At 41.6% G+C, this 129507-nt stretch overlaps 3 protein-coding genes across 10 annotated transcripts; 2 read left to right on the forward strand and 1 right to left on the reverse strand.

The window, feature by feature from the left end:
• The first annotated feature begins 27679 nt into the window (after nucleotides 1-27679).
• prf1.3 (perforin 1.3) lies at nucleotides 27680-31940 on the forward strand. 2 transcript variants are annotated; one of them, XM_021624717.2, is made up of 4 exons: nucleotides 27680-27707; nucleotides 28722-29241; nucleotides 29411-30280; nucleotides 30587-31940. In XM_021624717.2, exons 2-4 carry the CDS (start codon nucleotides 28730-28732, stop codon nucleotides 30891-30893), a joined length of 1689 nt encoding a protein of 562 aa, XP_021480392.1. In that variant the 5' UTR covers nucleotides 27680-27707; nucleotides 28722-28729; the 3' UTR covers nucleotides 30894-31940. The 2 variants fall into 2 exon arrangements, with proteins under 2 accessions (XP_021480392.1, XP_036794043.1); XM_036938148.1 differs by having other exon boundaries at nucleotides 29411-30273; nucleotides 30587-30770.
• A 4530-nt stretch (nucleotides 31941-36470) lies between these two features.
• On the forward strand, nucleotides 36471-88165 carry LOC110538117 (syntaxin-1B). Its single transcript, XM_036938149.1, has 10 exons — nucleotides 36471-36788; nucleotides 65123-65197; nucleotides 67543-67642; nucleotides 73262-73336; nucleotides 79676-79749; nucleotides 83783-83891; nucleotides 85401-85474; nucleotides 85760-85897; nucleotides 87352-87462; nucleotides 88030-88165. Exons 1-10 carry the CDS (start codon nucleotides 36759-36761, stop codon nucleotides 88108-88110), a joined length of 867 nt encoding a protein of 288 aa, XP_036794044.1. The 5' UTR covers nucleotides 36471-36758; the 3' UTR covers nucleotides 88111-88165.
• Nucleotides 88166-97870: 9705 nt separating this feature from the next.
• LOC110538118 (zinc finger protein 646) lies at nucleotides 97871-123518 on the reverse strand. Of its 7 annotated transcripts, XR_005035117.1 has the most exons (8): nucleotides 123129-123518; nucleotides 109255-112041; nucleotides 108637-108711; nucleotides 107333-108448; nucleotides 105300-106207; nucleotides 100296-100682; nucleotides 99381-100174; nucleotides 97871-98997 (listed from the first exon to the last, which is right to left on the reverse strand). XR_005035117.1 is itself a non-coding variant. In XM_036938150.1 (7 exons), exons 2-7 carry the CDS (start codon nucleotides 111843-111845, stop codon nucleotides 99696-99698), a joined length of 5556 nt encoding a protein of 1851 aa, XP_036794045.1. In that variant the 5' UTR covers nucleotides 111846-112041; nucleotides 123129-123518; the 3' UTR covers nucleotides 97871-99695. The 7 variants fall into 7 exon arrangements, 6 of the variants coding, with proteins under 6 accessions (XP_036794045.1, XP_036794046.1, XP_036794047.1 ...); XM_036938150.1 differs by having other exon boundaries at nucleotides 97871-100174; XM_036938151.1 differs by lacking the exon at nucleotides 123129-123518 and adding an exon at nucleotides 122336-123097 and having other exon boundaries at nucleotides 97871-100174.
• Between the last annotated feature and the right edge of the window lie 5989 nt (nucleotides 123519-129507).

The raw sequence follows: 129507 nt of genomic DNA on the forward strand, positions 1-129507 counted from the left end.
GTTGCCAGATAATTTAATGTTAATTTCTCTACCATAAGCCGCCGCCAATGTCATTTTAGAGAAGTTGACAGTACGTTCAACCAGCCTCATAACCTCAGACAGCGTGTAACCATGCCAGCCCAGGACCTCCATATCTGGCTTCTTCACCTGCGAGATCGTCTGAGACCAGCCATCTGGACAGCTGATGAAACTGAGGAGTATTTCTATCTGTAATAAAGCCCTTTTGTGGGGAAAAAAATATTCTGATCGGCTGAGCCTGGCTCCCCCAGTGGGGAGTAGTAGGATAGCAGCCTCCACAACAAAGAACTTGTAATATTGGTCGTAACCATTTGGATGCCACCGTCATACAGTCTACACTGCTCAAATGGGAGAGTTTGCTCTGCAAGCCAACGGACAACACAACTACACCGGGCACAGTGTCCGTCACTCCTGCAGTAAGGAGAAGGAAATAGATAGATAGTGTACGCAATATCAGGCCAGGTTGACGGCTGAACCTCATTTATTGTTGTTTTCACCGAAAAAATATACATCTGTGGGATTAACGTCTAATGTTACATTTTTGTTTATAAAAAAAATAAATCTGATATGAAATGAATGATTCGGAACACTCCCAAGTTCCAATTTCGGCTGACAAGTTGAACATTATCTCTAGAGTTTCTAGCCACAAGTATTATTCTTATGTTTTATAAACTAGAATGGTTCATCAGAACTACTGACTGACGTGAACCAAATAGTCATAGCCATCGCGAGACAATTCCGATTGTGTTATTTTCTTCTCAAAGCTGACGGGATGTCACGTGTCCTACTTATATCAGTACACTAGTGAAACCTGAAGCATTACGAAACTTTATTCGATCAAATAAACCTCACGTAGCAAATAAGCCATTAATGTATATGTTGACCTAATTCCACACTCTCATTGACGTCCATACAAAAACTATTTGCTTAATTGGCGAAACAACGAAAAAATGCCACCTGCTGGAGGGAGACAGATTTTCCGCAGAGTTGGACCTCACAATTCAATTCAAGGGGCTTTATTGACATGAGAAACAGGTTAACATTGCCAAAGCAAGTGAAGTAGATAATATACAAAGGTGAAATAAACAATAAAATGAAAAGTAAACATTACACTCACAGAAGTTCCAAAATAATAAAGACATTACAAATGTCATCATGTATATACAGTGTTGTAACGATGTGCAAATGGTTGAAGTACAAAAGGGAAAATAAATAAACATAAATATGGGTTGAATTTACAATGGTGTTTGTTCTTCACTGGTTGCCCGTTTCTTGTGGCAACAGGTCACAAATATTGCTGCTGTGATGGCACACTGTGGTATTTCACCCAGTACATATGGGAGTTTATCAAAATTGGGTTAGTTTTCAAATTCTTTGTGAATCTGTGTAATCTGAGGGAAATATGTTTCTCTAATGTGGTCATACATTTGGCAGGAGGTTAGGAAGTGCAGCTCAGTTTCCACCTCCTTCTGTGGGCAGTCTGCACATAGCCTGCCTTCTCTTGAGAGCCAGATCTGCCTACGGCTGCCTTTCTCAATAGCAAAGCTATGCTCACTGAGTCTGTACATAGTCAAAGCTTTCCTTAAGTTTGTGTCAGTCACAGTGGTCAGGTATTCTGCCACTGTGTACTCTTTGTTTTTTTGTTAATTCTTTCCAATGTGTCAAGTAATTATCTTTTTGTTTTGTCATGATTTGGTTGGGTGTAATTGTGTTGCTGTCCTGGGGCTCTGTTTGTGTTTGTGAACAGAGCCCCAAGACCAGCATGCTTAGGGGACTATTCTCCAGGTTCATCTCTCTGAAGGAAGGAAGGTTTGCGAATCGCTTCCTTTCAGGTGGTTGTAGAATTTAACGGCACTTTACTGGATTTGTATAATTAGCGGGTATCAGCCTAATTCTGCTCTGCATGCATTATTTGGTGTTTTACATTGTACACAGAGATATTTTTGTAAAATCCCATTTTGTGAATTCTTGGTTGGTGAGCGAAACCCAGACCTCACAACCATAAAGGGCAATGGGTTCTATAACTGATTCAAGTATTTTTAGCCAGATCCTAATTGGTATGTCAAATTTTATGTTCCCTTTGATGGCATAGAATGCCCTTCTAGCCTTGTCTACCAGATCGTTCACAGCTTTGTGGAAGTTACCTGTGGCGCGGATGTTCAGGCCAGGGTATGTATAGTTTTTTTGTGTGCTCTAGGGCAACAGTGTCTAAATGGAATTTGTATTTGTGGTCCTGGCGACTGGACCTTTTTGGAGCACCATTATTTTGGTCTTACTGAGATTTACTGTCAGGGCCCAGGTCTGGCAGAATCTGTGCAGAAGATCTAGGTACTGCTCTAAGCCCTCCTTGGTTGGGGACTGAAGCACCAGATCATCAGCAAACAGTAGACATTTTACTTCAAATTCTAGTAGGGTGAGGCCGGGTGCTGCAGACTGTTCTAGTGCCCTCGCCAATTCATTGACATATATGTTGAAGAGGGTGGGGCTTAAGCTGCATCCCTGTTTCACCCCAAGGCCTTTGTTTTGGTTTGTTTGTTTGTCAATTAGGTTGTGCAGGGTGAATACGTGGTCTGTTGTATGATAATTTGATAAAAAGCCAAATCTAGAAGACTGGTTTTTGTATAGGCCTATTGTCACAAAGTAAGCTGGTCCGGACAGTCTGTAAGTAAACAAGCAACTTTCCAGCTTCAAATAATGTAAAATGTTTTTCTCTCAAGGAACTTCATTTATATGCGTTTACATAGATGCTATGATAGATCACCTTTAACTTCTTTTCCTGTTCCTATGTCTAACACAATAACTCAATAATGCTTTAAGTCAGTGAAGAAGATATAGGCCTATAGCCTATGTTGCTATCATAATTATATCACAGTATATTATTATTATTTAATGTCTGCACTTAAATGATTCCCTTTTTCTTATTTGAATTCTAGGTTCCTCGTTGCCCTTAAAAGTTACATGGCATTTAATGTGCTAAACTATGGGAATTTTGTAATTAGTCTACTACACTACAGTCCCTGGTTCAAATCCAGGCTGTATCACACCCGGTCGTGATTGGTAGTCCCATAGGGCGGCGCACAAATGGCCCAGCGTCGTCCGGATTTGGCCGGGGTAAGCCATCATTGTAAATAAGAATTTGTTCTCAACTGACTTGCTTAGTTAAATAAAGATTAAATAAAAACATTTAAAACAATTAAACACTAATCCGTGACTGCGTTACATAAGTGCGCGCCACTTGCAACAACAATTTATCGCGCTCTTCTCTCTACCCTACCGTACAAAAAAATAAACGACCATTCACAACGCAACCGGAAAACAGGGCTAGGATCAAGGTAGATCATTACACTCCCTCGTCTTGGTTTCAATAGGATCTAGCTCCAGCAGATACCTTCTCACGCCACAGACATAATAGATGAGACAGGATGTCGGGTGGTGAAATTACATTCATAATTAGAAACTAGAGTAATAGCGCTGCACAATTAACAGTGGATAACATAACGCCCTGGACCAGAGCAAATGCGTCGACTGGTATGTGCATAGCCTTGGAACAAAAGCTACAGACTCACTCGATACAGGAAACCAAAAGGTTTACAGGTTGCGTGCGCACATACCGTTCGAGACGCATGCGTATTGTAGACCACACAGCCTCAGCGCATACTGCAGCTGGATGCTTCCACTTTAAAGCGGCTGCATGGTCAATCTGACCAGCATTTATGGTGATATGGCCGCTGCAGAAGTCAGGGCATTCATACTTCTTGTACTTTCTTGAGCAGCGCAGAGCTGTTGTCAAGGAAGTGTGTGTTTATACAGGACCTCCTGCCGTCAACCAATCATGTCAATGCGAAGCTATACGAGCTATATGGAGCACTCCGCATTGTTATACAATTTGGGAGGCGCATGGCGATGCAGTACGGTGTTCAATTTGTGTGTGGTAGTATGACAAAATAACAAGTCACCCTTCCTGAATCAAATCCGTCCGAAGAAGGAGGGGCCAGTAGAGGAAAATGTTCATGCTAGTCTTAACAAAATCTTGGTTCTTGCAAAAAGTAGGCATCTCACTTGATGTTGAATGATTTTATTTGGGTTTTAAAAGGGTGTGTTCACAATTTTTGCCATTTCAAATTGTGTTGGTCACATACACATGTTTAGCAGATGTTATTGCAGGTGTAGCGAAATGCTTGTAAATGTGTGTAGTAGTAACTGTATGCTCTCCTCCATGACCTGGAAACCAATAAGTGGCAGAGGAGAGTAAACAAAGATTATCTATTGTGATCTATTATAATCGAGTGACCGCTATAAGGGCTCAGACACACCAATAGGATTTGCTGGCCTCGAGTACTTGGCACCTCTGAATGTAATTTGCAAACCGAGTGTGCACCGATTTTACATGTAGAATCATGTTAAAAATGCTGGCCGTCAGATATATACAATACAGCGTGAGATCACAGAGCACTGTCCTGTTTCCATTACCCAATCACATCACATTTCCCTTGGTTTAAAAACCCATACAGTTGTTTTCTCTGGAGCTTAATCTCCCTGTCATGCAATCTCTCTGTAGAGCTCTTGTTTGGTTTAGCAACTACATGGCACTTTGTCCGTTACCCTGTGAGTATTGTTTTTGTTATGGTGTTTGACTGTTTGTTTGATGGTGGGAAAAGGGGGTACCAAGACCAGTCGCCCATGGGCATACACTACCCGTAGGAGTTTTTTTTTGTTTTTGTCTAAGAACACTAGTTAGAATTGGGCGGACCACCACTGTATTTTTGGTTAGTTAGCTGTATTGAAGTAGGCTAGTCTAGCTTAGGTTTTAAAAAAAAAATATTTGTTTATTTCCTTGGGTCCAGCTCAGCCCCTTTTCCTGCCCCCCTTTACTGTGTGTTTACCAAATAAACCATGAGTGTTTGATGGTAGATTTTAAGTTGTCTGTGGTTATTTGTTCTCACTGTTACTTTTTCATTGTTATAATTTGCTTGAGTTATGTTACTGGTCTCGACTGTAGAGCCAATGGGATTTGTAACAATGCCTTATGTACCAAAACTGTTACTTTCATTCAATCAACTTCACTTTAAAATGTAGCCAACCTGTATACAGTTTGATTTCAAGAGAAGAAACTGTCAAATCGCAGAGTACACACCGGCCGACCCTACACAAATTATTGTGCCGATATTGTGTTTGGCTACTCCCCAGAAATGTCAGGTTATGTAGGCTATAGATATGGTACTCCCTCAGCTATACTTTGGAAAGTGCATGAGCAATTAACTATTCAATACAGACTATAGGGGAGGGGACTATGCAATAGTTTATTTCCTTTAATCTGTATCACCAACATGTTTATTTCCAACACTACAGTGAACTGATAAAGAGTCAAATCAATACCAGTGTTGGAACTACAATTTAACAACTTCTTGCAGTAGCTTGGTGGTTAACTAAATTAAAATACTGGTAGTGTTTAGAGCAAACTTTTTTTTGTCGTGTAGCTAACTACTGGAACTACGTATTTTTTTATTTGAGAAAAAAGTGAAGTAGGCAAGAATTTCTCACTTGAAACAGTTTGTTTAATAGGCATAATTTTGTTAACATCTGACTCCAGAGTGATCAGTTATTCCAATTTGTAGTCTGACATTTCAGATTTGGATATGATTTATCACAAAGTAGTTTGGCTGTAGTGAAGTACTTTTTCAAAATAATGCTAGTTAAGTAAACTATTTTTCTAAGGGTAGCTTAACTTCCACCAGTGTGAAGCAATTGGTAGCTAGGTAAACTACACTGTGTTTACAAAACATTAGGCACACCTTCCTAATATTGAGTTGCACCCCTATTTGCCCTCAGAACAGTCTCAATTCGTCAGGGCATGGACTCTACAAGAAGTCGAAAGCATTCCACAGGAATGCTGGCCCATGTTGACTCCAATGCATCCCACAGTTGTGCCAAGTTGGGTGGCTGTCCTTTGGGCGGTGGGCCATTCTTGATAATCTAGAGGTGAAAAACTCTGGCTAGCGGAGTGGATCACTTTTAAATAACGGAGAACCGCATACTCTAGGAGCTCAGATGCAAAAATATTTATGTCCAATGTTTCGACAGACAAGCTGTCTTCACCATTCTTGATACACAGGGAAAATAGCATTTTGTACACATTGTGTAGCTTTCCCAACACTGATCAATACAATCTTGGAATATTTTAAATTCTCCATTAACTAGAATGAAAGTATTCAGACCCCTTGACTTTCTCCACATTTTGTTACGTTACAGCCATATTCTAAAATGTTCCCCCCCTCCCTCCCTCAATCTACACACAACACCCTGGAATGGCAACGCAAAAACAGGTTTAGAAATGTTTATATTTTATAAAATAAGAATAACGTAAATATCACATTTTCATAAGTATGCAGACTCTTTACTCAGTACTTTGTTGAAGCACCTTTGACAGTGATTACTGCATCGAGTCGCCCATTCTTCTCTGCAGACCCTCTCAAGCTCTGTTAGGTTGGATGGGGTGTGTTGCTGCACAGGTATTTTCAGGTCTCTCCAGAAATGGGTTCAAGTCCAGGCTCTGGCCCTGAAGGACATTCAGAGACTTGTCCCGAAGCCACTCCCGTGTTGTCTTGGTTGTCTGCTTAGGGTCGTTGTCCAGTTGGAAGGTGTACCTTCACCCCAAACTGAGGTCCTGAGTGCTCCTCTGGAGCAGGTTTTCATCAATAAATTCTCTGTACTTTGCCCCGTTCATCTTTGCCTAGATCCTGACTAGTCTACCAGTCACTGCCACTGAAAAACATCCCCACAGCATGATGCTGCCACCCTCATGCTTCACTGTAGGGATGGTGCCAGGTTTCCTCCAGACATGATGCTTGGCATTCAGGCCATAGTCTGAGAGTCTTTAGGTGCCTTTTGTCAAACTCCAAGCCGGCTGTCATGTTCCTTTTACTGAATAGTGGCTTCCATCTGGCCACTACCATAAAGGCCTGATTGGTGGAGTGCTGCATAGATGGTTGTCCTTCTGGAAGGTTCTCCCATCTCACCAACCTCATGGCTTGATTTTTGCTCTGACATGCACTGTCAACTGTGGGACCTTATATAGACAGGTGTGTTCCTTTCCAAATCATGTCCAATCAATTGAATTTACCACAGGTGGACTCCAATCAAGTTGTAGAAACATCTCAAGGATGATCAATGGAAACAGGATGCACCTGAGCTCAATGTCAAGACTCATAGCAAAGGATCTGTATACTTAAGTAAATAAGTTATTTCTTTATTTTTTTATATAGATTTGCAAACATTTCTAAAAACCTGTTCACTTTGTCATTATGGGGTATTTTGTGTAGATTGCTGAGAAAAAAGTAATATTTTATCCATTTTTGAATAAGGCTGTAATGCAACAAAATGTGGAAAAAGTCAAGAGGTCTGAATACTACGACCTGCAGTAGTGTTTAGCTGATGAATGTGTCATTTGTCTCTATAGAGTAGCCTACAACTTTATACATTTGTCATTTAATTTGATCCAATCTGTCATTTAGGAAATTAGGAGTCACATCTAATGTAGATCCTATAAATATTCAAATGGTCAACTAGATTTAGATTTAATAGCATATTTTTTTTCAATTAGGCTTGAGGAGTGTTTCCTCTTTTGATTAATAGGGTACTACAGCCTGTCATGCAATATACCCATTCCCAATCTGTTATCTTTTGTCTCTGGTGGACAGATGGCATTTGGCATTTAAATAGTCTCTCAGTAGGCTCAGTGAGAGCAGTGGAGTGACTGCTAAAGAACAATCTGTGATTCAGTGGAGGTCAGATGAGGAAGACCTATTAATAGAGTCAGGTTTCTTCCAATCAAATGTCAATATGTGGTTATCATAAAGTTTCCTTGAAAAAAACACAATTCAAACACAGTTATTTTTTCATCATGTCTTTTAATGTGATTGTTATGTTTTCTTTCCCCCACCAGAAGACTTTACCCACTTAGTTTTTATTATTTTATTAGGATACACATTAGCTGTTGCCATGGCACCAGCTACTCTTCCTGGGGTCCAAACGGAGATAAAAACATTTAATCAAACAAAGCAATGTGCATTATACAAATTTACATTGCTCAATTATAATATTACAACACTACATTACATTACTAAGAATAATGTTTGGGTGTGTTTCATTGTGTGTGTGTCTCTTCACAGTCTGCGTTGTGCAGTTTTATCTGTTTTTTCAATTAAATCAGATTTTACTGCTAGCTTGAGTTACCTGAGGTGGAAGAGAGCTCCATGTAGTTGTGGCTCTATATAGTACTGTGTGTTTCCTAGCCTCTGTTCTGGACTTGGGGACTGTAAAGAGACCTTTGGTGGAATGTCTTAGGGGGTATGTATGACAGTTTGGTACCTTAAACACGTCAATACCTCTCACAAAGACCAGTAGTGATGCAGTCAATATCTCCTCTACTTTGAGCCAAGAGATTAATATGCATGCTGTTGGTATTATCCCTCTGAGTACATTTAAGGGCTAGACCTACTCTGTTCTAGACTGACTGTAATTTGCCTGTCCTTTTTTGCCACACTTGACCATACATACTGGGCAGTAGTCCAGGTTTGATAAAACCACAAACCGCAGGACTTGTTTTGCTGATTGTAATGTCAAGAAAGCAGAACAGAGCTTTGTCACGGATAGACCTCTCCCCATTTTAGAAACCGTTGAATCTATGTTTTAACCATGTCAGCTTACAATCTAGGGTTACACCAAGCAGTTTAGTCTCCTCAACTTTCTCAATCACCACATTATTCATGACTAGATTTAGATGAGGTTTAGGGTTTAGCGAATGATTTGTCCCAAACACAATGTTTTGGATATATTTAGGTCTAGCATATTACTAGCCACCTATTCAAAAACTGACTGCAGCTCTTTGTTAAGGTTTGCAGGGATTTCACTTGCTGGGTAGTTGTTGTGTACAATGTTGAGGCATCAGCATACATAGACACACAGGCTTTATTCCAGGCTAGTGGTAGGTCATTAGTAAAAATATATATATATATATATAAACAGTAGCGGGCCAAGGCAGCTGCTTTGAGGTATACCACACTCTACCTGGTTTACGTTAGAGGCTTCCATTAAATAAACCCCTCTGTGTTCTATTAGATAGGTAGCTCTCAATCATTAGTAATATGGCAGGATGTAAATCCATAACATATAAAAAAATTTTTAGCAACAGATTATGATCGAAAATATAAAAAGTCTAAATACAGCTCCCACAATCTTATCAATTTCTTTCAGCCAATCATCAGTTATTTTTGTCAGTGCCGTACATATTGAGTACCCTTCACTATAAGCATGCTGAAAGTCTGTTGATCTATTTACAGTGAAATAACATTGTATCTGGTCAAAGAAAATGTCAAAAGTTTACTAAGGCTGATTGGGGCTGTTTGAACCGGTAAAGAGTGCTTTGCTACACTTATGTAAAGTAAGTGAAAAAAGACTAAAGGAATAAGGTAGTCCTACGAGGTGATGGTAACAGCTGAATGGCACAACAATGGGTCTCGGGATCGTATCACAGTATCTCTGTGCATTCAAATTGCCATCAATAAAATGCAATTGTGTTCGTTGTCCTTAGCTTATGCCTGCCTGCCCTTACCAAAACCCTACTGCCACCATAGGGGCACTCTGTTCACAACATTGACATCAGCAAACCGCTCGCCCTCATGACACCATACACGTGGTCTGCGGTTGTGAGGCCAGTTGGATGTACTGCCAAATTCTCTAAAATGACGGAGGCGGGTTATGGTAGAGAAATGAACGTTCAATTCTCTCACAACAGCTCTGGTGGACATTCCTGCAGTCAGCATGCCAATTCCACACTCCCTCAAAACTTAAGACATCTGTGGCATTGTGTTGTGTGATTTTTTTTTTAGAGAGGCCTTTTATTGTCCCCAGCACAAGGTGCACCTGTGTAATGATCTTGTTGTTAAATCAGATTCTTGATATTCCACACCTGTCAGGTGGATGGATTAACTTGGCAAGGGAGAAATGCTCACTACCATGGATGTAAACAACCTTTTGCGCAAAATTTTGTGCATATGGAACATTTCTGGGATCTTTTATTTCAGCACATGAAACATGGGATCATCACTTTACGTTTTATATTTTTGTTCAGTTTAAATTGCAATCCACACTGCGCTCACCCACAAAGACAAGAGGGGAAATGCCTATGTGAAAATGATTATTGACTACAGCTCAGTGTTAAACACTATAGTCCCCTCAATCTCATTACCAAGATTATGACCCTGGGACTGAACACCTCCCTCTGCAACTGGATCCTGGACTTGCTGATGGGATGCCCCCAGATGGTGAGGGTAGGTAACAACACCTGCGCCACGCTGACCAACAACACTTAGTTGTGTTCTTAGTCCCCTCCTGTACTCCCTGTTCACCCATGACTGGGTGGCCAACTCCATCATCAAGTTTGCTGATGACACGGCGGTAGTGGACCTGATCACCGACATTGATGAGACAGCCTACAGAGAGGAGGTCAGAGACCTGACAGTGTGGTGCCATGGAAAAAAATCTCCATCTTAATGTCAATCAAGACCAAGGAGCTGATTGTGAAAAGGGGGCACCCCCATCCACGCTGACAGTGTGGAATGGAAAGGAGAGCGTCAAGCGCTATAAGTTCCTCTGTGTCCCCATCACTGAAAACTTAACATGGTCCTCTCACACCGGCACAGTCGTGAAGAAGGCGCGACACCGCCTTTTCACACTCAGGAGGCCAAAGAGATTTGACAAGGCCCCTCAGATCTTCAACAGATACACCATTGAGAGTATCTTGACTGGCTGCATCACTTCCTGGTATGGCAACTGCACCGCCCTCGTCCGCAAGGCCCTAAAGAGTGGTGCGGATGACCCAGCACATCGAGCTCCCACTCATTCAGGACATACACACCAAGCGGTGTCTGATGAAGGCCTGAAAAATGTCCAACGACTCCAGTCACCCCTACCATGGACTGTTCTCTCTCCTTCCGTCCGGTAGGCGGAACCAAAGTATCAGGTCTCGGACCAACAGGCTCCGAGACAGCTTCTACCCCCAAGCAATGAGAATTTTAAACAGACAATAGATGCCCACCCAGGTCTCCGCCCACACACCCACACACACCTAAACTGATACTCTTGCACAGACTCACCCACTCACATTCACTCATGTTCCTTCAGAAAGTATTCGCACACCTTGATTGTTTACACATTTTGTTGTGTTACAGCCTGAATTGAAAATGGATTACATTTAGCTTTTTGTAAATGACCTACACACAATACCCCATAATGTCAAATTGGAATGATGTTTTTGAAATTTTAACAAATAAATAAGAAATTAAAAGCTTTAATGTATTGAGTCAGTATTCAACCCGTTTGTTAGGGCCAGCTAAATAAGTTCAGGAGTAAAAAAAATATGCTTAACCAGTCACATAATAAGTTGCATCGACTCTCACTTTGTGTGCAATAATACTGTTGAAACATGTTTTTTGAATGACAACCTCATCTCTGTACCCCACACATTTCAAACACAGATTCAACTATTAACACCAGGTAGGTTTTCCAATGCCTTGCAGAAAATGGCACCTGTTGGTAGATGGGTAAAACAGACATTGAACATCCTTTTGAGAATGGTGAAGTTATTTATTACACTTTGGTTAGTGTATCAATACACTCAGTCACTACAAAGTTTCAGAGTTTAATGGCGGTAATAGGAGAAAACTGAGGATGGATCAACAGAATAAAAATATTTAAAAACGTCCATCCTGTTTGCCATAAGGCACTAAAGTAAAACGGCAAAAAGTGTGACAAAGTAATTAATACAAAGTGTTATGTTTGTGGCAAATCCAACACATCACGGAGTACTACTCTCCATATTTTCAAGAATAGTGGTGGCTAAATCATATTATGGGTATGCTTGGCAAGGACTAGGGAGTTTTTTTTATGATAAAATGAACGGAATAAAGCTAAGCACAGGCAACATCCTAGAGGAAAACCTGGTTCAGTCTGCTTTCCAACAGACACTAGGAGACAAATTCACCTTTCTGCAGGACAATAACCCAAAGTCAAATAAACTGTACACTGGAGTTGCTTACCAAGATGACATTAAATGTTCCTGAGTGGCCTAGTTACAGTTTTGACTTAATAAATCGTCTTTAAAATCGCTAGCAAGACTTGAACATGGTTGTCTAGCAATGATCACTCATTTTATAAAGCTTGAATTAAAAGCATGTGCAAATATTGTATAATCCAGGTGTGCAAATCTCTTAGAGACTACCAAATTTAGAATTAGTCTTCCACTTTGACATGAGTATTTTGTGTAGATCGTTGCCAAGAAAAAAGACAATTAAATGCATTTTAATCCCACTTTGTAACACAACAAAATGTGTAGAAAGTATTCACACTTTTTAAAGGGACTCACCACCACCACCCTCCCACCACTTATGCTGCTGCTATAATGTTAACTATATTTGTATTTTTTATCCTGCTAGAACTGTAGCGGAGAGGGAAACTGTGTCAGGCAAGGAAAACCAGCACAACAGGCTCTAAATAGTAACAAACGGCTAGAACTGTAACCTGACTGAGCAGAGATTACAATCTGGCAGTGTGGAAGTGGCAGGACTGAGTATTTGTAGAGGTCTTGTTCATGGAACAGGTTACAGCTGGTGGGGATCTGCTCTGACTCCAGCACACCTGTCTGTGCCCACACAATCACACACACAGAGGGAGAGGGCACTGGGAGTGGCGGCAGGTCAAGGAGTCACAAGATGAGCAGTAGAGGGCATGGCAGGAGCAGATGTAACATAAAAAGAAAATGAAAGTTCAAGTCACCCAGTAAAATACTACTTGAGTAAAAGTCTAAAAGTATTACATTTACTTAAGTAACAAAAGTAAAAGTATAAATCACAAAAAATTCCTTGTGTTAACCAAACCAGATGACACAATTTTTGTATTTTTTTTATTTACAGATAGCCAGGGCACAGTTCAAAACTCAGACATAATTTACAAACAAAGCATTTTGTTTTAGTGAGTCTGCCAGATCAGAGGCAGTAGCGATGACCAGGGATGTTCTCTTGATAAGTGCGTGAATTAGACAATTTTCCTGTCCTGCTAAGCATTCAAAATATACTTTTGGGTGTCAGGGAAAATGTAAAGAGTAAAAAGTATATTATCTTCTTTAGGAATGTAGTGGAGTAAAAGTAAAAGTAGTAAAAAATATCAATTGTAAAGTACAGGTACCCCAAAAAACTACTTAAGTAGTACTTTAAAGTATTTTTACTTAATTACTTTATACCATTGTTAGGGTTATGGCAATAAATAAGGCAATAAATAAGGAATAATTAAGTGTGGGATAGTCACACACTGCACAAATATTAGTTTTATGTTACAGCATATACTTTGCTGCAATGTTGTCATAAAGGTAAATCAAGTACTAAGACTTATTTTTCGATTGCAAACTCGAAGATAACAGGGCAAAGATAACTTGGTGTAAGTATATTAGGAATGTTGAAAGGCTGCAGGGATTACTCTTTCTACCACACTCGCCTTTTACAAGTCCCAAAATACGACATGTTCTCATTTCTCACCCAATTTGTCATCCCAATTGCAGTGCTATCTTGACAGTTTAGAATGCATTGAGGGTCTGGGGGTTTGGAGAGAGCACTGCACTGCACATTGATATGATGTGGCTTCCATCATTAATCCTTGTATCGCCATTCCCAAAAATAACTAACATCAAATATATGTTGACACAATTAAAACATCTGATATCGATAGGAAATAACAGTTTAATTATACTGAAAAGCCCCCCCCAAAATCTGTAAATTCAGTAAATAACGTAAAATCAAATGTAGAATAATAATCTATTGTCAGACATAAACAATAATATATTTATTTTGAAGATGATCTTGTCATTTTTTGTTGTTGTTGCTATATTACCTCTATTCAGCCAAGTGATACTGTGATACATGATTCGACCAGAAGGTGGTGCCGTTTGGAGGAATTGTATTGTGGAAAGTTGATATTGTATGCATCCTGCATACAAAGCTCATTGAAATTGAGCTTCGCACTCAGTTTTAGAGCTAAAAAGTTACAGGGCGTTTGGGAAGTTTTCTTAGGGAAAGTTTGTCCTCTCACACAGCTGCCACAGGAATTCCTTAGTTAATAAGGAGCTGACACACACGCCTGCACTAACACAAATACACACACACACACACACACTGGCTGGCGCTGTCTGGCAGCCGGTCGTCTCTCCTCCTGTCTTTCAGATGTCACAAATGCTGGAAGACGGGAGTGATGTTTCAAAGTAAAGACCAGGCCTCTTCCTCAAGAGCCTGATCGAACATCTTCATTGATCCAGGGGGACAGACGTCATTGGCCTTAGCAAGCTCCCTTACTGTACTCTGGGTCTGTTGCTGTACCTGCAGAGAGCTGGAGGGGACATGCGCACTTAATGACAGGGATCTCCCAAACATGTCTGTCTGAGCCTCAGGTCACCTTCACCAGAGACAAACATAATGCCTCCCCAAATAGAGTTGAATAAGGATTCAATTGTATAAGAAGCAACGCTTCCCTTGGAAACCTACTTTATAAACCTGAGCTCTTTAATAACTGACAATTGAACAGTTTTAAGAGCTCCCATCTGATTAACCCAAGCAAAAAATAAATATATTTAAGTATACTTAAATCAAACTTGATTAATATATTTGAATATATTTAAGTAGGTGTGTGATAAATATACTTAAGTATATTTAAAATGATCTAAATTGGAACAATTGAAATACACATAGTGCATTTAATGTCAATTGTATGTACTACAAAAGTATATATCGTATTTGAAGTATATTTAGTGTACTTGTAATATACGAAAATAAAATAAAACATTACTTTGGTAGCTATCATCCCCTTACCGGCAGAGGCAAGTTGCTTTACATATGTTCCTGAATCCTTAGAAAATGGACATGGATGCGTGACCACAAGGTCAAATAATTACATTTGACTCTTTGTCATGCATAGAGGTTACTTTACATATTTTACATAATATTATCTACACACTTGTCCTGTCAAGGGTGTTACAGAGCCTTCTTTGAAGTTCTACTTTTAGGCTGATTTGTTTTTGCAAGACTGTGAGGCCATTATGTTGATTTCCCTATTTTAAAGCCAAATATAGGCTAAACTTGATTATTTATAATTATTTCCGACATGTAAAACTCACAAAAAAAAACATCTTGACCAAGTGATATAGCTAACTATCTTGTTTAGAGCGGAGAAAGGCTTCCTCCTGCCAAACCAGCCTACACATACTGTAGCCCTCAAGGAATTGATTTAGCTGTTCCTGTCATATACTGTACTATAATTAGCTTCAGGCCTCACAGTTACAAAAACTCTGTAGGATGGCCTCCCTCGCATCCCAATGTAACTATTTATCTCTGTTACCTACAAACACACCGTAAGCCAATGTGTACTTAGTACAGTTATGTATGATAGGGGGATTAAGTGCAGTGATTGATACACAAGCAATAGCATCACGGTAGCAGTGTTTTTCTAAATAGGCTCACTCTCTGTGTGAGTGAAAGAACATCGCCTACCTACATTACCAAGCCTCTACCTCTGTTTTTGGTTAGAGCATACAGAAAAGGACACAGCCTAAGACTGTGTCAGTTTTTTTTTTTTCTTCTTTTTCGTTATCTCAAACGTGCTGGATCATTCTGCTAAATGTAGCACTGGTATCTCCTGGCTGGCATCAGTTTATCTTCAACAGGGAGAGACAGGGTCATCGCGGCAATCTAAGATCCTCCACATATCCGCGGTTTTGGAAAGATTCACCTTTTAAAACCATACCACTTGTAGATATTATTATTATTATTATTAAACCTTTATTTTGACAGAGAAGTCATACTGAGACTAAGGTCTATTTTTCAGATGAACCCTGTATAAATATATCAATCATACTGTATATACAGTGCATTCGGAGAGTATTCAGACCCCTTGACTTTTCCCACCTTTTGTTACGTTACAGACTTATTCTAAAGTTGATTAAATTGTTATTTTCCCTCGTCAATATACATACAATACCCCAATATGACAAAGCAAAAACAAGTTTGTAGATATTTTTGCAAATATATTAAAATGAAAATATCAAATTGACATAAGTATTCAGACCTTTTACTCAGTACTTTGTTGAAGCACCTTTGGCAGCAATTACAGCCTTGTCTTATTGGGTATGACGCCACAAGCTTGGCACACCTGTATTTGGGGAGTTTCTCCCATTCTTCTCTGCAGATCCTCTGAAGCTCTGTCAGGTTGGATGGGGAGCGTTGCTGCACAGCTATTTTCAGGTCTCTCCAGAGATGTTTGATCGGGTTAAAGTCCAGGCTCTGGTTGGGCCACTCAAGGACATTCAGAAACTTGTCCCAAAGCCACTCCTGCGTTGTCTTGGCTGTGTGCTAAGGGTTGTTGTCCTGTTGGAAGGTGAACCTTCGTCCCAGGTTAAGGTCATGAGTGCTCTGGAGCATGTTTTCATCAAGGATCTCTCCGTACTTCGCTCCGTTCATATTTCCTCTCAATCCTGACTAGTCTTCCAGTTCTAGCCCCTGAAAAACATCCCCACAGTATGATGCTGCCACCACCATGCTTCACCGTAGGGATGGTGCCAGGTTTCCTACAGGCGTGATGCTTGGAATTCAGACCAGATTATTTTTTTCTCATGGTCTGAGAGTCCTTTTGCCTTTTGGCAAACTCCAAGCGGATTGTCATTTGCCTTTTACTGAGGAGTGGCTTCTGTCTGGCCACTCTACCATAAAGGCCTGATTGGTGGAGTGCTGCAGAGATGGTAGTCCTTCTGGAAGGTTCTCCCATCTCCACAGAGGAACTCTGGAGCTCTGTCAGAGTGACCATCTGGTTCTTGGTCACCTCCCTGACCAAGACCCTTCTCCAAACAATGAGAAAATGGTCGCCCCTCTGTTTTGGTAAAAAGCTGAGGGCCTGGTGAAATGTAACCACTCTTAGAAATGAAACCACTCTCAGATTAATAGACAGAGCTATGGATGCCAGGACTGACCATCCATGATATCAAAATTATTGTTTTAGCCATGATATGAAGCTATACAAAGTTTTGTTTACATTTACAATGTTTACAAACATTGGAGAAAAACAAGCTTATATTTTGGGTTCTCGTGGAGTGTGACAATTGAACTAAGCTCAGGCATTTACAAGATATGTTCTTCAATAATCAATGAATATATACACTACCGGTCAAAAGTTTTAGAACACCTACTCATTCAAGGGTTTTTGTTTATTTTTACTATTTTATATTTTGTATAATAACAGTGAAGACATTAAAACTATGAAATAACACATATGGAATCATGTAGTAACCAAAAAAGTGTTAAACAAATCAAAATATATTTTATATTTGAGATTCTTCAAATAGCCACCCTTTGCCTTGCTGACAGCTTTGCACAATCTCGGCATTCTCTCACCAGCTTCATTTTATATATATATATATATATATATATATATATATATGAAAAAATATGTATACAGTGCCTTGCGAAAGTATTCGGCCCCCTTGAACTTTGCGACCTTTTGCCACATTTCAGGCTTCAAATATAAAGATATAAAACTGTATTTTTTTGTGAAGAATCAACAACAAGTGGGACACAATCATGAAGTGGGACGACATTTATTGGATATTTCAAACTTTTTTAACAAATCAAAAACTGAAAAATTGGGCGTGCAAAATTATTCAGCCCCTTTACTTTCAGTGCAGCAAACTCTCTCCAGAAGTTCAGTGAGGATCTCTGAATTATCCAATGTTGACCTAAATGACTAATGATGATAAATACAATCCACCTGTGTGTAATCAAGTCTCCGTATAAATGCACCTGCACTGTGATAGTCTCAGAGGTCCGTTAAAAGCGCAGAGAGCATCATGAAGAACAAGGAACACACCAGGCAGGTCCAAGATACTGTTGTGAAGAAGTTTAAAGCCGGATTTGGATACAAAAAGATTTCCCAAGCTTTAAACATCCCAAGGAGCACTGTGCAAGCGATAATATTGAAATGGAAGGAGTATCAGACCACTGCAAATCTACCAAGACCTGGCCGTCCCTCTAAACTTTCAGCTCATACAAGGAGAAGACTGATCAGAGATGCAGCCAAGAGGCCCATGATCACTCTGGATGAACTGCAGAGATCTACAGCTGAGGTGGGAGACTCTGTCCATAGGACAACAATCAGTCGTATATTGCACAAATCTCATCACCCTGAACACACCATCCCCACTGTCAAACATGGTGGTGGCAGCATCATGGTTTGGGCCTGCTTTTCTTCAGCAGGGACAGGGAAGATGGTTAAAATTGATGGGAAGATGGATGGAGCCAAATACAGGACCATTCTGGAAGAAAACCTGATGGAGTCTGCAAAAGACCTGAGACTGGGACAGAGATTTGTCTTCCAACAAGACAATGATCCAAAACATAAAGCAAAATCTACAATGGAATGGTTCAAAAATAAACATATCCAGGTGTTAGAATGGCCAAGTCAAAGTCCAGACCTGAATCCAATCGAGAATCTGTGGAAAGAACTGAAAACTGCTGTTCACAAATGCTCTCAATCAAACCTCACTGAGCTCGAGCTGTTTTGCAAGGAGGAATGGGAAAAAATGTCAGTCTCTCAATGTGCAAAACTGATAGAGACATACCCCAAGTGACTTACAGCTGTAATCGCAGCAAAAGGTGGCGCTACAAGTATTAACTTAAGGGGGCTGAATAATTTTGCACGCCCAATTTTTCAGTTTTTGATTTGTTAAAAAAGTTTGAAATATCCAATAAATGTCGTTCCACTTCATGATTGTGTCCCACTTGTTGTTGATTCTTCACAAAAAATACAGTTTTATATCTTTATGTTTGAAGCCTGAAATGTGGCAAAAGGTCGCAAAGTTCAAGGGGGCTGAATACTTTCGCAAGGCACTGTATACAGTGGGGCAAAAAAGTATTTAGTCAGCCACCAATTGTGCAAGTTCTCCCACTTAAAAAGAAGAGAGAGGCCTGTAATTTTCATCATAGGTACACTTCAACCATGACAGACAAAATGAGAAGAAAAATCTAGAAAATCACATTGTAGAATGTTTAATTAATTTATTTGCAAATTATGGTGGAAAATAAGTATTTGGTCAATAACAAAAGTTTATCTCAGTACTTTGTTATATACCCTTTGTTGGCAATGACAGAGGTCAAACGTTTTCTGTAAGTCTTCACAAGGTTTTTACACACTGTTGCTGGTATTTTGGCCCATTCCTCCATGCAGATCTCCTCTAGAGCAGTGATGTTTTGGGGCTGTTGCTGGGCAACACGGACTTTCAACTCCCTCCAAAGATTTTCTATGGGGTTGAGATCTGGAGACTGGCTAGGCCACTCCAGGACCTTGACATGCTTCTTACGAAGCCACTCCTTCGTTGCCTGGGTGGTGTGTTTGGGATCATTGTCATGCTGAAAGACCTAGCCGCGTTTCATCTTCAATGCCCTTGCTGATGGAAGGAGGTTTTCACTCAAAATCTCACAATACATGGCCCCATTCATTTTTTCCTTTACACGGATCAGTCATCCTGGTCCCTTTGCAGAAAAACAGCCCCAAAGCATGATGTTTCCACCCCCATGCTTCACAGTAGGTATGGTGTTCTTTGGATGCAACTCAGCATTCTTTGTCCTCCAAACACGACGAGTTGAGTTTTTACCAAAAAGTTATATTTTGGTTTCATCTGACCATATGACATTCTCCCAATCTTCTTCTGGATCATCCAAATGCTCTCTAGCAATCTTCAGACAGGCTTGGACATGTACTGGCTTAAGCAGGGGGACACGTCTGGCACTGCAGGATTTGAGTCCCTGGCGACGTAGTGTGTTACTAATGGTAGGCTTTGTTACTTTGGTCCCAGCTCTCTGCAGGTCATTCACTAGGTCCCCCCGTGTGGTTCTTGGATTTTTGCTCACCGTTCTTTTGATCATTTTGACCCCACGGGGTGAGATCTTGCATGGAGCCCCAGATCGAGGGAGATTATCGGTGGTCTTGTATGTCTTCCATTTCTTAATAATTGCTCCCACAGTTGATTTCTTCAAACCAAGCTGCTTACCTACTGCAGATTCAGTCTTCCCAGCCTAGTGCAGGTCTACAATTTTGTTTCTGGTGTCCTTTGACAGCTCTTTGGCCTTGGCCATAATGGAGTTTGGAGTGTGACTGTTTGAGGTTGTGTACAGGTGTATTTTATACTGATAACAAGTTCAAACAGGTGCCATTAATACAGGTAACGAGTGGAGGACAGAGGAGCCTCTTAAAGAAGAAGTTACAGGTCTGTGAGAACCAGAAATCTTGCTTGTTTGTAGGTGACCAAATACTTATTTTCCACCATAATTTGCAATTTTTTTTTCTCATTTTGTCTGTCATAGTTGAAGTGTACCTATGATGGCCTCTCTCATCTTTTTAAGTGGGAGAACTTGCACAATTGGTGGCTGACTAAATACTTTTTTGCCCCTGTGTGTGTGTGTGTGTGTGTGTGTGCGCGTGTGTATATGTATGTATATATATATATATATATATATAAATAAAAGTCCAAAAATTGATGTAGCAACTACAGATTGCCCCTTTAAGTCTTTCAAACGTGTGCGAGTTTGAGCATGTGTCCATTAGGCCTATATATTTATTTATTTTATCAGCATGAAGTAGATTGAGCAATAAAAGCTCCGCGTTTATTCCATAGGCTGGGATCCGCACTATGCAGCTGTTGCAAGAGGGCATTTTTCACTGGCTGTCCACTGATTTCAAAAACAATGATTGATAGGCAGCTTAAACTTCTTGAATTCAGCCATTATTCGGTTCAAATACACATTTAGATTTGTGAACAGCCACCCACAACAACCACAAGGCGCAAATAGCTAAATGAGAGAGCAGCTGTGTGATTCACATCAATGTGCTATGTAGGTATCAATAATAAGTGATATCCATATCACGGTAGACTACACCACTGCTGTCATCCTTACCTCCAAGCGTTTATTCATGTTGGACAATCTTTGGATGCCGACAGCAGTCGCTCCATTGGAAGACACATTTTAAAATTAAACTTGCGCCTTTTTTTAATGCTGATTTGAATGTCATTGAGAAAACAGAGAAGATTATTTTTTTCTCGCAAACATCCTTTCTGAATTTCAAAGTAATCCAAGAAGTAATCATCTAGTTTTTCCAAAGTGTCTGATTACAATATTTTTGTTGGTAACGTAACAGATTACAATTTCCGTTTTTTTTTGTATCCCTTACATGTAATCCGTTACTCCCCAGCCCTGACAACAAGCACGGTAGCCGTAGTGGTACTATGTTTAGGTCTGAATCCGGATTGATTAACATTAAGAACACCATTTAGAGATAATAATGTAGCTGTTTGTTGACAAATGATTCTGGGATTTCCGCATGACAAGGGAGGATTGGAAATGGCTCGATAATAATCGAGATCACTACTATCCCCGCCCTTATGGAGTTGAGTAGCAAACACAAAAGCTGCTTTCCACACTTTTGGAATATTTCCTGATAGTCAAGTTAAACAAAAAACGTGTGTTACTGAGCCAGCAATGGGGGGTGCTGCATACGTAAGCAAAGAAGGATCCAAATTGTCAGCCTCTAATGACTTCTTGGTGTTAATAGCTAATAAGGCAGCAATAATGTCTGTTTCTGTGAGTTGCCAAAAAGAAAAACCCTGATAAAATGCCCTTGCTAATCAAACATGAGATGGACACCACAATTTCCATCTAAAGCTATCGCCTGACCTTAAACCTTCAAACCCAAGGTGAAAATCTAAATTTTTAGCACATGGCAGAGTGTGTCTTTGCCGTCTTTAGCCTCTAGGTGGAGCAGGGCCTGCAGCAGCATGATTCAGTGGACTTTTGAGTTGAAGGGCCAGAGGAGCAGAGGGATGGAAAGAATGACTGTGACCAAGGAGGCATGCCAGGGAGCTGTAATGGGACAATATAACACCATTTCACCCACACATACAATTGGCCTGTTGGTCAGTTAAGCGTAACGTGTTGCAGTGCATTGTGGGTCCAGCTGGCCTGTGACTACACTGTGGAGAGGTGATAAGGGATTAGACAAGTCTGTTGACGTAGCCCTAATTTGGTGTTTACAATCACTAATTGTTATTCGGATTTAGATGGGGAGGGCTTAAAAATATATATATCCTTAATTTCTGCTCATTCTTTTGCATGACAAGTATTATTTTCAAGGCACTGTTCCATATTGCACTGTCACAAATTAAATTTAGAGTTCTCCCTTTCTCAAGACGTTTTGGAATAAATCCAATGAGACTAAGGCTTTTTTATAGCCTCCCATTTCTGCCATGACTATGTCAAATAGTACATCATCATAGCAGTATCAGAGATTTATCTGAACGCATGTTAAAGAACTAAGAATATAAGTCTCATTCTGGATTTTTCCATTCACTTCCTGGTTTGTTTCCTTGTCCTGGCAGCGTCTTGCGCAGAGTGCTGAGGTGTCAGTAAAGTACTGCAGTGGGCACCAGGCCCTGGCCTTTATTTTGGAATTCTGTGACATTGTTTGATGGCTTTGGCTTCCACCTGAAACTGAAACAGTAAATGTATATGTCCGTCATCAGTCCCCTTACGCCTCTGCATCCTGCCGGTTAGACTGAACATAATTTGATCTCTCAGAGGACCTGAGTGCTTATGTGTCAGATTCGGATCTCGGTTTAATCTGTAACCAAGTACAATTCCTCACATCAAACATAGTTTACCTTTAATTGCGGCACATTTAACCAAAAATATGTACGTTTATAAATAGACACATTTATTGTAAATCTGCTGAGGTCATGTCTCAGGCCATGTAAGCATCTGGGATTTCCTCTGGCTGCTCAGACGGTTAGAGGATTCTCCTGTGCTAAAACTGTTGCGTTAATTAGTTCCATGACAAGGGCTGCGGTGCATATGTAGTTCATATTTTAAATTGCTTACAACATTGTGGTCTGAATTTGAATTGAGCTTCACTGTACATTCGGAAGTCTTTTGAGGTCTTCAATCATCAGTCTTGTATCATCATAGAACGTGACAAGATTCTCCCCCCCCCCCCCCCCCCCCCACAAATGGATTGAACAACCCATTTTACTAGGCTACATATCAATAACCACAGACAGACTACAGTAGACGGACATGGAAACATGGAAACTCACACCCTTGTTCAAACCAGGCCATACAGACTTCAATACGCAACAGGTATTACAGCATGCTCAGCAAAAACCATGCTGGCAGGCAATTTGTCCGTTGGCCGACAACCCTGAGGCCACTTGGGGTGAAGTGAGAAGTAAAGACAAGCAGATGAAGCTAATTTTGACTGACTTGCCATAAAAAAAAGGGAACTAAGTTCCTCTTTCTGTTATAAGAGAAGGTGCGGTCTCGGCAGAGCCATTTGAGAGGTGTGACTTTCCCCAACTTTTCTGCTGAGTCATGTATTTGTCTTCTTCCCTTTCAACACATCTGAAGCTGTTCTGTACACACACACACACACATGCAAATTCTCACACACAGTTACACTCACAAAGCATAGCCAAGCAATGTGTCGACTGTAGTCATTTCTACTACTAGTACAACTAATACTACCAATACTACTTCTACTACTACACTACTAGTACAACTAATACTACCACTACTACTACTACTACACTACTAGGCCTACTAAATAAATGAAACAACCATTTTGGAACCTAACAATAAAACTCCTATCTCTACTGTACCAGCATCACAGCTGCTGTAATGAGCCAATGGAAACCAGTTGTACCCCATCACTAATGGTGCTTTTCCATTGAAACTTACCACCACACCAGTGGGCCGCCAGTTTCGTGTTAATGTGAGATCTAGTGTTATTTTGGTTCCATCAGGAGTGTGATCGAGCAGAATCAGCAACTGCATCATGCAAGACTGTTGCTTTCTGAGAAGGTGTGAACATTCACAGTTAGCCATTGTTATGTCATTTTTTTATTTTGTATTTAACCTTTTTTTAACTAGGCAAGTCAGTTAAGAATTTATTGTATTTACAATGACGGCCTACCCCGGCCAAACCCTAACGACACTGGGCCAATTGTGCGCCGCCCTATGGGACTCCCAATCACAGCCAGTTGTGATACAACCTGGAATTGAACCAGGGTCTTTAGATGCAGTGCCTTAGACAGCTGCGCCACTCGGGAGCCAGCTGAAAAGTAACCAGGGCCTTGCCTTGGCTCCTAGATAGAGCAGGTCCGCAGAGAAGTCTGAGCCTTTTGGGTAAAACACTGGGGAAATGCACCATGAGTGAAAATGGCTCAAGGACATACAGTATCTGCTGCTCAACAAACCCTGTGTCTGAAATCAATGTTGAGAGCCATATTCAATTAATTTTCTGTATATTAGTTGCGTAATTCATGTAACACATTTATAATAGTAACACATTTTCATACAAAGTCGTATTACATGTTTGTGTGTGCATACTAAACAATGTGCTGGATTCCATTTGTCACACATACAGGACAATCTGTCTAAAATGTCTACAGTATTTACCCAAGTTCACTGCAGACACAACATTAAAGTGCCAATATGCAACTTTTTGGTTGACCAAACCAAATTCACATAGATATGTGCGTTATAGATCTATCATTCTACTTGAAAGCAAGTCTAAGAAACATCTGCGGATCTGTTCTATGTGCACTATTTCTATGCTTCCTGTTCTTAAGTTTGGTTTTTGTTACTTGTTTTGCACATCAGCTTCAAACAGCAGAAATAACAATATTTTTGGTTACTGAACATATATTTTAGATGGTACAATGATTCTCTACCCTATACCAGGCTTATTTTGTCACATAAACTGAAATTAGGTGAACTATTAGAGGTTTAGCAACCAGGAAATGGTGGAGCGAAAGCGCAAAGTGCAATGGATTGGAAAACAACAGTTACTGATGTGCACACTCCAAAGGGTATCTCGAAGGATGCAACATTAATGTAAATTTGGCACATCTGGTTTTATACTCCTGAGCATTCATTTTTCATCAGATAAAAAAAACGAGGGCCTGATCGAACTCTCAATGTTCAGGGCTGGGACTGTCATAAAATATGCAGTTGGAGGGAACAAGAAAGAGTGTGTGTCAGAACAATTTTACTGGTCTGTCAATGGGAAATCATCAAACTAAATAAGGCTAAATAAAGCAGTGAAGTGATATTTTTTTTATTACAGTTTTTTACTATTGCTTACACACTAAAATTGAACTTTTCCCCCAATTAGCAAAACCTTACACTCAAGGAGCAAAATACAAGGCTAGATATGCACAACTGTAAGCACATTGTCAGCTTCACACTATTTGCAAAACACTAAACACACTTGTATACATCGGACACAGAACTATATCATGATGTCACTTCTTTGCAATTCCAAAGCACTGACACTCAAATTACCACACCTATGAGCCAATCTGTTAAACACAGCCATCAGGTGCACAAACACATGATTGCTAAAATGTAGACACACCAATCAGGTTAAAGCACTATAAAAATGCAGCAGGTAGGTTCATCTGCCTTCAACCAAAATGGAAGGAGTCAGAAGAAGAGTGAGGGTGAGAGGAGGAGTACACAGAGGAGGAGAAGGAGGTAGAGGAAGAGGAAGAGGCAGAGGCCGAGCCAGAGGTCAAATAAGACCTGAAGCAGGAGGAGAACGTGCACAAAGAAGAAGAGGACCAAACTTATCAAATGACATTCATGCAACACTAGTGGACCATGTTGTGAACCACAGATTGACGCTGAAGGAGGCTGGACTGAGATTTCAGCCAAATCTTAGCAGATATACACTGGCATCTGTCATAAGGACTTTTCAACAGGAAAACAGGTAAAAGAAGATCTGTCTACAGTTACAGTAATCAGCCGCTTATTGTCAGCACCATATCAGCACTTGTGATACCCCTTCCTGTGACATTGTACAGTAAGTTACATGTATTATTCTCTACATAGGATTGAGGGTCGGGAACGACAAGGAGGAAGGGGGCCCATATTCACGGAAGAACAAGAGAGAGAGATAATAAACATGGTTTTGGCCAATAATGCTATCAGGCTCAGAGAACTACAAGCCAACATTATCGGTGACCATGCCATTTTCAATAATGTCCATCAGGTCTCTCAGTCAACACTACACAGGGTTCAACCTCACAAAAGCAAGAAGGAGAGGCCGAAATATAATTGGCCACAGGGCTATAATCAATGTCCCAGGGCAACGTGGGGGTAACATCACCCTTTGCACTGCCATTTCACAGCATGGGGTTGTCCTCCGTCATGCCAAAATGGGCCCTTACAACACACCTCACATTCTCGCATTTTTGGACCGATTGCACCACATCGTCACAGCCAGGTAATGAAATCCACCAGATGCAATACACGGTCATCTGGGACAATGTGTCATTCCACCACTCTGCTTTGGTCCAGAACTGGTTTCAACACCATCCACAGTTGACAGTACTATATCTTCCACCATACTCTCCGTTTCTAAACCCTATCGAAGAGTTTTTCTCTGCATGGCGGTGGAAGGTTTACGATCTCCAGCCCCAGGCTCAGGTACCCCTCATTCAGGCCACGGAGGTTTACGATCTCCAGCCCCAGGCTCAGGTACCCCTCATTCAGGCCACGGAGGACACCTGTGACCAAGTCGACGCCGCAGCTGTGCAAGGATGGATTCGACATTCAAGACGGTTCTTCCCGCGTTGTCTTGCTAATGACGATATTGCTTGTGATGTTGATAATTCTCTGACCAGATCCAGCTAGGTGAAGAGATTATGTATAGTCTGTTTACTGTAGTATTTTCTGTACAATATTGTCAGTTTTTCTTTTCAGATTATTTTTTATGTTGTCGTTTACTGTAATTGTAACCTGTACTGGATACAGTATTTTATGTTTGTCTGTTTGCTGAGTTAACAGTGTTATGCACACTACTGTAGTAGCATGAGAACTGGGACATGTTTTCTTGTGATTCTCCATGTTGACTGATGTGGGTATATGGAGAGAAATACATGATGTTTTCCTCAGTCTGCAGCATTGGTCTTGTGTTGTGTTTGTATAGTTGCACTTTCTCTGTGTACTTCATTTACAGTACTCTAATCACTGACAATTAGACTTGCTAAAAGTATTTTAGGTTGGCAACAGCAGTGTGTAACTGTTTCAAAAATATTTAAGTCATATGAGATGTGTGTGTTTCGTGGTAACAAAATATATATTTTTTTATGAAGTCGTGTATAGTTTTGACAAAAGTGTTCCATTTTGCAAATGATCTGAAGTGTTGTGCTACTTTGATGTAGGGTTGTGCTAATTGTGTGTCGTGGTTTGACAAACCGGGCCCTGTTTTCAAAATTGTGCTAAAACAATTGAAGAAAACTAAGTATGCCTGTCCCCTTGTATTTGCGTTGTGTGTATGGGTATATTTGGGTGTTAGAGGTTGTGAGAAAGTGTTTGTGTGTGTGTGTGTGTGTGTGCTTAGTTGGTGGTTTGGTTTGTCACAGGCTACTCCATAAATGGGTATATCTCTGTTAGCCACTCCCCATTCACCAATCTGAATATTGGTATATAAAGATATAAGTAGGTTTACTGTCCAATATATTTCACCTCAAAATACCAACATCTCTGTGTAAGGTGAGTCCAAATAATTTGATTGCATTCCTCTTGTAGAAAATGCACTATTGTTTCATTGCCACTCAATGTACATATTTTATGAATCATCACACTTGATATAAAGTATTCAAAATTAAGTAACGTTATTCTGAATTTCAGTTCTATTTTCGTCATCTACATGATGGTCATATAGTCACTATTGTGAACCCTGGAACTATTGTTAACTCACTTGACTATTTCCAACAGTTAATAAGAGAGATAATCACAATCCAAAGAATTAAAAGAGCTTGATTGTCCAAAAGACCATACTGCCTAATATAAGGTTTAGGTATTTGGATTATCAAAGACCGTTCAAATGAGAGAGCCATTCAGTCAGTGAAGAGTATGAATACTGTAATCATTGTTGCACAGTACGGAGAAATTGAGAGCGAGAGAAACAATGTTGGTACTAAATCGTGTATTTATTTATTACTAGAAAGTCCTCTTTAGGATATGATGGCAGATCAGTAAATCAAATAACAATCCATTTGCTCCTCAAAGTAACATGAGTTCTAAAATAACTTCTATTCACTATGAAACTGATTTTAAGATATACTTTATCAAAATGATTCTCTCATTACAGTATGTACAGCAAACTCTTCCCGTTAAATGTCAACCTTTGCTTTAGATCTGAATCCAAGATGTTTGCATCAGTAACTCCTCTTATATCCAATGTATGATTTATGTTATATTATTTTCCAATTCATTAACTTTAGTGACCTTTTAAAGGCAATGTGGGAAATACAAATCTTGGAATGCCTGAACTTCCGTGTGGTTTTCACAGTGACCTGAGATGTTTTATAGATTTTGTCCTTTATTAATACACCCAAATGTAGTAAATACACCCGTTTTTGTGATGTTGATGTGACGTCTTTGCCCAGTGGGATGGCAATTGCAAAATCGTATAACTTTATTTCTAAAATCCCTCATGATATTCTTTCTATGTCTATCCCCTGCCTTTGTCACACCACATTTGCCAAATGTCTCTCTTCCCAGCACCTGCCATGCCTGTCAACCTTCTACTCTTCCTCCTCTTCCTCCCTGTGTGTCACGGCTGCCACACTGGCTCCTTCACCGACTGCCAGAAGGCTCCGTTCGTCCCCGGCCACAACCTGGCCGGAGAGGGTTTCGACATCGTCAAGATGCAGACCTCCGGCGCCTTTGTGGTGGATGTGCGGAAGTTCATGGTGGGTGGGCACGACGGTAACTGCACCCTGTGCACCAACACTCTGATGGGCGGCCAGGTCCAGAAGTTACCGCTCTCCGTACTGGACTGGCGCACAAAGGTGAAGTGTCGTCGGAGCCTCAGCAGCCAGATGTACGAGTCGAGCACCTCCGTTCTAAAGGAGACCGCTAACGCTGCCAGCGTCAGCTGGAAGGCTGGCCTGGGAATCCAGGGCATTGCTGGGGTTGCTGTTGGAGGCACACACTCCAAAACTGCCATGTTCGCCAGAGGCCACTCCACCAATGACAAGTTCTCTTTTACCAGCCATGAATTCAAATGCGAATATTACACGTGAGTCGAAATTTTGATTTTAGTGCCATAGGATGTAAATTAAGGTGGCCCAAAGCAACAAAAAAAAAGCAGACAGCTATTTATATAAATTGTGTACGGGGAAAAAAAACAGTGTTCTCCATGTTGTTGAAGTTGTTTTTATTCATCATACCTCTCTCTCTGACCTTAGCTTTCGCATCCGAACCCAACCCCCTCTGAGCCAGGAGTTTCAGGACTCCCTAAAAAACCTGCCCAGCACGTACACTCACAAGACCAACCCTGCCTACAGCCAGTTCATCTCCATCTATGGCACCCACTACATCCGCAACGTGCACCTGGGGGGGCGGGTGCACTCCACCACAGCCATACGCACCTGTAAGATGGCCATGAGCGGCCTCTCCCTCCATTCTGTCAGCAACTGTCTGGGGGTGGAAGCCAGTGGCACCATCAAAGGTGTCACGATCAGCGCCGAGACCAAGTACTGCAAGTCCCTGAGCAATAAACTGAAGACAGGCGTAAGCTTCGGAGCCACCTTCTCGGACCGCGTCACCGAAGTGCAGGGCGGCAACGTCGAGGTTGAGGACATCCTCTTCAGCCCTGACAAGAAGTCTGGCTATAAAACCTGGCTGAAGACCCTGAATAAGGTCCCTGGTGTGGTCTCCTACCAGCTCAGCTCCCTGCATTTCCTGGCCAGAGGCAACCCCATCCTTAAGGCCAACCTGCGCAATGCCATCAGAGACTACATCCAAAAGAACGCTGTGTCCACCTCCTGCCCTTCTGCTTGCAAGACAGGGAGACGCAACAAAGGCTGTGCCTGTATCTGTAGCGGTCACAGGAATGTGGACTCCAACTGCTGCCCCAGTAAACCGGGCGTGGCCAGGATGAATGTGACGGTGGTCCGAGCTACGGGGCTCTGGGGCGACTACTTCTCTAAGACAGACGGCTATGTCAAGGTCCTCTATGGAAAGCAAGGCGGTTCCACTCCTGTGATCTGGAACAATGACTTCCCCCACTGGAACTATAGGATTCAGTATGGAACAGTGGATTTGAAAAGTAAACAGTGAGTTTTTTTCCATTTTTATGTTAAATAGTCTCTTGAGGGTTACTATGTATAGGCATCCTGTGCAAAGGAATAAGTGGAGCAACAAGACATATGATAAGGGTGTTTTGGCCTCTCTGTGTCTTTGTCGGTGGGATCTCCAGGGTAGTTTCCAGTTTGCTAATTATGCTCCCTATTCTATAAAACCTTGTAAGAGTTTTTTGAAAACAATTACATTTAGCCAGCATTGTGAATATTTTGTGTATTACCACTGGTCTTACTTAGAGCGCTCTATCTCATTCACCCACTCTCTGTGTTCCCTAACAGAACCTTGTACTTTGAGGTGTGGGACCGCGACAACAGATGGAACGATAACCTGCTAGGAAAGGGCTCCATAACCCCTCAAAGGGGCATGAACGTCAACCAAAGTTTCAAGTTGAAACACGGCACGCTTTATGTCTCCCTGTCTGTGGTCTGCGGCCCCAGCCTTAAAGGAGCCTTCTGTGATCAGTATGCCCCCTCACCTGGGTCCCAGGGTAGGCTGAGTTACGTCCATGACTGGGACAGAGCGACAGAGACGTTACCCACCCTCTTCCAGGGTTCTCACAGTACCCGGAACAGGACCTTCCTGTGAACGGTGCCCCTCATGTTAATTTACTTACTTAATTATAATAATATAATAACATGTGCCATTTGGCAGATGCTTTTATCCAAAAGGACTTACAGTACGGTGCATATATTTTTAGAATATGTGACCCCAAGCGGAAATCAAACCGACAACCTCTAACCAATGCTCTTACCAGCTGAGCCTCATATGACTATTTTCTCCTCTTCACTCTCTGTGGAGCATAAGGCCGCAACAACACATGCCATGCCAGACGGTCCTTTGCCGTTTTCTCTCTGCTTCACCTTTGTGACATGAGGCTAATGGTAAATCAGTTTTTTTTAAATGCATTAAATCGATAGGTCAACCAATTAGCTTGCGTTGACAAGCTTGGGTATTCCTTTCCACGGCGATAAAATGATTCATTGCTTCAGGGTTGCCTCTACATTCATATATTTTTTCTTTCTGTCACAAAACTAAATTATTTCTCAAAATTGACCTTTTTTTGTGTATTTTTTGTTGCACAATTCTATGTAATGTCTGATACATCCAAATAGTTGGGGTTTCAGTATTACTCGTATAACTGTGACACACAAAAAAAAAACGTATTGAAAGTAATGTGAAAGGAGGGATTTTGGGTCTACTTGAGGCCTGCTTGAAGAGGAACATTACCCAAGTGCTTTTGCTGATTCATTACCACCACCCAGATGAAGTGGGTGAGACCACTGACTCTGGATGCGTCGCAAATGGCATCCTATTCCACTTCTAGTGCATGCCTTTGACCAGGGCCCATAGGGCTCTGGTCAAATGTAGTGCACTATATAGGGAATAGGGTTCCATTTGGGACTCCTCCTCTGCATTAGACCAATGTAACAGGAACATGACCACATTCCTCAATTGACATGACACTTGGCAATAGCTGAGAAAGCAAATGTGGCTTACATACAGTACGTCACTTACATTTAGTTTTCACTGTATTTATCTTTTTTTTTTATGTTTATGTTCCTTTCCTTTCACATTTGTTTGCATTTTCTATTTTCTGCTTGTACTGTCATTCAATAAACTGAGTAGACCTATCGTGGTGCCAGTGATTATTTAACTACTCAATAATTTGATACCTGTGGGCTGAATCCTACATGTGGGTTCAATTTACACGCGTTAACCCATACTTTCATGTAAACCATGTATTGGGGTCAATGGTAGATGTGTATGTATGTATGTATGTATGTATGTATGTATGTATGTATGTATGTATGTATGTATGTATGTGTGTGTGTGTGTGTGTGTGTGTGTGTGTGTGTGTGTGTGTGTGTGTGTGTGTATATGTGTTGGTATGTATGTATGTATGTGTATATACTGTATACAGTGTGTCTGTATGCACAGTGGCACAAAAAAGTATGTGAACCCTTTGGAATTACCTGGATTTTTGCATACATTTTACATAAAATTCACAACAATAGTCACAACAATAGACAAACACAGTGTGCTTAAACTAATAACACACAAATTATTGTATTTTTCTTGTATTGTCTATATTGAATACATAATTTAAACATTCACTGTGTAGGTTGGGAAAAGTATGCAAACCCCTAGGCTAATGACTCCAAAATCTAATTGGAGTCAGGAGTCAACTAACCTGGAGAAGAATCAATGAGACGAAATTGGAGATTTTGGTTAGAGCCACCCTGCCCCATTAAAAAACACTCACAAAGATCGAGTTTTCTATTCACAAGAAGCATTGCCTGATGTGAGCCATGCCTTGAACAAAAGGCATGTCAGAAGACCTAAGATTAAGAATTGTTGCCTTGCATAAAGCTGGAAAGGGTAACAAAAGTATCTCTGAAAGTCAGTCCACGGTAAGACAAACTGTCTATAAATGGAGAAAGTGCAGCACTGTTGCTATTCTCCTTAGGAGTGTCCGTCCTTCAAAGATGACTGCTGGAGCTCAGCGCAGAATGCTCATTGAGGTTAAGAAGAATCCTAGAGTGTCAGCTAAAGACTTACAGAAATCTCTGGAAGATGCTAACATCTCTGTTGACGAGTCTACAATACGTAGAACACTAAACAAGAATGGTGTTCATGGGAGGACACCACGGAAGAAGCCACTGCTGTCCAAAGTAAACATTGCTGCACGTCTGAAGTTCGCAACAGAGCACCTGGATGTTCCACAGCGCTACTGGCAAAATATTCTGTGGATAGATGAAACTAAAGTTGTGTTGTTTGGAAGGAACAAAACTGTAAACTATGGTGGAGGGAGCATCATGGTTTGGGGCTGCTTGGCTGCCTCAGGGCTTGGACAGCTTGCTATCATCGACTGGAAAATGTATTCCCTAGTTTATCAAGACATTTTGCAGGAGAATGTAAGGCTATCTGTCCGCCAATGGAAGCTCAACAGAAGTTAGGCGATGCAACAGGACAACAACCCAAAAGACAGAAGTAAATCAACAACAGAATGGCTTGAACAGAAGAAAATACACCTTCTGGAGTGGCCCAGACAGTCCTGACCTCAACCCGAATGAGATGCTGTGGCATGACTTCAAGAGAGCAGTTCACACCAGACATCCCAAGAATATAGTGGAACTGAAAAAGTTTTGTAAAGAGGAATGGTCCAAAATTCCTCCTGATAGTTGTGTGGGTCTGATCCGTATCTACAGAAAACGTTTGGTTGAAGTTATTGCTCCCAAAGGAGGGTCAACCTGTTATTAAATCCAAGGGTTCACATACTTTTCCCGACCTGCACTGTGAATGTTTACACAGTGTGTTCAATAACGACATGAAACAGTATGATTGTTTGTGTGTTGTTAGTTTAAGCAGACTGTGTGTGTCTATTGTTGTGACTTAGATGAAGATCAGATAACATTTTATGACCAATTCATGCAGAAATCCAGGTAATTCTAAAGGATTCACATACTTTTTCTTCCCACTGTATATATGTTTGTATATTATTTTACTGCTCTAGGGGTGTAGTTATTGTTTGGATAACCTTATTTACTAATATGTATTGATTTTCTTTCTTTCTTTTTTTCACTCTTTATTCAATGCACAGTGAGTGCAGAGAACACCGGAAGAAGAATGATCATTTAATTATCATTGTAAATGATTGTAATGTTTGTTTATGTGTCAATTAATCCCATAAGGGATGGGTTGCCAGTTGGCGATTCGACACAGGAAAAAAAAAAATATATATATATATAAAACTTTCCTTTCGGTAGCCATGAGAATTCAAGTTATTCATGGATACCAAGTTACAGTAGGATTTGGCCCTGTATTCCTTTACAGAAAAACTCAAATATTTCCCATGTGGAAAATCACATGATTTTGCCTGAAATTACATGTGAAATCATGCGAAAACATGTTTTTGGAACACTTCACATGTGATCAGGTTTTCACATGTGTAGTTTCATGATATCACGTTGCTTTACATATTGTCACATGTTATCACATCAACTTCACATAAGATCATGTGTTCACATGAAATTCATGTTGTTTTTCCATAAGGGTTTGGTGATGACAGTTCAGAATTCTAATTATAACGGCTGATTATTTGGAAAAGGATAATCAACCCTAAAGACGAATTCCTGGAGTGAAATGTTTTTACGACTTCTTGAAGGGAGCACTTAAACTGCCAGAGATATTTGGGGTGTATACGACAGGTATAATCTCTGACTTAACTTCCTCCTGATCATGGGTTTTTTATTTCAGTTGTAGGCCTTAACTCCGAGTCCTTTTCAGCAGGCCTGGTTTTGTGAGGACAGCTGGGAACTTGTTAGAAAGGAAAATAACAGGTTACCCAGTTACCCAGTTAAAACAGAGCAATGTGCACAGTGGATTTCATTACTGTTTCTATTTCAGCCTACTCAGACAAACTGAGCTGAACCAAACTGTGCCGAGCCAAGCCAAACTGTACTGGGCTGAACTGGTTACACATCCACCATAGTTACTGTAACTCTGCAGGACAATGTGAAAAGAAATGATCTGAGCCAGCGAGGTATAGTTCAGGTCGGCCCTATAGTGTGTATCAGGCATATGTGACATGTAATGACTATCAGGGTCTCCTTCAGGATATAACCCCTTTTTAGTGAGATGGACCCCCACTCTATTGGCTATGTTTTAAACCTGCCTCATCTCTGCCTTTTTATTTCTACTCTATGCCAGCTAAATGGAAGACATCAAGGTGGGTTATACAGTACAAGACAGTTTGTCACTGGGCATGCTGCCACTTCCAAGGAAATTAGAGTGGAGCGTGAGTTCATCACAATCATAAAATTCTTATTTCAAATGAATCTGCACCTTGGCCCAATCTATTAACTATCTTACTGGATATAAGACGTCACTGCATAACATAGGTACTGATTCATTGGTAGATAGTATATGTTTATCCTTTGAATTTCTCACGTGTAATATTGGTAGCCTAACAACTTCGGTCTAACCTGTTACTGTAATTAAAACTGAGAAGTATTTCAGATAGTACTGGACCATTGCCAAGCCACAGGTTGGGTTATCTGGGCTAGACGAATGATTCCACTGAATGAGGACATCGTGTGCATTATTAGGACATGAAGTCCATACATTGCCTTGAATACAGGCATTGAATAATGTTAGGAGCTCTTATTGATTCTTCTTTGCAGTAGGCTATGCTCAAACAGTCAGGGGCCATTCAGGGATACTGTCAATGTGGAATGTGAGTGCACAACTCTGATCAATTGAGTCAACATGTGAGGAAATGGAATTGTAACATGAGGTTGAAGACAACATTTATGTTATGTTTAGTAATATGACTCCTGTTGGTTTGGGGGGAAAGGCCACTGAATACGGTATACAATAAGATAACTTTGACACAAGATGTAGACTCATAAAGAAATCTAACATGGTAGCCTATTCTAATTGAATTAAACAAAGAAATGTTGAAACAACTTTGATGTCATTTGCCTCAGGTTATAGGCTATTAGAATGCAGGTCTAGATGTATAACAATCGAATAACTTTTATAAAAAAAATTTACCTTATACAATTTTGTTAAGGTTTTCAAAATCTAGGCCTATCAGTAAAATAGTTAGCCTAATATTAAAACAGAAAGTAAAGTCTGATATTGAATTATCTAAATCATTAGGTTACATTGCCTTTTAGTCTACAGCTGACTTCTATTCCAGTCATTGTGATGGCGTTTGCCAGTTTGTGGTGGACAGCTCATAAATAGAGCTCTTGTGCATTGAAGTGGGTGGCTTCCGATAAAAAAAAAAAAAACGTGTTTAATGGGGGTAACATCACCTCATCCTCTGATTATCTCACTTCCTTCTGCCTGCCACTATAGACCACCCTGAGCCCCTTGAGGAAACCGCTCCTTTGGGAAGGGGGGCTGGGGTTTCCGTTGCCCTACCCAGTCTCCATGCGCGTGGATTGAATTCCACCAAATGATTTTAATTCACCTAAAACAAACTACAGTTCACTGGTTGGCTTGGAGCGCCGACCGATTACGCGCTGCGGATAGACACCGAAGGGAAAAAGGGCGGAGGGGGAGGGATAGCAGGTAAAGTGTTAGAGATGGAGAGAGGGAGACCGCGCGTGCGCACAGAGTTCCATCCCTCCGCATCGCTTCTTTTTTCATCCTTTTTTTTTTTGCAGCATCAGTACCGCGCTCGTATCGCATTCGTTTGCTGGAGTCGGAGCGCGCTGCGGGGCGACACTGCACCGCCAAGGAGGACGCACAAGCACGGTAGAGGGGGGACTAGAGAAAAGGAAAAAAGGCAGAGAAGGTAGCTAACAGGGGAGACTCATAAGCTATCCCCTCATTTGAATACTAGAAGAAAATATCAAATTGTCGGACCTTTGGACATAAGAAGACAACGAGGCGGAAAAACCCAGGCGATTATATTTTAGCCAGCACGGCGGGGAAACAATGAAGGATCGTACACAAGAACTACGAAGTGTAAGCTTATATATTTATACTATTCCTGCCCTCTTCCCTTGGTTCCACACTCTCCTCCCTTCCGAATCCTCAGCGCAATCGGGCGTCAGCGTCTGACATATCCTTGCTGAGCGCTACTTCACCGCAAACATAACAAATATGTGAGGTTTCGGTTCTTACCAAAAATACAGAGGCGGATATCTTTAGGCTATTCATTTATATTTTACGCATTCGAATGTGTCTTCCCACCAGTGTCAATAGCCTAGTGGTGCCCGCATGCGTGCACTGATGATCATACACGTAATATGAGCAGGATAAAATATGACTTCTCTATTAATGGTCCGTTAAAATGCAGTGATTTGAGAAAATAGTATAGGGCTATTAGCATTACAGGCAGGCAATAATATAAAACAAACACATCTACCATAAATAGTATCCTGCTAGAAATCACCCAAATCAATATAAGCTTATGAATTCTTATTGCTGGCTAATATGGATGGACAGCTACCCTTAACAGTGGTAAAATACAGTGGATGAAAGCTATCATAGCCCATAGTCCTCCTAGCCAAGCAATCCCTGCAAACACCGTTAACGATTGTTCTTCAACCCTTGGTAGAACGAAATATGTGTTCAGAATTACCTCAGCCATTCGGATTTACCTTTTTCTAGATAGTTGATGGAGAGAGCGTTTTATAGGAGTGGGACGGGGTCGAATAAAGTGGGGGTGGGGGGTCATATGAGATTGTACATTTTGTTATAACTGGCCTCTACAATGGGGTATAGTTTACACTATTCCTTGTATTAGACTCAAATTCAATCAAGGAGGACAGAATTGTAGCTCTCTCCCAACTATGCGTCTGTAGGGTTCAATTGGGTTTGCTTTGGCGACACCATGCTATGGCAGGATCTGCACCAGGGTTTCATTTTTTTCCTGAAAACCACATTCATGCCGGTTTATAACACATTCGGTGACTAGATATATGCCATGAGGATAGCCACTGTCATATGTTTGTGCAATTTGTCTGTCTAGGTTTAATTGAAAAACAAGGCAATAAAATCGATATGAGGCCCGAAGCATGCATGGCATTTTTGGCGTAGCCCAACCTCCAACGGCTGGAGATCAATAAAATATCAGAGGAAACGCCTGGACTCACTGCCGCTCTGCACGTATATCTAAAGCGTGTGTGTGCGTGTGTGTGTGTGTGCCTGTGTGTGATTATTATATCCTGCTGTGAACATTATAGCACATGATTGTGATTGTGCCACTGTTCCTGAGATAGCCCATGGTCAGCGGATTCACCTTGCATGAATTCTGTGCCCCCTCCTGTGCCTTCCCACTGAAACGCTGAACACAGCTAGATCCATACTCAGTCAGACACTAGGCACTTGCCTCACTGCCCACTGTAGATTCAACGAGACTAGGCTACAGAAATCTCTCGGCTATGATGCTTACATGTCCAAACGAACCATAAGAGCGTTTATTAGACGTGTTCATTTTGTAGATGATCTTTCTCTCTGAGACGGATTTTCGTTATTTCTTTACCTGTAATTTGTGGTTTTGTCCCCCGCCCCCCCACGTACCCGAAATAATGGATGCCATCTGAAGTGAAATGGATAAATGATCACTACCGTCAGTCTAAGTTCTATGAAAATAATATTGTTTATGTTATATATAATGATCGAATATCACGTAATTCTGGCAACAGCTGTTATATGATTGGGTAATAATTACATTTTATGTAATCGTCAACATCACAGTGACGTATACGTTGCGCGCTACATCGTCCTACTCTGAGCGAGCCGTGTCTGCACGGGTTTTACCGAGTGTGCTACATGTGTGAGTGAGCAAAAGATTGGCCGGCTATATTTACCATGTCTATACCGACTATTCCGGTGTAATCCAAAGAGACGGCTGATAGACCTTCGATTGAGGGTGCGCTCGTGCGTTGCTGCACAATATCTGTACCAATTGTATTGATTATAAACTGGGGTAGGGGTTGCTAAGAAGGGACATAATCGAAGCTCAATCGCACTATGTATCATATACCTAAAATGAAACTGAAACTTTGAGCCAAATTATGGGGGTTGAAAAGGCACAGGCATAGTTTTCTTATTCTAAAACATATTTCTACGCATTATAGGCTACAGATGTCATAAAATTAATATTGCTTTCTGTCATTGACACACACACACATTATTGATTTGTTCTCCCAATACCAAAATATATCACTCACCTAATGTCCTTAATATTTCTGCATGATGACACAATACATTTATTCAGTGCAAAATTGTGTGTATTTTTTATTTTTATTGGTTATATGGCTGCATTTCGACAGGCACCCCAGTTCTGATATATAGTTTTTTACCACTTATTGGTCTTCTGACCAATTACATCATATCTTTTCATGTCAGATCTTTCTCAGAGCTGATCTGATTAGTCAAACAACTAATTAGTGAAATATCATAATCGGGCTTCCTTTCTTAATGCAGCCAAAGTGTCATTTTAGTTGCAAAGTGGATACTCTTCTGGACTGTTTTATGTATAGGCCTATAGCATTGCCAACCGCTCTCATATTGGTAGTCTATAGAGCTTTATGTCATTTATACTGTCTTGAATATCAGTAAAATTACTTATGGCCTTGACTGGCAGAGCCATAAATTCCATACATGCATCCAATTTGTACCTACTCGGTAAGCTTATTTATAACAGGTTTATAACATATCAGTGACATATTGGTGTCCAATGCAGAATTAGCAAAACATTTTGTTATTCCAGTTACTGTATATTTTGTGTCGTTTTGCTTAAAGCTTTGTGTGCCTCGATTCCCTGTGTTGCTTTATTTAGCCCCACATGTATTTAGCGTTCATATTCACCACATGTATTTAGCATTCATATTCACCACAGGTATTTAGCGTTCATATTCACCACAGGTATTTAGTGTTCATATTCACCACATGTATTTAGCGTTCATATTCACCACAGGTATTTAGCGTTCATATTCACCACATGTATTTAGCGTTCATATTCACCACATGTATTTAGCGTTCATATTCACCACATGTATTTAGCGTTCATATTCACCACATGTATTTAGCGTTCATATTCACCACATGTATTTAGCGTTCATATTCACTACATGTATTTAGCGTTCATATTCACCACATGTATTTAGCGTTCATATTCACCACATGTATTTAGCGTTCATATTCACCACATGTATTTAGCGTTCATATTCACCACATGTATTTAGCGTTCATATTCACCACATGTATTTAGCGTTCATATTCACCACATGTGTTTAGCGTTCATATTCACCACATGTATTTAGCGTTCATATTCACCACATGTATTTAGCGTTCATATTCACCACATGTATGCCATGACGGAAGTTTAAGAGTGAGAAAAACAGCATTCACCTCCCTACCATGCAATGTGTCCCAGATAAACAGGGATTCTAGTAAGTCACAAGCTGGAACTCCCTGATTGCGCCAGAGGAAAGGACTGTTTGACTTCCTTCTCCGGCCTAGACAGCACACCTTTATTTGCATTGACAGGCTTTTTCCTGTAGAGTTCTGTGGTAATGTATATTAAGTGCCGTCAGAAAGCATTCACATCCCTTTAAGTTTTCCACATTTAGTTGTTTTACAGCCTACATTTAAAATGGATTACATTTACATTTTGTGTCACTGATCTACACACAATATCCCATAATGTCAAAGTGGAATTTTGTTTGTAGAACATTTTAGAAATGTGTATATAAAAAAAATGTCTGGAGTCAATAAGTATTCACACATCTGTAAGGTCCTTCAATCGAGGGGTGAATTTCAAGCACAGATTTCCAATGCCTCGCAAAGAAGGGCACCGAATGGTAGTGTAAAAAAAACATCTGAGCTGAATATCCCCTTGAGGTGAAGTCATTTATTAGGCTTTGGATGGTGTATCAATACACCCAGTCACTACAAAGACCCAGTCACTACAAAGATACAGGCGTCCTTCCTAACTCAGTTGCCGGAGAGGAATGAAACTGCTCAGGAATTTCACCATGAGGCCAATGGGGATTTTAAAACAGCTACAGTGTTTAATGGTTATGATATGAGAAAAATAAGGATGGATCAACAACATTGTTGTTACTGTACTCCACAATACTAACCTAAATGACAGAGTGAAAAGAAGGAAGCCTGTATAGAATACAAATATTTCAAAACATGCATAGTTTGCAACAAGGTACTTAAGTAATACTGCAAAAAATGTGGAAATGAAATGAGCTTTTTGTCCTGAATTCAATGTCTGGTGCAAATTCAACACAACACATCACTGAGTACCATTCTTCATATTTTCAAGCATGGTGGTGGCAGCATCATGTTATGGGTATGCTTGTCATCGGCAAGCACTACAGAGTTTTTTAGAATAAAAATAAATTGAATACAGCTAAGCACAGGCAAAATCTTAGAGGAAAATCTGGTTCAGTCTTCTTTCCAACAGACAATGGGAGACAAATCCACTTTTCAGTAGGACAATTACCTAAAACACAAGGCCAAATCTACACTGGAGTTGCTTACCAAGATGACATTGAATGTTCCTTAGTGGCCTATTTACAATGTTGACTTAAATCGGGCTTGAAAATCTATGGCAAGACTTGAAAATGGCTTTCTAGCAATGATCAACAACCAACTTGACAGAGCTTGAAGAATTACACGTTTAGCTCAGATTATACAGTACCATACTTAAATGTTGCAAAACATTGTTATTGCAATGATATAACAATGAAACAACTTTAAGATTACATTGTTCATATTTTTATCAAGGCTGTTGAGAATTAGGCTGGAAGAGGAGACATTTATAGCATCTATTCTGAATCAAAAGCCTATGTTTTATGACAATCCATCATCGAAATGGATACAAGCAAACACAGATAGCAGCTGATGAATGAGTGAACCTTCTATAACCTTTTGACCTTTGACAACAAGGGTTAATTAAGGCTCCCTCAGCACAAAATTATACTAAAGCTAATAGGGCTAACGTGGTGTAATGATAGTAGAATACAAATGATAGCAAAGCACAATTTGCTAGCTGTAATAAAGATTATGCCACATGAAATTTGTGATATATCTTGCCTCTATTGTGCCTTAAGCTGTCATTGAGTCATTGAAGGGCATGGCACAAACCACCACTTAAAAAACGCAGAGCAGAACTGTGTACAGGGGAGTGGACAGAGACACTAGCGTATTATACACGCTGAATGAGGTTTGGTCAAAGTGTATGACTGGATTCTGTTGGATGTACTTCAGAAATGATCATATTTAGGTAAATAACGGCATGTTAAAATCTGTGTGAGGGAAGTTCTGTCTCAAAGCCATGGCCTAGCAGTTTTGACATATTTGCATCTATTTGTAGCGGCTTTTGTAAAGGATTTTATTGGCACATTTGAAATTAATCTTGTCTTTTATTTGAAGTATGCATCTTTTATGTTACACAATTCCATATTAGGACATTTGTATAAAGTTTCTAGGAGACAGTAATCCTACCTGACCCTAAAATGTCAACATGCTCACTGCTAAACAAATGATATCAGAGACCACAGTGGCGATTAGCATTTGATGCAGTTAGTAGATGTATAGGCTATCATTACCCCCCCCCCCCCCCCCCCCCCCCCCCCCCCAACACATTGTTTGAAATGATTCTTACCCTTAAGTGGATTTTTTCCAAGAGGAATGGGGTCACAAAATGTTTCGCAGAGCATCTCCATTTGACGGCCATCCAATAGTCACTCCCCATGAGTGATTACCGCAGCTAGTAATACATTATGTATGAGCACCACCCCTGACTACATGCCACATCAATGTAATAGCGGATTGCACCAGAGAATACTGGTCGCTCCGTGTTGAGTATTTTCCTTAAGGCATGATGCTTTGTGGATGGAGAGTAGATTCCAGGAGAGGTCAAGGATGTGCATTATCTATTCTAAAGATGTGTTTGTATCAAACGGTGAGTCATAACGGCAGCCATGTTGGAAATTAATGACCCAGGAAAAGCCAGAGTTTCCTGGTTTAGCCTAAAGTCTAGCTCGTCTGTGGTAGAGTGGGGGATGATGTGGGACGGGCGCAGTGTTCTGAGAGGTCATATGCAACCAAGGGCAGAGACAGCCACTATATTTAAAACCACAGTGCTTTTCAGTGGTACACACAATACAAACACAAACCTAGAACTACCGGTAGATTGGTCCCAAATTGTATTTATTCCCCAATAAACAAGGTTGCGCAGACCCAAGCTGAATGAGTTGTGTGTTTTGAGTCCTCCAAAGTCATTTAAGCAGAGGGATCTTATTTGCACTCTGTCAACCCAAAAAGTAATTAAGCCTGAAATTGTAGTCGTGGAGACACAAAAGTTCAACAATGTAGTAAAAAAAATGCTAATCAGTATTAAATAGCAGGAGGGAATGTGACGGATTTCTTCCAGCTAGACGTCTTTCATCTGACCGAGGGATCGGTTTGCCAACTGGTACTTACAGACTGGTACATGTGCCCTTGACGTGGTGGACACATTAGACAGTACAAATACCCCTCCGAGGCATGTTTTAGCATCTAAATTCCTCTCAATGGCAATGAACTGGACAATGGAGGGAGAAATCACTTGAGGTGGACAACAAATAGCCTTTGCTCCGAGTGTAGTATGTATTTTGTGTGGATTGGGTTTGGGGGTATGGTTAAAGAGTAACCCTAGTCTAGTAGGCTTAGGGTACTCAGGAACAGCCTCGGTCTCTGTCTTTGAGTCTTACTCACCTCACACTGGTGAATCTGTCACTTGTTGTTTATCTATTATATAGAAACTACCTGGATGTCTGCCCCGCCTTTTTGTGATATAGTTAAGTTTACCTCAGTACAGCTAGTCATTTCTCCCAGGTGTTATAACTTCAAATGAGTTCCAGAAAGTCCAAAAACCATCTGATAATTCCTACTCCACTTTTACTCAATTGTTTTTACTATGCGCTATATAAAGAATAGCTTGCATTTTTAAAATGTCAAGGTTAAAGAAAGACATGCTGACTGGCCATTCCAGGCCGGACCACTTACTCCCGTCAACAATTTTAGCCACTAAATTAACACCCTGAATAATTACTTTCGCTCTGGCATCCATCCTACTTTTGTGAGAATTCTGTGTCCGACTGTGCCCATACAAGTCAGAGAGTAGCGGGTTGATCAGTCAGATGAGATCATGTGGCTGTCTAGCGGAATTCTGTTCATAGCCTACCTCACATCCTAAAGCTAAAGACAGGTGGAAGTGAGATCACCACCAACCACATGGAGCCGTCTCAGGATGCGTACAATGTCGTACAGTTGGAATTTATTGTGACTCACACTCCTTTAAGTAATAAGACGTTCCAAGGACTGTCATTCTATCGTTCAAGCTCTGTAGAATGTAAATCTCTTTGGATATTGAATGCCCATGATCATTCAAGTCCGTTTTTGTACGTTTTGAAACACGGAATCCGAAGTGTTGTGTGTGCCAACTCCAACGACCTATATGGATAGGGATGTATTGAAATGTTTCTTACGGAAGAAATATGAAAAGCATATGTATAAGCATGGCTGCCATTGAAAGGGTTTGCAAAATGTAATTATGGGAAAATTATTAGACCAAAGCTTAGGACACAACAGTTCACCTGACATAAGACTGAATCCAAACATTACACTATTGATTTTATGTACATTTTACATTTACTGTCATTTTTGCCGCGTTTGTTGATAACAACATCAGAAAATACTCTGAATACATTCAGTAACATGATAAGAATGTTCCTGGAGAATGTGGGGTAGGTGCAACATAAGATTACAAGGTTTCGAGTGAGCGGACTAACTTGTGTATTCAAGTGGCCACACTCCTCTCCAAAGTGTGCACAGTTACTAAGTCAATTCAATGCACTTCAATGACTCAAAGAAGAGTTGTCAACTATAAAGTGCTTTTTTTGAGCTCTCCTAGCTGTGCCGTTGAGGAACTAGAGCAAGTACAATTGTAGTTGTTCTGATTGGAAAACAACCCTGCATCCTCGCCATCAAACAATTACTGTTGTTTACACAATCCAAAAACATCCCATTATAAATCACAGTCTGGGTCAGGTGGGTATCATTTGAAAGCTTGTTCTATTGCCAAGCTAGACTAGATACGTTATAAAATACTATCTTACCGTGTAGGGCTTTCATAAGGCAATTCAGCGAAACAGACTGTAACTTTGGTGCGCATATGCTCTTGAATAAAAAGGGTTCATCGGTTGTCCCAATAGGAGACCCTTTGAATAACCTTTTTGGTTCCAGGTAGAACCCTATTGGGTTCCATGTATAATCCTTTCCCCAGAGGGTTCTACATGGAACCCAAAATAGTTCTACATAGAACCAAAAAGGGTTCTACCTGGAACCAAAAAGGGTTCTCCTATGGGGACAGCCAAAAAAACCTTTTGGAACCTTTTTTTCTTTGAGTGTAGAAAGGAGTCATGAGTGCATTCAGGTGTGTGTTCCGCCTTAAATTTTCTTCACAATAGACAAACATAGGCTCATTCTGTTCAGAACAACACGGGGTATAACACCATGTCATCTTGTAACTGTACATCAAACATAGTGATCAAAAACGTTGACACTGTATGTGACATGAGTTTTATGATTATGGAAATGTGAAGTGCACATTTGGACTCACAGGTGTTTGGCTTGCTTGTATGACATCAAAACAGCATTCATTATAATCCTCAATGTCTCATCTTTCAAAATACACAGAGTCCTCTTAATTTAAAGCATTTCCCTTGCTCAGACAACAAAACATCTGCAAAAGTTTCCACTAGTGGGAGAGACGGGGGAAGTTCAGAACGGCTGTCAGTCAAAACCCATACAGCGCTGTGAAGCTTAGAGCGAGAGCTCCGATGTAATTTATAGCATGTTACTGTACAGCTACTTTGTTTCAATTTAGGTGCTTACCAGTGCCCAAATCTTCCATTTTCAATCCTGAGTGTGATTGTAAAGGACTACATCACGTGATATGGTTTTAATCTAACATCTTTAAATGACTCAGCACAATGGTAGGACAAAGGAAGGACAAGAGTTCAGCAGCAACATGCCCCTTAAGGACCACAATGTTGGGGAGATGTTATTGAAGTTGGATTATCACCTGCTCTCTCAGTTTGCATGATCACCATGTTATCGGTGCAGAATGTTATTGCTAGGGGAATTTGTCTTGGAAACAATCTAGGAATGTCAGATGGTCTGATTGTGTTGTATGATCTTTTGGAGGTCAGAGTTTTGCCATTTTTGGGGGCGAGGAGATACAACGTCGGTTTGTATTGTGAAGGGTAAATGTCAGATCTATTTACTACACTGTGGAGCAATCATACACCCTGATGACAAACACATTTAAAAGGTGCTCCCAGATATATCAATCCACCCACTAAAGTGAGTAAAATAGTTTTACAACAGAAGGACAAAACGTTTATATGACCGATTTAGATTGATGTACTGTGTATTTGACACCCTCAAGAACCCATGCCTGCAGGTAGCCTAACTATCGATAAAGCTACAGACTACAGTACGTGAATAAGTTAAGCACTTAAAGCATTTTGATGGGTGAGAAGCTACTTATGGCTGATGTAAAGCCCTCATACTACCATTTTACTTAGAAACCATACTATAACAACATTGTAATTGCTGACAAGGAAATTAACAAACAACAATTGAATCCTGCATTTAGGGAGGAAATCCAGGGCTGATAGTACCATTATATAGTAGGGCTGATAGTACCATTATAACTGTACAATCAAATCCTGATATGAGAAACAGCTCTGAATTGATTTGTCCCATACTGTCACTTTCATTCCGAATATCCATCCTCATTTGTGTGTTTATTTCTGGTTCTATCGGCACAATGCCCCTCGCATCCTTAAATTACCTAGTTTACAAGTATTGCTGATCTCACATTGGTATGGTGGTAGTGGCAGTACGCTTTGAATCTCCCACATTACATAATAAGTTGTAGCCATTGAATTTTACTCTGGACATAACTACGTAAATTACAATGAAACAGCCTTCAGATGCTAAACTTAAGTGGGTAAGCTCATTTACATATAGTTCAGACTGTTCTTTTATGTGTAAGTCGAACATGTAATTGATCACCCACTTCCTGTTTCATTCATGAGGCGAGGGATGGAAGGAGGAAGGGGAGGTGAGGAAATATGCAGCTCACTGCTCCTTATAACGTCTTCTGCAAGGGGATTTGGCAAGGCAGCAGAAAACCAATCAATCAATTAGTCAATACAGCTTCATCTTCCTAATTGGGTATTTGCTTTTAACACAAGGGAAAAATTGGTGACACTTTACTGTAGGTGTCCTTATGTATACAATCATAAAGCCTTTAAAACAACTATATAACACATTATAGCATTTGTCATAAGCTGTTACAAGTAGTTTTAAATAGTTATGAGTAACGAATAAGATGTTATAAAACTAGGTATAATGGGCGTTATATGGATGACTGTTCATCCTGTTGTCATATGCGCTCATGTCAATGTTAACCGCTATTACACAGTCTGCGTGGCAACTTATGTCATATGTTATTACATGCTACACAAGAGTCGACATACCAGATGATATTACAGGGTGTTATTTCATTTACCAACCTCTGTGCCACATTATTACATTGAATGGAATGATGGGCGTCATAACCATGTCATTTGCCGTTATAGAGTGTGCACAGACACCTTAAGTAACGTGACATTCATTTGAGGTCTTATAAAACAGTTATGAATGTGATTATACCACAGGATGAGTTGAGAGTATCACAACATTGTACCATTCAAAGGATTTTAAAAAACATGGGCAAATGGGAGCACAGATGTACTTAGTATTTTTTTATTTGGATGAGACAATAAACTGCTCAGAGTCCACATATAAAAAAGGACACATTATAATACCAACAACTTGCCCCCCCCCCCCCCCCCCCCAAAAAAAAATGAAACAGAAGCTAAAAAATGTTACAACAAAATCAAGGTTTCTGGGGCACAACAGGATTTGTGACAGCTGTGAAAAAAGGAAGATGAGCAGGCTACAACACAAATGACAGCTATATTATAAAGGAGATTGGTAATTAGTCAGGTTGCCAGCTAGCTAACTAAGTAGTTGATGGTGCAGTTGCAACATGTAGCTCTCTCCAGGAACAGAGTTGGAGAGCCATGCTTCTCACAATCCAAATATTTTCTGTAGCTAGCTAGCTGCAGACGTAGGGCCACGACATGAGAACAAGCAGCCCCACTTTGTCCCTATCTATGCATAGCTAGATAGTTAGCTAGCTAGCTTGCTAGCTACCGGAGGAATTTCAAATTATGAAGCAAATTTTGCAGCACATCACACGATATATTCTCTTTCAGTACACTTTAAACAATTACTATTTATCATTTTCATCGTTTCTCATGTTGTTCTGTTTTTAAGTCTTCCGATTTCAGAGATATGATACGCTGACACGAGCTGAAGCTAAATAACTTTTCATAGGATCTGCAAACTGTCTTCTTCTTCGTGTGCTTTTCCGGCAGACTAGACGCTTTGTTGTGAATTGCTGCTTTTCACAGTTCAGAAAGTGCATTGACCATTTGTTCGCAAAAAATAAATAAAAAGGAAATGGGGAAAAAAGGAAATTGCACCACCATCTAACCCTACATACATACCACTATTCCCACCACACCTTTCCACTACAATTGCCCTAACAGATCATACACCAGGCCGTCGGCCTGGGAGGCTGAAACCCCTTCTCTCAAAACCCCCTGTGGTTCTTCTGCATTAAAATCTATGACAGCCCAAAAACTCTGCTGCTGCTACTACCAATTCAATCTTCTGGGATTCCTTTTCCATCTGTGCGGTACAATTAATGACCATTGCAATAAACGCCAAGAAGCCAACTTGAATAAAGCGCAAACTGTTTGGGTCACTGTACTGGCCTACTACCTAATACTCTCAGGCTCCCTCACTCTTTGCCCACAATCCTCTACTTTCCTCACTGCCTCAGCATATAACACTTTCTGCACTACCCTCACCCTGGAAACTTAAAAAAGGTCTCACTCGCACAGGACATTTCTAATCCCCAGCTACATGGCCACCCCCACAATTGAAGCACTCCACTTTGTCTCATGTCCACCTGCACACTTCTCACACCTTGGAATCTCCCTCCTACATACTGCTGCATCATGACCATAAACTTGGCACCGAAACACTGTGGTGTGTTCAGAACAAAAGCTCTCATGGGATAACTTATATACCCTAGCATGACTTTATCCGGCAAACACTCTGCATCTAAACAGACAGAGTCTCCTCAGTCTCGTGCTCGCCACTGGGTCTGTGTTGTGCCAAACGGCGTGCATCGCAGACACAGGGGATCCTCAACTTCAGTGGATCTACTTGAACACTCAGGGAGATCACTCCTTTGGGAAGAAAACACACAAACAATCAACACATGTCCACTTCTGGATACTTTGACCGAATTTACAGAACCCAACTCCTTCTTCACCCAACCTGATACTGTCACATTTCAGGTTTGACCTAAATGCAGACAGTGTCGTAGAAACAAAAGTTTATTTCTAATACAGGGGCAGGCAAACGACAGGTCAGGGCTGGCAGGGGTCAATAATCCAGTGAGGTGGGGCAAAGTACAGACCGGCAGGCCGGCTCAGGGTCAGGGCAGGCAGAACGGTCAAAACAGGAAAGGACTAGAAAACAAGAGCAAGAAACAGGCAGGAGCAGGGGAACAAACAGCAGTAGATTTCACAAACAAAACGAACTGGCAACAAGAGACAACGGGCTGTGAGACATGGATTATCTCTGGACACATGAATGGTGGGATGTATACGAAGGGTACGGGGCAACAGAAGACGAACAGCAGAGGGGCTAATGACTTAGGAGATGGGAAACAGGCTGGTCGCTGGATTGGGGGTGGAACCCGGAGGACAGGCTGGCCGACAACCCAATGAGGGTGCAGAACGCCTTCCAAAACCAGGATGAGAACTGAGGACACCGGTCGGAGACCATGTCAACTGGCAGTCCATGGATCCGGAAGACGTGCTGCACCATGAGCTGGGCCATCTCTTTGGCAGAGGGTAGCTTGGGGAGAGGAATGAAGTGAGCGGCTTTGGAAAACCAGTCCACAACGGTCAGGACGGCGGTGTTGCCATCCGATGGGGGGGAGAGCTGTGACAAAGTCTAGGGAGATGTGAGACCAGGGACAGTGAGGGACCGGCAGAGGTAGGAGGAGACCAGCCGGAACTTGCAGAGGAGTCTTGTTCTGTGCACAGACCGGGCAAACGGCGACAAATGTGGAGACATCAGTAACCATGGTAGGCCATCAAAAACGTTGTCACAGAAAAGCCAGGGTCCAACGGGAGCCCTTGTGGCAGGAAAGCCTGGAGGATGGTCTCAGGTTCCAAGGTAGTTGTCGTGGGGCTAAAGCAATAAAAACACAATAACAGCAACTGTAACTGCTGTTATTGTGAAGTGGAAACATTTAGGAGCAACAACGGCTCAGCCGTGAAGTGGTAGACCACACAAGCTCACAGAACGGGACCGACGAGTACTGAAGCGCGTAACGCATAAACATCATCTGTCCTTGGTTGCAACACTACCGAATTCCAAACTGTTCGTCAGGAGCTTAATGAAATGGGTTTCCATGGCCGAGCAGCCGCACACAAGCCTAAGATCACCATGTGCAATGCCAAGCGTCAGCTGGAGTGGTGTAAAATTTGCCCACATTGGACTCTGGGGCAGTGGAAACGTGTTCTCTGGAGTAATGAATCATGCTTCACCATCTGGCTATCTGACGGACAAATCTGGGTTTGGCGGATGCCAGGTGAACTCTACCTGCCCCAACGCATAGTGCCAACTGTAAAGTTTGGTGGAGGTGGAATAATGGTCTATGGCTGTTATTCATGGTTCGGGCTAGGCCCCTTAGTTCCAGTGAAGGGAAATCTTAACACTACAGCGTACAACGACATTCTAGATGATTCTGTGGTAACAGTTTGGGGAAGGCCCTTTCCTGTTTCAGCATGACAATACCCTCATGCACAAAGCGAGGTCCATACAGAAATGGTTTGTTGAGATCGGTGTGGAAGAACTTGACTGACTTGCACAGAGCCCTGACCTCAACCCCATCTAACACCTTTGGGATGAGTTGGAACACTGACTGCGAGCCAGGCTTAGTCACTCAACATCAGTGCCCAACCTCACTAATGCTCTTGTGGCTGAATGGAAGCAAGTCCCTGCAGCAATGTTCCAACATCTAGTGGAAAGCCGTCCCATAAGAGTGGGGAATATCTCCATTATAAGGCTAGGATAGGGAGCAGCCCCCTATCCACATCGACGGGACAGTAGTGGAGAAGGTGGAAAGTTAAGTTCCTCAGCGTACACATCACGGACAAACTGAAATGGTCCACCCACAAAGACAGCGTGGTGAAGAAGGCGCAAATCTAGCAGGAAAGTCTAAATGGAATCCTTGGGATGTCCTAAATCTGATGTCACCCAATTGAAATATACATTTTAAACGGTTAAGGTAAGGGTTAAGGTTAAGGTTAGGTTAGAGGTGAGGGTAGGGGTTAAGGTTAAGGTTAGGGTTTAGGGTAGGGATGTCCCAAGGATACTTGATATCACTAACCCTAATCTAGCCACAGCACATAACATGGTTAATAGCTAATGACATTAATTAGATTGTGTAAAATAATGTGTATTAAGATGAAAACGTTATTGCGTTTAAATTGTGAAAGAGGATGTTAACGTGCAATGTGCTACAGAGTATGTTTTTTTTATTTCCACCAGTAGCTAGTGAAGTTAACTTGCTAGTGCTGACAGATTGCTAGATAGTAAGCTATCTAAGCCATCGGAGGGTCAACGAAATGTTGCAGTTGCAACATCAACTAATTCGCTAGCTAGATACCTGCATAACTAGCCATTGTTACTGTAGCCTGCACATCTTCCTTTTTTTCACACCTGTCACTAATCCTGGTGTGCTCCAGCAACCTTGATGTTGTAAAATTCTATTTGCTTCCGTTTTATTAGAACATTCTTGTGTTTTGGGAAGTTGTTGGTATTAGGTTTCTTTTTTTTATTTCTATATATAACAAAAATGTATAATCCTGAATACATCTGTGCTCCCATTTGCCATAGTTTCTTGGAGGTCCTTTGAATGGCAACGTTGGGTGATTCTCAATTTATCCTGTGGAGCAGCCACATGCATAACTGTTTTATAACACCTCGAATGAAGCTCACTTTACTTAAGGTGTCTGTGAACACTCTATAACGGCACACGACACGGTTATGACGCCCATCATTCCATTCAATGTAACAATGTGACACAGAGGTTAGTAAATGACATAACACCCTGTAATATCATCTGGTATGTAGACTCTTATGAAGCATCTAAGAACATATGACAGAAGTGGTCATGCAGTTGTTATTAACAGTTGACATTAGAGCATATGACAACAGGATGAAGTATAATCTAGGTAGACACTAGTTCCTAGGCTACGTGATGCGAGATCATTTAAAACACGCAATCACAGATTTGTTAAATCCTCCCATCATTCACCGTTTTATATATTGATTACATGGCTCATTGAATTCTGGGAATTGGTCATGTACAATGCCCTAAAAACGTCCTGGCAGCCTCACGAACCTGTTTCCATTTCTCAGCTGTGATTCCCTGAGGGAGACCACAGACTTGGTTAAATGAGGATGAAGTGAATTTAAGTAAGTCTAAATGTATTTTGGGGGCTTTGCGTGCCGTTCAGAGAGGGTCTAAATTGAGTTTGAACTTAGCACCGTGCCACATGTTTCCAAAAACACCTCTGGCAATATTTCTACTCCTCTTATCATACTTGTTGATAACACACAAGCGTCTGATAAAAACTGATAGTGATAGTCATTAAGGTTTTATAAATTAATTTAAAGGGGAATTAGAAGATTGTCATTTTGTGTTAGTGTTTTAGAGATATGGCTCAGCCGACACTCAACCTTTCGATTAGCCCTTTTTCATTAGTTACTTTAACCCCTAACCCGTTCCACAAAGTAAATTATAAACTGGGTGGTTCGAGCCCTGAATGCTGATTGGCTGACAGCCGTGGTATATCAGGCCGTATACCACGGGTATGACAAAACATTAATTTTTACTGCTCTAATTACGTTGGTAACCAGTTTATACTAGCAATAAGGCACCTTTGGGGTTTGTGGTACACTACATGACCAAAAGTATGTGGACACATGCTCGTCGAACATTTCATTCCAAAATAATGGGCATTAAACAGAGTTGGTCCGCACATTGCTGCTACATCAGCCAGCCTCCACTCTTCTGGGAAGGCTTTCCACTAGATGTTTGAACATTGCAGCAGGGACTTGATTCCATTCAGTCACAAGAGCATTAGTGAGATTGGGCATTGATGTTGGGCGATTAGACCTGGCTTGCAGTCGGCATTCCAATTCATCCCAAAGGTGTTTGATGGAGTTGAGGTCAGGACTCTGTGCAGGCCAGTCAAGTTATTCCACACCGATCTCAACAAACCATTTCTGTATGGACCTCACTTTGTGCACGGTGGCATTTTCATGGTGTAACAGGAAAGCGGCTTCCAAAACTGTTTCCACAGCGTAAGGGGCCTAAGGGGCCAAGCCAGAACCACTATGCCTAGGGGCAGGTAGCGTTCTCCTGGAATCCGCCAATCCCAGATTTGTCGGTCACACAGCCAGATGGTGAAGCTTGATATACCACTCCAGCCAGCGCTTTGCATTGCGCATGGTGATTCTTAGGCTTGTGTGCAGCTGCTCGGCCACAGAAATTTGATGAACTGACTTGTTGAAAGTCACTGAGCTCTTCAGTAAGGCCATTCTGCTGTCAATGTTTGTATGTATGGCTGTGTGCAAGATTTTATACACGGGTGTGGCTGAAATAGCCCAATCCCCTAATTTGATGGGTTGTCCACATACTTTTGTATATATAGTGTGTATTGCCAATATACCATGGCTAAGAGGTATATCCAGGCACTCCACGTTGCGTCGTGCATAAGAACAGCCCTTAGCCATGATATATAGGCCATATACCACACCCCCTCGAGCCTTATTGCTTAAATATAATATTAATACTTTACCATTTGTCACTAATTATATTTCAGGATTCTGGGGGGATGCGCAGTACAGTGGATCTTACAGTGCAAAATACTCTGGGAAGAGCGGTTGATATGACTGTGCATAGTATTGATGGATTAGTGATGTGCGTCCCGATTCTCCACACTTCTCCCAAAGTGTGCACTTCCTGTCATGGACTGAAAAGCATTGGAGTGGTGTAAACGTAGACTGGCGGGAGTTTCTACCGTGGTGTGTGAAGTGCACACTTTGGGAGAAGGGTGGAGAATCGGGACAGAACCTGTGTCCCTCTACTGGAGCCTCCCTCTCTCTCTCTGTGAGCCTGTGGGTGCTGCCTGTAGCCCAGGTTTGGCAGCCAGTGCAGCTCGCTCATCACATCCTGACCTTGTTTGTTACTTCACTTAAGACACTCCCCTGAGTTTTCGCTGAGTCAGTCTGGAAGCCACAGCATCTATTTCTATCTAAACATCCCCTCCTCCATCCTCCATCCTTCCCCCCTCCATTATGAGCCATAAAAAAGACAGCTCGCTTCCATTTTCTCCCTTGGCCCCCTCAAAGCATCAGAATGACGGTTGATAAAGGAACATGGACAATCTATGCTTTTTATAGCCCTGGAAGTGGAAAAGCGAACATGGATTGACAAAAGATGGACATGAAGTGGATGAGGGTTGACGTGTGTATACATCAGGGCTCTTTATTTCATCTCTCTCCTCTCCATGCCCTCTACCTCTCCTGCCACCACTCAACCCCCCAAGTCTAACCCTAACCCCTGTGTACTACATTGGGACATTAGTTCATGTTGTTACCAGGCCCAAAAGACATGGGCAGTAACGGCGGACAGGGGGCGTCTCTCTCTCTCTCTCTACAATGGCTTCTTCCTCTCCCAGTACAGATGGACTAAGGGTTGGGCAAGGTGCTCATGGCATTTGTATTCACCCCGACACCTGAGGTCACCCAGGCTTATGTAATTCTCCCTGACAGGGAGTTGTGTGTCGTGGATGCAGAAGGATGGCGTTGGGGGTGGGAGGACGTATGAAATGGGCGACCCCTGGTAGGGTCACAACGGATGTTAGATCCCCTGTGCTGGGAGCAATGAGATTTTTTTGTAGGTAACAGATGCTGTTTAACCTGCATCATGTGTGTTAGCTAGCTACAGACTCTCTCCTCTCTTCCCCTCCCCCCTTTTCCAATTTCTCTCCCTCCCTCTTTCCATCTCGCTCTCCTTCTCTCTCCCTGGATCTCTCCCTCCCTCTTCCTCCCATCCCCCACTCTCTCTCTCTCTCGCTCTCTCTCTCCTCTGTCCCCTCCCCCACAGCCGCTCTCTCTTTTCTCTTGACCCTTTCTCTCGATCTCTCTCTCACATTCTGCCTCACTCTATCTTTCTCATCCCATCCCCTCTGCTCCTCATCCTCCTCATCCACACTCACCATAGCTCCATCTTTGCCGCAGGGCTTTAGCTGTCAAAGTGCAGTCAGTCAAATTAATCCAATTAATATGCACATAAACACACTCATATACACATATGTGTACATATTTGCACAAATAGGTTTATAAGCTGTATGACCAAACATCTGAACATACATGGGCCCTATCAATCCATCCATCCTCCCAGCAGCCCGTTAGCATCAGCAGCAGGGATCGCAGCAGTATGCATCCTTCCTCTGTAGTTGAACTGATACACTCACTGCCTCTGTTTGGTAGCTGTCCGGATGCTACTCACATTATTCCTGGTGGATCCTATGCTGTCCGCAGGCTATCAGGCAATCACGGATGATGGTTGCTGCAATATCTCCCATAAAAGTCTCAGTTGTTGTTTTTTGAGCTGCTAAATATGATTTACTCAATATGATCGTTTTGCGAGCCTTCAGTTTCAAATGGTTTTCAAGAACATTGCAAGAATATAATTCTGCATTTCAAATGTGCTTGGGCTGTTTTCTAGGGTGTGTGTTTTTAGGAGATAATCAATACTTGTGTGTTTAGGCATTCTCAGAGATCCAGACTGGAGTTTTGTGAATAACACTTCAGACAAATACACATCCACATAAATACACACGTACAATGCTACACATACACACGTACATACACATCCAAGGTACACATATACACACATACATAATATTCACATTCTATGCATCCATACTCTCTTCCCCCATCCATCCACTCATCCACCCACTCATCCATCCACATATCCATCCACATATCCACCCACTCATCCATCCACTCATCCATCCACATATCCATCCACTCATCCATCCACTCATCCATCCACTCACAAAAGCAAAGCAGAGAGTGATATTGCATGTTATATTATATGTAGACATTTTTACTGCAGGGCCAACATGTCATAGCTTCGTGTGATCCCATGGACAACGGCATTGTAACTTCCCTTCTCCTCCACCAATAAAACAATATCCGTAGAGGGAAGCTCCCCTGCCCCTAGATCCAAAACAGCTGGTTAGGCTGTCAACGGCTTGATGAATAAGCGATAAATTCAATATTTGCCTATGTAATAGCGAGTGAGATGGTGTGCATTTTTCAGCGTTTACGTTCGACCAAAATGTGTAGTGGTGTTCTAATGAGGCGGGGATCATTTATTACACAAGACGTATTGGAGGTAATTAATTGTACTGTTTAAAATGCTTTAGTATACATTTCAGATGATTTGCCTTTATGTATCACTCCATAAGGGTAACATTGCCTGTAGTACAACATACTGTACAGTACATAGTCATTTCTCTGGTGTGAGGGATAGGCCTATTGAAGGTTTTTAAATGACTACATCTCCATTGAAGGCTAGCTTTTTCTTTTTTTACAGGACATCCAGTGACACAACATTCAAATTCATGCTTCCTGCCTAGCATTGTATCTCCATGAAAATAATGAATGAACTACTTGAAAAGGCGTGCTACAGTCTGCGATACAGAGAACCCCCCACGGCTAGCTTTGTGGTCGCTTAAAGTTTCATTGTGTCACGAGTCGCTGGCGTGCATCTGGACGCGGCTGGCTATTTAGAGGGGGCGAGGGGGACACAGACAGGGCTTCCTCATGTGGGTTACCCAGTTGAAATGTGATTGTGTACGTCGTTGGTCACACGCAGAGTACACACACTTTTAACTAGGGCGACTTTATACCTCCATAAACAGTTTAGAACCGTGTACGAACTGAGACTCACATGGCAGGTGTATTAGGCATGCCCTACATTGCTCAGAGCGACAGCATTTCTATGTGGTACCCTCAAGAGGCCTATCTCCCAGATGTGCAATGCTTTATGTACTGCTCTGAACACTATGAGGTTGCATTCACACCTAGCAATGAATGTGTTTTTGAATGTTCTGGGAAATCTGAAGGGAGGGCAGTGGTGGAAGTACTGTGCATCCATTACATTGCTATCAAATCCTTTCTGCTGCCTGTTGTAACTAAGAATAATGTGTACAGTGAATATGAGGTTGTCTGGGGTTAGCTTCAGCTAAAGGGTCTACATTAGTTATAGGCCCTACTTAACATTAGATTAAATATGGATTTGGTTCAAGCCCTGATTAGCCAGTCTAGGCATTTAGCCTGTCCAGTGTAACCTGAATCCTAGCGTGATGGTTTGTTTAGTCCAGCTGTTACAACAATCCATTGCCACAAGCAAGTGAGCGGTACACTTCTGTGGATCGTTCTGGAACCCCATCTGATTCCACCAACCATGTCTAACCGTATTCAACCATATCTTACCTCACAGCATCTTTTGATGTCTATTCTCTGCTAAATAATTAGCATTTCATTTCCTCAAAAACTCTTCAAACAAACCAGTGTCTATGTTGTACCATTGTTGTCCATGTGAATTGTAATACTAGATTGATCAATCTAGTACCAGCTGTAACACAATCGAAAGATATTCATTCTTTATATAGATCCTGTTGCTGATGTTACTGCAGAAAACCTCTCTCAAACCTTATCTCTGCAGCCCAGGCATGTTATGCACTATTATAGTCACATTCCTATCAGTTGAATTCCATATCTTAACTCCATTCCATTAAACATAGTCCTAGCAGATTTACCTGCTCATATATGCAACTATTCATACCATACCTACCTACGTGCTCTCTCTCCTCACGAATATCTGTTGTCGTGGAATGTTTTGCCCCTTGGCCACTTATCATTAGTATGCGCATACCTCTCATATGGAAGATATGAGCTGTGAACTAGCTTATCTGCCCATTGGCAAGCAAGGGCTAGAGAGGCTGCCATTCCCCCCGTCGGGTGAAACCGGATGCAGGTGGAGTGCTGGGAGAGCCTGGGAGGAGTAAAGGAAGAAAACAGCCAAATATAGCTACATTGAGTAGACAACACACACACACAAAAGTGGAAATGTAAAAATGCTGAGCAGTTCAAGATGAGATAGCTGTAGTCTAGCCGACATAGCTGCAGCTTGTGATGAGGATCCCCTCAGAAGCATCTGGCAACAGAGCTAGCGACGAGTTAGCATTAGCCCTGCTGCTCGTTTCACTACACATTTTAAGACGCATTTCACTACACATTTTAATACACATTTCACTACACATTTCACTACACATTTCACTACACATTTCACTACACAATTCACTACACATTTTAATACACATTTTAATACACATTTCACTACACATTTCACTACACATTTCACTACACATTTTAATACGCATTTCACTACACATTTCACTACACATTTGAATACACATTTCACTACACATTTCACTACACATTTGAATACACATTTCACTACACATTTTAATACACATTTCACTACACATTTCACTACACATTTGACTACACATTTCACTACACATTTGAATACACATTTGAATACACAAGTTGGGTGCTTCCTGTCTTACTTTAGGTCGGCGCCAAGAGTATTTATTGCAGATTATATCTACCTTGCAGTGACAACAGTGGGTGAATGAGGTACATATGCTACTCACATCGTAACATAATGCTTCTGCATAACATTTGCCATATTTAATTAATAATTGTTACTAGGTCAAACAGAGGTGCTGCCTGACCTCGAGTCATGAAGGGCTGCTGGTTTTCATTTCTTGCTTTTTTAAATCTGGTTTTCATTTCTTGCTTTTTTAAATCAGTGCCAGATTTAGACCTGTGTTACTAGGTGTGTGGACTCTCTGGGAAATCAGTGACATTAACTGATCAATTAGGGGCAAGGGCGAAATGGAAAACCTGCAGCACTGCTGTCCTAGAGGACTGTCCTACACCCCTGGGTGAAAAGCATGATCCTTCTCTTTTCTTGGCTAAACACATAGTTCAAAGCCAGCATGTACGCACACACACATACGCAAACAATGCACATTGTTGTAGGGTGATCGCTAGCAAACAAATGCAGCTATTCAAGCTCAGCTATTTATGGCTGTATTGATTTAGCAGGGGTCTGTGTTAGTGTGTAGGTAAGATGCTAATGTGATAAGAGATGGTGAAAAGACTCCAAGTTGTAAAACAACACTGACATTGTGGAATATGAGAAGATATTGCCTCTCTGAAGAGGTCAGCTATCTTGGACATTCTGAATATCTTTGTTGTTACCTGACTCCTTTACAATCAAAGCTACTTGTCATATAAACATATAAACAAGTCCGGAAATATATATTTCTCACTTAATCTCTGTCACATATCAGGATTAAGGTGCCTTTATCCATTTATGTGTGTTTGCCTTTTCAAATAAAGCCAACATGCTTTTGTGTGATGCTGCAAGTTTGTTAGCGTTTGCATATTTGTGTGGCTTACCATATACATATTTGTGTGGCTTACCATATACAAATTTGTGTGGCTTACCATATACAAATTTGTGTGGCTTACCATATACATATTTGTGTGGCTTACCATATACATATTTGTGTGGCTTACCATATACATATTTGTGTGGCTTACCATATACATATTTGTGTGGCTTACCATATACATATTTGTTTGGCTTACCATATACATATTTGTGTGGCTTACCATATACATATTTGTGTGGCTTACCATATACAGTACATATTTGCGTGGCTTACCATATACATATTTGTGTGGAATACCATATACATATTTGTGTGGCTTACCATATACACATTTGTGTGGCTTACCATATACAAATTTGTGTGGCTTACCATATACATATTTGTGTGGCTTACCATATACATATTTGTGTGGCTTACCATATACATATTTGTGTGGCTTACCATATACATATTTGTGTGGCTTACCATATACATATTTGTGTGGCTTACCATATACATATTTGTGTGGCTTACCATATACATATTTGTGTGGCTTACCATATACAGTACATATTTGCGTGGCTTACCATATACATATTTGTGTGGCTTACCATATACATATTTGTGTGGCTTACCATATAGTGCATTCGGAAAGTATTCAGACCCCTTCCTTTTTTCCACATTTTGTTTTGTTACAGCCTTATTCTAAATTTGACTCAATAAACATTTTCCTCGTCAATCTACACACAATACCCCATAGTGACAAAGTAAAAACCGGTTTTTAGAAATTGTGGTCGCTAAAATAAAAAACAGAAATACCTTATCTACATAAGTATTCAGACCCTTTGCTATGAGACTCGAAATTGAGCTCTTGTGCATCCTGTTTCCATTGATCATGCTTGAGATGTTCTACAACTTGATTGTAGTCCACCTGTGGTAAATTCAATTGAGTGGACATGATTTGGTAAGGCACACACCTGTCTATATAAGGTCTTACAGTTGTACATGTCAGAGCAAAAACCAAGCCATGAGGTTGAAGGAATTGTCTATACAGCTCTGAGACAGGATTGTGTCGAGGCACAGATCTGGGGAAGGGTACCAAAACATTTATGCAGCATTGAAGGACCCCAAGAACACAGTGGTCTCATTCTAAAATTGAAGAAGTTCGGAACCACCAAGACTCTTTCTAGAGCTGACCAAACGGAGCAATCGGGGGAGAAGAGCCTTGGTCAGGGAGGTGACCAAGTACCCGATGGTCACTCTGACAGAGCTCTAGAGTTGCTCTGTGGAGATGGGAGAACCTTCCAGAAGGACAACCATCTCTGCAGCACTCCACCAATCAAGTTTTTCTAGTAGAGTGGCCAGAAGGAAGCCACTCCTCAGTAAAAGGCACATGACAGCCCACTTGGTGTTTGCCAAAAGGCACCTAAAGGACTCTCAGTGCATGAGAAACAAGATGAATTAGTCTGATGAAACCAAGATGATTGAACTCTTTGACCTGAATGCCAAGCGTTACATATGGAGGAAACCTGGCACCATGCATACGGTGAAGCCTGGTGGTGGCAGCATCATGCTGTGGGGATGTTTTTCAGCGGCAAGGACTGGGAGACTAGTCAGGATCGAGGGAAAGATGAATGGAGCAAAGTACAGAGAGATCCTTGATGATAACCTGCTCCAGAGCACACAGGACCTCAGACTGGGGCAAAGGTTCACCTTCCAACAGGACAACAATCCTAAGCACACAGCCAAGACAATGCAGGAGTGGCTTCGGGACGAGTCTCCGAATGTCCTTGAGTGGCCAAGCCAGAGCCCGGATTTGAACCCGATCGGAGAGCTCTAAAGAGACCTGAAAATGCCTTTGAAGCCCATCCAAACTGTCAGAGCATGAGAGGATCTGCAGAGAAGAATGGGAGAAACTCCCCAAATACAGGTGTGCCAAACTTGTAGTGTCATACCCAAGAAGACTCAAAGCTGTAATCGCTGCCAAAGGTGCTTCAATAAAGTAGTGAGTAAAGCGTCTGAATACTTATGTAAGTGTGATATTTCATTTTTTTGCTAAAATGTGCAACATTTCAAGAAAACTTTTTTTTCTTTGACATTATGGGGTATTGTGTGTAGATTGATGAGTTTAAAAACATTCACCTTTTTGTGCAATACGTAGGTGTAGGCTATATGCTTAGGATTTAACTCACATTGATACCTATTACAACATCATGATCTATATAAAATAAGCCCAGCTAAGATTGTGTGCATCTGTGCAGTGTAACAGTCAGGCAGCCTTGAAGATGGTGGGCAGGGCAATATGCAGCAGAAGCTGCTCCATCATCCCATGAATAATACATAGAAAATGGACAGAATATTTCAGCTCTGGGAAGGAGGAAATCTGAGCAGTTGATCGTGAACAAACCATTGGGGGATCCCTGAAAGAAATGATCGAGTTTTTGGTAGTTTCAACATGGATTATAATGTTAAATCTGCATCAGCTATCTTAATTGGAAATGATCTAGGAATAGGCCACTATCTCTTATCAAATTAATGATTTACTTGCAACACTGCAGTTATATCGCAAGCATAGTATATTACTATGTCTGCTATATGGTTTTTACTTGCTACTTTACACGTATAAAAACATCTACCGCGTTATCCAGATTGGTGGTATCCGTAGTCCTATTATAATCAATACTTTGATTGACTGTATGTTGAAACCATACCCTTTCACAATGAAAGCTTGGAGGACGACACAATGCACGTATGACCACAGCCACAGCCACGACTGCACACAATCAGTCGTGTTCATATCTTACTCCAACATGCTCCAGTCCAAGGCCTTCTGAATGAAAGGGACCAGACAGATGAACCACAGTTCCAGATCTGTAGCCTTTGATAAAAACCAAGGGAAACCTAAACTGATTCAGGCGAGTCTGTCAGAATCGTGGTTCTCTGTGGAAGCCTGACGGTTGTTTCATTCTGATTGAACATTCTATATGTCTTTCTCTTCGATGATCATATGGAGATGTGAAACCAATGACTCATTAACCCAAATTTGAGCAACATCTCATTCAATCAAATAACCGCAGCAATTTTTTTCTGCATCGCAATGGCCATTTAAATTGAGCTGGTACTAAAAGCTTCAGAAAATAATTGTGAGAAATTGATACGAATATGGTAGGTCATTGATATTGCCTGTGTGAATGTTAGCACAAATGTGAGTCACCGCTCATTAGCCTGAAAGCTACTGTGAAACTCAACACATTACAGTCTCTATTATGTGCTTAAATGGAGCAAAAAATGTACAAAAGGTCCATTTGTCATGGAATGTTTTTCAGAAAAGTATTTAAATGACAAAAAAAATCTATACAATGGGGTGAGAGAAAAAACAAAACAAAAAGTGGCTAAATGGCGCTGTGTCCTCCAATAACTGCAGCGTGTATCAATATCAAAGCTCCGTGCACTGAAGTTATATTAATCCTTTGTCACACGCTCCATATACACTAGCATCACATTACATTGGACAGTGAGGGATCCAACCAGGAACCGTCTCTCATCATACCATACAAGGCAGAGTGGGGGACTCTCATCCGAGGGCAGGAACATGAACTGCACATCCTCGATGTGGAGCTAGCTAGTTAGAAGTGGGCACTGGAGGGAAATGTTTTAAACCCTAACCAAGGCAAAGCCAGCCCCAACCGCTGGAGACATAGTTAACTGTCCGTTAGTTAAAAACCTAGCAACTCGACTAGGCCTCCCAACGCATCCAGCCTCTTCCTTGGAGCTATTTTCCCCTCCCGTATGCCCTTATGAAAAAACATTGTCTCCCTGACACACTTGTCTGCTGCTGTATCTTTTGGCATGAGATGCGATTTAGATGACTTAACTCTCCTGTATTCTTCTGGCCAAAAGGCAAACAGGAAGCAATGAAGAGTGAAGGGAATATGTTGACTAGAGTGTGCCCAAGTAGATGGCTGCCATTTTGTACATTTCTCTGTTTGCCAACAGTTATAGATAGGTGTCCACTAGCTGTGTTTATGACTAAGCTGTTCAGCAATGACTGTTCTTGTAGTGTGGACTTAGTAGACAACACTGTAGAGGTCTTGTCGATTTGTTGTTTTTCTCCAGGTGAAATGGATTTGTCAACCTCTCTCCCCCTCACAATGTGATTCAACATGACTGCCATTAGGTCACAAAACACTCTAGGGGCTCGATTTAATCCGTATCGTTGAGGTTTAGCGTTATAGCGCGAATGAAATGTAAAGGTAATTTCAGATTGAGCCGACATATGTAGCGTTTTCTGTGAATGCAGTCCTAGCTAACGCGGGAACATTGCCTTTAAATGTCTATCGCGCTATAGTGCAGCTCTTCAGCGCTACGGATTAAATAGAGCCCTAGATCTAACTGTTGCTTGTCTGTTAATTGAACATGAATACTCTGCCCTTCTCTGACGCAAATAGGAAAAATACCCATCAAGCTATTGCCTAAATAGTTCATCAATTTGACCATACAGCATACACATGGTGTGATCTATCCCTATCTATTGCCTGGTGTCACCTTTTTCGTTGGGTGTATAATTTGTAGTGCCCATAATACTGTATCAGCAACAGAATGAGCTGTGTGCTGCCCTATGGCAGACGGCCCACGCTCCACTTTGCCAACACTGCACACCTCAGGCCCTCTCCATGGGCCTCTGGCAATTCATCAACGCTTAGCGCGACAAGAAGCCGAGGACACATCTTTATTATTTTAGCGCAAATGTAAGGTGTTCCATCGATTCTCCTGCCATTTTCAACAGCTTCGTTTACAGCTTCTCTTTCTCACTGTCTCTTAGTCCTTGACCCCTTTGAGGTCGGTTCACACAGCTTGCATCACTCTAAGTCGAAGAGGATTTATGTAAGGGTTTGTGTTATTTAAATATATATAATTTACAATTTAACCTTTATTTAACTAGGAAAGTCAGTTAAGAACAAATTCTTATTTACAATGACGGCCTACCCCGGCCAAACCCCGATGACGCTGGGCCAATTGTGCGCCGCCCTATGGGACTCCCAATCACGGCCGGATGTGATACAGCCTGGATTGAACCAGGTACTTAGACCGCTGCGCAACTCTGGAGCCCCTGAGAGTCACTCCCTTCATATCATGAACTGTTTGAAGTGACAGCGCAAATATAATACATATTTCAAAGCCTTTTTTTGTGGCTTTATCTAAAATGGTTGCCATGCATGTCACCAAGCAGTATGGATACCAGGGTTTTCCTTTTTATTCTCTACCCCTTACCCCCTTCCATCCTTACTCCTTACCCTTCCATTCTTACTCCTTACCCTTCCATCCTTACTCATTACCCTTCCAACAGTTAGGAGAGATCTATAGCCAAGTGTGGTACTGTGTTATCTGCGGTTTGCACAGGTCACAAATACGCAATCAGCAATAAATAGCAATATGTCAGTGCAGTGCATTGGGGACTGATTTTGTGTTTCCCCTCTTCTGTTTCAGGCTAAGGACAGCGATGATGATGAAGAAGTTGTCCAGGTTGACCGGGATCACTTCATGGATGAGTTCTTCGAACAGGTCAGTGCAACAAAACAACTGTAATACATGCCATTGAATGGTATAAGAAATATCCTAATTACCATTATTACAAACTTAACCTGGTAGTTCCTGTATCCACACATCTACGGGTCATGTTTAATAAAAGGGGGCAAAGGGCTAATTAAGGTCTATACATAGTGTCATAATTGCTGATTAACTGGTAGTAAATGCCTTATAAGTGCCATATATCTCAAGTTAAGGTGTTACTGTTTAATGTGTTCCCCATTTAATAGTGGTTCCAAGTGCAGTACATATTAATGCCATATCATTATGGGTGAAATCAGGCCACATAATGTAACAACAAGAAAAGAAAATAGGCCTAATGGCTACATTATCCCCAGGTCATGTTCCCTTCAGCTTTATCTTTCAAAATTGAAAGTGATTAAGAATCATTTCTTTCAACATTCATCCTATGCAACCAGGAACATGCTATGGGAGGAAAAGGAGGAGGGGCAGGACATGCAAGTAGAGCAACATTATGCTTGGTGTGTTCAAACACAAGAAATGAGAATGACTTACATACTAATCTATGATCCAATGGCGGGGGAAAGCTAATTAAAGACCAAGGTGTGGAGGATGTAACAGCTTTTATTTCCCTCCCCCTGGGTTTCCTGTGATTTATTTAGACTAATATGCCAAAATTGAGTGACCTTACACTTCTTCCTACCATAATAAGACTGCAGTGAATCAATCAACTTTATCAGTGGTATATTTTATACGTTGGAGATGCTGCCAGAACTCTTTATCGCTGAGTGTTAAGTCTTAACGAAGACATTAACACCCTGGATGTCTGACAATATGGCTACAGAGTGCCCCAGCATTTATGGGAGTACAGACAATCTGTGGCTTAAAATGTCCAGTAGTTGATTTTGTTTTGTGCAAGACGCTCAGAACGTGGCCTCCATTTCTTTACACAGAGGAATTGTTTTATCTCTTTGAAAAGGCTGTTAAAGCAAAAACCTTGGAACAGATACACAGTTATCTGCAGTACAGCACCAGGAATCGCAAACCAAATCCACAACTCTGGTCCTTGTCTTTTGATCAGCATCTTATCAAGCCTGGAAGACCAGGTAAGCAGACTCTCTGGCCCATCAAGAAGCAGTAGACACTGTTAGTGGGGCCCCGAGGGGCTAGCTGGGATTGAGGACACCTACCTTTGAAGAGCTCTGCTGCTGCTGCAGGCAGGGTGCAGTTATTGAGCCTGGCTTAGCTGTGCTCCTCACTATCTTATGAGTCGTGGCTCAACTCCTCCGTCCTAGCGGAGACGAATCTGTCTGCTTTACAACGCTCTCCTCTACAACTATTAAGTGAACACTATAGGGGAAGGGGAATTGGCTCAATCTGGGCTAAACAATGATTCACTATAAAGAATGAGTTGATTCGGTATGCCTTAGCTTCGTTGCGGAAGTAGCTCACAAGCCATTGTCATTGAACTCTGTCCCCTAGAAAGAAAAATAGGAAGAGCTTTTAATAATTGAGTAGAGAAGGAATAGGAATGCAGAGCACATATATGCTCATATCCATACAGTCAATGCAAAAGTATCCGCATATCCACAAACAGTGCCAAAACACGTCTGTATTGGGAATTGGATTACATAACACATTCAGATGGAGAAGTGGAATGAATGCAGAATGTGTGGTTAGGCTGCTGAGTCTGACTTTGCACAGGCTTTCAGGGGATAGTCAGAAGTTCTTGTATTATCTGCAGGCGCCTCTGCACATTCTGTGGGGTTTGGAGGAGTTTGAACACCCACCATTAAAACAGCGGCCATCTTGTATCATACAAATGTTAGATAGAGATATTGGTCCACAACGAGTGACGATATATAGCTAATACTGTAATAAGGTATTAACAATCAAATCAAATGTTACTTGTCACACGCACGTGTTTAGCAGATGTTATTGCGGGTGTATGTATGTAAACAGGTCTCGCTGTGATGTCTCAGTGTGAAAACCATTTATAACATGCAATTCTCAGCAGAGATTATAATTATCAGTCAGTAATTGACTTATGTCGACTTATGGAGATTCCCCTGCTCTCCCACCCATCAGAAAGTGCTTCCATTGGGTCGTCATGTCAGTCGATGATTGAGTATGTGAGGTAGTCCTGTCCATGATGAGGTTCGGAGGCTCTCAACTCTCCCATGCTGTACACACATGCTCTCCGTGGGTGGCTGCGGTTGGTCGATTCCATAGAAATATAATTACTAGAACGGAAAAGCTCCTTAGACCACGGCCATTTGACAGTACACTCATTTAAAGGGTACAGGAATTAAGCCCTTGTGTATGTTGCCTCTGCCCCCTCCTTCTCACTCCCTGTGCAGGTGGAAGAGATCCGAGTCTGTATAGATAAGCTGTCAGAAGATGTGGAGCAGGTCAAGAAGCAGCATAGCGCCATCCTGGCAGCGCCCAACCCTGACGAAAGTAAGTCTCGCCACATCCATGAGCCCGAATGGATACTTTTAAGATGGGGCCAATTCCATACCAGTTCCATACTGCTTTCCCTCAGTCCTTATGGACTCCACCTTGCAGCACTGACAGGACTGGATAGGTTGAAGTGATATGCCAGAAAATTCAATATTGCTTTCCGGTTTACTATCTGTATCAAATCCTTTCAGGTCTGTGTGAGGGGGAGTCAGGAAGGGCCTGAGGATAGCGGAGACAGATTGGTTTAAGTGTGTGTGTGACCCTGGCGATATACCTGTGGGAGGCACTCCACCCACGCACCCAGTGAATGTGACCCCACCCACGCATCTCTTACTGAGTCACACCCGGCCCACGCACACACACCCGGCCAACACACACACACGACTCAACAAATTCATTTGCAAGGGTGGGACTCCACCCACTGGTTGACGAGGGTTCACCACCACACTCATTGAATACTCAAGGAAAAGTGTTTTTGTATTTTGTGTTTATTGTGACAATATTATCATTATTATAACATATTTTAAACTTACGGTCAATGAAGACAGCACTTAAATTTGCCCTAATATGAAATGAAGTTGTTTTTAGGCAGGCTTTCAAAAAAAGAAGAGCACTAAGGTATTACCTTGCATAGCACTTATAAGTGTACAATAAAACAGACATGAAGATGTGTATAAATATTTAAATAATATTGTATTTTCTCCAATAATTTGATTGATATCCAATCTTGTTAACCTTCAACCACTGCTTTTAGGCCCTGATGACTGTCTGGCATTTTGTCAAAACCTCAATAGGGCCCAAAATATGCCACAATCAATCAGTCAAAAACGTACAGTGGAAGATGTTTCAGAAAATGGCCCCTTCATTGTTGCCGTGCTGCAGTAGGGCCGTGCGGTTGTTAGGAGATGAGTGTAGTATGTTCTTCCAAGTTCACAGTGACCCAGGCTGCTAGTGACTCAACTGGAGTGAATGAATGTTTCATTGCTAATATTAGGCCTTGTCAGACAACCTCTAGTCTGTGTTAACCCAGAGTCTCAGGGCAGGCAGTGGCACAATACCTACTGTACCCTCATCACGGAATCCTTCAGATGTCACTTCCTTTTCTCACACGTTCACATCCCTTTTATTGCCCAATCACTTTTATTGTGGCTCTTCTACAGTGTTTTTGCACACCGTTTTTTTTTTTTTACTTATGATTTCAATATTTGATTTGAATTTCTACACATGCATGTTTTATCTTATGTAATGTTGTTGGACTGTTTCTGTCTTTTTCTGTCTGTCTTTTGTTCCTTTTTCCCCCCCTTTCCCTTCCTTTTTTTTCTTGTCATGCATGCTTCATGAAGGACTTGCTCCAGGGGACTAGTTGTCGGAGTTCAGTTTTTGTGAGTGAGCTAGCTGGTTACTAGTTATCTACCCAGGTGGTTTAACTAGTAAGTATGTGGTTGCTGTGCTATGTGTGTGTGTGTTGTCAGATTTCTTTATTTGATTAACGTGGGGAATCTGGCCATTTGGAACATTTCTTTGTAACTAATGTGTCTCAGTAGGAAGATCATTGCTTACATATACAGTTGAAGTCAGAAGTTTACGGGCACCTTAGCCAAATACATTTAAACTCAGTTTTTCTGACATTAAATCCTAGTAAAAATTCCCTGTATTAGGTCAGTTAGGATCGCCACTTTATTTTATGAATGTGAAATGTCAGAATAACTTTAAAGATAATGATTTTATTTCAGCTTTTATTTCTTTGATCACATTCCCTGTGGGTCAAGAAGTTTACGTACACTCAATTAGTATTTGGTAGCATTGCCTTAAAAAAAAAAAAAAATTGGGTCAAACGTTTCAGGTAGACTTCCACAAGCTTCCCACAATAAGCTAGGGTGAATTTTGGCCCAGTCCTCCTGACAGAGTTGGTGTAACTGAATCAGGTTTGTAGGCCTCCTAGCTCGCACACGCTTTTTCAGTTCTGCCAACAAATTTTCTATAGGATTAAGGTATGGGCTTTGTGATGGCCACTCCAATACCTTGACTTTGTTGTCCTTAAGCCATTTTGCAACAACTTTGAAAGTATGCTTGGGGTCATTGTCCATTTGGAAGACCCATTTGCAACCAAGCTTTAACTTCCTGACTGATGTCTTGAGATGTTGCTTCAATATATCCACATTATTTTCCATCCTCATGATGCCATCTATTTTGTGAAGTGCACCAGTCCCTCCTGCAGCAAAGCACCCCCACAACATGATGCTGCCACCCCTGTGCTTCACAGTTGGGATGGTGTTCTTCGGCTTGCAAGCATCCCCCTTTTTCCTCCAAACATAACGATGGTCATTATCGCCAAACAGTTCTATTTTTGTTTCATCAGACCAGAGGACATTTCTCCAAAAAGTACGATCTTTGTCCCCATGTGCAAACCGTAGTCTGGCTTTTTAATCGCGGTTTTAGAGCAGTGGCTTCTTCCTTGCTGAGTGGCCTTTCAGGTTATGTCGAAATAGGACTCGTTTTACTGTGGATATAGATACTTTGTACCTGTTTCCTCCAGCATCTTCACAAGGTCCTTTGCTGTTGTTCTGGGATTGATTTGTACTTTTCGCACCAAAGTACTTTCATCTCTAGGAGACAGAACGCATCTCCTTCCTGAGCGGTATGACGGCTGCGTGGTCCCGTGGTGTTTATACTTGCATACTATTGTTTGTAAAGATGAACGTGGTACCTTCAGGCGTTTGGAAATTGCTCCCAAGGATGAACCAGACTTGTGGAGGTCTACAATTGTTTTTCTGAGGTCTTGGCTGATTTCTTTTGATTTTCCCATGATGTCAAGCAAAGAGGCACTGAGTTTGAAGGTAGGCCTTGAAATACATCCACAGGTACACCTCCAATAGACTGAAATTATGTCAAATGGCCTATTAGAAGCTTTATTTTGTGGAGTTTCCCAAGCTGCACAGTCAACTTATTGTATGTCAACTTCTAACCCACTGGAATTGTGATACAGTGAATAATAAGTGAAATAATCTGTCTGTTAACAATTGTTGTAAAAATTCCTTGTGTCATGCACAAAGTAGTTGTCCTAACCGACTTGCCAAAACTATAGTGTATTCACAGAAACATAATATCTTTAGATTCGCTGTAATCATTGATTATATTAAATATTCCAACTCAGACAGTAAGTATGTTGTCCCTACAGAATTGCTGGCATATTTCTGTTTCTGTTATGTTTTTTTATTATATTCATGTGTTCTAGCTTAATATTACATGTATGTCCTCAAAATGAACCAAAAGCTTAAATTTGGCCAATCCCTATGTCAAGCCATTCCAAATAATGTTTGGCAGTCAGTGGACGATACAAAATGCATTCCAGTGTACTCCCTTGAATAATGCATGCTGGGAAGTGTAGTTGCTTACTGAAGAAATCCGTGGAGAGAAACCATCTTCATTTATCATCAGTTGGAAACCCAACGCTGTAGCCTGTAGTTATTCAGAATGCACTGTGGACTTGGCAACGGGGACATGTTTAAATCTCATGCCTCTTTCCAATCATGGCCGAAGGGCATCTCCATAATGTATAGTGAAATCCCGAGGAATCCCTCCATTTGAGTTGAGCACTGAATTCACTTATCACGTTACACACAGGGTGTACACAAGGACAGGGCGGACCTGTCAACGGAAGGCAATACACAGCAGCCAAAATATTTAGTAAGCTATTTAGTTGTAGTCTACATCCAGTTACACTTACACACATAAAATGCCTTATAGGTTAGGGTTCAGGGTTTTTTCTTAGAGGGCAAAAGCTAAATCTTTCAACTGAAATGGCTTTGTGTTGTAGCTAGCTCATGTGTTTTGAAATATAAATCACGGATGCTAGTCCCAGACAACAGTATTGACCCACAAGGAGGTGTCGTTGTGTGCAAATATGAGTTGCCAGTTCAGTAACATAGGACACTTTTTGCTTTTGGGACAATCGATAGACAGGTAAAGTGCAGAGGCATAGAGTAGCTACAGGACACATGTAATACACAAACATTTAGTTCAAAAACAGCACAGGATTCAAAACAAAACACAACCCAGCAAACAAGGCTTCCAGTGTTTACCTACTGCATGAAGTACCAGACAGGCGCTTGTTAGCATCTGATTGGTTTGTTGATAGCACCTAAACATTGCCCAGTAATTACAGGCTAATTGTCACTAACTAACTCTAAATATACCCCAATCAAATATCACAAAACTACAATGGCTTTCCTTGCTGATACAGTACATTGAAAGGTAATTCTCCTATCTGTGTTTTCTGTATACAAATGACTGGTTATCTTAATTTTCCTGTAAATATCTCATTGATTTACTTGTGATGGATAGAACAGTCCATACATTTCAATGCACATAATAATTCTAGAGAGCAGTGGTAGAATACTGTATGACAATAGCAGCCTACTGTTGTCTATATGATGAATATCCTTTTCTACCACAAAAATGTGATTTTAAATTATATTATTTTCGCGTGTTGAATGATTCATTGTAAACATTTCCAATTTCCGACTCCTTTCCGACTTTTTGGTTACACTTTTGGGTTCCATGAAGAGCCCTCTACATGGAACCATAAAGGGTTCTTCAAAGGGTTCTCCTATGGGGACAGCCGAAGAACCCTTTTAGATTCTAGATAGCACCTTTTTTTCTAAGAATGTACTTCCTGGCTTCACATAATTAGACACGTTGTTTATTTATGGTTCATGAGGTACGAGGCTACAAGGCCCATGTTTTAAGATTAACCAGAGGATTTAGGTGCTGCACTCTTGTGAAAACTCTTATCTCAGGTAAAGCGCAAACTATCTTATTGAGCCAACAGCCAAATTACAACACGAGAGAAACATGCCGGCAATTAACTCATTAGTTATGTATAATCATGGGTAGATGTTATACATTCATTGTAGATAAACAAATTATGCATATGAGTTTCTATTACCAGTTAATGATGTGTTAGGAGATAGTCTTCTTGTTGGTGGAGTGTTCTGGAAAACAGACTTTTGCACTAGACTAGACGAGAGTGTCGGGGTGTTTGCGGAGGTGGGGCGATAGAGAAGGGAGTGATTGAGGGAATTACGGGTGCGAAGGAAGGAGAGGATGAGGTACTGGAGGAAGTGAAGTGTGTGGGTGGGAGGGAGGGAGGCGAGGAAGAGAGGAGAGACAGAAAGGTCTGAGCTGGTTTCCAGTGACTGAATGAATGGCACTGCAGCGGTAATAAATCAGCCCAAACACTGCAGCTGAGTCCCACACACAGGCTTATTAACACACAGGCTTATTAACACACAGGCTTATTAACACACAGGCTTATTAACACACAGGCTTATTAACACACAGGCTTATTAACACACTGGCTTTAAAACACTGTCACACACACTCATCCACCTACACAATCCCATATTCTTAGTCAAGATAATAAAACTGATGAATAAACTGATTATACACATACAATATCTCTTCTCAATTCGCCCACTTGTATGTTTGCATACTGTTACATACATGAGAGTATTTGCAACATCACTCACATATCCGAATATCGTTGCCATAATGTTACAACATGGAACACAGTGTTGAGCGTTGCATAATTCTGTCTCTCTTTCTGTATCTCAGAGACCAAGCAGGAGTTGGAGGACCTCACAGCTGACATCAAGAAGACAGCCAATAAAGTTCGCTCAAAATTAAAAGGTAAGTATAAAATGAAAATGGAAAATGTTGTGTGAAACACACCATGTCAACCGATACCGCACGGCGTTAAGTTGTCCACGCCTCAGCTAGATGTTGAACACAAGATTAGAGCCTCTTGGCTATGAAGGAAATGATGTCAACCCGACCCTATATATTTTTGTTCCATTTTCAATCTGAACTCGGTACTAAAACACTTGCTCAGAGCCAGAACACTTGCTTCATTAGATTACCTGACTAGAACACTGATGGACAGATAAAGCCATTTATGTAATGGCAACGCAGCCGATTTCTATAGCGCAAATAAAAACACAAGACACTGTTCAGTCTTTATCAGCCCCTTAAATCAGAGTGTGTTTGGCCTCAAGGGAGTCCCCATGATTTCAGGCCCAACATACTAAAACAAAATGGTTACGATGGACAAAAAGAAAGATATTTGTTACATCTAGTGGCCCCCTGCAATAACGTCAAACGAGCGTCTCAGGGACTTTTGTTAAGGACAAGAGTCAACTGGGGTCAGTGTATCATTTCCAACCATTGTATTTTTAATGAGGGGAGAATTATAGCTAAGAGCAAAGCTGAGGCGGCTAAATGTTAACTGCATTGAGAGTTAACAGTTCAAGGACGTTCCTGCATTAATGTGTGGCGGTCGAGCAGTGAATTCATCTATCTGGGAGTTCCAACCAACCATTCGCCCCAACACACATCCCATTCACACTCGCTCATGCACACTGAAAACTGCTTTCATGGTGCATATCGGTCTATAATTGCAATCCCCACAATGTCTTTCTGTTTTTTGTCCTTCAACAAACATGGGTCTGCTTTTCATGTTTTAGCTTTCCATATGTATCTCGAACGCACAGACAAATATTTGCAATATGTTGAGTGTACAGAACATTCTGCCGTCTTGCAAGTGTGTGTTTGTTTGAACCTTATCCGCGACATCGTTTGTAAATACACTAGCCTCTCTCGTGGTAGATTTATAATATAAGTGAGTAGGAAGTAAAGGTCACAACAGAGAGCATACAACAATCTTGGACACTTTGATTTGACGCTATACAGAAAAAAAATGCAGAATTTGTCAAATTATCTATTTTTTTTACAGTATCATTACTGTACATTTCAACCCTACCCACTGTGAACACGTGAATATATGCAAATCATTTGGCAATTAAATCAGCTCGTTAGCTGCCTAGTTATACATACAGTAGAGAACAGAGAATATACTTCAGGGGTTTTTCTGTAGAAAATAGGTTGTCTCTGGTGACCCCCCCCCCCCCCCCCCCCCCCCCCCCCAAGGGGCATATTGTAAAAAGCAAAGTCGCAATGGAGCAGACATCACTCTTGTCATCCAAACGCCTTCTGCCTCCAGCCTCTGCCCTCAGACTGCCAGCATGTCAGGTCGCATATCAGTTGACACCGGGTTCTAGGAGCAATATGTTGCTTTGCTCAACATTTCTTAATAACTAATAAAGTGAGAATTGACAAATGTCCTTTAAAAACTGTAATAGGTCTTGATGGTGTAGCAATTTATATTTTCGCCTTCTTAGGAACGCTGTCCTGTGCCTCATAAAATTTTATTGAAAATGCTTTTTTACAAATGTAAGAACTACCATTTATAGTTGCTCACCAGTCTAGTTTGTAAATGAAGAAGCAACCTCTTTAGACTCCCAATACACTGAATGGTGCATTCAACCACCATCAGTACAGCAAAAGTAATAACATTCAGATGAATTGAATGCCAAGCTGCATTGTACACTGCGCTCCAAAAATGCACCATTTTCCATCAGACCTCGTGTGAAAGATCAACTTAGGTTGACAGGCGCCCGCTACACTATGCTACTACTCTGCTTCCTTGTAGAGTATATCATGCGGTAGCTTTGCAGTCCAGGAGAGAGAAGCAGCTCCTGTCTCATCCAGCCAGACAAAGTGTAGAACAACAATGATCAAATGACCTTTCAACCAGCCAAGTAGAGTGTTGATATTTACTGAAAGACAAGTAAACCCCTTGTTTAAAGACCACATTAAGGAGCCCCCCCCCCCCCTTGGCATTATTATGCAAATCAGCTGAGTCATGACACAGTGAAAAATGAAAAGGCAGCAAGCCAGAGGAAGTGCCTCACCGGGGAGCGCTGCTGTACTGTAGCTAGGTAGCTGACCAACCGTAGATCCACCACTAAAGATAGATGCTCAACTATACTGTAGCTTCTCTGGATTGGTCAGGATGTTATGCAACGATAGGGAAACCATCGTAGAGAGATACTGTATGACCTCATAGATGCTGTGGGTAAGTACTCTATAGATGCCCTGCGTTATCCACATTACCACACGTGCACTACACAAGATACAAGACCAAAGATAGGTCAAGAATACGTAACATAAAATGGATCATTTCAGAGATACAAACTAAAACAAATCATACTTATTATATGTAGTTGATACCAATATGCCTGAAGCACCACGAGGCACATCTCAAACATCTCAGTGTACAACCCACTCGCTGCTGATAGACCACTACTAAGATACTATACAAACGTGCACAAGAGGTCTGATTTTTGGGACTTGAATTCAAATACCGGTAGGAGTTTTAGACTAATCTCATTTGATGTATAAGCTCCCTCTGAAGACAGATAGGAAACCGCTCACTCAAAGGTGCTGAGTCGCATTCCTCTAGCTTCGTTCTTTATTTTAGTCCAATAATCTAGAAGACTCCCACTCATCTGGTTGTTTCTTCTAAATTGCATCACAAAATACTTTGATGCTGAGAGAGAGCTTCCTCTATCAAAGGTAATGAACAGTGATGGGACATTGGCATCTGGGCACCATGCAGTAGCAACAAAGCATCCAATCAGCAATATGGAAATCTCCTTTGTTATTGATCTAAGGTGGGTTCAAAGTTGGCCTAGTTTATAGGAAGAGTATGCGCCATTTGGTGAGGCAATTAATCTGGAATATGACAGGGGAACTCTATGTTATTTATTTTAATTTTATTTATTTAACCTTTATTTAACTAGGCAAGTCAGTTAAGAACAAATTCTTATTTTACCATGACGACCTACCTCTAACCCTCCCCTAACCCGGATGACGCTGGGCCAATTGTGTGCCGCCCTATGGGTCTCCTGATCACGGCTGATACAGCCGGGATCGAACCAGGGTCTGTAGTGACGCCTCTAGCACTGAGTTGCTTTGCCTTAGACCACTGCGCCACTTGGGAGCCTAAAAGAGGTTAAGAGGTGGAGATATTGTGAGGAGGGTTGTACAGTTATATTGACAATCTTATGAAGCTTAATGAAGCCTTTACAAATCCTACATAGATGATTCACAAATGCAAATGTTATACTATGGGTGATATAATAGGTCCTTACATCTGGTGCTTTCGTTTGACATTCTTTTATTTCTCCATTTTCTCTTTATTGTTTTTGAAAATGCTCTTGGGGAAGGTCACACAGAGAGAGAGAGAGAGAGAGAGAGAGAGAGAGAGAGAGAGAGAGAGAGAGAGAGAGAGAGAGAGAGAGAAAACCCATGTTAAACGATGGTGCACAAAATATGTTTGAATAATCACATACAGTACACAATAGATTATATTGGGAATCACATTATCTCGTAGTTGTGAGAAACCCAACATTTGTCCATAAATATGTATCAGGAATTACCTTTTTTTTAAAAAAAGCTTTTTAAGGACACTGCCTCTATTTAAAATGGTCTTGTCAGAATCCCCCGAATGTGTTATTTGGGATCAATATTTTATAGTTTTGGGAACATTGTATTTGTTCAAAAGGAGATGGTATGTCATAAACTGACAGTTTGACATCCCAAAATCCTGCTATTTCTCTGTTTTGCTGATCCAAATTAAATGCATCAAGGGCATTTTACACAGTTACATCACATTTAGAACACTACTGGAAAATAATGTTTGGTTTGTGGTCAGCAACACTATGGGCCCGATTCACACTTAGGAAATCTATTCCCTTTTGACGCATTTTGATTTAAAGAGCAACTGCCCCTAAAAAGCAACTTCTCGTGTTGAAAATGGCCTACAGTGCCTTCAGAAAGTATTCACACCCCTTGAATTGTTCCACATTGTGTTGTGTTACAGTCTGAATTTGAAATGGACTACATTCAGATTTTGTGTCACTGATCTACACACAATACCCATAATGTCAAAAGTGGAATAATGTTTTTAGAAATGTTTACAAATGAATAACATTTGAAGTTGAAATGTCTTGAGTCAATAAGCATTCAATCATTTTGTTATGGCAAGCCTAAATAAGTTCAGGACTAAAAATGTGCTTAACAAGTCACATAACATGATTTTTAAATGACTACCCCATCTCTGTACCCCAAATATACAATTATTTGTAAGGGCCCTAAGTCGAGTAGTGAATTCCAAGCACAGATTCAACCACAAAGACCAGGGAGGTTTTCCTATGGTTCTCAAAGAAGGGCAGCTATTGGTAGATGGGTAAAAAAAGCAGACATTGAATATCCCTTTGGGCATGGTGCAGTTATTAATTACACTTTGGATGGGATTTCAATATACCCACTCACTACAAAGATACAGGCGCCCTTCCTAAATCATTTTCCGGAGGTGGAGGAAAGCGCTCAGTGAAAAGAAGGAAAAAATATTCCAAAACATGTATCTTGTTTGCAAAAAGGTACTAAAGTAATACTGCAAAAAATGTGGCAAAGAAATTAACTTTTTTGTCCTCAATATAAAGTGTTATGTTTAGGGCAAATCGGAGTACCACTCTACTTATTTACAAGAATGGTGGTGGCTGCTTCACGTTATGGGTATGCTTGCCATCTGCAAGGACTAAGGATTTTTTTTAGGATAAAAAGAAACAGAATAGAGCTAAGCACATGCAAAATCATTGAGGAAACCTAGTTCAGTCTGCTTTCCAACAGACACTGGGAGATAAATGCACCTTTCAGCAGGATAATAACCTAAAACATAAGGCCAAATACACACTGGAGTTGCTTACCAAGAGGCCCTAACCACATAAAGTGAAGTGCTACAAAAAAAGGTTTTCATGTGATCATATGTGAAGTTAATGTGATAACGTGACGACATGTAAAGCAACCTGTGATAACATGAAACAACACGTGAAAACGTGATCACAGGTGAAGTGTTCCATGAAAACAGGTTTTATTTTTTACATTTTATATGAACTCATGTGATTTTCCACATGTGAAATCATGTGTTTTTTTCTGTAAGGGCGGCATTGAATGTTCCTCAGTTGCACAGTTACAGTTTTGCCTTAAATCGGCTTGAATATCTATTGCAAGACTTGAAAATGGTTTTCTAGCAATGATCAACAACCAATTTGACAGAGCTTGAAGAATTTTGAAAATAATAATGGGCAAATGTTGCACTATCCAGCTGTGCAAAGCTCTTAGAGACTTACCCAGAAAGACTCACAGCTGTAATCGCTGCCAAAGGTGGTTCTACAAAGCATTGACTCAGCAGTGGGAATACTTATGTAAATGAGATATTACATTATTTAATTTTCAATAAATTAGCAAAAATGTCTAACAACATGTTTTTACTTTGTCATTATGGGTATTGGGTGTAAAATAAACCCACAATCCATAGTGAATTCAGGCTGTAACACAACAAAATGTGGAATAACTCAAGGGGTGTGAATACTTTCTGAAGGTACTGTATATTTATAATCCCCTTATCCAAACTGATTATTCATTTACCTAGGTCTTATCAATAGCCCTTATCAGTTTATGAATTACAGTGCATGGAGATTGGTGTTATTTCTATCGTAAAGAAGATATTTTTCCACTTGGAACCGACAGGTTGCTCGACCTTATTAATGATTTCCTTGCACGTAAAGGTGGCAGAATTATAAGGGAATTAAGTCAAGGTCAGAATACAGCGTATCGGTAAACACACCTCTGCCACACCTCCAGTTCTATGATCTCCCCCCAAATAAACAGCTGGTTTAAGTTCAAGGTCAGAATATACGCTTAGAGGGAAAAGTACATAAAAAGGGAATTAAGTTCCATTTACGCCATAACTCGGGTCTGAATTCCCTCTATCAGGTTTGGTACTGTATAATGACCCATTAAGTAAAATACCTCTCTATCTGTTGTAAAACAGCATACTTTTATCATTAGGCCTGGATCTATTTGTAATTGTAGCATTAGCACATTGCCCATGACATACTAATTGCTCCACCCAAGATGGCGAAATGTTAGCATATTAGCACGCTAGCTATATTACCTGACTGTGATGGGGAGGTAATTGACTGAAGTTCAGTGGAAGATGGGCAATCTCCTTTCCATTTGGCGGTTCCATTGTTTATTTCTCACAATTTCTTGCCTCTTTCCCAGCAATCGAGCAGAGCATTGAGCAGGAGGAGGGGCTGAACAGATCATCTGCAGACCTGCGAATTCGTAAGACACAGGTGAGTCACTCGCTCGTATCTTCCGCACATCCACTGAGATGCCAAGTACAAAAAATGTGTTGATCAAACATAAAGCTGCTGGTGTATCATAAAGACAGAGAATACACGGCTTCACCATAACTTTAGCCTTCTGCCAACTACACTTTGCAGACCTGGCTTTGAAAAAGAAACGAAAACAAATACTGTTTGACTACAGGTCTGGATTTAAAGCCATATTGTTATTGTACCATGTGGCCTGATGCCTACCCATAACACCACTACTTAGGCCTAGAGTATAAATCTTCATATAGTAGGAGACTTAAGGGATACCTCTATGAAGCGGGAATTCCTAAGGCCTTCATGACCATGGACTGTCATGCACCACTGAATGTAAACGCTCATTGACATCCCTTTATCTTTTGACATGATAGAAAAGATGTTAAATTGATCATGTCATTTCAATGACTGATGAACTAAGTGATTATGTAGCACATAAGAAAGGCCCTATGAAAGATATATTCAAATGTACTTTTAAGATTAAACAACTTGGCATAAATCAAGTGTTTTAGAGTCGAAATGTGATTGATTACAGAATGTAATGATTGAAGATTAGGATAAATGTTCCGCTGGCTTGGGGTAGGTTCTCCCGCTTAGGTTGTAACCTGTTCTAGAATTAACCGGTGATGGTGAATGAAGCTTCATTCTCAGATAAAGATTCATTAGGTTTTGACGTCTGTATGAGGACTAATTATCTTTCACATAGAAACACATTTAAAAGCCTTTGTTAAGAGTGACACAAAACCCAAAGGTATATTCTTTGGATATGAAGTGAAATTATGGATGGCCCCACATTCTCTGAATGGAATTGTGAAAGATTGTCAGACTGCTCAATGACAAACAGTTATCAGTTGTGGCAGAAGGGAGAGTCCTTTTTTTACCTTTTACTGTGGTGGGCTAAATCAGGGTCACACAGAGTGTTTCTTGGTAGTTTAATCAAATCTACTTTGAAACCAAATTATACACCTCACAAACACATGTTATGGGCTTTAAAAAAGAAGACACCTGTACCCTGTCAGATATAGAGTTGAAATGTATTAACATTTAATTTTAATTTTAATTTAATTTAATTTTAATTTAATTTTAATTTTAATTTTAATTAACATTTAACATTAACATCATAGTAACAATTTCAAAGATTTTGCTGAGTTACAGTTCATATAAGGAAATCGGTCAATTGAAATAAATTCAATAGGCCCTAATCTATGGATTTCACATGACTGGGCAGGGGCCACCCGCTTGGGAGCCAGGCCCACCCAATGGGGAGCCAATTCCACCCGCTTGGGAGCCAGGCCCACCCAATGGGGAGCCAATTCCACCCGCTTGGGAGCCAGGCCCACCCAATGGGGAGCCAGGCCCAGACAATCAGAATGAGTTTTTCCCCATAAAAGGGCTTTATCACAGACAGGAATACTCCTCAGTTCCCATACCCCTCCCCTCAGATGATCCCGCTTGTGTAGGACCCAAATGTGGAGGTCCTGGGCTGACGTGATTACATGTGGTCTGCAGTTGAGACCTGTTAGACATACTGCCCAATTCTCTAAAAGGACGTGGTAGAGCAATGGACATTGAATTCTCTAGCAACAGCTCTGGTGGACATTCCTGCAGTCATCATGACAATTGCACGCTCCCTCAAAACTTGAGATATCTGTGGCATTGTGTTGTGTGACAAAACTGCACATTTTAGAGTGGCCTTTTATTGTCTCCAGCACAATGTGCACCTGTGTAATGATCATGCTGTTGAATCAGCTTCTTGATATGTCACACCTGTCAGGTGGATAGATTAAATGCTACAATGCTCACTAACAGGGGTGTAAACAAACATTTTAGAGAAATAAACTTTTTGTTGCGTATAGAACATTTCAAGGATCTTTTATTTCAGCTCATGAAACATGGGACCAACACTTTGCATGTTGCGTTTATATTTTTGCTCCGTGGACATCACAGAAGACTGAACTATAACACAACCGTTTGACCTAGAAACACCAGATTTTCAGCAGGTAAAACAAAACCAAAAATGTTTAGGAACGATGAATGAATGAAAAATAGTCTTAACATTTCACCCACGAGGCCACTAGAAGCCCCACCACTGCCCTGCAGTGTGAAAAGGAGGTGGTATAACAAGGAGCGACACAGCAGCACTACCCAACATTATTCACATACAGTGGGGTCTGAAATGATTGACACCCTTGATAAAGATGAGCAAGAATGACTGTATTAAATAAATCATTCAAATACTAAGCTGGACTGTGTGGTCAAAACATTTGGAAAATATGTTATTTTATACTAATACAATTGCTTGACACCCCCTTGATTGACACCCCCTAAAGATTCTTATGAATAAAGTCGTCAAAAGTTTAGTATTTGGTCCAATATTCTTAGCACGCAATAACTACGTCAAACTTGTGACTCTACAAACTTGTTGGATGCATTTGTAGTGCCGTTTGGTTGTGTTTCAGATCATTTTGTGCCCGATAGAAATGAATGGTAAATAATGTATTGTGTCATTTTGGACTCACTTTTATTATAAATAAAAATAGAGTATGTTTCTAAACACTTCTTCATTCATGTGGATGCTACCATGATTATGGATCATCCTGAATGAAGTGGGAATAATGATGAGCGAGAACGTCACAGAAGGTCAAAAATCATACCAATAGCGGAGGAGTATAAGATTCTTGACCCTCTGTGACATCATTAATTCACGATTCATTCAGGATTATCCATAATGTAGTCGTTGTGTGCTAGGAATATGGGACCATGTAATACATTTCGACTGCTATATTTATAAGAATCTTTAGGCGTGTCAATCATTTTGACCCCTACCTTTTTGAGAAAAAAAATAATGTTACTTGTTAAACAAAGTCATCTCTTTCTCTGAGCAATTGGATTAGTATAAAATAATATAATTGCCCCTATTTTTGAGCATATAATATAGTTCAGTATTTGAATTATTATCAAGGAGTGTCAATCATTTCGGACCCCACAGTATGCCAATACAAGTACAATGGCAAAGGTGACATTTCCCATATCAAATCACATGAACAACTCTAGATACTCAGTATAGCCAACCTAAACGTTCAATCAAGCTGTGCGCTGAATTGTGCCTTTTTCAAAACAACACCACTTTCTTTTAAACCACCCAAATGTTTATTCATTTGAAATTCAGATCATCTCACTGTGAACCAATGTTCTTCAGAGGTGGCCAGAAAGGACATCTGTCATTGTAGGCTCTTGACTCTCTCAACCACCTGATCCTCTGACTCACTGCCACTAATCCAGCCCCTCTTTCATCCCCACCATAGCTACACTTAGAAAACGGGTTCCAAAAGGGTTCTTCGGCTGTCCCATTAGGATAGCCCTTTTTGGTTTGAGGTAGAACCCTTTTTTGTTCCAGGTAGAACTATTTTGGGTTCCTTGTAGAACCATCTGTGTAAAGGGTTCTACCTGAAACCAAAAAGGGTTCTTCAGAGAGTTCTACTATGGGGACAGCCGAAATAACCCTTTTAGGTTCTAGATAGCACCTTTTTTCTAAGAGTGTACCTTGCATTGTTAGTGGGTTATTCAGGCACGCGGAGAAGGAGACACTGCTGGGCTGAATCTCAGGCCTTCCCTCCAGCACACAGAATTGAGCCATCCTTGCTTTGACCCCTGCCTGTATTATTTTCAGCAGTAATTCAACGCACAAGGCTCAATGATACTCAAGGATCCCCTCTGGTGGTCGGAACGTTCAACTGCCACTGTCATTGACTTTGCAGCATCAGCAAAATCTCTAACGCAGCAGCCATTATTTGAATGGAGGTGCATGTGTGCATACATATGAAGGCGTTTCTGCCATTTTCATAAAGGCTAAGATTGATGTGCACTGCAAATGGCCAATTAGGCATCATCACAGTATCAGATGGTGTTGATCGACCTTATTTGGGGTTTTCTTTTCTCCAGTGGCCACTCCCTAACCCCCCCCCTCCCATCTGTTCTCCCCGTGTCTGTCCATTAGCACTCGACGCTGTCACGCAAGTTTGTAGAGGTGATGACCGAGTACAACACCACGCAGTCCAAATACAGGGACCGCTGCAAGGACCGTATCCAGAGACAGCTGGAGATCAGTGAGTATCTGTAGCCCACCACCATCATAGGGCACAGTTAATACACCACTGACATTAGATACTATACTCTATATCAGGGATCATCAACGAGATTCAACCACGGGCCGATTTTCTGTTGAGCGGATGATCGGGGGGCCGGAACATAATTACAAATCATTTGTGGACTGCAGATTGATCTCATGAAGCCCAAACAGATCATTTCAAGCCTTGCTTACACTTGTATACAATCACTTGTCTCTCTATTATGCGTGGGGATATTTGGGAATAGATTTCTTCAATTAAAATGAATTGGAGCTGATTTCCTGGTGTTTTTACAGTCCTTTATATCCAACAATTATTTAATTTTAATTTTTTTTATGTCAACTTTTTTGGGGGGTGGGGAGGGGGGCAGAAAAATTGGGGGGCCAAATGATTCCACCCGCGGGCCAGTTGGGGAACCCTGCTCTTTATAGTATCTATGTATGGAGATACTATACAAGTACAGTTCATAGTGAATAGAACCATACACAGACATTACAGTATATTGACACTATCAACCTAGATTCTCTCTTTTAGGGTGGGTTAGGCCTAGACTTAGTTTAGCATTCTTTGTCAATTACTTTGTTAAAATGGCTGCACAAATACAACACACTTGATTGGTTGATTGATTTAGTGATTGGTAATAAATCAACAAGACCAATGCCATACACACACATGCTGACAGCAGACAGGGTAACACCGACTGACAAAGAGGTACGTTAGTATCTTACACAAGAAATAGCCAGAGTTCTTACTAAATATATACTGGTACCCAACAGCGCAGACACAAAAATTGGCTTTGCAGACGTAAGGATATTTTCAAGGCAGCCCCACTGACCTTCATATGAGACAGACTGGAATTCACAGACAGTGAGTATCCTTTTAATACTGAAGTACACAGATACAGACACTGGCAAGTGTTTCATACACAACTCACAGCCATAGTGACATCTGAGATCCAGACATCAACCAATATTATGCACAGACACAGTATTTTTCAAAAGACTGGGACAGACTTAACAGAATAGATGCATTTGAAGTTTATTGAGACGATAGTTGGTAGACAAGGGATTTGAATGGCCACATATTAGCCAATGATAATTTGTATAGTCATGCAGATTGCAAAAACAGAAGACTTTCCTTCATTGTAATTCAGCTTGCACATTTTATTTAAAAGCTATATTTTCTTTCATATTATTTCATTTTGAATAATATTTTTAGGATACCTTAGAGCTTTAAATTGATCTAGATTATTCTAGACATCTGGTTAGAGATACATGCTCTTTTTTAATTACTGCCCAGAATCTGTGCTGTGCTTCAAATGGCACTAAAACGGTGGAAATGTGTTGATTTAAATAACTAAACTGTAAGTGCATCAGGCAAAGCATTATGATAATTTGTTGGCAATATATTTCATTGTGTGTGTGTGTGTGTGTGTGTGTGTGTGTGTGTGTGTGTGTGTGTGTGTGTGTGACTGTGTGTGCTCGGCAGCTGGGAGAACAACCACCAACGAGGAGCTGGAGGATATGCTGGAGAGTGGCAAGCTTGCCATTTTCACCGATGATGTGAGTACAACACCTGAGCCCGGCCATTCCCCATGGCAGACATATATCCACAGTGAAGGCATGGGGACCACAGACACTAATAACCTGTGTGGCTAGTCATAGCTAACTCGCTACATCTGTCACGTTTGCATTCAATAAACTACTGCTACGTTGACTATTATTAGTCCTGATATGATTTTTAACAGAAGAAGAATGTTGATTATTACAGGTGGCAAAAGAACACATTGAATCCTCTTCTCTCCTCATCCTCGGTCTCCTTCTCAACCCTCTGTTTTGGGTCCTTAGATCAAGATGGACTCTCAGATAGACAAGCAGGCTCTGAATGAGATTGAGACCCGACACACCGAGATCATCAAGCTGGAGAACAGCATCCGTGAGCTGCACGACATGTTTGTGGACATGGCCATGCTGGTCGAGAGTCAGGTAAAGTTTTGTTTTTAATTTGAAATGTTTTTAAAAGACGAATGAATCAATAAAAGCCCAGTTTTATGCCATTAGCCTTACGTTGAGCACAGAATGGATTTGAATCGGCCTTGAATCGGAGTCATTTTTTGTGATGTTAAAATGAAAACATTGAAGCAAATCTGTGTATCTTCAAACTGAGTCTTACATCTTTCATAATGAAATCCGTCCAACTGTGATTTGGTTTTTGCCACGACTGACTGAGAACGGGGCAGATATTTGGAGCTGAGAGTTGAACATATGACATTTAGCCTCAGGCGTGTGGGTTCACAGGCATATTTGAGTAATTGTGCTTTGAGACTCGAGAAGTGTTGCATGCAGTGCCCTGTTATTATTATATGTTTAGATTGAGACTGGGAGTAAACACACTGTTGCCTTGACTAGTTCCACACCAATGAGCAATGCTGTGTAGCCATTCAGATAAGCTCAGGCTACAACTGTAGCCTTTTTACATCCTGGTTTCATCAGTGTAGCCAGCTCTCTGCTGCTAGTGTTCAGTTATCTCAATTAATGGGTTCTTATAGTATGTTCAGGGTTGTGGCTGTACGCAGGGGTCGCACTTAAGTTGAAATGGTACAGCAAAGACTTGCACTTTAAAAATGCATTACAAAATACCTCACATAAATGTGTTGGTAACATGCTACAGTTTATTCCCAAAATGATGACCACTTAATTAAGTTACATTTTCAAATATTTTCACATTTACAGAACATTTGTTAATATTACATAGAATCTTGACATGTGAGATACAATATGAGAATATTATGTTGCCAATTTTGATTCTCACTGTGAAGAAATGCCCGTTGACTTCCACTAAGAGCCTATGAATCTCATCAGGACGACCTAAATTAGAAAATTGCTTCTGGGTAACAGGGAAATATGGTTTCTAAGTTTAGCTCACGCACTGTAAACCGTTTGCGAGTTGGATTATTTCATCCAAACTACAATAGGGAGGAAAAACGCTTTTGAGTGACAATTCTTCTCTTTCTCTGGGGGCTTTTCCTCATGGACAATATGCAATTGTGTATGATGAATAAACATAGGTACTTAGCTACGCTCATCTCATTTATATACCAATACTGTTGTTTCCTCTGGCAACATTATGCAGCACACAATGTTAAAAATCCATCCTTTAGATGGAAGACAACATGTAGATGATAAGTGGCTTCATCAATATCACTTACAGTACTTTGTAACTAGAATATAAATTAATAGAAAACAGCTGATATTTGTGCTAGAAGCTTTGTTTGGATTCGAAATAACAGAAATACGATACCACCCTTGAGCCTTAAAAAAAATATGGGGCGGAAACATGTGCATACAATGTGGTTGAGGCTAACTTAAAGTGGTAATAGACAAGGTATTCCCCTCACTCCGCTTGCATTTTGATGACGGTGCTTTTTTGCTGTTTACAGGGAGAGATGATTGACAGAATTGAGTACAACGTGGAACACTCCGTGGACTTTGTGGAGCGGGCGGTGTCTGACACCAAGAAGGCTGTCAAATACCAGAGCCAGGCTCGCAAGGTAAGTCACAGGCTCTCCGTATAACAGGGCTAACGCATATATTGTGTATACGCATATATTCTTCCACATGTTTTATCACTGTTACGTTGCTGTAACCCACATCCCCCACCTACATGAGGATGTGTACATACTGTACATTCTAATATACATACTATACCTATGCCATCATGTAAACACACAGACAAGCATACTAAAATAGGCACAGCATCCTCCTACAGTCAGTCATATCATAAAAGGTTCATGCCCACCACCCCCTCATAACTATATTATTAAAGAGTATACACACACTCTCACACACACACTCAAATAATAATAATATCCACCACCTCTTCATGTACAGCACATTCCACCCTCACTCACACAGTACCTCAGTGATTACCAAGCGACCAACCTCCACAGACACATGAAAGGTTGGGGCACAATGTACATACTAATGTGTTGTGTAGATAAATGATATTGTCCCTTACCGTAAAACTGTCCCGTAGCATGTATACAATCACAAGTCTCCCTGTGTCTTGCTAACACCATCAACGCCTTGTCCCCCCCCCCCCCCCCCCCCCCATGCAGAAGAAGCTCATGATCATCGTCTGCTGTACTATTTTGGGAGTCGTCTTGGCATCCACTATCGGCGGATACCTGGGCTTTTAATGACGACAACGACGAAAGGCGGCCACAAGAGAAAAAAAACACACAGAGAGAAAAATATCATATACAATATCAGATAAGGAAAATGTTCTAAAAGGGGTGGGGTTGAAAAAAACAAAGACAAAAAAACTAAACCGACATTATAGCTGACTAAAAACATAACATATACAAAAAAAGAGGGTACAAATAAACAAACAATTTGCAATGTACATGTACATTTATTGAACATAAGAAACAGCACATGGGTTAGCTACCTGGAAAGAAATATGACGTAAAACAGGTTCTTTTTTTAAGTTTCTTTCCTTTTTTGGGGGGGGGGGGGGGGGGGGGGGGGGGAGTCTCCAGGACAGTGCCAAAGACTGCTAAATTGTGTGTTGTTCCAGCAAAGGTAGTTTACTTGGATGCGATTTTAGAACCTAATGCACAAAACTGGAGACGGATTAGGATGATCGGTGTTCCTTATTTCATAGATACAACAATCACGTTTCGTTGGGAGAGACTGACTTTGGTTTTGCTTGAACCGTGACTTTTAAGAGACTTCTCATGGGTTGATTATTCCTGTCAATCACGTAAATCAGCCAGACAAATTAGTGTAGTCAACTTGAGTAACCCGGCGATAGGCTAATCAAATCTCCTAGATAGGCAACAATGTCTTTACTTTGACCAATAGGGATAAGAGCTTAAACCCATGGAGCTGTTACAACGGCAGATGAAAGGCCCCGGCTGACAGACAGATGGAGGCGTGTCCTTTAGGGCGTGGCACTGCAGTAGCAGGTTTGAAAAACAACTGACAGTTTGCAGGTGCTCCATCTAGGCCCTTCTCTGCTCTTATCCATACAGTAGGAGCTTGGAGAGAGGAACGTCTCCGGGCCTTCAGCTAATTCCATATGCCTGCGGCAGAAACCAAATTCAGAGAGAGATTAGAGAGGTAAGACGGGGGGGGGGGGGTAAACCCGACGGTCGAACTATGCAGTTTTGACAAAGAAAGCCGACCAGTTTGAGTTTTCCCAAGGATGTTAAGAGAGAACAGACAGAGGGGGAGGGGGGGGGGGGGGGGGGGGGATTATATTATAAAAGGTTGCAAGCTACACCAGAGAGGGAAGGAAGAGAGGGAGGTGAAAGAAAGAGAGACCTGTAGCCGTCATGCCTGTTCTACAGATTAGGAACGCATTATAAAAAAAGTCAATTGAACAACGGAATCTCAAAACTTGAAATGCTGGCGAGCCCTGGTGTCGAGTCTCATGTCTTGCTTTGGAAGTGGTTAGTTCTACTGTGGTGGTGTAGTGTGTGACGTGTCCTGTGACAAATCGTCTGGCCTCATATTTCCTTTATGGACCTTCAGCTATATTTTTCATTTTGCCATTTGCTTTACTTTATTTTCAAAGATACAAAAACATATAAGCAAATGGGTACTGTGAATGGAACACGTTTGTGTGCCCCTCTTGTGAAATTGTATTTTTTACTAAGCAAAGATATAATCTTAAAAAAACACGCAACTATAGAATCTATTCATAAAACATGGTAGGTATTAATAACTTAGCAATCGGTCGGTCATGTTGAGTTTTTAGGGAACCTATTCCACCCTCTGCTTGAGTTGTTTGGGTGCTATTTCATGAAGATGGGCGTTTCCCTCTTAATAGCCCATTGGTGGTGCTGAACTATTACCAGTTCAGAATAGCAAGGTTAGGAGAGAATACTGTGCTCTATGATTGCACATTCTACAAATGAATGCCATTTGAATTCAGGCTAAGAACAGATATGAATGCTGCTACATTTATCTGAAAGAGACAGCTCCACCTTGCCAAGGAAATATGCATGGCAACGTGACACGGATGTCACAGTGACTCTGTTGAAGCCAGCACTGTAATGTCGCAGATTAAGATCCAATCGCGGGAGTAACTGAATCAAAATCATCACTCGTGAGCCTTGCCCTCAAAGTCCCAATTCCCTGGCTTGCGTTGACGGTGTTGGCCCCCGACTGGATGAACTAAATCGTTCCGACTGTTTGGGGTCACCTTCATGGAAGAGTGTCCCGGTGTAGTTCATATGACAAGGCCTTATACCCCCTGTGATCTAGACTGGACATGGACCTAATCTGAATGGAGAATATACTCTACGATCAATAGATGTTTGACAAAGCAACAACTTTGTTGCTGGTGTATTGATTTGATTAGAATATAGTCCATTTAAAGATGAACCCAATTATCCTCTGACGTTAGCTTCCTATATGTAGGAACGTCATAGGATATAAGTTGTGGCTCAGCGGTTAAGAGCGTTGGGCCAGTGACTGAAAGGGTTGCTGGTTCAAATACCTGAGCTGACGAGGTGAACAATCTGTTTATGTGCCCTTGAGCATGGCACTTAACCCTAACGCGCCTGTACTACGCTCTGGATAAGAGTGTCTGTTGTGTGTGCCCAAACAGACTATGCTAGCTACCGCAACATTAAACCGTTTTTTTCTTGTAACAGATACTTTGCCTGTATATGTAATAATTGTAAGGAAAAAAACAATGTTGTCAAATGTTTTCGGGAAAATCCTAATTTTGTGTTGAAAATGTCCTTAATATTGTATATTCAAAGGGAGGAGCCAGCTCTCAGTTTTCTGAACTTGGATTTTAAGATGGAAATGTAGCTAAATTCAACATTTCCAAATGCCAAAAGTGACTCTGTTCAGTGTAAAACCAAAGGCGCATGATTTTACTTCATGAGTGCCCCAACACAGAGAATCACGTTAGATTAACCTTCTGACACAGAATTGTCTATTAATGCAAATCTCACAGGACACTGGATAGGATATTTCAGAGTTAGCATACCTAATTCATCTTACCTATTGGCTGCTGCAAAATCAATACACACCTACCCACTTTTTTACAGTTACATGGTCATTCCCCTGTCATTGACATCAGCAAGGAACATCATTTTCTAAGTCACTGGTTTCTTGGTGAATTTCTAAGTCAAGTGGTGGTCATCCCTGACTGACTGTCATTGAACTGCCTCTGTTGTTGTCCAAACTTTACACTATAGTAACTACATTAAAGTTATGGTCCACTTTCAGCTCGGTGGCCAACCAAATCATGGCCCTTTCAAGTGCTAGGTAGTAGTTAGCTGATGCTTTGTGCTAAGGCCCGCCATATCATCATAAGGACAATAGTTGCAATAAATAGGAAGCTGAAACCTTAAATGAAATGTTCAGTCATTTCACATATCCATGCAAACGGCTCTTTGGTTCTGAGTGTGAAACAGTGGCCTTTGATAGTGGGCTGTCCTTATAGAATGGGAGTTTGCGACTTTTTCCATGAACAACCACATAACTTTGGGAGATTGGCACTGACTTACACCTTGGAACACAGTGAGCAAGAAACAACAAACAATGGCCTCTATTTAAACGTGATTTAACTTCAGGACTAACCCATGTCACTGTTTTCTACGTGCATACCGGTAACCACTTTTGAGTTCTGTACAATCTCGATCACCACGAGACGTGATATTTCAGTCCCACCACGATTTAAAGGCTCTCTTATATCACTTTGGTGAGCCTCAAGTCCAATTTGTATATTTCCATGGCAAGAATGTCTCACTGCAGCAAGAGATATTGATGGCATAGGAATGGCGAACGGGAAATCTAGGTTCGTTCGACCAACATCTCCACCCACAGATCCAGGAGGGAATCTGACTGTAGTCCTCAAGTCATTCCAGGACTGGCCAGCATGTTATTTTTTAAAGCTTCTGTGTATTTAATTGTGTCCAACCACTTACATGTACAGTTAAAATGGGGTTATATTGATGTCGTTGTTGTTTTTTAAAAGGAATATGGCTAGGGAACCCTTATTCTTATTAAGGCATGCAACTATCGGCTTTGTGAGTTTGCATGGTGATTTCTGCTCTCAATCATGTGCGCACTTTACACTCTTAAGAAAACACTGTCTATCACGTTCACAGTTTATTTATCGATCGATTATTTATATTTACTCACTGGGGACGGGGTGAGGGGTTGTAGTTATATCGCTGCTGGTGTCTGTTTTATCGCAAGTCTACAGAGACACCATATTGACAGTGGTACGTCCAGAGGAGTGATCTACGTATGTACGAGTGTGTGTAAACGTCCGGGTACTGTTTGGTGCAAAATGTCGTCCCTCCCTTCCTCCAGAGTACTGTAGTGTGCGGTTTTCCCCCACCATGGCAGAACCCCTAGTAGTAATTCTGATACATTCCATCCTGTACCCCTCTTTCTCTCCCATAGCATCTATCCCACTTTGCTTCATGTGCTTCTATGGTGGCGTATGCGTCCTTTGTGAGGAAACGTTAATCGTGAGTCTTTAAGCTGCGACTGCAACTTGTGAGCTCCTAGGCCTTATGTGCATGCCCTTCGTCCCTGGCAAAAAAAAAGATGGTGCGTGTGTGTGTTTGTGTGTGAGCATGAACGTTTGTTTGTGTACAGTATGTGTGTGCACGTCTGCGATCGACGCAGACCACTCTGAGCACGCGACTAGGTGTGAGGGCTGTTCGGGTTTAGCAGGTCCATGGGTTGTAGCTGTTGAGTTCCAGTTTTATGTTGAAAACAACAACAACAAAAAAAGACACTATTTATATATGTTGCCAAATTCAAACCAAAGCATTTTGCCCCACGTGTTCTCAGTCACCTGATCAAAGAGCACAAAGAAAGTAAAGTTTACAAAAAAAATGCTTATAATATAATAATAGTAATCTATAGTTATCATCCAGATTATCCCCCCTTCAAATCATTGTATGTTGTTCTGTCAGCTACTTGATTCAAACTTCTGAGTTGACTTGTTGAAAAGACTTGGCAAGTTGTCCTTTAATCATCTGTAGTTTGTAGTCTTTGTGGTTGTAATAGTGAGAAGAGATGCATAGTCATATGATGTACACGGAGTCCTCTGACACGCGAGTCCAAAGGAGACAACAGTGGCGATTATTATTTGGTGAGATACATATCCCTATCCAAATGTCTGTGTAGTCTATACACCTGTCTTTATGCACACAATATCTACATGTTTTTTGTCATGGCCTCTTTAACACCCAATTCAACGCTCACTTGCTTTGCTTTCTCTGTGCTGGCAACACACCTGAACGGAGCGTTCACCAGATCCACTTTGGTGAATATAAGGGCACTGACCTGGATGAACCAAAAGTATTCTGTTTTTATTCCTGTATTGTTTTGAAATTAAAAGATGTATCGGGTGTGCGTGGAACATCGGAATGACCTCCGAACGTAGTGAGCATAGAGGGTAATGGCCTGGCCGTCCAGCTTCTGTCAGTGCAAAGCCTTATCAGTGCAACCGATGGAAAGGAAAACCTCTTCTGGAAAGGGTTTGAATATGGTCTTGAACTGCAACTATAACCAGTTAGATCTTTCAAAACGAAATATCTGTTTTATATTATCATGGTTCATATTTGGGGTTTCCCTTCCTATATATGGGCACCCTTACCTATTTGCTTGTTGTAGCCACAAGAAATTCAAGGCCCTATGCAATGGCCCCTGGCTTTATCCTCACCGTTATGTCAATATTCAAACTGCTTTCACAGAAGAGGTTGTTCTTGGAATGAAATCATTTCAACAACCAACGAAACCCTCTTCAGAGATGCTACTTTCTATTGTGGCTTACTAATGTGCTACTGTTATTTGCCACAATGAAACCGTTTGTTGTTTTCGTTGCTCTTATGGTCCTATTCTGGAACATACTCACCATATCTCACAACAGTATTCCTTTGTATCAGTGTTCTAATTGGGAGGGGGGTTGGCGGTGTAGGAATGGTTCCCCCGAAACTGTGACTTCGGAAAGTTGATTATTATCTGAATGGTCATAACAGTAGGTTAACAGAAAACTGAATAGATGTTAAATATATTATTATAATGAGAAGAAAATGCGGGTAACATTTGCAAACTGAGGGAGATAGAATGGCAAAAATGATCAAATGCTAAACTAAAAAAAAGTGAGTGATTCTATTATAGCAATGATTTAAAGAAATAAAGGAGTTATGTTAACAAAAATAATAATAGTAATATTGAAATGCTCGCAATGTTGTCCAACTGAACTGGATCTTTGTGTCTTGTAATTATTGTAAATACCTCAAAGAGAGAAAAAAACGACTTGCATGTCCATGTATAAAACTACTGAGAAACGTGTTCCGGTCAAAGTTGTGAAGTGGTTCGATCTCTGCCCTATCCCCACTGTCCCCCCCTCTTTTGGACTGACTGTCTGTACATATATGTTCTTTCAGTTTTAATGCGTGTTTGGAGAGTGTTTGGACAAACGAAAGAATCATTTGTGTGACCAACCATATCAGTCAAAAACCAACCAGTTTGATTTCGTTCAGAGGCAATCCGTCTCTGATGAACAGTGCTTCCCTCCATCCGTAGTAAGAAGGGAGTGGCAATCTACATATTGCCATTTTGTCTCGGTTTCCTGCTTCCAGGCCAAATATGAATTCAAACACTCTCTTTGTCTCCAATTATTAGCCGGTAGTCAGCCAAAAACAGCCCTGTCATTATGATTGGTATTGTCTTGTATAATGACAATGTCAACCTTGTCACTTGGCTTTGGGCTTCTTCTCATGGGCCCAGGGTCTCTCATCGCTGTGGAAAGTATACTGTGGTGAAAAAATAAGTCCTTCTCTTAATTGAACCCGCCATTACGTAGTGGTCATGACATTTAGAGTCATTAAGTACTCATTTGTGTGATCTTTAATGTCTGGCAAGTGTTGCAACTCTCCTATGTTCATGTGCATAGGAGAGAAAATGATTTCCATTGTCAAAATTGTAAGAAGAATTTCAATGTTTGAAATGAGTTAGGCTCTGCGTTGAGTTTTGTCCTCTTTTGTATTGAAATCTTAGCGATGCGAACAACTGAATCACCTTCTTAGGAGTTTGAGAGGATTTGTCCCAATTGTGAGGCAACCCAAGGAGGTCTGATCATCCTCAAAGGGAAAGTTGTGGATCATACTGAAAGATTGGCCTGTGACAATATAGAAATCCACGTTTATGTGCAATACAAAAGAAAAAAGGGCTTTCTCTAACATGCAGAAGTGAGACTAAATTATTTCAAACCTCGGTCGACCACAACACAGTTTTGGTTGCAGATCGAAAAAGCCACAGTTGGTGGAAGTGATTTGAAATCTGTAACAACACAGGCAGAAGAGAACAACTCCATCTTGTTCAGTGAAAGTCAGTTAGAGGGGGTTGTCAGGGTGGGCCAGAACAGAGTGAAACAAGAATGATACTGAGAGAGACTGAAAAAAAGAGGACAGTTGGATCGTTTGCTGCAACTTTGACTGGAAATGCAACTTGTGTCCCGTTTTTTTTGTGTGTGTGTGTGTGCGTACTGTAATGTAAAAAACTATCTGTCCCTCTCTCTCCCTCTCTTGTACTGCTGTTTGCTGTTCTGTTTAGTTAGTGTGACGTGCCAGTATTTCCCCTCCCCACCCTTCGCTATCTCCCCTCCTCTCGCTCCCTTTTCTCCATGGATCTTTAAGATGACAACTCTATGCAGATGCTGTCTTTTATAAGTGTGTCAAATTTTAATTTAAAATAAAAACGATTTTAAAAAAAAACTAACCCGACAGACATATTGAAATGATAATAAAAAATGAATAAAGAAAAGGATTGTTCAGTGTACCCTCGCAGTGGTTGGTCTTCATTACTGTTTGTCAGTCTCCATCGCTATAGTACACAATGGCTCAAATTCAATTGTATTCTTTGCTAATTATGTTCTTAGATCATAATCTACCAAACATGTGGCAATGCAATGTTATTTAGATTTAGGAATATGGGATATTAGTTTGTGTTAAGCATCCTCATGTTATCCTATCAACACCTTGTCATGAAGCATTAAGTGGGTCTGAAGTCCCTGGGGCCTATTCACTGGGCTTTGGATCAAGTCACAGTGAGTATCTCTGTAGACCCTGATCGCCCTCCACTGGGTTAGCAACATCTCAGACAACTCGTCACTGTGATATGCGAGACTTGGCAAGCATTCGGATGGCTGCTGTGCATCACTCAGGTAAGTCAAGTGTTAGAAATTGGTAGTGGGTGAGGTGACTGAGTTCACTCCTTACAATTTAACATATTTTGACACCTAGTGAAATGCACAGTATAAATATCATCCATCGTTATTGTATTATGTCAGTGTTTTTCCTTGAAAGGCCCCACTGCCATCCAGTGTGTTTTTAAAGGTGGACTAGGCCATGTTGAAGAAGCATCTCAGAGCAGCAGTGCGGATCTATGATCCGTCCCTGTCCATATATTATTCATTAATATTCGATAGACAAAACTGATCCGATATCAGCACTCCTGCTCAGACCCTTTGAACAAAGGACTTTGAACAGCTGCTCAGCCATGTTGTGTGGGTTAGCTCCTCCAGCACTCTGCCCATCTGGTTCCCAGCCTCCCAAAAGGACCATTAGGAATCCATGACTCACGGTCCAGTCTACACATTATGACCTCGTCATTAAGGCATGCAAGACATCCCCACTTTGATCACTCACCCTGGTGCAAATTCTATCCCCATCACCTCATCATGGCTACTTACCATTGAGGTGGGATGAATGTAATGTACAGTACGCTGCTGTTCATCTGTCCTCTGCTATGTGCTGATTCTAATTAGTTAGTATGGGCATCTGTTAAATGACACAGCACATACTTTAACATTTGAATGTACAATACTTTACACAAGGTTTTGGTGAAAGACTGACACAAAACCACAATGAAATTAGCTGAATGGGGAATCTGGAGAAGTAGGAAATTCAAGATGGGGATAAAGGGAAATGCAAACAAAAAGGCCTGTTTTTGATTAACTAAACCATTCCCATCTGTGTCAGCCACACTAATCTAGCTCCACCAATCAACAAAGGAAAATGGCAACAACCAATTTGAACATGACTGAAAAAACACCTAAATAAATACAGTACTCCATTTTGTGCAGGAATTCAATAGTCTGTTACCTCCACATCCACATGCTGTACTCCCCCACTACCCCCTCATGGCTGTACACCCAGACTCTGTCTATATCCCAAATGGCACCCTATTCCCTACACACTGGGCAAAATCTGGTTGAATCAATGTTGTTTCCACATCATTGAATTCACATTAGTTGACAACTAAACCAAATGTAAATTAAAACTGGATGTTGAAATGACGTCTGTGCCCAGTGGGATGGACCCTCGTCGAAAGTTGTGCACTGTAGGGAAAAGGGTGCCATTTGGGAATCTGTAGTGCCCCCCTCATGGCATCAACAAAACACCAGGGACACAAGGCCCTAGACAGTGATGAATGGCTTCCTCTGACTGGACTCTCAGGACAGTCACAGTCCTTGTTCCCCAGGGGGACTTGCCTTGATGCTAGACTCCTCTGCTCTCCCATGGTACATGGGGCTTGGGTCACATCCATCATTCCGAAAGGACATGTACATTGGCAAACGGATGTGGGATTCACTGCAGACTGCTCAGGTAAACTGACTGATAGAGCACAAACGAACAAAGCCTTAGGGATCATGAAGGTGAATATATGTGTTCTATTTTCTATGACAAACCTTCCTGACTGAAGGGAATGCACTGTCATAGAAAAGAGCCCCCAAAACAGGCTTACTTTAAACCTGCTTTTAATAGAAATTAAATACTCTAGGACTTTTGGAAATATTGAAGCAACCTTCAAAGAAATTGTGACTGTTATTAAAAACACATAAAAAAAACACGGTTAAAAAATACATAAAAAGTGTGAGGAGCTGAAGGACAATTGTGATTCACAACACATTTTTCCAGCTATTTATTTTCAGTACTCAGCATTAGGGATAATAATATGGACAAGTTTTGTTAAGAAATTAATTATCAAAACATAGTTTATAAAAGTGTATAGTAAGCATTACATATATACTTGAAACAAAAAGTAAGAACTTGAAATTAATACTTGTTCAAAGCAATTCTTTCTAAACTAGGTTCAAAAGTGTCCATTTTGTATATATATATATTTTTTGTATAGGTTTAACTCAAATATAAATGTGGTCTAGTTTTATCACATTACTACTAAATCAATTCACTGTGACTTTATTTCACTTACTAGCAGTTCTCCCAGTAAAATATGTACACAGATCTTTGAATAGTTGAATATAACAAGTGTATAAGGAAATACTCACTAATGAATGAATACAAAGGTTACAATACAAGAGTAACAAACTGAACATAATAAACGCGCTAAACTTTTACAAGTTATGTTTGTAAGTGTGGTTTCTTTTCTTTTGTGTGTGTGTGTGTGTGTGAAACAGAAGTGTCCAGTCTGAGTTGAGGGAAGACAGTGGCATCACTCAAAAGGCAAACATGTCAACAATAATCCTTAATCTTCCTTAAACTTCATATGGCAATCAAAACACACATAGCAGCTCCCTGTTTGTTGTACAAAGGAAACTTAAGGAAGTACAGTCAATTTAATGTGTCAGAGTCCTTCATCCTTGACTCCATGTCAATTATACATACATGATGAATAGTCAGGGGTATGTGTAAGGACAAGGGGTGGTTACAACACTTCTCCTAAACTGAGAGATCCTAAAACTAGCATTTATGTTACAAATGCTGCTACAAATAAGCATACTATAATGATTTATAAAAGCTGCAATGTTAATAATACAGTCATAATTACGATACATGATAAAAACCAAACGCCGACAGCGGCCTAACGATATACATTTCTTTACTTTTATCCGTAAAAAAAACAAAAAAAAAACATCTACACGCGCTTGCTGGTTTAGGCGCAGTGTTGAAAATATTGGTGCCAAGAGCCATTTTGAAATAATGGGAGGAATACAGAAATGCCAGAAAGTAGCAACCCATTAAGAGCATTGTCGTCATCTGCAGAACAATAAAGGTTTGAAGCTCATCTTCGTGCTGCAAGAAACACACAAGTTAGAAAACAATTAGAACCTCACAAGAGAGCAATACACACTCAGGTCAGTTCTATATTACAGAAATGTGACATCTCCAACCACTACATTCACCATTAAAACTACATTTTTTTACAATGTCAAAGTACATCTACTCTTTAATCCAACATATTGCGGATACGTTTAAAATCCATGATTTACTCTTCAATACTGTATGACACAACAAAAGCCACACATGATTTTTTTAAATGTATCTAGGCAAGTCAGTTAAGCACAAATTCTTCTTTGCAAGCAAAGGCTTCATTGAAGATTAACAGATGGGATGTTATGATGTGTAGCAGTCAAAAAGGAACAATCCACAAAACCTTAATATTGAAGGTTTTTTACCAGTAATCCTGGTGTACCATTGCAGGCGGAAGGGTTGTTGTCCCCTAGCAAAGGCTACCGAGTGAATGCAGCAAGCACAGCTAACTAATTGAGTGGGATGAAGGCAGATGGGTGAAGATTTTGCAACCCGTGTCCTAACCAGTGTAGATATCGTCCATGTCAAGTCCACTTTTCCCCCTTGTCTGGGGTTGCATGCAGGGCCTTGAGTGTCTAGACCACGTATCCTGCTCTATGAAAATCACAGTCTATAACAAGAGGGAGATGGTGGTGAAGGAGTGTGAAGAGAAGTTTTGGCACCTCCAGAAACTTGGCATTTCAATGCTTCCCCTTTCCCCACCCCCACCCATACTTTGTAGAGATATGGGTCTGAGGCAGAGCCAAGAGGGTGGCACTGGTAGCAGCCACAGACACATTGGTGCGCACAGGGCGCACTGAGCTGCCCCAATGCAACTTCATGTGGTGGCGCAGGTTGGACTTGCTGGAGAAGCGCTTGTCACACTGCTGGCAGGAGAAGGGTTTCTCCTTGGTGTGGATGCGCCGGTGGATTATGAGCTGGGTGGACACGCGGAAGGACTTTCCGCACTCCGGGCACTCGTAGCGCTTGGTCTCCGTATGGATGCGCTGGTGGTTCTTGAGGGCGTTCAGATTGTGAAACTCCTTTTGACAGGAGGTGCAGAAATAAGCGCCAGTCTTGTGGATGGTCTTGTGGTTGAGGAGGGAGCTGGCGTGGCGGTAGGCACGGCCACACTGGTCACAGACGTGCGACTTGGCCCCCCCACCAATTACCGGTTTACCTGAAAATGTAAACGTTGAACTTGTATTAAACCAAACCTCCAGAAACCTTTTGGCTTTTCAATGTAAATCACAGCAGCACTTTCCCTTCCCCCACCTATAGAAATGGGCCTGAGCGCATACCCAGGAAACTGGAAGGCGCTGAGCCGCTCCAATGCAACTTCATGTGGTGACGTAGGTTGGACTTGCTAGAGAAGCGTTTGGTGCATTGCTGGCAGGAGAAGGGCTTCTCCTGGGTGTGAATGCGCCGGTGGACGATGAGTTGGCTAGGTGCACGGAAGGCCTTTCCACAATCTGAGCACCAGTGGCGTTTGACCTCAGTGTGGATGCGGCGATGGGTCTTGAGAGCCATCAGGTTGGAGAACTCCTTCTGACAAGAGCTGCAGAAATAGGCGCCTGTCTTGTGGATGTTCTTGTGGTTCTGGAGGGATCCGGCATGGCGGTAACCACGGCCGCACTGGTCGCAGACATGCGACTTGGGTGGTCTCCCTGCGCCAATTGGTGGATGACCTGAAAATGTAAAATGTAGGAATTGTGTCATGCCATAATTCTGATATTTCGGTTGTATACACATTAATGCTGGCTTCACATGCTCGTGGGAAATGGGGAAACTGGGAAGTCATATGCTCGACATGGTTGTGTTCAAGTGCTATTGAAGTTGGAACAATTCTTAATGAAGTAAACTAGCTTACTTAACATCAACAATATGGTCAGACTAGCTACATTATACATACTGATAAGATTGTAATTGTCAAAAACAGATTTGCTGTCAAAGGTAAAGGGTCAGTGGTGAAACGTCAACTTGGTAGCAAAAATGTCTCTGAGTTTCCGTCTTGTAATTCCGACATTGACAGTCCTTCAAGTGAAACTAAACGCTTCTGATAACTGTGACAGCATGTAAACGTTGCATTAGAAACAGCTTCAGCCATGGGGGGGAAAAAGTCATTCTTCAACAATTGAAAGTGCATTCCGTAACATTGCCACATGGACATAGATCTTGATATGTCACGGTAGTAATAAATGAATACTATTAATCGAGACAAAAATAAAAATAACTGTCAGAGTGGCATGTCCTGGCCACCCTCAGTGTATACAAAATGCGTCTTCTTGATTCAATATTGGATGTAGTTTTCGGAAGTTGAAATATTGTCTCTACAAAATAATATTTTGGACTTTTGGTCTTCAAAATCAGAGAGGGAGTCAAAATATTACTGAAATGTTAAAGACGGCACATTTAACAATAAATTGTTTATTTCGGGCAATTCACCGGAGCCTTTTCAATATGTCAATCAAACCATTGGGCAAATCAAATGGGCCTTCCCTACGCTGATGGTGTACTGAGCCTGGAGTCAAATGATGAGGCTACTTGTGTTGTAAATGTCACTCTCCCACTGTACACTGCAGGTATATATGGGTTTATTATGCATTTCCACTAGCTACCAGTATTTAATATGGTCGTTTACATAGTTTAACTGTACCTTGAATTTGGTCAAAGAAACTGATGCCTCAATTTGGTAACAAATGTAAAGCTACAGTTAATTATATTCAACACGGGTGGATCTTTATTAAGCACAAACTATCATGCATATATAAAAGACGAAATGTACATGAAAACAAAACAAATATGGCACAGATCAGAGTTACATGTGTAGGATTAAGGGTGAGAGATTTGTATCTTCAATATCTGGGTTAGTTTCATCTTCATGGTGACAAATACACACAAATTGGGAGTCATATTGCAACGTTGATGATTCTACAGCCCTTAGGACAATTTACTCAAAAAACAAATTTTCTTTGGTTTCTCCCAGTACTTGAGTGTTCCCAAACTAAAATATTTGATTTATTTAGTTATTTGGAGCAGACACTTGTTAGTTTAGCATGCTAATCCAAGAGTCCACACTAATCAATTGAACGTCCAAAAACACACTTAACCACCATGCAGAAACTCCATTCCAACGTGTATAGTGACCATATCACTCTTGAACAATGTATAATAGAAATGCTTCTGTGGTTGCTAGACGTTGGCATCAGCTCAGATTCCATCTGGACACTGGCGTTAGCGTGCTAAGCTAACTAGCAGCAAATATGCACTCTCAAACTTGTCTGGGTTGACAAAAAAAAAAAAAAAAAAGCTACGTGGAACAATGAAGTTGGTCTAAATATCACTGGAAAAACTAAAGAAATTAGTTTTGGGGGATATTCTTCTTCTTCCAAGGATGAAAGAACTCCAAACCTATTTGGCTGGTTATAAAATAAAAGGTATATTTTCAACAACCACATTGTAAACTTGATATCATTTTGTGATTTTTATGTGTTGCATAAAACTCAATATTCTAGCATCAAGATAATGGAATTCATTCAAACATTGCACCTTAAAGATTATATATAGATGCATTAGTGTCCATTTTTTAAATGTATCGTTTGTGGACTAACATGAGCAAATGACATTTTCAGAGGTCTAATCCTCTAGGGCTGTGTTTATACAGGCAGCATTATTCTGATCTTTTTGTTCACTAATTAGATCAGCTCTGAATAAGATCTGATGTGATTGGTCAAAAGAACAATTAGTCAAAAAAAATATCAGCATTGGGCTGCCTGTGTGTACACAGCCTAGGTAAGGTGTATGATGAGGGCACCCGCCTTTCTAGAGGCAACAAGGTAAATCACATTATCAAACTTCATCCTCAGTCTGCATCATTTGCTTAAAGATCTGCAATTGTATACCCTCCTTCCTTACATTCCAACGGGTCAATTATTTGGCCCCTCAACTAGACACATTAATTTGACCAATTCACTGAAGTGAAAATGTTCAAGCTAAGTCTTTAACAAGGTTGAGTTAACGAAGTTGATTTCGCCTTCATCACAGATTAAAAATTGCCTGTGTGAAAACGGGTTGATTATTAAAACACTTAACACTTTCAAAAGTACATGAAAAGTGAGGAGTGAAAGGACAATGGATTCACAACAATGTTCTTCACTAGTTTTCCAGCTATTTATTTTCAAATACTCAGCATTAGGGGTTATAATATGGACAGGTTTTGTTAAGAAATTAATTATCAAAACAGCTTATAAAACTGTATAGTAAGCATTACATATATGTATGAAACAAAGTTAGAACTGAAAATGATTCATTATAGTTGTTCAAACCAATCCTTTCTAATCCAACCGTAATGATGGTTGGAAGTGTCCACTTTTAACCAATTCTGGAGAAAACGCAAGAGTTCCATTAAAATATAGTTAGTTGTCCCGTGGTCTAGTTATCACATTGCTCTTAAAAATCACTTCACTGTCACTTTATATTTCACTTACTAGCACCAGCTCTCCCAGTAAAAGGTGTTCACACAGAGCTTTGAATAGTCCAAACGCAATTAAATAAAAAGAAATACTAATAAATACAAGGGTTACGATAAGGTATAACAAAATCTTAAGAGAATGAGGTCTGAATGCACAAACAATTCAAAGTCATCCCCTTTGAGTGTGAGTTTTTTTGTGAAACAGAAGGAAGTCCAGTCTGACTTGAGGGGAGACGGTCACAACATCACTTGTAAGGCAAACATTTCGGAAATATTTCCTTCGTCTTCATACTGCAATCAAAACACACATTATACAAGTTCCCTGTTTATTGTGCAAGGGACTGATTATTATTATTATTATTATTTTTAAACCATAACAAATTGAGACAACATGGAGGAGTACTGTCACAAGTGTTCTTTGGGAGTCCTTCATACTCGACTCCATGCCAATTATACATACAGGATGAGTAGTCAGGGGTAAGTGTAAGGAAAGGGGTGGTAACAACAAAGCTCCTAAAGTGTTAATATAAATAAATGCATTCTACAATGATCTGTTTTATAAAAGTTGAACTGTAAATAATACAGTCAGAAGTACGATTACGATACAGGATAAAATCAAAATGCCGGCATGGGCCTAACAATATACATTTTTCTTTTAAAAACAACTTATTGTCTATACATGTTAACTCGTTAGGCGCAGTGTTGAAAATATGGGTGCCCAGAAACATTATTTATTTATTTTTTTAAAGAGGAAAAGACAAATGTGATGCCAGAAAGAAGCAACCGATAAAGAGCATTGCTGTCATCTGCAGAAAAATAAGGTTCGAAGCTCATCTTCGTGCTGCAAGAAACACACAAGTTAGAAAACGATTAGAACCTCACAAGAGAGCAATACACCCTCAGGTTAGTTCTATATTACAGAAATGTGACATCTCCAACCACTACATTCACCGTTAAAAACTACATTTTTACAATGTCAAAGTACATCTCAACTATTTGTTCCAACATATTGCTCACTTCAGAGATACTGTTTGAAATACATGTTCTTACTGGTTAAGATGTTTTGTATAACAGGACAAAGGTCGCATGCAAAGGCTTTATCCAAAAATCAACAGATATGGAATGGGATGTCGTGATGTGCAATGCATTCAAACTGCAAAAAGATGCCACACAAAAAAACCTTAACATTGGTCAAATTCATCAATGTGGTTGACTTGGTGAGCGTCACGCCACACTCTTGGCATGGCATCAGGATGTTGTTCCTATTGTGACCCGTTTGTTATGACTTCATTGACACTGGGCTTAACGGTCAATAAAACACTGAGAAATCTAGAATTGTCTACGGTGTAACATGCAACGGGGAGCTATGACAACAGTATATCATTAAGGTTTCTAAAGGGCCGAACAGAGAAGTCTAGCACACATCCTACACTGAGTGAGCAGTAATCCATGTGTACCATTACAGGTGAATGGGTTCTTGTCCCCTAGCAAAGGCCATCGAGTGAATGCAAGCAAGAGTAGCCATGCTGGTTGGGATGAAGGGGACGCTTTCGCAACCAGACTGTCTTAACCAGTGTAGAGGTCGTCCATGCCAAGTCAGTCCTCTCCCCCTCCCTTGTCTAAGGTTGCATGCAGGGCCTGTGTGTCTAAAACACATAACCTGCTCTGTGAAAATCTAAAGACAAACCTCACACTCTACAACAAGAGGGAGATGGTGGTGAATGAGATGGGGACTAAGTTTTGGCAGCTCTAAAACCTTGGCATTTCAATGCATCTCACACGAGCACACCCCCCCCCCCCCCCCATACTTATAGAAATGGGCCCGAGGGCATACCCAAGAAGCTGGCAGCGCCCATGGCCATGGTAGGGGGCGCTGAGCTGCTCCAGTGCACCTTCTGGTGGTGGCGCAGGTTGGACTTGCTGGAGAAGCGCTTGTCGCACTGCTGGCAGGAAAAGGGCTTTTCCTTGGTGTGGATGCGCCTGTGGCAGATGAGCTGGGTGGACACACGGAAGGACTTTCCACAGTCGGGGCACTGGAAACGTTTGGGCTCAGTGTGAATGCGCCGGTGGTTCTTGAGGGACATCAGGTTGGGAAACTCCTTCTGACAGGAGTTACAGAAGTAGGCGCCTGTTTTGTGACTGTTTTTGTGGTTAAGGAGGGAGCTGGCGTGGAGGTAGGTGCGGCCGCACTGGTTGCAGACGTGCGACTTGGTCCCCGTCGCCCCACGGCTCCTGCTGCCACTGGGGCCTTGGAAGGACAGGGAGTTCATTTTGGGTAGTCCATTGGGGTCCAGTCCTTGGGCCTGCAACAACGTGAGATCCAGGCCGGAGCCCCAGCTAAGGCCTGAGCTCCCGCCCCCGGATGTGCCCCCAGAAGCTCCCCCAGCCCTGGCCTGTGTCTGCTGGGGGGGCCTGGGGGCTTGGCCGTGGGAGATCTCCTGGTGGAGCCGGAAGCTGGCCTGGCTGGGGAAGCTGCGCTGGCAGGGGCCACAAGTGAGCTCCCTCTCCTTTAGGTGGACGCGACGGTGGCTGTTGAGCTGGGAGGAGACACGGAAAGCCTTGCCGCATTCTGGGCAGCGGTGACGCCGTATCTCTGAATGAATGCGCCGGTGGTTCTTGAGGGCCAGGAGGTTGGAATAGGTCTTGAGGCACACGGCACAGTGGTAAATGCCGATGGTGTGGGTGTTTTTGTGGTTGAGAAGGGAGCTGGCATGGGCGTAGGAGCGGCCACACTGGTCACATCTGTGGAGAGACAGAAGAGAAGAAGAAATTAGTAACTGCTTGCGGTCCTTTTTCACTAATCTAATTGGCTGGTTACCACTTTTCCATTAGATACAACTTTAATATATTTATATATCCATCTAAAAATAATTTGTACAGGTATATGATCTGGAATCCGGCTTAAAGCTTTGGAGATGACTAAAAGTGGTTTACCATGTCCTGCAAGAAGAAATAGTCAATTTATACACATAATAAAAGGGGAACACATTTTGGTGGAAACAAGGGGAAAAAATATGGACTGTCCTTAATCAAATAATTGAAAACTAATTTGAGTCTTGGAAGGTATGTGTGGCTCCCTGCACATTTGGATACAACAATTCCATATCACACTTTTCATAGTTATTGAAATTATTCTGGCTTTCACCAACTGTGGTGAAATATGTTGGCTTGGTGCAGATTACCCCCCCCCCCCCGCCCAAAATAACTAATTTACAACAAAGCATGTGCAGTGTAGCAAGCTCCAAATACTTACTGTGGATCTAAGTCTAAGGATAGGCCCATGCCCTTTATCAATGTAGTCTTCACTGTAATATCAGCAAAAAAACCAACAAGAACCTTCTCACTTCTATGGTCTTTTACCATTTTAACCAGCTTTTGTGCCATGACTTTGTCAAACAAAGAAGCCCACTAAACTAGGTTTACACTATCAACAACCTAAAAAATTACAATGTACCTATAAAAAGAGACAGGGAAGCACAAACAAAAGGAGCACTACAATTCAAACAAGTACAAGGAACACACAAAATCATAAATCTTACTTATTATACTACGTCAGCTGCTTTGAATTGGTATCAATTAATGTCAGTATTCTTTGTAAAAGCAGAAAATAAAACATCCAACTGAACAATCAAATCAATTCTGATGCATAGTAGCCTACGAAACGAATGTATATCTAACTGAAAGCAAAAGGGGGGACTTATCTGGTCTCCACTAATCAATCTGTCCAAACTTCAGAAATAGCCGAATTCCGGTGCACGTATGGTCCCAAGGAAGCCGGATTGGAGATCATATACCTGTAATAGACATGTAGAAACCTATGATCTTCACTATTTTCACTTCAAGAATCACAAACAGACGAAAACTCACGTGTACCGGCACTCTTCTCCCCCTGTCGTGCTTGCAGTGGCCATCCTCCTGCCCTCCTTGCCTACCTGGTTCTCCCCGCAGCGGTGCCTCGCCAGGCCTGACCTCCCCTGGAAGCTCTTCCCACAGCTGGTGCAGCCAAAGCGTGTGTGGCCCTCCTCATGGACCTTCTGGTGATTGCGGAGGAATCTGGCTAGCCGGAACGCTTTCCCGCAGTGGTGGCAGATGTGCCTCTTCTTCTGCGTGTGGATGCGCATGTGGTTGCGCAGCGCCATGTAGTTGGAGTACGGCTTGTCGCAGTAGGTGCAAGTAAAAGTGCCTGTCTTGTGTGTGTGCTTGTGGTTCAGCAGGCTGCTGGCATGTTTGTAAGAGCAGTTGCAGATGTCACAGCTGTAGGGGCGTTCATCTGGCACAAGGTCAGCCCCATCGATGCTGAGGCTTGAGCTGTTGAGGGAGGCCGAGGACGAAGGGAGCTGCTGAGCAGGGCAGTCATGTGCAGCCAGATCGTCTGCAGTAGCGAAACCCTCGCAGCACCCATCACACTCGTAATCCATTTGAGCAACAGCTCCTGCAGCCCCCTTGCAGAGCTGTGCAGAGTGGTGGGTGGTCAGCTGCTTTTGGGTACGGAATCCTTTGCCACATTCCTGGCAAGTGTGCTTCTTGAGGGCAAAATGAAGACGCAGATGGTTTTTCATGGCCAGGCGGTTGGGGTAAGTGGAGTTGCAAACATTGCAGTGATACTCGCCAATTTTGTGAAGATTCTTGTGATTGGCCAAGCTGCCTGCATGACGATAGCTCCGTCCGCACTCATCACAGGCGAAGGGTCTTCGTCCCCCTTCTTGTAGATCAAAATTCTGAGCCCTTGAAGTACCAGCCTCTGAGTAGGGTTGCTTGAAGCCTTGTTGTTGTCCATACTTGACTTCCCCCATGCCAGGGTTCTGGGATTTGGACGATTCTCCTCTCATGGCCTGCATGCCAGAGGGTCCTCCTTGATACCTCCCATTGCCTAGTTTTGCGAGCTGGGCGTGAGCCTTTGCTCTGTGTTCTTCATGGAGCCGAAGGTGGTTTTCCAGCTGCTTCTGGATCTTGAAGGCCTTCCCACACTCCTCACACTTGTGCCTGTAAAATAAAGTGAGGACCAAATTAAAAGATGGGTTAGGAACTGGTAAACACTCCTTGCGCCTATTCCACGATCTGCCAGCCATTCAACTCGCTCCTGACATCATGAATGGACAGCCTACTGGCTGAACGGGCACTAGCTACGTTTAGTAATGATGATAAAAGCACATTTGGGTAAGGTTATTTACCATTCAAGTAAAGCCATCGTTTCGGAATCGGGTGCCACTTGGGGACCGCTTCTCCCTGTGCCAGCGGCAGCCTTGCTGTAGCAAGCCAATAAAGGGAAATCACCAGTCAGAAATACATTTTACGTTTAGAATGGATTCAAAGATGTCATGGCCTGGCCATTTCTTGGGTTCCTCAGGGTTGCTTAAGGGGTGTTTTGTTTTTAATTAGCTTTACAGATTGGACTGTAGCACAGAGTAGACTCTTACATTCAATGACAATGTTGTTCGTTTTCCAGCTGTGCCGCTGTACAGTGAGGGAAAAGCGGTGTGTTTTCTTCAACAAAATCGAATGCCTATTTTTTACATCGATGCGGAGACCCCGATAGGAAAATGTATTATTCTTACTCATATCTAGAATTATTACAATAAAAAAATAATGCATCTCATTATTTCAGAGAAAATAAAGACCAATCCATGAAGGTACTGTACAATCCTGATTTTAGTGTAAAATGTCCTATTGATGTCAATTTGAAATTTGGACCAAATTCAAGCAATGCAAACAGATCTTATGTTATTAATAGGCCCACAAAGACAAACGAAAAAAGTCTCAATGGGGAAAAGCATCAAACAAAAGCTTACCTTTTTAAATCAAAGTGGGTCCTCTGGTGGTTCTTAAGGGCCAGCAGGTTGTAGTAGCGCTTCTGGCAGACAAGGCATCTGAAGACTCCGGTCTTGTGAGATTTCTTGTGGTTGAGCAGGGAGCAAGGGTGCCTGTAGCCCCTTCCACACTGGTCACATTTGTGGGGTCGATCCTCCGAATCTGGCATCTGTTGTCTACGGTCCTGTCCTCCCATATCACGACTGCCTCCAGGTCCTCCAACTCCGCCACCACTAACTCCATCTCCGCCAGTCATCCCTTTAGCTCCATTCAATCCTTCTTTGCTCAGCACTCCTCCTCTTCCCTTACCAGGACACAGGTGAGTGATCAGGTGATGGCGATCAGCAAAGAACATGCCACAGTCAACGCAAATGTGATTCCTCCCATCACCATCCATTTTGCCATTAGTATTTGTAGGATCGGCCCCCATGCTCTGCGCTGCTGCATCGGACCTTTGTGGCCCATGAATCAGTTGGTGGTTTAACAGGTCTTGCTTTCTGGAGAAGCTCTGGCCACAGGTGCTGCAGATAATCCTCCAATCTGCCTCACCGTTAGGAGAAAGCACTGAAGTCCCAGGCCCTGTGGGATTGTTAGCATGGCTGCGCAGATGGCTCCTCAGGGCCCTGAGGCTGGCATAATGGTTCCCACACACCGAGCACTGGTACACTTCACCATCATCTTCATCTTCTTTATTCATCCTTTTCCCCCCTCCTTGGGCATGGGACTGAGAACCATACTGAGAGCGCTGTCCATTGCTCTCTTTCACATTTCCTCCACCTGAAGGGAGAGCAGCGCCTCCAGGACTGTTGAAGCTACTCATGTTTCCCATGAATCCATTGGACATCCCCTGGTTCTGTCGCCGTTGGGGGCACATGTGAGACTTGATGCCAGAGATGTCCCCATACATTTCTCCACAGTCAGTGCACATATGTCTATCAGCCTGGCGGTGGTTCTGGGGAAGTGGGGAGTGCCCAGAGTTGCTCTGGGCAAGGGATCCATCAAATCGATCATGGAACTCCAGTGAATCCAAACCACTGCTGTGGCCACCATCAGGTACAAAGTGAGCAGCGTCACCAAGATTTCCAGGTAGGGAGATAGGGGTGGTTGCGCCGCTCCCCTCCTGCACATAACTATTCTGAGAGTCAAGTGTCAGGGGTTCCGAGGAGAGCCAGTCGCCTTCAGTGTTGAGGGATGATTGGTTGGATGTTCTTCCCTTATGGCTGCGGAGGTGGCTATGCAAGGCAGCCAAATGCGGATACTGCTTGCAGCAGATGGTGCACTGGTAGAGGCCAGTCTGGTGGGAGCGCTTGTGGTTGACCAGGCTTCCAGCATGGCGGTAGCTTTTCCCACAATCCTGACACTTGAAACGACGTTCACCATCATCAGAAGAAGATTGCGCTCTCTCTCCAGATGGAGATGGGTTAGAGTTAGAGCCAATCCCATCAGTGTTCAGGATACCATCCTGACCATGGGAGCCTGGGTGGGGGTCATGGGTCAGGTAATGAACTTTGAGACTCTCCAGATCAGGATGCCCAGCCCCACAGTATGCACAAGTGTAAATGGGGTTATTGACAGGAGGGCCAAGCATTGGGTCAAAGGGTCCACGTTTATCATTTGGCAAATGAGGAAGCGGCAGAGGGTCACCCAGGGCAGGTGTGTATGCTGGGGAGCGGACAGCGCTGAGATTGTGCGGCATTATCCCAGGAAAACTACGGGCAAGACCCAGTGAAGAGGAGGCTGCATTATGCAATAGGATGTGCTCCTGGAAGTCACTCTTGTTGGGCAAAGCTACCTGGCACAGGTGGCAGAAGCAGTTAGACGCATCATCGGTTTGGGGAGCAGACGAACGCTGATCAGTCACAGAATCATGTATGTTGTTGTTAACCATCGATGCTCCAGGAGTCTTAAACTTTGAGTGGGTTCGCTCATGGCCGTTGAGAGCAGCCAGGTTGTTGAACTGCTTGTAACAGACGGTGCACTTGAACGCCCCCTCCTGGTGACATTTCTTGTGATTAACCAGGCTGCCATGGTGGCGGTAGGTCCTATCACACTGATCGCATTTGAATGGGCGATCCCAGGCATCATCAGTTACAGGTGACTTCTTATGATCATCTGGGTCATGTGACATCACACCATGACCCATTCCACTGTTGTTCAGGTGATTGCGGGCAAAGCCATCAGACAGGTCCTGTGCAAGACCATAGTTCCTCTCATCATGTCCGTCTTCAGCGCCTTCGTCACCGCCGTCTTCCTCTGCCTGGGCACTGCTTGGGGATAGTGTGTGGATACGGAGGTGGTTCTTCAGAGCCACAGCATTGGGCAGGGTTCTGGTGCAGACTGGGCACTGAAAGGAACCCACTTCATGGGATTTCTTATGGTTGGCCAGGCTGCCAGCATGCTTATAGATGCGGCCACATTGCTCACACTCAAACCTGCCATTCTCTTCTTGCTGGTAGTGAGCCTTCATGTGTTCTAACAGACTAGGGGTACTGGGGCAAACCATATCACACTCTTTACAGGGGAAACCCTTAACACGGCTCATATCATGCATTGCCATAGTATGCGTATACATTTAAGGAAGGGGAAATCAAGTCTCAAGATAATCAACAAAGCAGACAAGGGGAAAAGAGAGAGTCTTAGCTCTTGGAATCTGTGGTGTCAGCCATTTTCTTCCCGGAGCTGAAGAAAGTCTTCTTTCAGCCATTCAATGCCACCTTGTCAGGGCAGCACCAGAAGGATTTGAACACGGAGCAGGCAATGGAAGAGCACTGTTGAAATAGGAAAAACATTAAAAAAAGGGGGCATTTAATCATTTAGAAGAGACTCAAACCAGAAACGACTAGACATACTGTACATCTAGCCATTTGCACAGTCAATGTGGAAAGGTTATCTATTCTATACTGCAAGTAATATGACAAAGAACACCTTCATTGAAATAATAATGGTCTGGCAAAAGCAAACACAGGCTACAAATCCCCCACATCAGACATTCAGACCAATTAACTGTTCCTAACATTGAAACTCTACCTATCAAGGGTGCTGGGCAGGGTAAATCTAGCACACCTACATGTAAAGAGCAAGAACACACACAGGATTTTTTTACCGTTCGCCAGCCGAGAATAATTTGCAATTCTTATCAGTGTCGGCAGACAATCTCTTTGTGTACACAGAGCAAAAACCTCGAAGTCATCAGCCACAAAGCCTTAAAATACTACAAACCAGAAGAAGGCAGTAGCGTTGTTTGGCAATGCCTGTCTGTGTGTGTTGCTTAGTTTATGGACTAGATTCCAATGTTAGCTAGCTAGCTGCGCGGATGTTGCTATTTTGTAGAAGGCCCTTGTTGATACTAGCCAGATGGCCACAGCTAGATAACTACCTAACAAGATGAAACAATTCAATTCACTCTCCATAATCCCATACGGCCAGTGCCAGCCCATAGCCAAATGTTTAGCCAACCAGCGCAACATAGCTAGCTAGCTCAGGACACTGTATTAACCCGGCAGCTAACACAGGAAGCTGTTTCATGGAAAATAATCCATTGTGATTAAATTAGAATATCAATACTAGCTATACTGGTTAGCTAGCTTGGGGGAAGTATTTAGTGTTGTGTGCATTGCATCTGTGTACTTAACTAGCTACCATCCCATAGCCTACATTGCAAATGAAGTGTGATTGGCTCATCCATGGATGTACAGAGAAATTGCAATTTTTTGCCCTTTTTGTTATCACTCCTGTTGACTTCCCCATGTGGGGGTTCGTGCTCTCTGATTGGCTCAAAATCAAGTCAAATTTTATTGGTCACATACAAGTGTTTAGCAGATGTTATTGCGGGTCTAGCGAAATGCTTGTGCTTCTAGTTCCGACAGCGCAGCAATATCTAACAAGTAATTCACAACATATACCCAATACACACAAATCTAAGTAAAGGAATGGAATTAAGACAATATAAATGTATGGACGAGCAATGTCAGAGCAGCATAGACTAAGATACAGTATAATAGTATAGAATACAGTATATACATGAGATGAGTAATGCAAGATATGTAAAAATGATTAAAGTGACTAGGGTTCCAATTATTAAAGTGACCAATGACTTCAAGTCTGTATATAGGCAGTAGCCTTTGTGTGCTAGTGATGGCTATTTAACAGTCTGATGGCATCACTACTCTGGACGGCTCTGACTTAGAATACGTGGACAACTACAAATACCTAGGTGTCTGGTTAGACTGTAAATTCTCCTTCCAGACCCACATCAAACATCTCCAATCCAAAGTTAAATATAGAATTGGCTTCCTATTTCGCAACAAAGCACCCTTCACTCATGCTGCCAAACATACCCTTGTAAAACTGACCATCCTACCAATCCTCGACTTCGGCGATGTAATTGACAGAATAGCCTCCAATACCCTACTCAACAAATTGGATGCAGTCTATTACAGTGCCATCCGTTTTGTCACCAAAGCCCCATATACTACCCACCATTGCGACCTGTACGCTCTCGTTGGCTGGCCCTTGCATCATACTCGTCGCCAAACCCACTGGCTCCATGTCATCTACAAGTCCCTCCTTATCTCAGCTCGCTGGTCACCATAGCATCACCCACCTGTAGCACGCAGGTATCTCTCTCTATCTCTATATCTCTCTGGTCACCCCCAAAACCAATTTTTCCTTTGGCCGCCTCTCCTTCCAGTTCTCTGCTGGCAATGACTGGAACGAACTACAAACATTTCTGAAACTGGAAACACGTATCTCCCTCACTAGCTTTAAGCACCAGCTGTCAGAGCAGCTCACAGATTACTGCACCTGTACATAGCCCATCTATACTTTAGCCCAAAAAACGACCTCTTTCCCTACTGCATTTATTTTATTTTATTTATTTAGCTTTTTATTTATTTATTTTGCTCCTTTGCACCCCATTATTTTTATTTCTACTTTGCACATTCTTCCACTGCAAATCTACCATTCCAGTGTTTTACTTGCTATATTGTATTTACTTTGCCACCATGTTCTTTTTTTGCCTTTACCTCCCTTATCTCACCTCATTTGCTCACGTCATATATATAGACTTGTTTCTACTGTGTTTGTTTTACTCCATGTGTAACTCTGTGTTGTTGTATGTGTCGAACTGCTTTGCTTTATCTTGGCCAGGTCGCAATTGTAAATGAGAACTTGCCTACCTGGTTAAATAAAAAGGTGAAAAAAAGTACAAATAATAAAGATAGAAGCTGTTTTTCCAGTCGCTCGGTCCCAGCTTCGATTCACCTGTACTGACCTCCTGTGGTTGAAGAGGCGCTTCAATGCCTCTTCAGCCATTTCAGTGTCCGTGAGGTAATACGCCGAGGAACTTAAAACTTTCCACTTTCTCCACTGTCCCGTCGATGTGGATAGGGGGTGCTCGATCATCTGTTTCCTGAAGTCCACAATCATATCCTTTGTTTTGTTTACGTTGAGTGAGAGGTTATTTTCCTGGCACCACACTCCGAGTGCCCTCACCTCTCGTCGTTGTTGGTAATCAAGCCTACTACTGTTGTGTCGTCTGCAAACTTGATGATTGAATTGGAGGTGTGCTTGGCCACGCAGTCATGGGTGAACAGAGTACAGGAGGGGGATGAGTATGCGGGGCCCCAGTGTTGAGAACCAGCAAAGTGGAAGTGTTGTTTCCTACCTTCACCACCTGGGGGCAGCCCGTCAGGAAGTCCAGGACCCAAATGCACAAGGTGGTGTTCAGACCCAGGGCCTCGAGCTTGGAGGGTGTTATGGTGTTGAATGCTGAGCTATAGTAAATGAACAGCATTCTTATATAGCTATTCCTCTTGTGCGGATGGGATAGGGTAGTGTGATGGCGATTGCATCGTCTATGGACCTATGGGGGCGGTAGGCAAATTGAAGTGGGTCAAGGGTGACAGGTAAGGTGGAGGTGATATGATCCTTGACTAGTCTCTCAAAGCACTTCATGACGACAGAAGTGAGTGCAATGGGGCGATAGTCATTTAGTTCAGTTACCTTTGCATTCTTGGGTACAGGAACAATGGTGGCCATCTTGAAGCATGTGGGGACAGCAGACTGGGATAGGGAAATTGAATATGTCCATAAACACACCAGCTAGCTGGTCCGCGCATGCTCTGAGGATGCAGCTTGGGATGACATCTGGGCTGGCAGCCTTGCGAGGGTTAATGTCTTACTCACGTCAGCCACGGAGGAGAGCCCTCAGTAGAGGGCTGCGTCGGTGGCGCTGTGTTATCCTCAAAGTGGGCAAAGAACGTGTTTAGCTTGTCCGGAAGCAAGACATCAGTGTCCGCGACGTGGCTCGTTTTCCTTTTGTCGTCCTTGATTGTCTGTAGACCGTGCCACATGCATCTCCTGTCTGAGCCGTTGAATTGTGACTCCACTTTGTTTCTATACTGAAGTTTTGCCTGTTTGATTCCCTTACTGTTTGTGTTCTGCCATATTCCCAGGCATCTTGCCATAGTTAAATGCGGTGGTTCGTGCTTTCAGTGTTGTGCAAATGCTGCCATCTATCCACGGTTCCTGGTTGGGGTAGGTTTTAAAGTTGTTGGCCACTGACGAGCATTGCGATTCTACAAGTAGAAACGGCAGGTCCGTCGCTACCGGGTCAGCATGCAGCAGGTACCGCTTTTGTTCTAGCAAGAGAAGGAACCGCCTCTCACTGTGGTACCTACCTATCGGCAGTCTGATTCTCTGCATTTCATGCTTAATGGTCCTGAAATTTAGGTTGTCCAGAAACAATGGCCCAATCCCAAATTGGCCCCTATACACTTGTGGAGATCTGATTTGATAGGAGTACTGTAAGTAACATGGCAATAGCTCCACTTTGGCCTTTGATAGACCAGGGGGAAGTTTCACCATATTTCTTGTGCCAATCAAATCTTCTCAGATCTCCACAAGTGCATTGGGATTGGGCCAACCCCTAGCCCCATTTCCCCTAGACCAGGGCCACACGCCTACAGGGTCCAGAGGCTGCTGGTCCTTTTCTACCTAATAATTACATACACAGTGTCCCAGGTCAAAATCAGTCCCTTATTAGAGGGAAACAATGGCTTTGAAGGTCCAGAGCTTAGTTTGAGGTCCCTAGACCCAGTACTGCTGCTTTTGTAAATTATTCCCTTCTAATCAGGGACTGATTTAGACCTGGTACACCATGTGTATGCAATGAATTATCAGGTCGAACAGAAAACCAGCAGTAGTCCTGACCTCAAAGTTAAAAAAAAATGATATCACTGCCCTAGACACAGATCTAAGAGGCAATATCTACCAAGAGATTGCCATAATTCCTCCACCTGTTCAATCCTCTCAGATCACGTGTCCAGGATAGGGGTCGAAAACAGGTGGCCCACGGGCCAATGGGGGGGGCTAAATTGTGTTCAATTTGCATTGAAAATCATTATGATCCGTCACCCCGTCAATCTGCTCTTCCAAAAACACTCCAGCTGAATCTAGTTGCCTACCCCATCACTTGGTCCACAGGCGAATACAGCGATAAGCAGACCAAGTGGGGAGTTTTTGTATCAAGATCTATGAAAGTGTGTGGATTTGGTCAACAAAAAAATGTGATTGCTAATTTGCTAAGTGAGGCTTATTTGATTGAAAAGAAGTTTCATAATGTTTAGGTTGTTACGAATGTAGTGATAACTGAATGAAACTGTATCTAGTTGTTTGTTTCAATCACGCATATCTGCCCTCTCATTGGCTAGAACGGTCCCACCTGATCTCTCCCCCCCCTCCACCCACCTTTCTGACAACAACTGCCATTGTTAGGGCTGAAACAAGACTCATTGTATAGAGTCTCTTACAGGGCTTTAGAGATTTGAATTCTACCAGAAAGTCAATCATTATTCTTAAAGCCCTAATGTAGTCTTTGGAATTGTATTTTTAAATCCACCACTGTATGTCTCGAAATCATCAGTCTGATCATGTAGGCGTTGGGAAACAAATTGGACGACTTTTACATACACAGCCCTGAAAGGCTGATAGGATGGTCTAGAGCCCACCCACCCACATCAGATGAACAGTCATTGGTCTATTATACTCAGATCACATTGTGACGTCATGTTGTGGGCCAAAAGTTCCATCCCACCTGAACAGGGTGAAATTCCAGGCTTTTTAATTTTTTTATAAACAGCTCTTAAACAAAAGGGGCATTATCACAATTTCTGTGTTATTTTGACCTGCGTGGAAATATAAATGGGGAAAAAAAAGGAAAATCTCATCTTCAACTGCACTACCCTTTTAACATTCAACACTTATGCTTTGTGGGGTAAAAATACAGTGCCTTGCGAAAGTATTCGGCCCCCTTGAACTTTGCGACCTTTTGCCACATTTCAGGCTTCAAACGTAAAGATATAAAACTGTATTTTTTTGTGAAGAATCAACAACAAGTGGGACACAATCATGAAGTGGAACGACATTTATTGGATATTTCAAACTTTTTTAACAAATCAAAAACTGAAAAATTGGGCGTGCTAAATTATTCAGCCCCTTTACTTTCAGTGCAGCAAACTCTCTCCAGAAGTTCAGTGAGAATCTCTGAATGATCCAATGTTGACCTAAATGACTAATGATGATAAATACAATCCACCTGTGTGTAATCAAGTCTCCGTATAAATGCACCTGCACTGTGATAGTCTCAGAGGTCCGTTAAAAGCGCAGAGAGCATCATGAAGAACAAGAAACACACCAGGCAGGTCCGAGATACTGTTGTGAAGAAGTTTAAAGCCGGATTTGGATACAAAAATATTTCCCAAGCTTTAAACATCCCAAGGAGCACTGTGCAAGCGATAATATTGAAATGGAAGGAGTATCAGACCACTGCAAATCTACCAAGACCTGGCCGTCCCTCTAAACTTTCAGCTCATACAAGGAGAAGACTGATCAGAGATGCAGCCAAGAGGCTCATGATCACTCTGGATGAACTGCAGAGATCTACAGTTGAGGTGGGAGACTCTGTCCATAGGACAACAATCAGTCATATATTGCACAAATCTGGCCTTTATGGAAGAGTGGCAAGAAGAAAGCCATTTGTTAAGATATCCATACAAAGTGTTGTTTAAAGTTTGCCACAAGCCACCTGGAAGACACACCAAACATGTGGAAGAAGGTGCTCTGGTCAGATGAAACCAAAATTGAACTTTTTGGCAACAATGCAAAACGTTATGTTTGGCGTAAAAGCAACACAGCTCATCACCCTGAACACACCATCTCCACTGTCAAACATGGTGGTGGCAGCATCATGGTTTGGGCCAGCTTTTCTTCAGCAGGGACAGGGAAGATGGTTAAAATTGATGGGAAGATGGATGGAGCCAAATACAGGACCATTCTGGAAGAAAACCTGATGGAGTCTGCAAAAGACCTGAGACGGAGATTTGTCTTCCAACAAGACAATGATCCAAAACAAAGCAAAATCTACAATGGAATGGTTCAAAAATAAACATATCCAGGTGTTAGAATGGCCAAGTCAAAGTCCAGACCTGAATCCAATCGAGAATCTGTGGAAAGAACTGAAAACTGCTGTTCACAAATGCTCTCCATCCAACCTCACTGAGCTCGAGCTGTTTTGCAAGGAGGAATGAGAAAAAATTTGAGTCTCTCGATGTGCAAAACTGATAGAGACATACCCCAAGCGACTTACAGCTGTAATCGCAGCAAAAGGTGGCGCTACAAAGTATTAACTTAAGGGGGCTGAATAATTTTGCACGCTCAATTTTTCAGTTTTTGGTTTGTTTAAAAAGTTTGAAATATCCAATAAATGTCGTTCCACTTCATGATTGTGTCCCACTTGTTGTTGATTCTTCACAAAAAAATAGTTTTATATCTTTATGTTTGAAGCCTGAAATGTGGCAAAAGGTCGCAAAGTTCAAGGGGGCCGAATACTTTCGCAAGGCACTGTACATGATCAGTTCAAAACCTCAAAATATGTTGTCTTACATTTATAGAATGTATTGCTTTATGTTTTGCCAATGTTTGATGAATAATACATTTGTTAAAATTAACCTATATTTTATGCATACATATGATTTATCATCTACTGCCAATTGTCAGTGCGGATTCAAAGTCTTAGTATTTGGGCATATGTGCTAAATAAAGGCTTGTGTTGTGACAACTTTTAGACATGGCTTTAGTTTTATTAGATGTGGCACGTTTGCAGCTTGTGTTCGCTTCCAGGCTGTCCAATGTGTCGTGTGCCAAGTTCTTCCTGCAGAATCTTGAGAACCACACACCTATAGTTTTTACATTTACAGCACAAAAGACAATATAAAGGTTTGTGGAATACTTCCATTTCACAATTTCACATTGTGAAAAATCAATGTAAGCTCTGTGATATCATCCAAATTTGAGAAGTTGGCCCTAAAACAAGCTAATGCAAGATTGATATTGCAGTTGCACACAACATTCAAATAATAAATAAAAAAAATGTAAATGGGTCAAATGTCACATTGGTCATTTTCAGTAACATAGGCCTGGTAGTCTAATATAGGCTCAATCCACTATTCTAGAGCCTTCCACCATTCCCCCCCCAACCTATATTTGAATAAGGCATCCTATTCCAGAATGGCTTATTGACATTGGCCTACCAGTATTTGTTCCTGTAGTCAAGTGACCTCAACAGAACATACTTTATACCTGCATGGGTTAGTCTTAGAGCTCTAATGTTAAAGTGAAAGCCTCATAACCTCTGGGAAGGTACCCTGACCCAGGGGCTCTGATGCCAGGCCATCTGGGTGTGCTCTAACATCACAAAAAGCACTTCCTTGGGTTGTCGGTCATCTGTTGTTTACACTTTGAAGCATATAGACTCAGCAAAACAATAAAATGTCCTCTCACTGTCAACGGTGTTCATTTTCAGCAAACTTAGCATGTGTAAATATTTGTATGAACAAAACAAGATTCAACAAGACAAACTGAACAAGTTCCACAGATGTGACTAACAGAAATGGAATAATGTGTCCATGAACAAAGGGGGTGTCAAAATCAAAAGTAACAGTCAGTATCTGGTGTGGCCACCAGCTGCATTAAGTACTGCAGTGCATATCCTTCTCATGGACTGCACCAGATTTGCCAGTACTTGTTGTGAGATGTTACCCTACTCTTCCACCAAGGCTCCTGCTCCAACAAGTCCCAGACGTGGATTGAGATCCGGGCTCTTTGCTGGCCATGGCAGAACGCTGACATTCCTGTCTTGCAGGAAATCACACACAGAACGAACAGTATGGCTGGTGGCATGCTGGAAGGTCATGTCAGGATGAGCCTGCAGGAAGGGTACCACATGAGGGATTCCTGTAACGCACAGCATTGAGATTGCCTGCAATGACAACAAGCTCAGTCCGATGATGCTGTGACACACCGCCCCAGACCATGACGGACCCGCCACCTCCAAATCGATCCCGCTCCAGAGTACAGGCCTCGGTGTAACGCTCATTCTTTCAACAAGAAACACGAATCCGACCATCACCCCTGGTGAGACAAAACCGCAACTCGTCAGTGAAGAGAACTTTTTGCCAGTCCTGTGTGGTCCAGCGACGGTGGGTTTGTGCCCATAGGCGACGTTGTTGCCGGTGACGTCTGGTGAAGACTTGCCTTACAACATGCCTACAAGCCCCCAGTGCAGCCTCTTTCAGCCTATTGCGGACAGTCTGAGCACCGATGACGGGATTGTGTATTCCTGGTGTAACTCAGGCAGTTGTTATTGCCATCCTGTACCTGTCCCGCAGGTGTGATGTTCGGATGTACCGATCCTGTGCAGGCGTCGTTACACGTGGTCTGCCACTGCGAGGATGATCAGCTGTACGTCCTGTCTCCCTGGAGCGCCATCTTAGGCGTCTCACAGTACAGACATTGCAATATTGCCCTGGCTACATCTGCAGTCCTCATGCCTCCTTGCAGCATGCCTAAGGCACGTTCACACAGATGAGCGGGGACATTGGGCATCTTTCTTTTGGTGTTATTCAGAGTCAGTAGAAAGGCCTCTTCTGTGTCCTACGTTTTCATAACTGTAACCTTAATTGCCTACCATCTGTAAGCTGTTAGTGTCTAAATGACTGTGAATTTTTTAGGAATTATCTTTGAAAGACAGGGTCCTGAAAAAGGTCTGTTTCTTTTTTTGCTGAGTTTATATATTCATTGCTGAGCTGGGCCCAGGTTGGAATAAATGCATATGTCTACTCAAATGATAGCAGGGTGGGAGGATTTAGATTTATATAGAAACACACAGCGAGCAAGGCATGAGAATTAAAAGCTTGATTGCTTAATTTATAGGATGCAACAACAACAAACATCACAATGGGCCCACGGTGTAAAAAGTGAATTCATAAATCTCTGGCCTGTAGAAGCCAGGGTTTCTGGTTCTCTCTGGGGATGAAAATGTAATGTGAATGTTCACACTTAAGCTCGATTGGCCATTATCAAACGTGGTGTAAATGATGCAAGTAGAATAATTATTAATACATAAGAGACAGAAATGGGGAGGTGAAGCATAAACAAGTTTGGAATAATTTTACCTTTACTGACTAATTCCCATTTGCAACTAAATGCAAACAGAAAAATATATATTTACACTGTCTAACTGTAATATAATTAACTAACTAGTGTGCACAAAAGTAGTTAGCCTAGCAAACAAGCTAAACTAATTTGATAGTAGAAGGAAATCAAACTATTTTAAACAGTGAAATCACAAACACCTTTACCGTGCAAAAACAGCCTGAGGGCAAGGAACCACAAAGAAAAAAAGAATATGAATATACATATTTCAGATAGCTGTACATACACCGTTCAGCTAGGTTAATATCTTTACAATTACTTTCTGTGTGACTCGATGTTTACACGTGCATTGTTTTGATTGAGAGCTCGGGGTCTGGAGCACATTTCAACAAATAACGTTTTTCTTTCATAATAGGGAGGCCCAAGAGCCTGTAATTCAAAATCATTTTAATAAAGTATAATCTGACTTCGTGGTGGGAGGCGATTCTAAAGTGCTCCCTGACCTTGGCTTGTCTTTCCACTGAGTTCACACAGCGTAAATTTTTCAGGACAAAAGCTGGGCATCTTTACCGCCGATCCGCGAGACATTCCGTGCTCTTTTCCATCGAACGACTCCCCAAATTAGGCAACGTCAAGGCCGGAGGACCGAGAAAGCATAAACTATAAGACATTTTAATCATAAATGCATAGTTAACTGAAACATCGAGTTATTCAATGTTAAAATATAACGTTTATACGCGTTACCCCAAAATAACAAAAACGACTAAATTTCCATAAATTGCTTTCTTAGAAGCTATTTGCAACTAGCTAGTACACTAGCCGCATTTTAGATAGCTGTGCAAACATTAGCCTGTTAGCTGGGTCAAGTCGTGAAAATACATTACTTCGGATCATATACATGCATAGTATTATTTTTATACAAGTGTAGCTAAATGTGAGACATTACTTCCCCTTAAGGGGCATTTAACCTGGCCAACTATCAAACTAATGTAATAATCTGCACCGACCTAACAAAATAGCTAGCGCGGCCGCCTAGCTAAGTAACGTTACACCCCCCCACGATGCTAAAAAAAAATACAAGGAAAACGGAAGTCGTTAACTCTACATTTTGCAAGCTCAAAGAAATTGATGCGCACACTGCATAAATGTTTGTATATTCCCTTGTTATATACACAGACCATATTATTTCAGGGGTAATTAATGCCTAAGCAAGCCAAATAACCGTGGCACGCAAAGGTTAGCTTGCTGGCTAACGTGCGCTAGCCTAGAACCAACAAAGATCTCGACAAATACACTCTGGCCCATTGATGGAAAACATTTTTTTTTTTTTTTTTTTTAAATACGTTTTACGCACTCGACTTACCCGTTTAATGACGTTCTTTGCACCAGAGAGAATGATGCCGAATCCAAAAACCGCAGCATTTGCGTTCTCATTTAGGAGACTTGTTATTTTTTTCAGATCAACAACCGACTTTGGTTCTTCGGTCATTTTTTTCTCCTCGGATTCAACATACTTCCTGCTAGCTAGCGGTGTGAAGCGGAGACATACGTACTTTTGCGCGTCATCATGCGCAGAATAACATTTTAGTCTGCATCAAACACCTATCTTTTTTAAACAAATTACTTTGTTGCATACTGTACTGCATTTTGCTCTCCAGAAACTATAACTTGTCCATTTAGCTCCGGCGCCCTCAATCGTGTTGTTAATCAAAATCAGACAAACGTCCACAGTTGGTGCAGGAGCTGCTCAGAATAGATTTCCGTGAAAACAGCCTTTGCTTCGTGGATCATGAAGGAAATTACATTCTGAGGTCACTATGTCTATATGATATTGTAAATTACTATAATCGTTTATTTCATGGTTTGTGAGTGATAGTATAATACCCCAAAATGATTTAGTTTATTAGATTGCAACACTTGGTAACCTATAGTTGATTTTCTCAGGCTGTCCAATGTGCTTCACATTGTGATCTGTGATCTAATCTGTTTTTTATTAGCCTGTTCCAAATATAGTTTGAATTGATTCACATGCAACATTATTGCATGTAAAATAGAATCACGTGTATCAGTTTACAATTCACAGCCATCGAATACATTTTATGCCATTGTGTTAGTGAGTCTATTAGTATTTCTAAGGCATATATATTTCTTGGCCCACAGATGTAGCCTTCCTAACCGTCATTCAAAGCAATTGCAGTCATTTATGATGGTTCAATCAGTGACATTAATCTCTGATCCATGAGATTTCTATTTTTGCTTTGAAAATGTATAGTTACCTAGGAGCCTGGAGGTAACCACATAAGCCTGATTATAGGATACTGCATTTGAGTAAAATATTTATCATAATTTGTTTTATTATTATTATTATTGTATATCATAATTATGAATATTGTAGGGATATTTAATAATCTAAACCAGTTATGTTATATACAGTACCAGCCAAAAGTTTGGACACCCCTACTCATTCAAAGGTTTTAGATTCTTCAAAGTAGCAACCATTTGCCTTGATGACAGCTTTGCACACTCTTGGCATTCTCTCAACCAGCTTCATGAGGTAGTCACCTGGAATGCATTTCAAGTAACAGGTGTGCCTTGTTAAAAGTGAATGCTTTTGACCCAATCAGTTGTGTTGTGACAACGTATGGGTGGTATACAGAAGATATCCCTATTTGGTAAAAGACCAAGTCCATATTATAGCAAGAACAGCTCAAATAAACCATCAAGCTCTATGATAAAACTGGCTCTCGTGAGAACCGCCATAGGAAAGGAAGACCCAGAGTTACCTCTGCTGCGGAGGATAAGTTCATTAGAGTTACCAGCTTCAGAAATGGCAGCCCAAATAAATGCTACACAGAGTTCAAGTAACAGACACATCTCAACATCAACTGTTCAGAGGAGAGTGAATCAGGCATTCATGGTTAGTGCGACTATAATTCGTTTTTCAACAGAACAATGACTCAACACACCTTCAGGCTGTGTAAGGGCTATTTGACCAAGAAGGAGAATGATAGAGCACTACATAAAATAAATAATATATAAAAAATAAATGTATATATAATTGTAATGAGTAAAAATTCACTAGCAATTAATACACACACACACACACACAGTGCATGAGGAAAGCATTCAGACCCCTTGACTTTTCCACATTTTGTTCCAAATTTTAAAAATGTAATCCCTCATCAGGGGTGGAAGGTAGCCTAGTAGTTAGAGCATTGGGCCAGTAACCGAAAGGTTGCTGAATCAAATCCCCGAGCTGACAAGGTAAAAATCTGTTGTTCTGCCCCTGAACTAGGCAGTTAACCCACTGTTCCCCGGTAGGCCGTAATTGTAAATAAGAATTTGTTCTTAACTGACATGCCTAGTTAAATAAAGGTTAAATAAAATAAATCTGCACACCCGATAATGACAAGGCAAAAACACGTTTTGAAATGTCAGAATGAAAACCAAGCCATGCGGAATTATCCGTAGAACTCCAAGACAGGATTGTGTTGACGCACAGATCTGGGGAAGGTTACCAAAACATTTCTGCATCCTTGAAGGTCCCCAAGAACACAGAAGAACCTTTGGAAGCGACTACAGTCTAGAGTCTTCTTGTGAACACTACAAGCTTGGCACGCCTGTATTTGAGGAGTTTATCCCATTCTTCTCAGCAGATCTTCTCAAGTTCTGTCAGGTTGGATTGGGAGCGTCCGGGCTCTGGCTCGGCAACTCAAGGAAATTCAGAGACTTGTCCCCAAGCCACTCCTGCGGTGTCTTGGCTGTGTGCCTAGGGTAGTTAACCTGTTAGAAAGTGAACCTTCACCCCAGTCTTCAGCACTCTGGAGCAGGTTTTCATCAAGGATCTCTTTACTTTGCACTGTTCATCTTTCCCTCGATCCTGACTAGTCGCCCAGTCCCGGCTGCTGAAAAACATCCCCACAGCATGATGCTGCCACCACCATGCTTCACCGTAGAGATAGTGCCAGGTTTCCTCAAGACATGACACTTGGCATTCAGGTCAAAGTGTTCAATCTTGGTTTCATCAGACCAGAGAATCTTGTTTCTCATGGTCTGAGAGTCTTTAGGTGCCTTTTGGCAAATTCCAAGCGTGCTGTCATGTGCCTTTTACTTCTGTCTGGCCACTCTACGACAAAGGCCTGATTGGTGGAGTGCTGCAGAGATGGTTGTCCTTTTGGAAGGGTCTGCCATCTCCACAGAGGAACTCTGGAGCTCTGTCAGAGTGACCATTTCTCCCCTGATTGCTCAGTTTGGCCGGAAGCCAACTCTAGGAAGAGTCTTGGTAGTTCAAACTTATTCCATTTAGGAATGATGGAGGCCACTGTGTTCTTGGGGACCTTCAATGCTTCAGACATTTTTTGGTACCCTTCCCCAGATCTGTGCCTCGACACAATCCTGTCTCGGAGCTCTACGGACAATTCATTCAACCTCATGGCTTGGTTTTTGCTCTAACATGCACTGTCAACTGTGGGACCTTATGTAGACAGGTGTGTGTCTTTAAAAATAATGTCCAATCACTCAAATTTAACACAGGTGGACTCCAATCAAGTTATAGAAACATCTCAAGGATGATCAATGGAAACAGGATGCACCTGGGCTCAATTTTGAGTCTCATAGCAAAGGGTCTAAAAACTGTTTTTTGTCTATAAAACATTTGCAAAAAATTCAAAAAATCTGTTTTCACTTTGTCATTATTGGGTATTGTGTGTAGGTTGATGAGGGAAAAATGTATTGAATCAATTTTTATAATAAGGCTGTAACGTAACATAATGTGGAAAAAGTCAAGGGTTCTGAATACTTTCCGAGTGCACCATAAACGAATTAGCGTTTTGTTTAGCGAATTGTTTATCTCGCGAATTCGCGACAGAAAAAACCCACCCAATATAGCTCCAGTAAAATGGATCATATCTTTGAACGGTTTGGGCTAGTGATACACGGTTTTCAGTAAAGTAATGGTGAAACCATGACAGTCACAAAGCTGTTCTCTACGGCATACTACTTAGTGTGTAAGTGATGCACCGTTATGGAACTAATTTTAGACATACAACCTGCAATTGTGCAGTTTTTAGACCATCAAAAGGTTTCGGCCCTGGAAGTCCCGGGCTAAAGATGCCATTGCCCTGCACCCACCATAAAGCTCCACATCCCATTAAACACACCCATGAGTTTCAATGTAAATGTAGAGGCTATTGGACAGACAATAATGGGTAAATTACCTAAAATGTATAGCTTTACATTTGAATAATTGGGAATGTTTTATTTTGATTTGCAACCTCATATGATGACCTATATGGTATGGCCAAATTTGGGCAACTGGTATAACATGCAAAGGGATATTTTACTCCATACATTTTCCCAGACACCCAAAAGTAATCGTTACATTTTGAATGCTTAGCAGGACAGGAAAATGGTTCAATTAACACACTTAAAGAGAAAATCCCTAGTCATCCCTACTGCGTCTGATCTGGTGGACACACTAAACACAAATGCTTTGTTGTTTGTAAACCAGATGGCACGATTTTCTTGTTTTTTACATTTACGGATAGCCAGGTCCACACTCCAACACTCAGACATAATTATTATGTCTGAATGTTGGAGTGTGGCCCTGGCTATCTATGTCTGAGTGTTGGCATGTGGCACTGGCTATCCGTAAATTGAAAAAAAAAACAAGAAAATCGTGCCATCTGGTTTGCTTAATATAAGGAATTTGAAATGATTTATACTTTTACTTTCGATGCTTAAGTATATTTTAGCAATTACATTTACTTTTGATACTTAAGTATATTCAAAACCAAATACTTTTGAACTTTTACTCAAGTAGGATTTTGCTGGGTATGTTTCACTTTTACTTGAGTCATTTTCTATTAAGATATCTATACTCCTACTCAAGTATGACAATTGGGTCCTTTTTCCATGACTGCTAATACACAGGATATCAGTACCGAGTAGATGTGCAGGGGTACAAGGCAATTGTACATTTAGGTAGGGATAACGTGACTAGGCAACAGGATGGATAATAAAAAGTAACAGCAGCGTATGTGATGAGAGTTGCAAAAAGAGTAAATGCAGATAGTCCGGATAGCTATTGGTTAACTATTTAGTAGTTTTATGGCTTGGGGGTAGAAGCTGGTCAGGGTCCTGTTGGTTCCAGACTTGGTGCATAGGTACCACTTGCTGTGCACTAGCAGAGCGAACAGTCTATTCCCAAGATTCCCAAGATAAATACTGTAATATATACTTTTTGATTAAACATTTTTTTTGTATCTTTAGTATTTCTTTGGGCATTTGCTGATGTATTCATCCAGCAAGGTCAAAGGTAATCTTCTCTACAGTGGTAAGGTTTTCTTCTGTCTGACTGATGCTGGTTAGATAGGCCTAAAGGTTTGACAGTTCTTTGCTCCATCAAGCACTTCTTTATTACTTCACTACTCTGTTGCAAACTCAATGGAAGGTTTTGGCCACTGGGTGTTGAGCCATGCACCTCAATGATGCTGGCCTGATCTACTGTGTCTAGGATGATAGACCATCCACTGCTTAATTCTTGACCATGCTCAAAGGGATATTTTGAGTATTTTTCATACCCCTCTCCCAAATCTCTGCCTTATTTCTTTATGAATTGATTTATAGAGTACACTGGGTAATCATTCAGAAATGTATTGCATTTCATATAATGACCAACATTTCCATACTGGTTCAGACATACACTCTATATACAAAAGTATGTGGACACCCCTTCAAATTAGTTGATTCGGCCATTTCAGCCACACCCGTTCCTGACAGGTATAAAATCGAGCACACAGCCATACAATCTCCATAGACAAGCACTGGCTGTAGAATGGCCAATACTGAAGAGTTCAGTGACTTTCAATGTGGCACTGTCATAAAACAAGTCAGTTTGTCAAATTTCGTCCATGCCCCGGTCAACTGTAAGTGCTGTTATTGTGAAGTGGAAACATCTAGGAGAAACAATGGCTCAGCCGTTAAGTGAAAAGCCACACAAGCGCACAGAACGGGACCGCTGAAGTGCGTAGCACGTAAAAATTGTCTGTCCTTGGTTGCAACACTCACTACCGAGCTCCAAACTGCCTCTGAAAGCAACGTCAGCACAAGAACTGTTCATCGGGAGCTTCATGAAATGGGTTTCCATGGCCGAGCAGCCGCACACAAGCCTAAGATCACCATGCGCAATGCCAAGCCTCTGCTGGAGTGGTTGGTGTAAAGCTCGCCGCTATTGGACTCTGGAGCAATGGAAACACGTTTCTGGGGTGATGAATCACACTTCAACATCTGTCAGTCCGACAAATGAATCTGTGTTTGGCAGATGCTAGGAGAACGCTACCTGCCCGAATGCATAGTGCCAACTATAAAGTTTGGTGGAGGAGGAATAATGGTCTGCGGCTGTTTTTCAAGGTTCGGGCTAGGCCCCGTAGTTCCAGTGTAGGGAAATCTTAACGCTACAGCATACAATGACATTCTAGACGAACAGTTTGGGGAAGGCCCATTTCTGTTTCAGCATGACAATGCCCCCATGCACAAAGTGAGGTCCATACAGAAATGGTTTGTCAAGATTGATTTGGAAGGACTTGACTGGCATGTACAGAGCCCTGACCTCAACCCCATAGAAAACATTTGGGATGAATTAGTATGCCGACTGCGAGCCAGGCCTAATCGCTCAAAATCAGTGCACAACCTCACTAACGGTCTTGTGGCTGATTGGAAGCAAGTCCCTGCAGCAGTGTTCC

Source organism: Oncorhynchus mykiss, chromosome 12 (assembly GCF_013265735.2).
Source record: "Oncorhynchus mykiss isolate Arlee chromosome 12, USDA_OmykA_1.1, whole genome shotgun sequence".
In the NCBI taxonomy this organism is placed as follows: Eukaryota; Metazoa; Chordata; class Actinopteri; order Salmoniformes; family Salmonidae; genus Oncorhynchus; species Oncorhynchus mykiss.

What these genes read in the sequence shown, in the direction of transcription:
- prf1.3 (XM_021624717.2), top strand. Translation starts at nt 28,730, where the DNA reads ATGCCTGTCAACCTTCTACTCTTCCTCCTCTTCCTCCCTGTGTGTCAC. An exon ending in TTCAAATGCGAATATTACAC is followed by an intron (nt 29,242 to 29,410) that starts GTGAGTCGAAAT and finishes CTCTGACCTTAG; the next exon opens with CTTTCGCATCCGAACCCAAC. An exon ending in GTGGATTTGAAAAGTAAACA is followed by an intron (nt 30,281 to 30,586) that starts GTGAGTTTTTTT and finishes GTTCCCTAACAG; the next exon opens with AACCTTGTACTTTGAGGTGT.
- LOC110538117 (XM_036938149.1), top strand. Translation starts at nt 36,759, where the DNA reads ATGAAGGATCGTACACAAGAACTACGAAGT. An exon ending in TGGATGAGTTCTTCGAACAG is followed by an intron (nt 65,198 to 67,542) that starts GTCAGTGCAACA and finishes CTCCCTGTGCAG; the next exon opens with GTGGAAGAGATCCGAGTCTG. An exon ending in TTGCCATTTTCACCGATGAT is followed by an intron (nt 85,475 to 85,759) that starts GTGAGTACAACA and finishes TTGGGTCCTTAG; the next exon opens with ATCAAGATGGACTCTCAGAT.
- LOC110538118 (XM_036938150.1), bottom strand. Translation starts at nt 111,845, where the DNA reads ATGTATACGCATACTATGGCAATGCATGATATGAGCCGTGTTAAGGGT. An exon ending in ACCCACTTTGATTTAAAAAG is followed by an intron (nt 108,712 to 109,254) that starts GTAAGCTTTTGT and finishes GGCTTGCTACAG; the next exon opens with CAAGGCTGCCGCTGGCACAG. An exon ending in ACGATGGCTTTACTTGAATG is followed by an intron (nt 108,449 to 108,636) that starts GTAAATAACCTT and finishes TTTATTTTACAG; the next exon opens with GCACAAGTGTGAGGAGTGTG.